The 111,684-nt window shown below is 43.2% G+C and overlaps 3 protein-coding genes, 1 long non-coding RNA gene and 12 other non-coding genes across 17 annotated transcripts; 9 read left to right on the forward strand and 7 right to left on the reverse strand.

Annotated features, from left to right (window-relative positions):
* The first annotated feature begins 57,089 nt into the window (after positions 1 to 57,089).
* Positions 57,090 to 57,161, forward strand: trnat-ugu (transfer RNA threonine (anticodon UGU)). Its single transcript has one exon. It is a non-coding gene; the product is annotated as a tRNA-Thr (tRNA).
* Positions 57,162 to 57,496: 335 nt separating this feature from the next.
* trnat-cgu (transfer RNA threonine (anticodon CGU)) lies at positions 57,497 to 57,568 on the forward strand. The gene has a single exon. It is a non-coding gene; the product is annotated as a tRNA-Thr (tRNA).
* Positions 57,569 to 57,999: 431 nt separating this feature from the next.
* Positions 58,000 to 58,071, forward strand: trnat-cgu (transfer RNA threonine (anticodon CGU)). Its single transcript has one exon. It is a non-coding gene; the product is annotated as a tRNA-Thr (tRNA).
* Positions 58,072 to 58,464: 393 nt separating this feature from the next.
* Positions 58,465 to 58,536, forward strand: trnat-cgu (transfer RNA threonine (anticodon CGU)). The gene has a single exon. It is a non-coding gene; the product is annotated as a tRNA-Thr (tRNA).
* Positions 58,537 to 59,893: 1,357 nt separating this feature from the next.
* On the forward strand, positions 59,894 to 59,965 carry trnat-cgu (transfer RNA threonine (anticodon CGU)). Its single transcript has one exon. It is a non-coding gene; the product is annotated as a tRNA-Thr (tRNA).
* Positions 59,966 to 60,883: 918 nt separating this feature from the next.
* trnat-cgu (transfer RNA threonine (anticodon CGU)) lies at positions 60,884 to 60,955 on the reverse strand. The gene has a single exon. It is a non-coding gene; the product is annotated as a tRNA-Thr (tRNA).
* A 3,791-nt stretch (positions 60,956 to 64,746) lies between these two features.
* LOC128460464 (uncharacterized) lies at positions 64,747 to 69,168 on the reverse strand. Its single transcript, XR_008342216.1, has 3 exons — positions 69,091 to 69,168; positions 67,410 to 67,657; positions 64,747 to 64,900 (listed from the first exon to the last, which is right to left on the reverse strand). It is a non-coding gene; the product is annotated as an uncharacterized LOC128460464 (long non-coding RNA).
* Positions 68,419 to 68,490, forward strand: trnat-cgu (transfer RNA threonine (anticodon CGU)). The gene has a single exon. It is a non-coding gene; the product is annotated as a tRNA-Thr (tRNA).
* Positions 69,169 to 72,985: 3,817 nt separating the features above from the next.
* LOC128461274 (gamma-glutamyl hydrolase) lies at positions 72,986 to 83,576 on the reverse strand. Of its 2 annotated transcripts, none has more exons than XM_053446120.1 (9): positions 83,522 to 83,576; positions 81,758 to 81,872; positions 81,483 to 81,533; positions 81,231 to 81,315; positions 76,287 to 76,425; positions 74,981 to 75,087; positions 74,481 to 74,571; positions 74,129 to 74,266; positions 72,986 to 73,897 (listed from the first exon to the last, which is right to left on the reverse strand). In XM_053446120.1, the coding sequence occupies exons 1-9, from the start codon at positions 83,553 to 83,555 to the stop codon at positions 73,776 to 73,778; spliced, it is 882 nt and encodes a 293-aa protein (XP_053302095.1). In that variant the 5' UTR covers positions 83,556 to 83,576; the 3' UTR covers positions 72,986 to 73,775. The 2 variants fall into 2 exon arrangements, with proteins under 2 accessions (XP_053302095.1, XP_053302088.1); XM_053446113.1 differs by lacking the exons at positions 81,231 to 81,315; positions 81,483 to 81,533; positions 81,758 to 81,872; positions 83,522 to 83,576 and adding exons at positions 76,862 to 76,946; positions 77,114 to 77,164; positions 77,389 to 77,503; positions 77,720 to 77,881.
* On the forward strand, positions 79,646 to 79,717 carry trnat-agu (transfer RNA threonine (anticodon AGU)). Its single transcript has one exon. It is a non-coding gene; the product is annotated as a tRNA-Thr (tRNA).
* A 901-nt stretch (positions 83,577 to 84,477) lies between the features above and the next one.
* trnat-ugu (transfer RNA threonine (anticodon UGU)) lies at positions 84,478 to 84,549 on the reverse strand. The gene has a single exon. It is a non-coding gene; the product is annotated as a tRNA-Thr (tRNA).
* Positions 84,550 to 96,794: 12,245 nt separating this feature from the next.
* Positions 96,795 to 101,441, reverse strand: LOC128461294 (gamma-glutamyl hydrolase-like). The gene is made up of 8 exons (XM_053446145.1): positions 101,290 to 101,441; positions 101,015 to 101,065; positions 100,763 to 100,847; positions 100,212 to 100,350; positions 98,907 to 99,013; positions 97,796 to 97,886; positions 97,414 to 97,551; positions 96,795 to 97,182 (listed from the first exon to the last, which is right to left on the reverse strand). The coding sequence occupies exons 1-8, from the start codon at positions 101,433 to 101,435 to the stop codon at positions 97,061 to 97,063; spliced, it is 879 nt and encodes a 292-aa protein (XP_053302120.1). The 5' UTR covers positions 101,436 to 101,441; the 3' UTR covers positions 96,795 to 97,060.
* trnat-cgu (transfer RNA threonine (anticodon CGU)) lies at positions 98,473 to 98,544 on the forward strand. Its single transcript has one exon. It is a non-coding gene; the product is annotated as a tRNA-Thr (tRNA).
* A 3,113-nt stretch (positions 101,442 to 104,554) lies between the features above and the next one.
* Positions 104,555 to 104,626, reverse strand: trnat-cgu (transfer RNA threonine (anticodon CGU)). The gene has a single exon. It is a non-coding gene; the product is annotated as a tRNA-Thr (tRNA).
* A 1,174-nt stretch (positions 104,627 to 105,800) lies between these two features.
* On the reverse strand, positions 105,801 to 111,299 carry LOC128458238 (gamma-glutamyl hydrolase-like). Its single transcript, XM_053443009.1, has 6 exons — positions 111,246 to 111,299; positions 110,766 to 110,904; positions 107,972 to 108,078; positions 107,355 to 107,445; positions 106,995 to 107,132; positions 105,801 to 106,413 (listed from the first exon to the last, which is right to left on the reverse strand). The coding sequence occupies exons 1-6, from the start codon at positions 111,297 to 111,299 to the stop codon at positions 106,292 to 106,294; spliced, it is 651 nt and encodes a 216-aa protein (XP_053298984.1). The 3' UTR covers positions 105,801 to 106,291.
* Positions 107,716 to 107,787, forward strand: trnat-cgu (transfer RNA threonine (anticodon CGU)). The gene has a single exon. It is a non-coding gene; the product is annotated as a tRNA-Thr (tRNA).
* Positions 111,300 to 111,684: the final 385 nt, after the last annotated feature.

Raw genomic sequence — 111,684 nt, forward strand, 5'->3', positions numbered from 1 at the left:
GGTCCAACGCGTCGCACCACAGACACTAAACATCCTTGATCTCCTGTTGCACCACAGACACTAAACATCCATGATCTCCTGTTGCCTTTAGATGCTGGAGATGAAAGCAGTCGACAAATGGCACAAGTCATGTGAGGAACAACAACAACACACCCTGTGTTGTTGTTGGCACGGAGCGGGGGGACTCGGGATGTTTAGCCTTGATACGCTCGTGTTCCCCTCTTGTTTTCAAAGTGACCTCCCCCCCCCCCCCCCGTGGTGTAATGGCTGTTTGATGCTGTTTGAAGTGCGGCCGCTGCTGTTTCTGCTGAGTGATTAGAAAGATTGTTTGATGAGAGGATGCAGGGGAGGGTGGGGGGGGGGGGGGGGGGGATAACACTCACCCTCATGTACATTTATTACTATACATTTTCATATATTCAACCCCCCCCTCTCACTGAGCTGTTTGTGTGCGATCAAAGCAAGATAAAAAACAAAAATCTCACAAAAAATTCGGAACTCTCTGTGAAACGCCGTCAAAAAGTCTTTGAAGAACATGAGGTGTCCAACAAACTGTGGCGTCCAAACCAAGCGGCTCAGAGCTAATTAAGTGGTACAGCTTTCTAATTAGATCGACCGGAGAGCAACGCAACAAACACACAACGAGGACAGAGTCACAAACTCTTCTGTCCCTGCAGGAGGACAAAGTCCCGGACATCACGCAACAACACTTCTGCGTTCAGGACTCTATTTCCTATTTCCATTGCCTGAAGGTCAAATCCAATTCTTCTAATTTAACAGTGGATAGAAGGTTGCTGTGCCAAGTGCACAGATGGGTTTTGGCATTCCTCCGTCAGTCTACCCATCCATCCATCAATCCAATATCTATGGGACTACATGTTTCCAGGTAGGTTCCATCTTCTCTTCCCTTCAAAGGCTCCTGGCAGATTTGCCGAGGCAGCTGGATCGATGCTTTCTACAGAAGCTGTAGATGTTTGTGTGCACAGTAAACGCATGCAGCCAAACATCCTGTGTGTAGTAATACACGAGGGGATGCAAGTTGTGTAACCGCCTTGATAACGCACACCCTTGAATTAGCAATTTTATACCGTGCCACTGACTTTGGACCAGTTCGATAACACCATCACGTTCTGCTACCTCAAGATAAATATCCACCAGTCAGGTGCCCGGACACACTCTGATAACCACGCCCCCGTCTGGACGCCCGGAGGAACACAAGAGTTTTAACCATCCACGTGGACGCTGACACTATCAGAAGGATTCAGCAACCGACAAAGTAACCGACAAAGACTGACAGCAAAGACACAATCAGCCAGTAGGAAGGAGGCATTAACACAATGGAAGAAAGTAGAACCAACACAACGTTAGAATCGTACTGAATTTGGGATCTAAAAGAAATATTGTGAGTACAAATTATAGATTTGTGTAGAAATATTTCTCTTGTGTAATGATACTAACACAGAAATGACAGATACACTGAATTCAGTCTTTAGTTTACAGTGAACTCTTCTTCACTCAAAACCCAGAGAAACTTTCATCTCACGACAAACATTCTTCAGGACGATCAACAAACTTGCAGCCTCATTATCGCCAGCAGCTCAAAAACAAGAATATTAATGATTTGGGAAATGCACTGATTGTGAGATTGTTATATTAACTCTATTGTCTTTATCTAAGAAGACATGAAGCCACATGTGCACCTTCTCAGAATCTCTCTCATAAGAAACATATACACACAAAACACACACACCTGTACAACATGAACACACACACACACACACACACACACACACACACACACACACACACACACCCCCACACACAGTGATGCGACCGCTCACCGCTGATGCAGAGGCTGAAGCGGCAGAGTTCGTCACACAGGGTGTCCGGGCTCTCCAGCTCTCCTGGTCCTCCTCCTCCTCCTCTCCCTCCTCCTCCTCCTTCTCTCCTCTTCTTCCTCGGCGACATCCTCTTCACCATCTTCATCACCCGCTCCACTTTGTCCATCCCGTCTCACCGGAGTTCACCTGTGAGCCGTCGATGTCGTGCCTGTCTGGTTCTTATCACACTTGTTTCCTCTTCACCTCCGGCTACCTCTTCTTCTTTTTCTGTCTCTCTGTAAATCCTGGTAACTTTACTCTACGACTTCTTCTCTCGTCTTTTTCCAGCACAGACGCTCACTTGCTTTCCTGAAGATCCCTCCTCTCCCTCTCTCCTCGCTCTGCTCTTTTCGTCTTCACCTTCAATTTTCTTTCTCCCCCTCCCGTCCGCTGCAATACCTAACTGGTCAGGTTCAGGCTCACAAGCAGGTCGGCCATTATCTATATCTTTTTTCTTTCTTCGTCTTCTCTTCTGTTTCCTCCCTCTTCTTCCTCGGCTTCCAGAAAATCCAGTGAACAAAGCGAACAGAGGAGTGAGACACCGAGGGAGAAGGGAGGAGAGGGAGAAAGGGAGAGGCAGCGCACTTGCTCTCCCCCTCCTCTCTTGCTCGATCCCCCTCTCGTTCTCTCCCTCACTTTCTCGCTCTATACCCCCAGCACTAGCACTCCACCATCACCCCCCCCCCCCACAACCACCACAACCACATCCAGCCTTCAAAACTCCCAGCCCGTGCTTCGAGAGAAAAGGCAACAGTTTTAAAAAAGACTCAGTGTGGTGCTCTCTGCAGTTATGTGCTTCATTGTCTCTCTCTCACACACACAGACACACACACAGACACACACACACAGAAACACACACTTTTCATCCCATCACTTCACACACACACAGTTTCCACAACAGCCACTTCTTTGACTTTAATCAATCCCTGTGTTTCCCTCCTGATTATTTTCCCTTTTCGCAGTTTCCGTCTTTTCTGTATCTTCCACCGCCCATATTCCATTTGATCCTTTGATATCACCTTTCCTCCACACCTCCATCGTTAGTTCTCTCCCTCCATCCCTCCCTCTCCACCTGTCTCACTGACCCTGACACAATCCAATCTCTCCTCACACCTCCGTCTCATCTAACCCTCTTAGTCTCTCTCTCTCTCTCTCCGTCTCTCTCAACACCCCCGCCCGTCCTCCTCCCTTTCCGTCTTTCATCCATTTCTCCCTCTTCCGTCTCTCCACTTCTACCTGTTCTCATCTGCTCTTTAATCTCGATTACGTGTCTCTCCATAATTGGCTCATCCTCTCCTCTGAAGGAGATTCACACAAACACTCAAATGAAAAAGGCTCATTGACCATTAACCATGACAAGTACCAGTATAACCTTAACACAAACCTAATTCTGACACTTACCATGAACTTAACCCTCCAAATGTCTCTGTGGATTAGTGTGTGTTCAGATATTCAACTAATTGGGATAGAAAACTTTTACTTTGACAGTCACAGGACTCAAGCAATACTTTATGGCTTTAATCGCAACTCCAAAAACGGAGAACACAACGTGCAAAGACACGTGCACGCGCATTAAGCGGATAAACAGAACATGGAGGGATGCTGCTTGGTTCGGTCTCGACTGGTTGAGTCAGCACTCCTGCTTGATGTCTCCATCCCAGAAACCAACTTTCTCGACAGGAGCTGAGGAGTGAGGCTGAGCCGGGCGGCTGAGAAAGGAGGTCATCTGCAGACAGGCAGACATCCTGAGCAGAGAAAGAACTGTCCTCAGCTCACAGTATCACAACTTTCAAAGTATTACAGACTCTGCAGGAGTCACAGAGACAGAAATAGACTCATAGGGACCTGAAACCAGTTGTTTTTTACACTGCAGAGCATCGGGGGGGAAATTAAACTTCCAGGAAGACACAAGGAATGTCATGAACTCGCTCAGTGGCATGTTTGTGTCGAGAAGAAACTCAAAGCATTCAGATGACTTTCATCCATGCATCCATCATTTCTGAGCTGGAGCCAATCCCAGCTGACGTTGGGTGAGAGGTGGTCTAGACTCTCTGGTCACCAGCGTATCACAGGTTAAACATATAGAGACAGTCAACCATTTACATTCACAGCTGGACCAGACACAACTTTACATTATTGACTTTCAAGGTACCTCTACACAGGTCTGGTCTTCAAATAGGAGGTGCAAATTGAACTTTCTTCTCTTCACGATGACTCTTGGGTCTAAACCCGACTCTCATTTCAAAAGAGCTCCTGATAAGAACAGAAAACACAGCTCACACAGGTTTGCCTCTTAACAGGCGACTTTACCCTCCATTACTGACTCACTCAAATGCTTAATCGCCCAATTTTTCTTATTTATCATTTAAGTTGATCCTCGCAAGGGCCGACAATTAAAAACACACACTTGACAAGCTTGGCTGCCTTTCGTTAATTTACTATGAAGGATTTAAAGGGATTGATTTTCTGATGCCAGGAGGGTATTAAAATTTCCTTGCAGATATATATACGGTTTGTGTGTCTGTGCGTTGTGCGTCACTGGTACTCTACATGAACCGGTTATGAAACACTCTCACCGTGTGTGGGGGTGTGAATTAATCACAACCGTTCAACTTCAAATGGCTTTAACTTTGCACACACACACACACACACACACACACACACACACACACACACACACACACACACACACACACACACACACACACACACACACACACACACACACACACACACACACACACACACACACACACACACACACACACACACACACACACGCACGCTCCATTTGTGAGTGAATGAGAAGCAATTTAAACTCTTTAAGGTTTCATCCGCTGGTGAAAGACCTCCCTCCTCTCCCAGACACACTGCTGCTGCGCTCTGAAGGGGGGGGGGGGGGGGGGGGGAGTTAAGTTCCAGCTGATCCAGGGCAAGACGATCGCTGTCCAGACTGGTTGAACTGGGAAGCTCAACTGGCCGAGACAGAAGCTACGACACAGGTTTCACGTTCACTGTCCAGTAACATGAATCCGTCAGCTGTGATCCTCGGTCCCTGAGGACTCATGACGTAAAGAGGTCAGCCGATAAGGAAGTGATTATAACTTGATCAATATCAATATCAATAGATATCTTGAAATAGTTTGTTAAAAAGAGAAGAATCTCTGGTGAATCTGGGTCAAAACTCGTGAGAGGATCTATGTAGACACTGGATTCAAAATACAAATATATATATAATACAAAATACAATAGTTGGTGGACTGGTAATGTCCTGGTTTCTACAAGAATAAACGTTTTCATAAAGAAACCTGTGAATAAGGCAGTTTCTACCATTTAATTATATAATTTCAGTATTAACGTGTGAATGTTAATGCCCCCCCCCCCCACACACACATACACACACACACACCCAGCGACTTATCACAGATGCAGAGACGCAGTGTTTGCATTGAAGCAGAGATCTCTAGACGTCAGGAGCAGTATTTGGGATCCAGATGAATAATAAATGACAGAAGTAAAGAAATGGAATGCAACAAAAGAAGAGAAATAATAAAATCTCACAAAACTCCAGAGATGACATTTGCAGGCAGCGCTCTTTAAACAGGCCCCTCTGACTCAGCCTTTAGAAATCCAGGTCCCAATCTGACGATGATAATAAGAAGCTTTTTTAAACACTCGCCTGGCGTCTCCATGAACTGCCACGAGATGAAAAGCACAGAAAACTTTCACAAGCGGATCTGGTTTTTGTGGAACTCAGCCCACCTCGATGGGGCGCCTTCTGATTAGCTTTGAAAGTGCACATGTCACATTTCTGATGCATATTTACTTTTGCTTTTTGGTTCAAAGCCCCGGGGGGGTGACACCCGGGGAACCAGGCGCATCGCGACATGTTGGCGAAACACGAGAAACGAGCTCATGACCCATTTCTGGTTCCACTCGGCTCCACATTCACTCTAACTTTACTTTTCCTTTCCTGGAGTGACAGAGTGGTGACAGGTCATCTGATCAGGTGACGCCTGGAGGCACGAGGCAGAGACACATGTGACTTCTCTTCCACCTCTAATATGAAAAGGGTTTGGGTATTAAAACATATTGAGGCATCTCATAACCAACCGTTTCTCATACACGGAGAATCTCAGAGAAACATTAAAGAAGGGAATCCTGATGAATGTGCTGAGGAGCGGATAAAGAGAAATTATAAAATATTAAAACCATACATCATAAAGCCTGATTAACAGTTAACATTAAACACCTCAACCCTCTACAGCTAAAACGTGTAAGGCTACAGAGCGACATCTTCATGAAACTCTGTCTTATAGAAGACCGAGTAACTGAGATCCAGCTTTCATTGGTTATTTCACTCATCACAGCCATGATGGTCTTCTGCACATCTGCCAGAGAAACACACGTGCAGCTCCAGAGTTCAGATGCTCAGACCGTGCTCACTGTTCACATGTGTTCGACCTCAGCATTTGCCCAGTTTGTTAAAAACAGATCCAGGCTCGTGTCTTCTCTTCCCCTCTGTCTGTTCATCGGGGCAACGTGGTTGTTTAACTGAATTATGTTCAAAGGCAACAGCACTCGTACAGAAAGAGTAAATCCAGAGCAGAGCTGAAATCCAGAGCAGAGCTGAGAAAGAGGGTCAGAGCAGCTGGAACAGAGCATCTGAGGCTGTTTGAGTAGGAAACCTCAGAGACATGTTCAGAGGAATTAACAGATCGATGTAAACTTTGCGAGAAGGAGTAAAATACAGGATCTTGAATGTGTGGTCCAGTTTGTTCTCGACGTTTAACAGCGACTTCCTGTCGAGCTGTTTTGCCCGTGCAGTTTTTGTGCTAAGCTAACCTAGGCTAACATGTTTATCCCTGAGACATGAGTGTGGGTTTGATCATTGTCCTCCTTGTGAACAGAAAGTGAAAACCAAACATTTATCCCACTACTGTAAAACATTTATGTGTATAAAAAAACTGCTGATTCAATAGTTGTGTCTCAATTCGGGGGCTGCATCCTTCGGGACCCAACATGTCCCATGATTCATTGCACTCCGGTAGCAAACTGATTTTCAAAGAGGCAACGGGGGCAGAAAGCGAGGAGAAGATTTTTAATGTAAGTGTTCATCCGACCAGCGAAAGGTTCAGGTGGTAAAAACACATATTTTCAGCATTCTGAAGGGAGGGACAAGCTGGTGATGCAGGAAGAAGACGTTCAGGACGTGGCGGCTGAATGGAGACACAGCTTATGTCTCATGTTCCAGAGGGATGACAGGTTTTCAAAAAGCGTCTCGATCCAGAACAAAGGGTGTAACTTCAAGCTCGAGTCAAAGAGTCATCACTGATAATTTACCACTAACTATTGTGTTGATCTTTGAAAGAGCAACTTCACATAAAGACTTGATTGTCTCTGGTTTATTGTCTCTTCTCCGTCTTGTCCATCAATCGCTCCCACGCTGTTTCCAAGCTTTTGTTTCTCGGCCTCCTCAGCTGTCGTGTGCTTATTCTAACAAGTAGGATTTTACTCCAAGTGCTAAATTATAATGAAGAGGAAGCTGGAGTGAAGTGATGATGGAGTGACGGCAGGTTTTTAGACTCTGGATAAATTAGCTTGACACTTTCAGAGGCGGATTTAGATTTGATTAAAAAAGAAACATGTGTTGTCCTGATTTGAGTCAAACCTCCTCGGCTACTGGAAGTGAATTCTTTGGTTTTGAGGATGTGTTAACGCGACAGAATGAGGAGGAAAATTTACAGCAACAATTTGGTTGAATTGTGTTGATTCTAATCGTGCATCAGTAAAAAAGAAAAAGAGAGAGAGCATCTCCCGTGTCTCCGTCTATGACTCTGAGCAAAGCGTCAATGCTTGAATCTGTTAAAGTTGAATTTAAATGTCATTAATATAGATTTAGGACAATTTGATCTTTAACCCCTTATTGCCTGAATTATTTCCAATTATATAAAAAAATATTATTGGTGTTTTTGCCTGTCATACAGATGGTAAATAAAGTGGAGATTGTTAACTTCAATATAGCATATACAATAGATATAAATTTAGGTATGAGGCAAATTAGCGACATAGGCATAATGGGGCATAACCTTAACTTAACAAATGTTGGTATGTAGATTATTATATTGATGCTGCTTTTGATTGAAATTGAATAACAACATATTTTTTCTGTACAATCATTGCTGTTCCATCATCACAGTATTTCAAATACGGCTTAATACCTCAAAATAACTCTGCTGCAAAGTCCCAAGGGGCTAGTATGTATTTTCAATTCTGACCACTAGATGGCGGCAGAGTGCTTCCAATACCTTCCTTGGTATGTGTAGTATTTGCACCATCAGGCACAATCGTCACCTCGGCGGCATTAAGACTGGAATGGGGTTTGAGGCAAATTTGCGACATTCGTCTACAAGGGGTTAACCAAATCAATGATGCTGAAATTAGCTGCACAACTGTTCTGCTTTTCTGTTTTTAATTCACAAAAATACCTTAACACAATTCAAACTTCACACTCTATTATTAGAAATCAGCAACAACGAAACAAGTTCAGCTGACGTCACTGCAGCTTGGAGCACGGACTCAGATTCAGTGTTTCATTTGTCCCATGTAAAAGAAGAATAAGAAGTTTGTCCTTTAATTTGTCGTATTTCTACACACGTCGTTCTCCACCACATATTCTGCTTAGATGCTCATTTGCTTGTTGGTCAAAGCGTGAAAATAATAATAGTTAAAATATGTTAGGCATCCATTTCCACAGTGAAGCAGTGAGGAGCTGCTGCAGGAAGGTTTCTCTATAAACACATGCACAAGCGGCTGTGACAGAGCATTTGTGTGGTTGATGAGTCGAGTCGGAGCCGAGGCGACTCGTGTGAGAGTCTACCTCTGCACTGCATCGCCGGGGAAATGAGACGATTCGTCACAGACACACACACGAACTGTGTTTTCACAAAGAGAGGAGCGGGAACGAGAGGAGGTGCAAATGAAACGGGAGAGAAATGGTGAAGCGAGGGAGACGAGGAGTCGAGCACAGGAGCGAGAGAACGGGGAGGAGGACGAATTATAGCTGAGAACTGCAGAGCAAACACTTTCTCTCCCCCGCCCGCTCTGAATTCTTCTGGGTTACATACCTAAACTCACACCAGACACACACACACACACACACACACACACACACACACACACACACACACACACACACACACACACACACACACACACACACACACACACACAGTATACACATGCAAACTCACACCGTGCACACACATAGACAAGGCACATATTCTCTGAATGTTTCTGAACATGTTCTGGCTCCGTTTCCCTGAGAGTTACAGTATGTGAGTAAATCTAGAAGAAATGAACATGCACACACACATACACACATATACAAACACACGCAAGCCAAGGAGGATGTAAAAACCAGGCCATGTTCCAGACTTTTCAACGTGTTCTTCTCTGTGTTCGATTGAAGAACTTTCCTGTCACACAGTGAGAAGCTGAAGTCTGTGGAGGAGCGAGTGGATTCAACTGGGATTTAAAAAAAGAAGGATGGGAGTGAACATGATGCATGATGGGGAATCAGCTTCTTATGTCTTTAGCATGTTCATGAACTAAATGGCAAGAGAAACTTGTTTGGTTTTATTTGCAAACCAAAGTCCTGCCAGACATGAGATGTTTCTTTAAGAGGAATATAATAATTGATGAGTGCATGAAGCATCATCACTGATCACCCAGTGAGCTCAGGACTCAGAGAACAATCTGCTGACTGGGCCATTGCCCTGTGGATTAAAACATATTCACTGAACTGCATTTTGAACCATATGCGTGAAGAAATGTGAACTCAGGGAAACATTAGACAAAGTTATCGTTCAGCGTTTGAACTTCAGGAGCTTTATTGCTTCTAATGCAGTTTTTTTTTAAATCTCCTCTTCTTGCATCCAGACGCAGACTGAACAAAAATCATCACAGCTAAAAAAATAAGTGGTTTAGATTTACCTGAATTACGGTTTAGTCTAATCAAAGCTGAGTCGACTAGGGTCTTCTAGTCGGACCATAGATCAAACACATGCACAGCAAACATAGGCTGTAGAAGAAATTGAACAACAAATCAATGCTGTTAGTGGTAAGTATGAACCTTAATGTTAATGTAGAAATACACACCTGAGAAACACACTATGTTCATTTTCTACACAAAAAAGACGTCTTGTTCATGTTCACAAACTTCAACACTCTGAGCTAAACTCTCTCTAATGCTCTGGTCATGTAAAAGTCTCCACACACACTTACACACACACACACACACACACACACAGTCACAGAATCTTAAACACGCGTGTTCCTGCCATGAGTTGTTATGAGTTACAGGCGTGTGTCAGTGTTGAACAGAAGAAATTAAATGGGTCATGGAGCGGAGCAGAGGGGCGTGTGTGATGGAGATAATGTTGAGCTGTCTGTCACACACACACACACATACACACACACACACACACACACACACACACACACACACACACACACACACACACACACACACACACTGTGTTTCATGAAAGAGTTAAAGGATTAACAGCAGGGACAGTTACTGAATTCAATATCATATCATTTTTAGGATTATAATTCTTAAAAGTCAGATTTGCGATTAAATAAATGAAACTAAAAACGTATCTCTTTGACAATGCTGAAGCTGAGTTTCACAAATAAGCTGATTGTGTATTTGTTAAGTGTAATAGCTTATTAACATTGAATGTAACTGTGTACATATGGTGTACTGTATTAGCTATACATACATACATAATATAGTTGTACAGTATACGTGTACAGGTATACATGTGTGTAAACATGCCTGTAAATGATCGTTATGTATGTATTAGTACATTTACATACAAGTACATTTATGTGGACATGATAATCTTGTCATTTTGTTCTAATCAAAAATTAAGTTATAATGCGACACCTCTCTTCCTTTTTTTAGTGTTATAATAATCATTATTATCTAAACATCCATTATCCAAACAGCTTTTACTATTATGGATTATTTCCTCTCTCTCTTCCAGTGTAATGTTTTGTATTTTGTGTTTTCTTGTGCGGTTGTGTGTCTGCACAAGTCAGAGCCTTTTCATTCCCTCCAGCTATTCCTGACATATAACATCCACAATGATATGAGGTGAACTTTGAACTTTGACCACAGAAATCTAATCAGTTAACATCTCAGTGACAACTGGGTCAAAATTGAAGAAATCCCCTAAAGGCAGAATTGAGAAATAACATTCAAGAGGCCAGAATCGTGAACTTGACTTTTGACCAAAGGTTTCAGATCAGAATGTTAATAAATTCCCTGATGTTACCCTCTCTCTCCCCCCCCCCCCCCTCTGTCGTTCTGTTTGTCTCTCTCTCTCTCTTTCTGTCTGTCCTTTGTCTGTGTTCAGAATGTTACCTTTCAAAAGAGACCATGCATGTACTCCAAATGATTTAAGAACAGCTTTCAATTTACTTTGAAGTTCCTCAGACAGGCGAATCTCACCCGCCTCTTAAGAGGTTAATAGACATGTCACTCAACCCATGTGATGTACTGCCTTCAAGTCTTTTTATATTAATATATTATTAAACTGTTTTATTATAAAAAAATATAATAATAAACTGTAAAACTAAATAATGTTTTTATTCCAAACATTGACATGACTAAAAGTTATACAGGTTTTTACAGATTACAAGAATGCCTCACAAATATTTTCTCTTGTTTTCTCTAATCGCCTCTTTCCAGGTTTTTATTATGATAAGCAACCGACCTGCTTGTTTATATGACAAGTTTGACTCTTTTATTCACTGTTCAGAACTTTGAAGCAGCAACTTGTGTCGAGCTGCAGTAATGGAGATCGGTAATCGATGTTGACGTGAAGATGTTGCTGCAGTTCAGTTGAATTTCACCAAATTCTCTCTCTCTCTCTCTCTCTCTCTCTCTCTCTCTCTCTCTCTCTCTCTCTCTCTCTCTCTCTCTCTCTCTCTCTCTCTCTCTCTCTCTCTCTCCTCTAAATCCTTAGTTCAATATGAATTGTATTTGCGGCCATGAAATAAATCTCGGTTTCCTCTGCTTTAACATGCTCAAATTCTTACCAAAATTTGCAGAAAGTCAGAAAGTGGTGAAAATGTATGAATTCTGGAGGAATTTTCAATGCGCGTAGCAAAATGGCTCAAAGGTGCCCCCCCGAGGGTACAGACCCAGGACGACTAGAATCAAGAAAGTACAATTTCTTCAAACTAAAGCAAAACTACAGTGATATCAGTAAGTGTCATTAAGTGCTACTAGTTTCAAAAAGTTTTTTTTTTTTTTATTCAAGATATAAGATAACAAACATGTATTAATCCTACACACAGACAGACTCATGCAAGTAGGGAGAAATTTGTCCTCTGCTTTTGACCCATTTGTTGAACACAGCAGGACAAACAGAGCCATGCACGGCGCCCGGGGTGCAGATGTTGGGGGAGTAAGGTGCCTTGCTCAGGGGCACTTAAGGGTGGGTAGGGAGAGTCCTCTTAGACTTTTTTGGACAGATCCAGGTGTTGTCCATCCAGGTTTTTTTTTTTTGGTTGTCACTCCGTTTAGTCGAACCACAGACCATCCAGACTGATTATCTGCCCATAGTCCAATTTTTCTGCCACTAGTCCACCGCCTCTCCAATAGACAGAAGAGGTGTGTTTTTAGTTTGCGGCGGAAGATGTGTGAACTCTCTGTTGTCCGGATGTTGATGAGCAGCTGGTTCCACCATTTAGGAGCCAGGACAGCAAACAGTCGAGATGTTGATGAGTGTTTAGCAGTGAAGGAGCAACGAATAAACAAACTCCTGTCTCATACAATTCAAGGTGAGACCAAACAGTTCAAACTAGCAATCTAGTTAACCTACGAGCAGATACAACAGAAATTTAGCAGGGAAGCTTAGCTTTTATCTTCCCATGCTCTTCCTCCTTCTCATCTTCTCTATTAGTTCTTTCGCTATCTTCTGCTGTTTCTTCTTTTCCTGCTTATCCCTCTCTTTCAGCTTCATCTCTCTTTGTGCTTTCTCTATCTTCTGCTTCTTCTGAAATTGTCTTGCTTCCTCACTTCTTCTGGCTTTGTCGCTGTCTGACATGAGGGCCAGCTCCTGAAAAGACAGAGATGACACATGTTTCATTATTTTCATTCCAAAAGTCTAAATCTGAAACAAACTCACAATCCAACAGGTTATTGTTCAAATAAAACTGAGCTGATGTCACTTACCTGAAGCTTAATAGACTTCACGATGAGGAACTTAATATCCTCCTCCATCTTCTGAACTTTGTGCTGTGAGTCCTCCTGCACATTGAGCCACTTCTTCTCTGTGGCTTCAACCAGACTCTCCAGCTCCTTGGTTCTTTGAAGCCAGGTCTCTTTCTCCACCTGCTCACTCCTGAGCTGATCCTCCAGAGTGTTGACTTTAAGGTCTGAGGTTTCAACCAGACTCTCCAGCTCCTTGAGTCTTTTAGAGCAGACGGAATACCGCAATACCAGACCTTCGATGAAATTGACTTTGCGGTTAAAGGCAGTCTTGCCATCGCGGATCTGAGTCTGTGCAGTGCTCAGTTTGGCCCTGAGCTCAACATTCATTCGCAAGTCCTCCTGCACGTTGAGCCACTTCTTCTCTGTGGCTTCAACCAGACTCTCCAGCTCCTTTGTTCTTTTAGAGCAGACGGAATACCGCAATACCAGACCTTCGATGAAGTCGACTTTGCGGTAACAGGCAGTCTGGCCATCGTGGATCTGAGTCTGTGCGGTGCTCAGTTTGGCCCTGAGCTCAACATTTTGTCGCAAGTCCTCCTGCACGTTGAGCCACTTTTTCTCCGTGGCTTTAACCAGACTTTTCAGCTCTTTGATCTTTTGAAGGCAGGTATCTTTCTCCACCTGCTCTCTCCTGAGCTGAACCTCCAGAGTGTGGACTTTAAGGTCTGAGGTTTCAACCAGGCTCTCCAGCTCCTTGATTCTTTCAGAGCAGATGACATTCTCAGAATTGCCTGTACAATTATTGTGGATCAGATTCTGTGCGGTCCTCAGTTTGTCCATGAGCTCATCATTCTTATCGACCAGCGCGGTGTTTACACTTTGGAAAGTTTGGATTACTTCATCTCTTTCCCTGTCGTGATTCTCCTTCATGACCAACATCCTGTCCATTTTCTTCAGCTTGGACTTTAGTTCTCTCTCTACCTCCTGAAGAGCTTGGTTCTCCAGCGACAGCTTCATATTATTTAACTCTGAGCCTTTTAATTGTTGCCGGAGGTCCTCCATTGAATTCATTGAGTTTGGCTCCATGTTGCTGTTGTAGCGGTTGTCTTGAAGACTCATGATTTTCTCAGTTGTTGCACTTGTAGAAATTGTAGAGCTGTCTTGACTTGTTGTCATGTTGCACTGTTTGAACAAACTGACAAGTGTCTCTTCGGTGGTCAGTTAAGTAGCCTGCTGATTAAAGATGGCGCCACTGCCTCTGATCTCTCTGGTCACCAAAGGAACTCAAAGGCAGTAGCCTGCTGATTAAAGATGGCGCCAATGCCTCTGATCTCTCTGGTCACCAAAGGAACTCAAAGGCAGTAGCCTGCTGATTAAAGATGGCGCTAATGTCTGGGAACTCTCTGGTCACCAAAGGAACTGGTCCTTTGGAGTCTCCAAATGGCCTTTGTGGAAAAAATGCCCTTAGGAAAAGAGCTGTCAAATATTAATTTTATGTGGTATTGTTATCAAATTTGAACTTGGGCTAGTCAAGGCTTCATGCTAGGGTACCATTGTGTTTTCCAGCTCATAAGTCCCAGCTCGAGTCATCTGCAGGCATCTGTTTATTAAGAAATATTCAGGCGGAAATAAAAACCTTCTACTTCACTGTGTGCCAGCTGCTTTTACTCAATGCCAGTAGCACTTCGAGTGATTGTGAATTTCTTTTGTTGGGGGGGGGAGTTCAGAATGTTACCTTTCAAAAGAGACATACTCCAAATGGTTCAAGAACAGCTTTCAATTTACTTTGAAGTTCCTCAGACAGGCGAATCTCACCGCCTCTTAGGAGGTTAATAGACATTGTCACTCAACCCATGTGACGTACTGCCTTCAAGTTTTTTATATTAATATATTATTAAACTGTTTTATTATAAAATAATATAATGATAAACTATATAACTAAATAATTTTTTTATTCCAAACATTGACATGACTAAAAGTTATACAGGTTTTTACAGATTACAAGAATGCCTCACAAATATTTTGTCTTGTTTTCACCAAATTCTCTCTCTCTCTCTCTCTCTCTCTCTCTCTCTCTCTCTCTCTCTCTCTCTCTCTCTAAATCCTTAGTTCAATATGAATTGTTTTTGCGGCCATGAAATAAATCTCGGTTTCCTCTGCTTTAACATGCTCAAATTCTTACCAAAATTTGCAGAAAGTGGTGAATATGTTAGCCTGGATGCCAGACGAACTTAGCCCCGCCCACAACATTTTAGGTCGGGCGGTTCGGTCTGGAGTCGCTCCGTTGGGAAAAAATTATGCCCGACCGGGCCAATCAGATTGTCAGGGCGGGCTTTATACGATGATTGACAGATGATCAACGGTAACGTAATCAACCACGTCATCAAAGTGCCCTTGGGTTGAATTCGTTTTCAACTAACATGCCTGCCGCTGGCGAGCTGAGATGTGTAGATGCTGCCATTGAGTCTGTTTTAGAAGACATCGACAGCGCATTCATTTTGAAAGAGGAACACAGAACGTGGAGGCGACGCCAAAGCACCGCGCTAATCCCTATCGCCCCGGCGCTTGGCTGTTCACACCGGACACTGAAGCGACGCTGAACCGCCGGGCAGCGCTAATAATATCACCCGTTGATCCAGTAGATCGCTGCACGGCTTTGTGCCGGTCACACCGGAGGCTGAAGCACCGCGCTGCGCCAAGGCTGCCTCGCGGTGCTTCAGCCTCCGGTGTGACCGGCACAAAGTTTTAACATGGGAGTGGATGGGAGCCAGCTGTTATTTAAGGCTTGGCGCTGAAGCGTCCGGTGTGAACCCGGCGTTAGTAAATAACTCACAATGCGTTGCTTAGCATACGTCACATACTACGTTGCTCTGATTGGTTGTAGGTCTATCCAATTGAGCGAAGAAGAATTTTACTTCCTGGTCAGTTGAAACACGCCCCATAATCACAGCCCAATGGAGCGGTCTCAGACTCACATTCTGACTAGAATTGTGAGTCTGACAACGTCAGGCTATGAATATGTATGAATTCTGGAGGAATTTTCAATGCGCGTCGCAAAATGGCTCAAAGGTGCCCCCCCGAGGGTACAGACCCAGGACGACAAGAATCAAGAAAGTACAATTTCTTCAAACTAAAGCAAAACTACAGTGATATCAGTAAGTGTCATTTAAGTGCTACTAGTTTCAAAAAGTTGTTAGTATTTTTTTTGAATTTTTTTTTTTTATTGAAGATATACGATAAGATACATTTATTAATCCTACACACAGACAGACTCATGCAAGTAGGAAGAAATTTGTCCTCTGCTTTTGACCCATTTGGTGAACACAGCAGGACACACAGAGCCATGCACGGCGCCCGGGGTGCAGATGTTGGGGGAGTAAGGTGCCTTGCTCAGGGGCACTTAAGGGTGGGCAGGGAGAGTCCTCTTAGACTTTTTTGGACAGATCCAGGTGTTGTCCATCCAGGTATTTTTTTTTTGGTTGTCACTCCGTTTAGTCAAACCACAGACCATCCAGACTGATTATCTGCCCATAGTCCAATTTTTCTGCCACTAGTCCACCGCCTCTCCAATAGACAGAAGAGGTGTGTTTTTAGTTTGCGGCGGAAGATGTGTGAACTCTCTGATGTCCGGATGTTGATGAGGAGCTGGTTCCACCATTTAGGAGCCAGGACAGCAAACAGTCGAGATGTTGATGAGTGTTTAGCAGTGAAGGAGCAACGAATAAACAAACTCCTGTCTCATACAATTCAAGGTGAGACCAAACAGTTCAAACTAGCAATCTAGTTAACCTACGAGCAGATACAATAGAAATTTAGCAGGGAAGCTTAGTTTTTATCTTCCCATGCTCTTCCTCCTTCTCATCTTCTCTATTAGTTCTTTCGCTATCTTCTGCTGTTTCTTCTTTTCCTGCTTATCCCTCTCTTTCAGCTTCATCTCTCTTTGTACTTTCTCTATCTTCTGCTTCTTCTGAAATTGTCTTTCTTCCTCTCTTCTTCTGGCTTTGTCGCTGTCTGACATGAGGGCCAGCTCCTGAAAAGACAGAGATGACACGTGTTTCATTATTTTCATTCCAAAAGTCTAAATCTGAAACAAACTCACAATCCAACAAGTTATTGTTTAAATAAAACTGAGCTGATGTCACTTACCTGAAGCTTAATAGACTTCACGATGAGGAACTTAATATCCTCCTCCATCTTCTGAACTTTGTGCTGTGAGTCCTCCTGCACATTGAGCCACTTCTTCTCTGTGGCTTCAACCAGACTCTCCAGCTCCTTGGTTCTTTGAAGCCAGGTCTCTTTCTCCACCTGCTCAGTCCTGAGCTGATCCTCCAGAGTGTTGACTTTAAGGTCTGAGGTTTCAACTAGACTCTCCAGCTCCTTGAGTCTTTTAGAGCAGACGGAATACCGCAATACCAGACCTTCGATGAAATTGACTTTGCGGTTAAAGGCAGTCTTGCCATCGCGGATCTGAGTCTGTGCAGTGCTCAGTTTGGCCCTGAGCTCAACATTCATTCGCAAGTCCTCCTGCACGTTGAGCCACTTCTTCTCTGTGGCTTCAACCAGACTCTCCAGCTCCTTTGTTCTTTTAGAGCAGACGGAATACCGCAATACCAGACCTTCGATGAAGTCGACTTTGCGGTAACAGGCAGTCTGGCCATCGTGGATCTGAGTCTGTGCGGTGCTCAGTTTGGCCCTGAGCTCAACATTTTGTCGCAAGTCCTCCTGCACGTTGAGCCACTTTTTCTCCGTGGCTTCAACCAGACTTTTCAGCTCTTTGATCTTTTGAAGGCAGATATCTTTCTCCACCTGCTCTCTCCTGAGCTGAACCTCCAGAGTGTGGACTTTAAGGTCTGAGGTTTCAACCAGGCTCTCCAGCTCCTTGATTCTTTCAGAGCAGATGATATTCTCAGAATTGCTGGTCCATAGCTTAGACTGATCCGTTACAGTGAGATTGCCTGTACAATTATTGTGGATCAGATTCTGTGCGGTCCTCAGTTTGTCCATGAGCTCATCATTCTTATCGACCAGCGCGGTGTTTACACTTTGGAAAGTATGGATTACTTCATCTCTTTCCCTATCGTGATTCTCCTTCATGACCAACATCCTGTCCATTTTCTTCAGCTTGGACTTTAGTTCTCTCTCTACCTCCTGAAGAGCTTGGTTCTCCAGCGACAGCTTCATATTATTTAACTCTGAGCCTTTCAATTGTTGCCTGAGGTCCTCCATTGAATTCATTGAGTTTGGCTCCATGTTGCTGTTGTAGCGGTTGTCTTGAAGACTCATGATTTTCTCAGTTGTTGCACTTGTAGAAATTGTAGAGCTGTCTTGACTTGTTGTCATGTTGCACTGTTTGAACAAACTGACAAGTGTCTCTTCGGTGGTCAGTTAAGTAGCCTGCTGATTAAAGATGGCGCCATTGCCTCTGATCTCTCTGGTCACCAAAGGAACTCAAAGGCAGTAGCCTTCTTATTAAAGATGGCGCCGATGTCTGGGATCTCTCTGGTCACCAAAGGAACTCAAAGGCAGTAGCCTGCTGATTAAAGATGGCGCCATTGCCTCTGATCTCTCTGGTCACCAAAGGAACTCAAAGGCAGTAGCCTTCTTATTAAAAATGGCGCCGATGTCTGGGATCTCTCTGGTCACCAAAGGAACTCAAAGGCAGTAGCCTTCTTATTAAAGATGGCGCCGATGTCTGGGATCTCTCTGGTCACCAAAGGAACTCAAAGGAGGTGTTTCACTGTGTGGCTGTTTTGTCTCTTTTATATAAACATATGAGTGTAAAATTAGCCTATTTAGCATGGTTGGTTACCATGGTTACAAACGGGTCCTTTGGAGTCTCCAAATGGCCTTTGTGGAAAACATGCCCTTAGGAAAAGAGCTGTCAAATATTAATTTTATGTGGTATTGTTATCAAATTTGAACTTGGGCTAGTCAAGGCTTCATGCTAGGGTCCCAGCTCGAGTCATCTGCAGGCATCTGTTTATTAAGAAATATTCAGGCGGAAATAAAAACCTTCTACTTCACTGTGTGCCAACTGCTTTTACTCAATGCCAGTAGCACTTTGAGTGATTGTGACTTTCTTTTGTTGGGGGGGGGGGGGGGGGGGGGGGGGAGTTCAGAATGTTACCTTTCAAAAGAGAAATACTCCAAATGGTTCAAGAACAGCTTTCAATTTACTTTGAAGTTCCTCAGACAGGCGAATCTCACCCGCCTCTTAAGAAGTTAATAGACATTGTCACTCAACCCATGTGACGTACTGCCTTCAAGTCTTTTTATATTAATATATTATTAAACTGTTTTATTATAAAATAATATAATGATAAACTATATAACTAAATAATTTTTTTATTCTAAACATTGACAATACTAAAAGTTATACAGGTTTTTACAGATTACAAGAATGCCTCACAAATATTTTGTCTTGTTTTCACCAAATTCTCTCTCTCGCTTTCTCTCTCTCTCTCTCTCTCTCTCTCTCTCTAAATCCTTAGTTCAACATGAATCGTATTTGCGGCCATGAAATAAATCTCGGTTTCCTCTGCTTTAACATGCTCAAATTCTTACCAAAATTTGCAGAAAGTGGTGAATATGTTAGCCTGGATGCCAGACGAACTTAGCCCCGCCCACAACATTTTAGGTCGGGCGGTTCGGTCTGGAGTCGCTCCGTTGGGAAAAAATTATGCCCGACCGGGCCAATCAGATTGTCAGGGCGGGCTTTATACGATGATTGACAGATGATCAACGGTAACGTAATCAACCACGTCATCAAAGTGCCCTCGGGTTGAATTCGTTTTCAACAAACATGCCTGCCGCTGGCGAGCTGAGATGTGTAGATGCTGCCATTGAGTCTGATTTAGAAGACATCGACAGCGCATTCATTTTGAAAGAGGAACACAGAACGTGGAGGCGACGCCAGAGCACCGCGCTAATCCCTATCGCCCCGGCGCTTTGCTGTTCACAACGGACGCTGAAGCGACGCTGAACCGCCGGGCAGCGCAAATAATATCACCCGTTGATCCAGTAGATCGCTGCACGGCTTTGTGCCGGTCACACCGGAGGCTGAAGCACCGCGCTGCGCCAAGGCTGCCTCGCGGTGCTTCAGCCTCCGGTGTGACCGGCACAAAGTTTTAACATGGGAGTGGATGGGAGCCAGCTGTTATTTAAGGCTTGGCGCTGAAGCGTCCGGTGTGAACCCGGCGTTAGTAAATAACTCACAATGCGTTGCTTAGCATACGTCACATACTACGTTGCTCTGATTGGTTGTAGGTCTATCCAATTGAGCGAAGAAGAATTTTACTTCCTGGTCAGTTGAAACACGCCCCATAATCACAGCCCAATGGAGCGGTCTCAGACTCACATTCTGACTAGATTTGTGAGTCTGACAACGTCAGGCTAGGTTAAAGCACCAAAGGTTGATAATATTCAAGAATAAACACGACAACGTTATCCTGTTCAGGGAGAACACAACTAGTAAGGTCTGCTAATTTAAGAAAAAATCAAATGTGACTTAATATTTGTTCTTGAAATCTGCTTAAGGGCAAAAAAACTAATGTATAGCTTCGTATCAGCAGATAAGCAAGAAACCAAAGTTTATTATGCTTAAAAACTAGATTTATCTTTAAATCAAATTATAATCATTGAAATTTCACCTATTATCATTGAAATTCCCCAAGAACGATCAACACAGCTTCATGTGTCTTCAGCCCTGAACCCAGAGGGAGCCCCAGATGTTTGACTCCTCAGCAGCTTATTAGCTTCAAACTACAAAGAAAATCAAATATCGCAACATCTGTAAAACACAGAACTTCAGGCAGGTAGTGTCTTTCTGAAACGAGCCTCGTGCAAAAGTTCTCACAGTTCAGCCGAGGACTTGTTTTCACCGTCAAAGCCCTAAAACAGAGGAGAGAGGGAGGAGAGGAAGAGGAGAGGAAGAGGAGGGAGGTGAAGAATTGAACACAGCTCTCACGCTCTCTTGTCCGTATTGATTTTTAACTCTAAAGCCACATTTCCATAGTAATGAATACAATTCCACTGCCTGAACCACAGTTATCCTCGACTGCTTGTTGCTGCTTGTTGTACAAAATGAAACGTCTTTGCGGTGAAGGGCTGGATTAGAGTTGTGTTTGGCTGAAGGACGACATGGAAATGGTCTGTTGAGTGAAGAGTAAATAGAAACAGCAAAACATTTTAGAAATGAGGTTCACAGTGAATGAAGCCTGACGCTTTGGCAGCTCGTCTCAATCGACATCCTCAAAACAATAATCTAACTATGAGCATAAATGAGTCTTAAGAGACGTGAAGTCATTTTCTAAAGGACTCACCAGTGAAAACAGGATTTTAAAAACACCGTCTGAAAATAATAAGCAACAACTGTAACAACAGCAAAGCTTCTTTTATTATTTTTACTTTACATGTTTAGCTATGATTGTTTGTTAACGGTTAAAAACAAATCTGTATGTCTTAAACTCTTAAATCTACATCTCACTCAGAAATACCTGAACTCTGGTTCTTTTACCATTTGGCATTTCCAGATGTTCAGTTTAAAAAAGCAGAGACTGGATGCAGATAGAAACACGAGGATAGAAGATAGACGACTTTCAAAAGGAAGCAGAGAACAAACCGAGAGCTCATCAGCATGCACGCTCTTCAGAAAGGCTCCACATATTGATAAACAGTGGAAAGGCTTTGGAAACAGATTATAAAAAGACCTCGGTTTAGAAATTAAAAAGCCTCCCAAAGGTTAATGGGATTCTTCTCCCCACAACAACATCTCCCTCGTTCTCGGACTCAACTCACGGGTCGAGCTGGAGACCAGAGACTGTGTCTGTTTGAATTTGAATTCCTGTCAATCAACAAGACGGAAACTGAGATTATGAAAAGGTTCCTGTTATAGATTTACTTGATAATAAGGAATAATCACAGATACATGAGGGTCACGTGTCCAGTCGGGCTCATGCCACCACATCTGTCAAGACCAAGATAGAGATTCATTAAATTCTCAAGCTTTTAAAATACGTGAAATAATGTTCTTATAGCAAAATGAGCTCAGTGGATGGTTCTGAGAACATTAAACCGACTTTGATGCCTTTTGATATCAACCTGTTCCTCCTCCACAGTGTTAAAGTTATCTGGATGTATCGGCCACTCATTTTAATAACCCCATCTCACACAGCAGGCGTTATTGGACCCATGCAGGGAGGATATGATATATTATTCCCCAAAGAAGGCTTTAGGCTGCAAGGTAAAGATTAGATGAGGTTATCAGACTCATGTGTGTTGACTTATTCTGTCTGTTGGCAGAAACCCCGGAGTGGTCAGTACCTGGTGTGGTTCTGTCAGGTTGGTTCTCATACAGGACCACAGCTTCAAGGAAATGTAACCTGTTTGGTCCCTTAACACTTTTTCCCCTCCTAGATTTTCCATTTATGTGGAATATGGCTTGAATATGCCCGTTTGATAAGTGAATACAGTTAATTTTTTCTGGTATTCAGGTTTCGTCACAGTGAACCTGGCCTGCATCGTGACTGCGAGTCGTTAGTAATGATTATACGACAACTGTCCATCTCCAGACGTTTGCAAATTTACTAAATCCATAAGTGCCGATGGTGATGAGGCGACAGGAGGAGGCAGATTGCGTGACAGTTGTGTTCACTGCAGTGATTCTACACAAAAACTTTACACTAAAACTGTAGTGAAATTTAGAGAGGTATGCACAATATTAAAAGTTGCTTTTGAAAACTATTGACACTCTGCTCTGCCATATGTTTGGTTTCTACTCCCAGTGTCGATCATTTAACCAGTTAAACCAGTTTAAGTGATTTTAAGTGAAAAGAACTCTCCATTATTCACACTTAACATCAGGGAGAGTCTGGATCCTGCCTCCTGCTTCCCTCTGGGTTAGGGTTAGGGTTAGGAGAGGGTCGTTATAATGACGCCTCACACACATCTCATGTCTACTGGTTTAAACCCCCCACCTTCCCATCTGTGCTGCTTTTCTCCCACTGATAATGAGTTCAGTTGTTTGTGTGACTCTTTCCTATACCCTGAAAGTGTTTTTAATTTGCTCTATGTATCTGCCCCCCCCCCCCCCGTCCATCAGCACAGCTTGACGCCCGTCTGCCCCCCCCCTGCGCTGACCCTAATCACACACATCCCACATCTCCATATTATCAAGTTAGCGTCCGGTGACAAGTGTTCTTCACTCAACAGCCTCACGCTTTTAATTGAAGTCTTTCAAGTGGAGAAACACAGTAATTACCCCCCCCCCCCACACACTCTCTCCCCCCCTGCTGACCTTCAACTTTCTCTTTCATCTCACTTTCTGTCACTGCAGTGGTTCTCTTCAGTTGACTCTTTCCTTTGTGTGTGTGTTCCGTTCTTAGAGATCTCATTTAATACCTCATGTAACTGCACAGCTACACAACACGCCTTCCTGCAGTCATCACTGTGGAGCCGACTCCAAGCCTGTAATTTGTGGAGAGTTATTCTGCTCCGTCCCTTTAAGTGGCACGTTGCGTCTCTCCGGAGCCGTGAGTGTGATAATAGCCGTCTTTTTAATAACAATGGCTTTTCTCTTTGGCTGAGTTTATTGTGACAAAACACCGCGACGGAAACGTGCAAACAGACGTGACCTTAACAAAGCGCTCGGCGGGTTTGAGGATTCACTGAGGTTTGAAGGAAACGAGTCATTCATGCATATTCTTCAAAGAACAGAGGGAGAGAGAAGGTGACTAGTCAGCTTTCATTGTCTCTGTAGACTATTCACATGGGATGAGGAGGGAAGAGTACAGATAAAATATACTTTTTTATTTATTTATAGTCATTTACTTTGTTTTCCTTAAAAATACAGTTTATTTGCAACATTTCAGGACATTAGAACCACAGCTACACTGATGTGAGATGTGAATTCATATCAAAATAACAATAATACATTATATACACATGTGTATATATATATATATATATATATATATATATATGCTAGTACTTATCGTCAGTATGTTCAGGTCAAACAGCAGCTTTTGGAAAGATGAAGACTCCACATCTGGCATCATGTGACATTAACATATAATATCTGTTTTTTTAAATGAATAAATGGTTGATAGAGTTTAACACAAATATTTTGTTGTCATGCAACAAACCGACTGATTGGCTAAAATCTGATTATTACCTCCGCTAAGAAAGTTTGTGTTTTCATCTGCGTTGTTTGATGTTAGTTGGCAGGATTACACAAATACTACAGGTTGGATTACCATAACACTGCATTCAGGAAAGAACCCGATACATTTCTGTGCCAATACTGATCGCAGTGGATGCAAAATGTTGTATTGCTTTTCTTTTTGTGCGGTTGTTAGCCCACATTTGACAGAAAGCCACTGTAGATTCATGTTCAAATCAAATTTACAGCAGATTCTCATCAATTTCCCATGTTTGCTGCATCACTCACAATCTTTTAGTATATTTATACATTTAACAGTTGGAACGTCTGTGTCTTTTCCCTTCAGGAATATCAGAGATACCCTTCCACCTGTTTCCGGGTTGAGAATATGCGATCACGGATTCTTGTTCAGCGCTTTAAAAAGTTACCAGTGTTAGTTCTGAACCTATAGAGACACAGTGAGGCTGCAACCAGTGTGTTACAGAGAGGTGAGCAGCTCCCGTCCGACTGGGAGGCCCTGAGGAGAGACCCATGAATATTTAATCATCTAATATATTTCACACACACACACACACAAATGATACAGTACATCGATACTGACTCGGGTCACCACACCAACAAGAATCTGGGTATACCCATTAATTTATAATGTGTGTGAGGAAGCGAGGGAGAGAGAGAGAGAGAGAGAGAGAGAGGTGACAGCTGAGGTCACTGCACAGGATTTGATATACGAAGGCTGCTGCAAAAACGACAACAGTCATTTTATGGGTGTGCAAACACACTCAAACACACACATTCACACACACACACTTAGTGTACACACACATTGTTCTTGATGTTCGCAAGAAATGAAAAACAACACAGACTCTAGACTCACACAAATAAGCAGCTAAATTGAGGATTCATTGAGCGGAGATGATTCCCTCTAAGGTTTCTGAGCGGGCCTCACAAATCCAGCCAATCAGAGAAGGCAAACTATGAGGGGGGGGGAGCTCAGGGCTGTCAATCAGTGCGTGATTGACAGCTGACTGTATCACGGACAGAAACTAAACTTACATATCGTAGCTTACAAGTAAATGAACAACAAACAAGGAAGGATATTTATATTTCACCCATTAGTTCATCAGCATCAGGTGAAAATCTCATGATGAAACCAATGGAGACTGATAATACTTGCACACACGCACACACACACCCACACACACACACACAGATGCAGGCACACATGCGCACACACACTGACAACCTTGCTAATGAGTGTTAGGAGTTGAGCCATTGCTCCCTTGTCCTCCATGCTCTGCTGCAAACAGGATAAACATGGACTTAATCACAATCCTCAGAGGACTGTGATGACCTTTCTGCACTCTACAGCTGTGTGTTTGTGTGTGGGTGGGTGTGTTTGTGTGTGTCTGTGTTTGTGTATGTCTGTGCATGTTTAAGTTCAGGACATCATTGACTGTAATGGCCTCAAATAAGCTATGGTTTCCCAACAAAATCAACACAAAGACACGTGTATATATATAAGTATATAAACTCCTGAGCACATTTAACACTGTAAACCATTGATCTTGGAGAGACAAATGTTTCTAAGATGATAAAATTGCACTTTGGGGACATTTAACTCAAGAAAGCTCAGGACACAGTTAATGCTCGACTGGGTTTTTGATGCAGAAGTTACGATCTGTCTCGTCTCAGCTGCAGGATGTTGTGCGACATCCAGATATTTATGCACCAGCCCATCAACAAGGCCAAAGTCATCGGTGGGTACAGCAATGTAAAGCTCTGTGTCATCTGCATAGCTACGACACAATTTTCGATTACATGAGAAGAGACAGAAACCAGATATAATGTTTTTGATGAGATTGTCAATTGCAATGTATGGAGTCTAAAAAGGACGGGACCTAAACTAGAACCTTGTGGGACTCCATTGATTAAATGTATGTCTGATTTTCTCTGAGGAGAAGTCACCGAGGTAAACCAAGGACTCCTGATCATTATAATATCTAACATAGCTTCTATTTGATTTAACCTGCATTACATTGACTCAATTAAGTTTTTTGACGGCATGAAAATGTCGGTTATTCTTTTTTTTTTTAAACCCTGAAAAGTGAAGGTCCTCACAACTCCTGAAGGATAAACGTGTATTTGTGACAGTTTGCCCGGTGGAGATGAGATGACGACTTTGGGTTGGGACGGTAGAATCACAGCAGAGTAATGAGTTGTCCCAGTCTTGTGTGTGTGTGTCTGTGTATGTCTGTGTGTGTGTGTGTGTTTGTGTCCCCCCTGCCAACCTTGAGCTGAGAAATGACTCCATAATCTTTGCTCTGCACCCATCTACCCTGCAAGTATTAGTGATTACAAACCCTCACACACACACACACACACACACACACACACACACACACACACACACACACACACACACACACACACACACATACACACACACACACACACAAACACACACACAGTTAACAATAATTCAGGAATTCACACGTGCATGTTTTTTTAGTGCCCTGCCCTCTATCCCTGTCAATTATTTGAGAAGGAAGACCAACGAGTCACACAGCTTCATCCCCCAGTCGTCAACTAATCACATTCAGAGACTGATGGATCGAAAGACACAAAAACACACACATACACACACACACAAACACGCAGACACACACACACTGACATGTGATATATTAATATTGCTGTCGTCTCAGCAGCATCCTGTCAGTCAACCCTGCCCACTTTGACCCTGTTATGTTAAGAGTGTGTGTGTCTGTGTGTGTGTGTGTGTTTGTGTGTAGGTGGGTGTACTTGACCCTGCCATGTTGCAATGTTAAATGTTTAACTGATTAGACAGTGATTGATTCTGCTTTTCCTGATCAATTGGCTTTTAGTGATTAACGAGTCAACAGCCTGATGCTTCGCGCGGCTGTTCTGGCAAACTGGGTCTCCCTCGATTATATAAATATAAATATACCTTTACCAGCTATAACCGGCTTATACAACGCTACTGTTTAAATATATACCTGCAACTTCACATGGGAGGCACATGAACTGTTTGACCAAACAAACAAGGGCTTCACACACATAAATTCAACTGTAAACTCCCCCTGAACATGAATATAAAACAGTTTCTACGCACACTGTTACCTTGTGTACAGCAGTTACTACTCAGTTGTGTAGATGTTTAGGGGAATAGTTGAGTAGCCGCACACATGTGGACACAATGTAGTAGAAGTAGTAGTAGTAGAAGTATTAGTAGTAGGAAGGGTTTCCCCTCTCACAGCCAGTCAGCTAATCACAGTCCAGAGTGACAGCCAGTCCTTCAATCACATTCATGTATGACAACAAGTCAGGCCAGACTCCCACTCATGCCCCGTAGCAGTGTGTGTGTGTGTGTGTGTGTGTGTGTGTGTGAGTGTGTATTGGGGGGTGGGTCATCCACAGTATCCAAGTGCAGCTGGTCAAAGCCAGAAAGTTGAATGTTTCCTTGAGTTATTTTACAACAGTTTTAACTTCATGTTTCTGTCTTTGTCACGTAGCTTGTTCACGATTCTTTTGATTTTGGGGCCAGATGAAACTCCACAGGCTGTTTTCTCATCCTCACTGAGGTCTTCTAATGTCTGGTGACTCAGATATGTATATTTTAGATGATTTATTTCAACTTAGCATTTAGGTTGAGGTTGAGACGAGGCTTCTTATTAATATGTCCATACAACATATTCTATAAGACCATATATCTGTCTTTAAGTAGCTTCTTTGTCAATTGACAGCAGTGGTGGAGAAAGTCCTCACACAGTTCATACAACCAGATGAACTCAAGTAAAAGTACCACATACAAGTTTCGAGTTACTGTAATTTAGTATTTGCGTTTAATTATACTTCAAGTTTTAAAAACTACCTGAGGAGAAATCTACTTAGGTACAGATACTTGAAAGATGTGCTCAAGTACTGATTAATGTACTTTATGACATCCCAGCGTATTCCTATCACCAATAACACTGTACACCAGTTATCCAATTAGCACATTGAAGCTTCACCACAGCATACAAATCCTTTTAACACATAAGTATGTTAGATAAATAATATTCAGAACTAAATCATAATCAGTTTCTGCAGCAGCACAGTGTCTCAAGAAGGACTTGAACATCAAGGAGCCTCTCGCTGAACTAATTAAAGCTCTTTGCTCTGTTTCTGTGTCACTGTGGTGGAAGCACAAGCAGATTGTGAGTAAGTGATGTCATATTAATGGATCATTTATTTAAGGAGCTTGATGAACGACTCAGTGTTGTCGGCATCATTTTGATGTAATTACTTCTTCAGTGCACTCAGACGTGTGTATTAATAATGATGGACTTCAACAAACACGAGTTTCTAATGGGAATAAAGCAGATTTACTCCAAAACGTCTATCTCTATCTCTCTCTTTCCTCTCTCTCTCTTCATCATCCTCTACTCTATCACCTATTCGTGGTCTCTTTCTTTTATTTGGTTATAATTTAAATCTGCCATCATTTCTCCTGCACACTATTTTCTCTCTCCTCCGGCTTTTCCCTGACCTCCTGATGTGTCAACCAGTCACAGCTCTGTGTGACAAGGAGTCGTCCAATCAGACGGCTCGCTGACAGCTCCCCGCCACCGTCCCAATCTGGGTGACTGTTAGGAGTGGTTTTGTGTGAGAGAGTGTGTTAAATTAAAGGGGGAAGAGTGAACGAATAAGCGTGAACATGTGCGTTTTGTGGTTGTGTGTGTGTGTGTGTGTGTTTTTGTGTGTGTGTGTGTGTGTGTGTGTGTGTGTGTGGTCAGCATCTAAGAGGATAAGTGACCTGTATTGTTTTGCTGTGTTTGTTTTTGTGACCACATGAGGAGTAAATGTTGCATAACTGACAATGTGTGTGTGTCTGTGTTTGTGTGCGTGTGTGTGTCATTGTGTGTCGCCCACACGTCCACGAGTTACACTTGTAATAAAGTGGGTCAGGTTTATATCAGGTATTTTCTCCTATGACAGCAGCATGTTTTAATGAGCCGGGCTCTGCAGAGAGACTAAATCTGGATCCGGCTCTGGAACCCGCGAGGCGCTGACTCTCAGGACGCTTCTCGTTTTGAGGGGACGGGGGTTTCTCGGTTTCCACGTGTGCTGCAAAGTGCTCGTTACAGTTATGACACAGTTCTCTCTCACTACATTTAGCACCAATCACCTGTCAATCAACGCACGTAGGCAGTGGGTGAATACAGATACCTCCCCTTTTCTGCCAGAGTTATTTTTCTCTACACCTGTTATATTTATTGCTGAAGAAACAGAAGATTCAAATTCTCAACATTTTAATGTTCTATTTATTCTTGTGGAATTCTTTTAAAAACATCCTGTGAAATCTCTTTCCTGGTTAAATTGATCATTAAGTCACAGCTTCCCCATCAAACAGTTTCTTGTCTGGTTCACCTTGTACTGAACACTTTTCTAATACTAGAGCTCATACCTCCAACAAGTGTGTGTGATGTGTGTTATTTGTGTTAAATATGCTTTGTGTTTGTTTGTTTGTTTTTAAGAATTCCTGGATTTGCATCTTTTTTGGATCCCCTACAAAAAGTATCCTTCCAAAAGGTTTCATGGAAATTGGTTAAGTAGTTTGTTGCTTAATCCGGTTGACAAACATCCGAACAAACACACAAAAGGTAAAAACACAACCTCCTTGGCAGAGAAAACAGAGACGTCCAGTGTTTCTTTAAACTGCGTGATGACAAATGTATTATATTACATAAAACAAATACTTTTACCTGCCTCAACTTAACCAAACCATTGACATTGATATGGCAGTCGTGAATAATTTATATAACTCTAACATGCATTATTAAAAGAAGATGGTCTCTTATGGCACTTTAAGTGTCGTTGCAAAAAAGGAAATACGACAAAGAAAAATGCAACAACCACATTGTGATGCATCTGCAGCTAAATCTTTCAGTGGAAACACTTTCTCTCATTAGGACTGAACGGATTTACACCGAATTGAAAAGATAACACAACCGGCACGTTGAGTTTGATCCGGACACAAAGTTACTTCCTCTAACGCTTCATATCTTCACTTGGACGGTGAAAGAGGAATCTCCATCTGGAGCCGAGGATCCAGTTTGTATAACGTGTCATTTTAAATCCAAGCAAAATGCACATCAATCATTGTGATTAGCATAAAAGCATCAAAAGAACATGCACAGCTCATGTGTTTGAATATTTTCCTTTCACACAAGCAGATGCAGTTATTTTTAAACTGTGCTCTGTTTTTTTTTAATGGTGCAGGAAAATAAGAGTGCAAGCGGAATACAGATTCAGATCTCAGGTGAAATGTGTTGACGATTGAGACGCTAGAGAAACTGAATAAACAACATGATTTTGCCGATGAAAGGAAATAAAGCAGATAAAAATGTCTCCGCTCATCCAGGTGACATAAAAATAAAGAATCTGAATAAAAACGAAGGCAAACAAATGCAGATGCGTCCACACGGAGCACAAGAGATCATTGACTGGTTCGATGATCTCAAAACAGAAACATGTGCTTTTAATATTGGTGGTGTTACTGGTACGGATGAACCCCAAAATGTTTTCACCTGTTAATGTTGATTATCTCAACATGTCATCATCATGCAAAGTCCCACAGTGATTCACAGGGTTATTGATTTCCGACCTCATGATCTATATTAGAAACTCAAACTCAAAATCAATAATTCAACTTCAGCCCAATATTTAATCCAGAACCTACACGTGTGTCAAACCTCCTCCTCTCTCCAAAATCATTCCCCCTCTTTCTTAACCTCTCTTTCTCAAACGTTTTCATAATTTGCCTTGTTAATTAATGATTACATACGAATATTTTTCTTTCTGCTACTTTTCATTTAAGATTTGAGATTTTGTGTTTGCATTTAAATTGTTTTTTTTTTTGGGTCGATGAATGAAATAAATTTATATTAAAAATGATCATTCTGGGTTCTACTTCATCTCAACCTTCACCAATCAGTGCGTGACCTGCGACCGTAGCTCCGCCCCCTCTCCATGCACAAGTCCAGCTTTAAGAACAACAGATCATCATCAATCATTAAGACGATCATTAGTCCCACAAAGGTGAAGATTTGCTGTGTAACTGCATGAAAGACGATAATAAAGACAAAAAGCATCTGTGATAAATAAGTAAACACACGATGTAAACAAGGAAATAAAGGAATAGCAATAATGTAAACTGAAGTTCTAATTGAGCTGCTTAGTGTTGCCTGTTTTTGGAACTGACATATCTGCCCTCGTTTTAACCTCTCTCTCTCTTTCTTCCTCTCTTCGTCTCTCTCTCTCTTCCTCTCTTTCTCTCTTCCGCTCTCTCTCTCTCTCACTCTTCTTGTTTTTCTCTCCTCGTCTCTTGCTCACATGTTTCTTGTCGTCTGTTCCCTGCGTGTGGACACAGCAGGAGAGGCCAGGTGTCACTGCTTTATTTAACTCTGTGTGACCAGGAGGCCATCCGTCTGGTTCCCCTCCGGGACAACAACTGCTACTGATCGAGGAGGAGGGATGGAGGGATGGAGGGAGAGAAAGAAGGAGGTGGTGACTCAGAGGGAACTTCATGTCCTATAGAGAGGGCACAAATGAGTTAAGGAGATGAAGGTGATGAAAGAGAAGAAGGGAGGAAGGAACAGGAAAGATAATGTGGGAATTTGCATGAGAGAAAGACAGGATGAGAAAAATAGTAGGGTGGACAGAGGGAGGAGAAAGACTGAGGGAGAGGGCAGGATGCAGGGGGTAGGTAGAGGGAGAGAAAGACAGATGAGAGTAAAGTAGAAGAATGAAAGAGACGGAGAGAAGGAGAGAAGGAGGAAAAAGACCTGATGCCAAAAAGCAGAGGATAAGCAGGTGTGGATGGATTGAAAAGAGGAGAATAAAGTTTCAGAGAATGATGTGAGTTTTCTCTCTCTCTCTCTCTCTCTCTCCCTCCACTCCTCCGTCAGGATGGAGGGATGGTGGTGAGCTGTCCCCCGTGTGCAGCGGACGGACGCTGATAACTCGCTGCAATCCGTCACAGCGCTCATTACCGTCTCCACCTCCATCGCTCGGAGACAGAGCGAGGAAGAGGAGGAGAAGGGGAGAGGAGGAGAAGGGGAGAGGAGGAGAAGAAGGGAGGGAGGAAAGAGGGGGGAACCATTTTCTGCATCTTCTTCTTTCTCACCGGATCAACACCTCTCCTCACCTCCACCTCTCATCCCTTCTTCACCATTGGTCCACTTTTCCATGAACCTAAACTTTGTCTCGCTCCATCACCACCTTCTTCTTCCTCCTCGCCGTCTTCTCCTGCCTTCCTCCTCCTCTTCCTCCTCTCCCTCCTCTTTCTCTTCTCTCTCATCCCCTCTCTCCGTCCACTCCAGTTAAAAACCATTCAGTGTGTTTTCAGTGAAGAGGAACAGTGTGAGTTCTGCGTCGTGCATCAGTCAGAGCGTCCAGCTGTTCGGAGTCGACTCTCAACGCTCAGCTGAGTGTGTAACAATGGCGCCCCCTGTTGGTAGCAGACGATACAGCAACCCGTCTGTGCAGAGGAGAAAAGGTGGAAGAAATCTGCTTCTTATGGGAACAGGACCAATATGGGAATAGAGATATATATATAAAGATCAGTATGAATTTATTATTTAATGTACATTTTTGTATTTACAATTAATTCTCATATTTTCCGCATTTTATTTCAATTCCATTCCTTTCTTTTATTTGGTCTGATTTGCCTGTTTAGGATCTGGATTAGTAATTGTATTTGCTGATCTGCTGTTTGTCTATTAAAATATCTACTATGGCTTATTTCAGATACATATTTATCTCCATGATAGATTCTATAAGTTAATATCAGGGCAACAGCACGATTTCCTCCCTTGTCCTCCCTCCTCCTGGGAGAGGTCAGAGGTCAGATGCACAACAGCAGCCGCTCAGCTGTCAGCGATTCTCTGTCCTGCTCAAGGACACTTCAACAGGACAGAGGTTTGCCGCCAGGGAGCAGTTAGAGGACAAGCTCTAAACAATATTGACCAAAAAGGGATATTTGAGGTCTTTTTGGACGTCCAGTGTAATGTTTCACTTACCGATTTACAGCCAATATCACATTTCTCATATTTCTGGACCAACGAGCAGCAGTAAATGTTCATATTGTAAATTGAATGAAGAGAAACTGTGTCTGGATGGATGTCGTTTGATCGGCCTCTAGCTCGGGTTGATGCCAGAAGTCTTTTAACACCAAAGTTTAAATATTTCAACTCGAGCGTCAGACACAGAACATTTTTGCTTTGCTGTTTTGAAGGAGACTTGAAACTAGATATTGAGACATAAACTAATTAGGAAAATGTTTGTTGACGTTCAAGTTGAAGTCAAAGACGAGTCTGAGGTTTGTCCTCCGTGTCCCTGTCTCCTCAGACCCCGTCTCTCCTCTCAGCTCATGATGCTCCACCTTCAGCAGTGACAGAACGAGAGAGCGAGCACCGACTAGAGAGAGGGAGAGACTGAAAACACATCTCCCACAAACAGTGAGCAATAATAAAAGGTCCCACTTTCATTCAGGCAAAAAAACAAAAAAGCATATTATTCACACCAGTTTGGTTTAATGATATTTTCATGTGTTTGTAATATATATCCTCTTCTCTGCCGTGATGGCCCCGTTTGGAGATATCGAGAGGAACCAGAGCGAGGAGCCTCATCACGATGTTTTCTTTGTTCTAAAATATTAAAACTATTTAACTGGAGATGGAGACGGATGAGACAGACTGAAAGCAATAAGACAAAAACACAGAGGGGGGGGGGGGGGGGGGGGGGGGGGGGGGGGGTTGGATCCACAGCGCGGAGAGAGAGAATTAATACGAGTCTCACTTCTACCTTTCACAAAAAGTCTCACTCGTCTTTCATCAAAACAACAACATAGGTGCTGCTCTGTGGCGGGAGAAGAAAAGACGACCCAGAATTAAAGATCAAAATCTACAGCAAGAGATTTACAGATTAGGCTTTTGATTACTACTCCCCCTCCTCCCCCCCACCACCAACCCTCCACTTCCACACCCGACTTTCTGACTTTGATAACCCCCCCCCCCCCCTTCCCTCCTCTTCCTCGCTCTTTGGATTTCATCGTTGTGAACCCCTTACCCATCACTTCCAACTGGGTCAGAAGGGGAAGTTGATGTGAGGTTGTAAACATCTTTCAACGACTCTTGTTAACGTTTTGTTTCGCGTCTTCTCAACACGTCAGCTGTCATCTCTCCATCTGTGTTACCCCCCCCCCACCCCCACCACACACCACCGGGTCGCCCTGTGGGGTACACACACAAGACTCTGCCAGCGTGAGACTCGAGTCAGCCACGAAGAAACTTTATTTGTGATTTATTTAATAACCCCAGAAAGACACAACACAATGTAAAAACTCCCAGGAAGGAGTCACAACGCTAGAAAGCTGTCCCATCTGACTCGGGCACAGGAGCATTCAATCACCATCTGCCAAAAGTGATCGCCCCCTGGTGGCTGCCAGTGTAGCCAGCTAACTCCTGCCTGTTAGGAGATGATAAAGTAAAAAATGGATCTGTCATTTTGGTCGTTCTTATCGTGTTTCTGATGAGTTTTAATTCCTTATTTGAAGATATGAAAACAGGGTGGAACGTCTCGATTGACAGCTGAGACAGACTCGTGATTGGTCGAGTGAATGTACGGGTGGGACCTCGATTGCCGGGGTTTGTATCCAGGATATTTTGTCCATCTGTAATAACTACGTCCACGTTGCATCAGGGCGGAGCTACAGATGAGACTGACGAACGGGGGACACACTCAGTCGCTGACCTCTCATAGTCCAACGTGTCCTGTTTCCTTTGTAGAAGGCAAAAGTGATCGCCCCCTGGTGGCTGGCTGCCTTATAGGCGCCTCCTTCGTGATAGGAGATGGGACACGGACCAAACTAAAAGTCAAAGTTAAGAATTTAGCAAAAAAGGGACATTGCAGGACTACATGTTGTGAGATTAAACTCGACTAGAAGTGCACACACTCTTCTTCTACTCTGATCAGTGAGCATTGGACGCAATTACCGATCATTTTCCATCCCAATAATAAAAAGCTGAAACGTGAATGTCTATCAAATGTCACTTCAATCCAGGCTTCAGTCTCAGAGCAGGAAATTGAGGAAAGTGATTGATAATTGCAGGAAGAAGAGAAAGAGGGACGGAAGAGAAGGTAAAGGACAGACGGAAAGAAAACGAGTAGAATGAGACGTTCGGGCGCAAAGTGGAGACAGAGAATTCCACGTGTGAGCTCATTCAAAAACATATATATAACACAGTGGAGCAGAATATGAAATATTAACCATGCTATTCAATATTTAATGTCGGAAATCAAAGATGCTTCTCACACACACACACACACACACACACACACACACACACCTGAGACGTATTTTTTGTAATAATATTAATTTCTGTGAGTTAAGGCTCAGTTGACTAAAGATTAATATAATGTTATTGATTAATATCCCACAAATATGAATAAATCTAATATATATATAACATTCTGTCTGTTGTGCTGTTTCCCATCAAATGTTAAGACACATTTTCAGTTTTCTTAACTTTGATTATTTAGCTCAATAATGTAATACATGTTAAATATTACCTGTAAACAGCTCATATTCCATGTAAATAATTCAGTTTCTCCTCCATCACATCACTCAAACTATGAAGACGATTGGCTGTCGGTCAACTTTTACTACAAATTGGTAGAAAAGACAAAAAAATAAAAGCATGATATGTGAATCGAGGGTCACGGAAAAGAAAACTGTCAAAAAAGAGCTAACAATGAAAAAAGTAACGACAGAGCGACGTGAAAGGTCACAGAGGAGGGAGAGAAAGATGTTATCTCTCCTCCTCCGTCACTCGTCCACTTCACCCTTCGAAAATCTCCACTTTTCTCCCTTTGTCTCTGAGGGCTTCGATTTTCTTCTCCCTCTCCCTCCTCCTCCTCCTCCTCCTCCTCCTCCTCCTCCTCTGTTTTCCTGCTCTCCTTCCTCATCACCTGTTTGCTCCTCTCCTTGTTGTTCTCCTCTCCTCTCTCCTTGTCATCAGTTTTCTCCCTTTATCCCCCCCCCCTCTTGTTTCATCATTCCCAATAATATGATTTAATTTCCTCACCCTCTCCTTCTCCCCGACTCATTCCCCCTTTTCCTCCCCCTCTTTTCTTCTCCACCCTTATCTTCTTCCCTTTCATCCCTCTTCATCACCACCTTCCTCTTTACACTAATCTCCCACTGCATCCCTCCTCCTTTTGCTTCACTCCTCTATCCACCCTTCCTTTTCTCCTTCCCTTTCCTGCCCTTTTTCTCTCATCCCCCCTTTTCCCCCTCAGAGATTTTCTCCCACAGGAGGCAGCAGGAGCTAATCCCAAAAAGCTGTTTTGAAAGACGGCTGGAGAAGCAGCGTCAGCCCCCCCCCCCCATCCAAACAGACAAACACCCACAAACTCTCTCTCTCTCCCTCCTCCTCTTCTTCCTTCACTTCTCTTGGATTGCAGTCTTCTCTGTCTCGGCAGCTGTTGTGTGCACAGACACACAAATAAAACACGCACACCTCCATAGAAGCTCTTCGGCTTTGTATTTCTCACTATCACTCTCTCCCCTGACCAGTCAACCAGAGTCCTTGCAGAGCTATGTGTGTGTAGGTGTGTGTGTGTCTGTGTGTGTGTGTGTGTGTGTGTGTTGTTTGCAGCCCTTCTGGGATCCCCGCTATGAGAAGCTGGACTCGTAGCACTGAGTGGGGGGGGAGCTTGCTGGAGCCTGCAGCTATAATGAGGCCTTGTAATAAACAGATAACGCCGTTTGATTCCACTCCTCCATCTCAACTGGCCAACGCTCCTTTTCTTTTTGGATTTTAATTGCTCCATCCCAGAGCAAATGTCTCCCACGGCGGTGCTGAAGAATCAAAAGAGAGGCTTCCTGCTCGCCTTCGGTTTCATGTTCTAATAAACTCGTAAAAAAAAGACATATTTAGAGTCCAACAACAGGCGGACAAATTACGTCCCAGTGCATGGGAACCTCATCTGCATGAAACTACTTAATGTGCTTTCAATACGCTGGCAATAAAATGTGAAAACATAAAACGATGGGATGCATCTGCACAGGGTCTGGGAGGTGGAGGGGATTGGCTCCAGTGGGTTCTGGAGGATTTCAAGGTGCAGCCGTGGGATTTTTTGGATGATGTGGTTCTGTTGGCTTCATCGTGACCCGACGATGGACTGCTCTCCTGGGACTGGATGAGTTGCGGCCTCAACTGAAGGAAGATTCTCTGGGTCTTGTTCTCGAGTGAGGGAGAGAGGCGGGCCGGTGCTGCTTCAGCAAAAAGGCAAACTTTTCAATTTACCGGTCGATCTACGTTCCAACCCTCACCTGCAGTCACATGTCTTCTGTGTTGGGTGTCTGGGCTCACAGGATTTCCTGAGGGAGCTCGGAGTGGAACCGCTGCTTCTTGGGCGTCCTGGCGCACCCAACCAGAAGGAGACCCCACCCACAAACTCACCTGAGGGAGTATGAAGCCCTTCTGGGTGGAGGAACGCCCCCAGGATCCCACAGGAAGAGCTGGAGAGTGTAGCTAGGGAGTAGGACGACTGGAATACCCTACAGGGCCGGCTACCTCTGTGACCCGGGCATGGATAAGCAGAAGAAGATAATGGATGGATGGATAAATGGATTCTGGAGAACACAGTGAGAATAATAGGTTGGCAAAAGAAGAAAAGGGGGATGAGAGAGGGTGAGAAAGGAAGCATGAGGAGGAGAGGAGTGAAAGAGAAGAGGGGAAAGTGGCAGAGGGTAGAAATGAGATGAGGAAAAGATGAGAGGATGGTGAGAGGAGTGCAAAAGAGGAGAAGACAGGAGGAGCCAGGGAGGAGATCAGATCAGGTAAGAAAGGAGGTGTATATAAGAAAGAAGTGTGTTAGAATAGTGGAGAGAAGATGAAAATGGAAAAACTGGTGAGAACAGGTCTGAGAGTTGATCAGGTACCAGAGGAACAATGGGGGGGGGGGGGGGGGGGGAGTGGGAGCACAGTACAAACAGGATTAGACGGGAGATGAGAGGAAAAGAAAAGCAGAGATGAGGTTTTTGGAAGAAGAGAAGAAAGGACGGGAGGAGGAAGAAGGTGAGATACAGGAGGATTGGAGGAGAGTATACAGTGAACACAATGGACTTGGATGGCAGAGTGAGAGACCTCCAAATCCCCCCGGAGAAAACAACACAGTGAGGCGGAGGAAGACGGATCCCTGCACGAGGGGAGATAGAGGTAAACCACATGGGATTCTAACTCCGAGCCAGAAACCAGCCCACATCCCCAGCACCCGCTCTGCCCCCCGAACCAGCAGAGCTCTAACCCAGCGCTGCTTCCAGATGCACACACCGTGCAGCGGCCGTGTAATCCAAATTCCAAAGGCGTGTAATTAGAAGAGTTAAATTGGGAGCAGGAACTGTTGTGCGTTGTGCGATGGTGGGTGTGTGCACGACACAAAATGCCAAATGGCAACGTGTTGTAAAGTTACAAACCAGATTTAAAATCCTGCAAGAGAAACACGTTAACTTGATTTCTATTTATAATTCTATGTTATTTTGAGCTGGATTATGATAACTAGGATTGGAAATTAACCTTTGGAGTTTGAATATACAAGCAACATGTTTTTTTTAAGCAGAAGATACAACCAGATTATAATTCTGCATACCTCCACCAAGGCCCATAATCCCTTTAAATTCATTCAAGCTGCACCAAATTACACAATCTCATGGATATCAGTCCTGATTTCATCCAGATCTGATAATCATTCTCTTTGTTTCCAACACTTTGATTTTAACCTTTTTTTAAACTGTGCACACTTTGTTGTGCGTCGAGTTTAAAGCTCAACAACAACTTGGATCATTCGAGGCCAAACGGCGAAAGTGGAGAACAAACAAGTTGTGGCTGAGAAAAAGGAAACTCGGATAGAACAAGGTTTAAAAACAAGACGATAAAAATCAGGCGCAGGGATAAATAATGCATAAGTGTCGAAGAAGTAACACACAAATGTGTGGGGCTGGTTATTGTGTGTCAGTGTAGAGTCACATTATACAACTTAAATGAATATTAGTGTGACTTTGTGTTTGCTCTCTTGCTCTGTGGTTATAGGGAACTTTCGAATGTTTGTTATCATCTATTTATCAACATGCATTTTTAATAGATTTAAAAGGTCCGTGGAGCTGTTGTGTCTCCGTTACTACACAATGTGTTTTCAAGCAGAAGCAACACAAGGTACTTTGCATTAAAGTACAAACACACTCATACGTTATCTGATGCAGTTAAAGTTGAAACTGGAGTTAAGCTGTGCAGCCTTCCTATGATATGCTGCACTTTTAACTGCGCTACAGTTACAAGTACAAATGTTTATACTCGTACATGACTGTTGTTGTAATACTATGATATCTGTTGTAGTAACAGTATATGACATTGTGTATTTGTCGTGATGATATGACTCCTCCTCAAGCCTGACAGGCCTGGAACACTGATTTCTCTATTTGGCTCAGATTCGGCTCAACAAAGACACTCATCACCACACACACACACACACACACACACACACAAACACACACACACACACAAACACACACACACACACACACGCACATGATGACGCAGTATTACTACACTATACAGACTATCATTCATAAATTTGCAAGGAACTAAATCACAGACACATAAACGACATAAACGCTTCAAATAAACAGCATTTTTGTGTTTTTCATAAATAATGCAAAGATACGTCGAGGTAGAAATAGGTGAACACTACACAAACACTACACACACACTATACAGACACACACTCACCAACACAAACTTGGCTTACAACAAATCTCATGCATATGAAGGAGTGTTGGCATGAGCAGTCCTGTGGGGGAATGTTAGCTCCTTATGCCCATGTCTCATTCTGATCCCCCAGGGAGCACAAACGACCAAGTGACGGCCAACACACACACACACATGTGCACACAAATACACAGACACACAGACACACACTCACACACACACACAGAAATACACAGAAGGAGAAAACCAGAAAGAGAGAGATGGTGAAAAACACAATCCTCCAGCTGACCTGATGCCAAATGTGATGATGGATTTATCCAGGAGCCAGACACACACACACACACACACACACACACACACACACACACACACACACACTCGTGACAGGGCATCACTGTTGAGTCAGTGCTACTAAAGCCCTGGCACCGTTACCCCCAAACTTCCCATCATCCTTTACTTCAATCCAGAGCCCAGAAGGGGAAAAAGGAGAAGATTGGGACCAGAGAGAGAGAATAAAGAGGTGAAGAGAGAGATGGACAAAAATAACGGTGCACACTTTATAAAACCTTAACTTGAAGTCGTGTCCTTCCAATTTCACTCGTGACGAATCACAATTATTTGTTCCATCACTGAATATGACAACATTTGGCATTGCAACATTTGAGGAATAATAACCTGACGTGGTTTGACGTGCGGACACAAACACATCTAATGTCTCTCCAGGTGTTACCGATAACAAAATCCATAGAACAGAACAAACGTATATTAAGTTCTTTGGATTGAGACTTTTTGTTAAGTTAAGCTTTGATTTTTAAAGAAATACACTTTTTTCTTTTTAAGGGTTGACCACTATATTCCGTGTTCATGGTTTAAGCTTTAAGTTTGAGACTTTGAAGTGGTTTGGTTATGTTTTTAAGTTTATCAGTTTCTAGATAATGATGAAGGTTCCTCAACCCCCACAACAAAAAAGGATATATATTTTTCCCACATCCCCTGTATGTGTATGCTGAGCTAAGCTAAGCTAACCATGTCGGGCCTTATTCTTATAACCCTAATACCAACATATTGCTGCATGTGGATGAAGTGCATCATTATATACTAATAAGAGATCATATATCCTGTGATTTAACTGCTGCCTTTTAAATCACCATACACACACACACACACACACACACACACACACACACACACACACACACACACACACAGACACACACTTGCCATGTGCACTGATGCGTGCACAGACTCAGGCAGTTAGCTTTCATTAAAAAGAGATTTAATTAGCCCGTATCTTAATTGAAATGACACACAGCCACCCAGAGAAAGAAATACTGTCTGGAGTGAGAGAATGAAACGCAGGGAGAGAGAGGAACAAGAGGGGGGGGGGGGGGGGGGGGGCTGCGGTTTTAATTTGAAAGTAATATCTGTCTTGTTATGTGCTTTCCTTATATTTCTGCTCAGGTTATTCCGTCTGAAACCTGACGGGAATCACTGCAGTGACAGCAGACACACACACACACACACACACACACACACACACACACACACACACACACACACCCTCATTCAGAGCGTAACTTAAACTTTAAATAGTCTCTGGAGCTGGAGACACGACGGAAAGACAGATTTTTAGTTGCGTCCTTTTTGTTAAATTTTGTATTCTTTACTTTTCACACGAGTCAGACTGAAATTAAACTCGTACTATCTTCAAAAAACCTCACGTGATTCATTGTGAATATTTCCTGTTCTCACAAAATGAATTCTCAGCAAACGTCCTGAACAAACACGTCCATGTTGTCACAGTTTAAATATGTGTTGGTGCCGCTCACCCAAAAGGCTCATGGGACTAGTAAAGAGACCAAGTTAAATATAATTGTTTTATTATATTAGTAATGTTGTGTTATTGTTCTGAGACTGAACACACTCTGGCTCCAGAGGACGTGAAAAGGGCAAGATGGCAGCGCCCGTATATCTGGAACATGTTGGTTTCCTTCTCTTTCAACTGGAGGACATGGGAACGCTTTGTTAAACACTCGGACTCTGAGACGTTTTAACTCTAAAACAACTCACAGCAGAGACTCCAGGGCTCTGATTGGTTCACTACAGTGTGGTTGTTATCTCAGGAGTCATCCGGAGAGACGTCAACTCTTTAAAGCTGCTGTCAGAGCATCTCTAAAAACCCCAAAACACCTCCTAGTTAGTTGACATCATAGGAGGAAGAGTAAATAAAAATCAGATTAGCATTTAAATGAGTCCACATGCACATCTCATTATCTCCTCCAGCAGGTGTAGGGAGTGTTTTCATAGGCATCCATCTCTTCAAAAGAAAGCGGGAAGCCGAACAAAACAAGCGCTCCCCCTTGCCAAGGAGGCGCGTGGAGCCAGGCAGCCAGCGAACTCCTCCTGGCGGCAGCTCAACATCCCTGGAGCTGCTCATTAATGTTTACTCCAGGATGGAAATATCAAGTCAAGGTGGAAAATCACTCTTATGTTCATATCTCACTTTTTCCTGTTTCCTGTTTGCTCCGTGAGGTCAGTTACACAAAAGTCACGTCCCACATACACACGTGGATGTTGCGTTTATTAAGGCCGTGATAAATGTCCTCTTACATTTGGTATTAGAAATGTCTCTGTGCACAGGTAGGGAGTTTTCTGGAGTTTTATTACACTTCAGCTTCTTTCTTCACATTGAAAACGATTGAACAGGTTCGAAAAAATTATAAGTTGTTAAGTAAAAGTTAGAAACACTTTGTATTAACACAAACTCAAAGTGCGAGTTGCTTTTTCACCCTCACAGGGTTTGTTCGTGATTTTATGTAATTGCCCATCAACTTGAAGGTGTTATACAGAGAGAGAGAGAGAGAGAAAGAGAGAGAGAGAGAGAGAGAGAGAGAGAGAGAGAGAGAGAGAGAGAGAGAGAGCGGTGGAGAAAGAGAGAGAGGGAGAGAGAGAGAGAGAGAGAAAGAGAGAGAGAGAGAGAGAGAGAGATCTTGTCAGATTGTGTAAAAGGTGAGGAGTCGTCACCTTTGCTCTTTCCACCAGACTGAACCTGTGTTCCTCGTATCACAGAGACAGAAGTGGTGGAGAAGCTGTTCAGCATTCACACAGACACACACACACAGACACACACACACACACACACACAACTATGACCAGGTAAAACCTTTCACCTCCTCTGTCTCCATCTCTCGGCCAATCAGCCGATCGACCCGTTCGTTATGAAGTGAGTGACACTAATTACACTTTTAGAATCTTTCACTGAGTCCGTCTAAGTTTTAAAACTTTCTCTCCTCTAGATTTTCTATTCGTTTGGGGTTATATTTGTTTACATCTTGCTTCAGGATTTAGTTTGAATCCCATTTAGACAGGTCACCACTTTGTGAAGTGTGTTTCTCTAAATTGACTGTAGGTGTGTGTGTGTGTAGATGTTGTGTTGTTCTGCGTTTAGGATCCGGAGTGTGAGGTCTTGTGTGTTCTCGCGATTAGAAGATTAAGAATTGGTCAAGTCGGCCATTTTGTCTGTGTGAAGTGTTTTAAAATCAGTAAAGACTTGAGTCAGTTAAAAGTTAAATTATTTTAACAACCAAAAGAGAAATATACTCAACTCTCTCTAATTCCAACCCCTTTCTTCTCCTGCCTTGCCAAAGGGTCTCTACCTTTTCACTCACACACACTCGACCCACAACCTTCAGGATTCACACCCGGGGTGACTCACGAGGCGTCTGCCACTCAAACTGGACGACTTCAGTGGAGAACCATCCGCCCATTGATCATACTGGGATCGATATGAAGAAAACTCAAGTTCTGGGTCGTAGACCAGATATGAAAATCCTTCAGCGTGTCCTTGGTGTGAGCGAAGCTGCAGGAGACAACATCCTGAGCAGATTAGAAACTAGCTCCTTCCTTTTGAAAGTCCGTGTTACGATGATTTGTGAATCCTATCCAGAGAAGGTTGGTGTGGGGCAGCAGCTCGCAGCTCACTGGGATGAGGCCGAACATCAGAGCCTCAGGCTGCAGAGCCCGGAGGGTCAGAGCAGGAAGAAGAAATGCAACACGAATAAAACTAAGATTAGAATAAAGCTTTATTGAGACCCAGGAGGAGGATCATTAAAATATGTACATGATAAATTGAGTTGGTGAGCGTGACCTGATCTGACTCCGAGGCGGCTGTTCATTGATCAGATCAGTTGATTTTAGACTTGGACATTAAAGTCCCTGAAGGAGTCGTCCACTTCTCACATGACCAACCTGAACGAGAGTTTAAAAAACAAAGCGTGAATAGAATTTGTGTCGGTACCGATCCTTGCAGAGTCGGGTTCTGCTCTTTAATATTTATGAAATCAAGATACCCTCTGCAGGGAGCTTGTTCATCAGCTTGTGATCCAGAGACTTTGTCCAGAGTTTGCTTTTCACATGAGGAACACAGCAGGAGATTCTCCAGACGCCTTCTCATCATCCTCGTTACACAGCAGGATGTGATGTCGCCTCTTATCACCAGGAAGCTCTTGAATCTCCAAGCTGACGTCTGAGTCAGTGTCTTCCAGGTGTAGAGCTCCTCCTCTTCTTCATCCTGAAGAGGAGGGACGTCATCATCTCGCAACTCGGACATCTGCCTTCTCACACACTTCCTCCCCGGAGGATTTCAGGAGAATTCAGTGCCGGTCTGAGAGTTGCTCATGTTAAGAAAGTGAGGAAAACACATTCTGGATCTGCTCCTAAATGTAACGGGTTTATTCTCGGGTCATGCTGATGAAAACACAAGCTTCATGGCCGAGGTCATCATTATTTAAACTTTAAAAAAATCGACCTCCTCTATTATTGTCCTCCCACATTAGAAACCATTCGTTCTCCTCCATCTCTTTTGTCTTTCTTTATAAAGCCGTCTCTCTCTCTCTCTCTCTCTCTCTCTCTCTCTCTCTCTCTCTCTCTCTCTCTCTCTCTCTCTCTCTCTCACGTTCCTCCTTTCCTTTCCTTTCTGTTTCTCCCTCAGCTGCATCGTTCTCGACTCTCAAACTTCCCTCTGTGTGTGTTTTCTTCTTCTCCTCTTCACTGTTCTCATTAGAGCGTTCCTTCCCGGTACCTCCACGCTGCTCGATGGGAGTTCTCCGTGTTAAATAATGGATGAGTGCTGGTGAAGGACCCGTATGAGAGGAACTGGGATCCAGCGACACAGCGAGGATTGTGTCTGTGTTCTGATTCCACCTCCGGGTGTGTGGAGGCCGCAGGGAAAGGCCTTTGCTGTGGTAATGGATCATGCCATCCAGCATATTGCCTGAAGCAGCGCTTCATCTGCGCCAGGAAACCATCATTCTAGTCGTGCACCTCAACGGGCACCTCGGGGGCTCTTTACTCATTTAGCCTGGAGTAATGGGCCTTCTCCCAAGCTGCCACACAAAAAACACACAGTTGCAGGCACACATGGACACGCCAAAGCACACAATCGCAAGAAAATACACATGTGTAATGTCCCCAATCCAACTCGCACAATTTACACCTGATACTGTCTCTCACCCAGAAACCTGAGGTGTTCTATTTTGTGTCTGCGCTCCAGACGCAGGAGAGGAAAATGGAGAGCAGGCAAACCTGAGGTGAGAGCTTCATTAGGAGGATCATTAAATATGGATAAAATCATTCCACACTTCAAAATAGAGACAGAGGAGCTGAGGCCATAACACTGCGCCGGGGATGGAGGCTGGTGTAGAAAGTGTGTGTGTGGGGGGGGGTTGTATTTTCAAAGCAAATCACTTGAGATCTCAGACGGTGGAATTAACACTCGTAAGAAAATGTTCCGACATCCTCTCCGGTCTCAGAGCAGATTTGTGTGAGTCAATATTTGAGGGGGGGGAGGGGGGGGGGGGGGCTCTGCAGCTGCAAACTGCTTTTGTAATATTTGTGTATTTTTTTCTCGGTGATGTTTTCTGCTTTAACTCCGAATGCAGCTTCCTGGATCTCCTGAGACGACAGAGTGTGCGGCAGGTAGTGTGTACGAGACGAGTTTATTACACAGGGACGGAGACGCACACTCAAATAAACACACACACACACACACACACACCCTGGAGTTATTACGGAAACGTGCGTGTGCACACACACACACACACACGGGAGGCTGTCTGGAAGCTGTTTGTCACGAGGAGGGGTGACTTTTCTCGGACTGTGTCCTGTCTGGATTTGGAAGGACACACTGTCTTAGTCAATGACACACACACACACACACACACACACACGCACACACACACACACACACAAACACACAATGCTTTCCGTCTCTTAGTGAGTCTGTACCAGCAGGACAGTGTCACCCCTGAAGGGCAATGACAAAACCATAACCTCAAAACATTCTGGCTTTTAAATGTAATATGCTTTTTATTTTGCATAAATATTATGTGACTTGAATTAAAGATTATTTCTCAACTGCAAGAAAAAAGGCCCGAGAGAGTCGACAGGAACCAGAACGTACGAGCACGGAAACACAACATGGACACAATCACTTTGTTAACACTGCGTTAATGGAAGTGAGCAGGGAAGTTATAGCAGAGGAGGGAAACAACAACAATTGTCCATTAACACCAATTAACTTGTAATGAAAATAGAAGCAGCTTCAACTGAATGACCAATAAAATCAAATCAATATCAAGCTCTTGCTGCCAATCGACAAAACATGAAGTGAAACAAACCGACTCTCTCACTACAGCTCAAATAGTCTCCATGTGTAATTTCAGTATTTTAGTTTTCTTTCCTTTTTCCTCTTGGGGCGTGTTCCCTCTCAGATCCAGCAGGGGGCGGCGTCCTGTCGACTGCAGATTTTAATGGTTTTATTCGGATTTACCTTCCGACAGTGTTTCCCTCTAGTGGCCGTTCACTGCAACGACAGCTAACCCATGCACATGTGTCCCCTGCAGGACAGAGACGTCCCACTAACGTGTGGACATGTCGTTGCTCTGCGTTAATCACAAAGTAGCTGAGGACGAAAAAGTTGAGTCCAATTAATCTTTGTGTGCGTCAGCTTGGCCGTTAGCAGGGTTTTGTGTTTCTGTGTGCGAGTGTGTGTCTGTGAACAAAATAACTCAACAATGCAACAATCATAACTATCTAAAAATCTATAAATCTGAGATTCTGGGTGAAATACACAAGGTTGTATTCCTGCTGACTCGGCTTCTCCTCTGTCCTCTGCCTGTTTCTCTCTGTTCCACTTTCATCTCTCCATCTACGCCCCCCCCCCCCTTTCCTGTCAAACCTCCTTCTCCCTTCTTTCACCTCCTGCTCCCTCTTTCCATGTGCACCTCCCTGACTCGATCACCCCTCCCTTCATTCCCTTATATGTCTGAACAGTTCCACCTTCCTCTCTCATCCATCATCCCTCCTCGTTCCCCCTGTTTTCTCACCCCTTATTTTTATTTTTATTATTTCACTGTCCTTTGCGGCGATACCACAATTGTTGTCCTTCATCTTCTTTCCCTTTTCACATTTTCTTACTACGTTTCCCAATTTTCATATTTCCTCTGTTCTCCTCCTTCCAAGTGTTTCATCACTTCATTCTCTTCCTCCCTCTTTCTACCCTTTTATTTTCATTCTCCTGTTGCTTGGCATTTTATTAGTTTTAGGTTCAACCACCATGTGTCCTTCTTCAGGTGCTTTATGAAGGAACTTGTAAAGAGAATACTCGTGTCTTTTCTTTCTCCACTCCTCTGTCCATCCCTTCCTCCTCCGTCCATCCCTCTATCATCTCCTCCTCCTCCTCCTCCTCCTCCTCCTCCCTCCATCTCTCTATCATCTCCTCCTCCTCCTCCTCCTCCTCCTCCTCCTCCTCCGTCCATCTCTCTATCATCTCCTCCTCCTCCTCCTCCCTCCATCTCTCTATCATTTCCTCCTCCTCCTCCTCCTCCTCCTCCTCCTCCTCCTCCCTCCATCTCTCTATCATTTCCTCCTCCTCCTCCTCCTCCTCCTCCTCCTCCTCCCTCCATCTCTCTATCATTTCCTCCTCCTCCTCCTCCTCCTCCTCCTCCTCCTCCTCCCTCCATCTCTCTATCATCTCCTCCTCCTCCTCTTCCTCCTCCTCCTCCTCCTCCTCCTCAGCTCTGTCCTCAGCCAGATGGCTCTGCAGAACTAATGAAAATCCTTTACACTTTATTAACCAGAGCTAATGAAGCACCCACCACTCAAGGTGTGTGTGTGTGTGTGTGTGTGTGTGTGTGTGTGTGTGTGTGTGTGTGTGTGTGTGTGTACATGTGCCTCAATCCCAGGTATGTTATCTATATAAAGTTTGTTACTGTGTGTGAAGGTGGACAAAAGGTTTCTTTGTTGTAATGTTGTACATGTTTTTTGTGTTATACAAGATTTTAATATGTCTTTATTTTGAAGTTGTGTGTGTAACTTGGCTCCAAATCACATCATCAGACCTGAAATGAAGAAACACCACTTATTCACCAATTCACACACACACACACACACACAAACACACTAATCACATTGACCCACAATACAAGGGCCTGCTTTGTCCATCAGAACAACTTGGGCTTGATTTCCTTTGCTCAAGGGTTTGAAATGTGGGCAGCAGAGCAGGGACTTCAACCGTCAACCCTGACAGGTGGACAACCTGCTTTGTCAAACATTGAGATGTGAACTTCTGATTCTCCTTGAACATCGTGAATCTGTGTTTCAGAACTGACTCAACACACCCGAGAACGCTGGGACGAGAAATGGAAATTATTTAGTTCTGTAAACCGAGACACTGGATTAGCACAAGACACACACACACACACACACACACACAAACACACGTGCACACACATCGTTATAGCTGTGGTGCAAAGCGACTCCTGTACTGGGACAAGGAGGATCTGTGAACCCAGTGTAGTAAACCTGAGGCTGGAGGGAACATGATGGGACCAGTTCAGAAAATAAGAATTAGACAGAAAGTGATAAGACAATAAAACCTAATAGAGACCGAGGAGGATTTATTTACAGCAACAACAGCTGATCGAGAACGAGAGGATCTTCACTCTAATGGTAATGAGCCTCTCAACCATCAACTTCCAGTAAGCTTGATGGCGTTAAGTGGAGTCTGTTGTGTAACTGTTGTGTGTGCTTGTCGGCCCCCAGAGGCCTCGTACTTCATTCTACACAACGGCAGAGGGAAGTAAATGACGAGCGATTACACGCAACAGGCTCAGCTTCATGTGCTGCACGGTGCACGCCATCGGTAATGAACACACAATTATACTATACATGTCTGACAGGCCACACATATGCAGTATATTAGAGTACACACACACACACACACACTCCAACTCAGCAGGTCTTTGAGGCTGATTTGGCAGCTTCTAAACATTAGCGTCTATGTCTGTGTGTGTGTGTGTGTGTGTGTGTGTGTGTGTGTGTGAGTGTGTGTGTGTGTGAGTGTGTGTGAGTGTGTGTGTGTGTGTGTGTGAGTGTGTGTGTGTGTGTATGTGTGAGTATGTGTGTGTGTGTGTGTGTGTGTGTCCAGTGTCAGGTCACTGTCAGAGGCCTCTCTCACCCCCGCCTGTCAATCTAAATCTCTGGCATGGACACACACACACACACATGGTCTGACAGAATCTTGGCTGCCATTAAACCGTCACAAGACTCTGAGCCAGGTGGACGCCTACCTCTGCAGCCACCAGACTGCCTGGATGTCTCTGCTAGGAGAGAGAGGGACGGAGGGACAGAGGGACAGAGGGACAGAGGGACGGAGGGACGGAGGGACAGAGGGACAGAGGGACAGAGGGACGGAGGACGGGAAGAAAAGGAGGACAGACAGACTGACTGACTGATGCTCCACGGTGCAGTCGGTCCAATCTGCAGTGGGAAAGTTGAGTCTGTTATCGTTTTGGATTTGGTTCAAACTGGTTCAGCTCTCAGTCATGAAGCCAGATGGTTGTGGTGAGGCCGAGGCAGACTGGGTGACCTCGGTTTTCCTGAACCCGGATCTATAATATGAGGATTCTCTGTCTGACTGTGTGTGTGTGTGTGTGTGTGTGTGTGTGTGTGTGTGTGTGTGACATAGAGTCTTCACTGGAGATATTCTGTCTCACGAGCATCAAAGTTGTCCTGAGCAAGTTCTGAGATCCACATCTATAAGTTCACTTCATTGTCCCCTCATGACACATGGTAGTGAGGTAACTGTGTCAAACTGAGCAAAGAGAAATAAAGAGAAGAAGCAGATTGACCAGACAATCCTCTCGTTAATATTTAATTTAGAGGAAAAATGGATGTTTAGCCAGATGTGGCTCTTTATGTTGATCATTTCTAAGATTAAAGAAAAGCCTTGGTTTGAGTTACGTGCTGCTTTTATAGTAAATGACTGCAGGTGGATGAAAACAGGGCTGAACAAGATAGAACTATCATTTAGTGAAACTCAGCAGTTCACCTACAGGGTGGAAATATAACACTCTATCCACTCAGGGTGTGTGTGTGTGTGTGTGTGTGTGTGTGTGTGTGTGTGCCTGAGGGCCATACTTACACTATATGGACTCAAATGGTGGTCATTATAGTCGTATGAAGCTTGTTGACACGGGGGAGGAAGTACCACACTGGTCGGTTTCTGCGGTTCGATGCCCGAGGGCCCGTGCACCCACATGACATAGAACTCAGATTAGCAGCCGACACTGAATCTGTGTAAGTGCCTCTTTAGAAATGCGTGCATGCGGTTTAACAGCGGCCATTACTGCTGCATTAAGCCTTTTGTCACATGGGAGGGAACACATACTGGTGTTATAGGGCTATTTATTTGATTAACATGCATAGGCTCCCACTCCATCTACACACACACACACACACAGAGACACACACACACAGCAAAGAGGAAATATAACTTCTTTGTTCAGTTGTAAAATATTTAGTCTTTAACAATCAGATTTCAAATGTCACCGGTGAAAAGGAGTAGATGCATGTGGAGTCATGTCTATTCTTTTATTTGCAAGTACTCCTACATTTTTATTAAGAACCAATTGAGGTATTTCCATAAAACCAGTACCATTGGACCATTAAGAAAACTTACATTTGGCCGATATGGAGATAAAGTCGATGTTTTCTTTTCCCAGAATACCCCTCGAAGCACGCGCACACACACACACACACACACACACACCCACAGACACACACACACACACACACACACACACACACACACTTCCCTCCAGTCTCACATGAACTCGTCTCTCTGCCTCTTTCAGCCGTTAATAGAGTGATTCTGATTAACATCTGCTGCGACACCATAAAACAAAATAGAACCTGGAGGATTCATTTCAATTAGCATAAAAGAAGGGATGGCTTCATTCATTCAGAGGGAGGTGAACTCTGGAAACTAGGTTTCCCTCAGCAGCTGGGAGGACGTGGGGACAGAAAAAAAAAGAACTCAGTTAAATTATTATTCAAAGATCAACTCACACCTGCAGAAAAGGACGTGTGTAAATAACGTGGAGCATCCGGGCAGAAGAAACAACAGACGACAAAAAAGGTTTTCTCACATTTTTGTTGTGCAGATTTATTATTTGGCTGATTTCTCAGGGAGGAGAATGTCGAGCTATGGGTTCGTCAGAGAGTCTCCCACCTGGAGGTCACCAGTTTGGGACTCAAACCCATTTGGTTCATGCTGATGCCGTAGTAGTTGTAGTTGTGTAACGCTGCCTGGTTGTTTCCTGGAATCAATAAAGACTCCAGCTCTTATATATTTTGGATCTCACGATGAACAACAGTAAGATCCACGATGAGACCGTGGTTAACGTGGTCATATTAATGTACTGTACATGTCTGATTATCTGCATAGGTGGGCGTGTAGAAGCCCCATAAAGCCCCCCCCACCAAAACATAAGCTTGGCTTTAAATAGTTGATGTTATATGCATCGCCTCTTCAGTAAATACTACACATATGCCAGTGTAATCTGTGGCCCTGGTGTGATTCCTCCTCTGGCTCGGGCCCCTCTGGAGCCGGTAAGCCCTGTCACACCCTCACACATTCACAATTAGCCTCCTACTCTCTGCTTCCTGTTCTTACTGTACGTGAGACTCTCCTCAGATCTGTGTATCGACGTATCTGGCGTCACATTAATCCTCTCGATGCACCTACGCTGTTCTCTGTGGGTGATTATTAAAGTGTCACATCACATTTGGCTTTGGCTTCCAGGACTGACGCGGATTTGAAGGATTATGAAGAGGAGCGGAAACACAGGCTCAAGCAAACAGGTTCATACTGGCACGTTGCACGAGGTTCAAGTGAGAAAATGAAGTATGAGTTATGTATCGTAGTACAGTGGACGATCCATTAAGAAATCATATTCAAATTCAGCTCCTCACTGGTGGAGCTCCTGACTGTTTCTCCAGTTTCAGAACAACACAAACTGCCAGATGCCAAATGCAGCGTGACAGCGTGTCGCCGCCTGCGACACAACAAAACACATCATTATTCCATCACAACATTATTTCATTCATCTCACAGTCGTTCTCTGGAAGCTGCTCCCTCCGGCACGTCAGGTGCCAGAAACCCACGAGCAGCGCGGCTCTGCCTCAACTCCTCTCTGAGGAAACACACAACAAACACTGTGTCTTTGTCTGAATGACACAAAACTTTGTTTTTAGAGATGGATGAGCCAAGTTAGACAATCTATACTAACACAGAGCTCATATCTTGACTGGGTAAGACTTGTAGGAACCATGAGACAACAACATGCAATTCTAAGGGATGAGGGAAGGAGGTAGGAGACGATGAAGGGATGAAGGAAACAGAGAATGGTTACCAGGTATATGACGCTTCACAGGTTAACTAGTTATGTTCATTTAATATGAACATGATGTTTTTACATCTACATCAGATGAACAACTGTATTGTTGCTGTTGTCATGCATCCATGTGTGTCCTTGACCTGACATTGGGTAAGAGGGGGGGGGGGGGGGGGGGGGGACCCTGGACAGATTGCCAGTCCATCACATAAAGAGACAAACCATCCCACTCACACCTCAGAGTCACCAGTTAACCCAAATCTGCTTAACTCTGGACCGTGGAAGCCGGAGTATTCATAGAAAACCCGACGCAGAGACATGACAGAGAGGATCGAACCCAGCACCTTCATGCTGTGAGGTGGCCAACCACTGCACCACAGTGACATCCCCTTGCATTAGTTGAAGTTGGTGTCAAATACATGTTTTAAACATGTAATGAGTAAATAATGAATAGAAATACAATAAAGAAAGTAAATAAATACTTACTAACGGGACAGGTGGTTGTGGTTGTTGGTAACAGAAGGTGAGAAAGTGGATTAGAAGCTGAGCTCAAATATTACAGATGTGATTCTTCACCGTCCTGCTGCACTGATATAATAATAATAATAATAATAATAATAATAATAATAATCTTATTTACAGGAAGAGCTGCAGGTTCGAGTCCCATCACAATGTGTGAGGATCAGAGACGAACATCTGGAGTTTCACACACATCACCAGCAGATGTTCAGGTTCAGAAAACATTCTCAAGCAACTTGACAATTCATTTTTCAAAACTTCTCTTTGTTTTCAGTTCTCTGCCGTGAGTTCTTCTTTCTGCTCCAGGTTAAGACCTAAGCCTCTTCTTCTGGTGTTTATTGGTGGTTGGCAAACATCCTCATAGATGCATTACCGCCACCTACTGGACTGAGCAGTAGATTGGAAACAAATAAAACTAAAATTGTATGATTTTCTTTAGTCCTGTTTCTATTAAGATGATGTATATATTCCTTGATGTCTTTCCAAACAGATTCAAATTTAATATTTAGCTTTTCGTCTTTTAATACTGATATCAAATTCCATTCTCTGTTCATTATATGGAATGATATAAATTTTTGTTTTGTTCTAGGACTCTTGAAGAGAATTCTACTTCTACGACGACATGGACATCTTTAAATTGGGGTAATCATCGCCATTAATTTCCAATACATGTAAATTATGACCATGTAACAATGATAAAAACAAATAAATCAACTTCTTAATTTACATGTAGATTCACATGTAAACAGAGGAGGAATTAGACATGCACACACACACACACACACACACACACACACACACACACACACACACACACACACACATACACACACACACACACAGAGAGAAACACAGACTCTATTGAAGTATGATTTTCTCTAAATAGACAGACTTTGTCCTTGTCACACACAGATATAGTCAGGACATGTATGACACTCACACACACACACACACACACACACACACACACACACACACACAAACACAGAGACAGACACACACACACACAAAGGCAGCAGATGCCTGGAAACCTTTCATGGCCTTGTAATATCCGAGCAGGTTTCAGGGTGTTTGTGTGAAAGCTGTTACGATCTGTCCTCACCCAGAGCCTCTGGCAGGGACACCTTCCTCACTATGTTCAGGTCCATCTGGAGGACAAACACACACACACACACACACACACACACACACACACACACACACACACACACACAAGTCATTCCTTTTTACCTCGAAGACACTGCTGCTGTTTCAAAGTGACTGAGCAGGTAGGAGTTCAATGTGTGGCAGTGAAACAAAGCTCTGGGGGGAAGCTGAGGGATATTTAAATAAGTATACATAGATATTTCTATATATATGTAATATTTACCTTTATGAGAACCATATTTTATTAGTGTGAAATTATCAGGTGTCGTACTTGGCAGTAATGACCATGAAGTGTCTGAGTTTGCAGAACAACAATGATGATTGATGTCGTTCTGGAACCAAACATGTTGGTCAGACACTTTATAGTTTATTCAACATTTTGAAAAGAAAACAGCTATTGTCTTAGAGGGAGTACAATGTTTTCACGTTGGAACACGTTGCCTCATGTTGTGTTGTTGTTTGTGTTGTTGTATTACACTCTGTGTTGTCCAGAATAAAAACTCTAGACCACAACATTCATTCTGTTATGTGAAAATACAATTAAACCCAACGTCTGCGCGGACTAATTGCACGGCAATAACTGTCAACAAATATGAAAGATGTTCCCCACTGCTGTGTGTGAGTGTGTTCATTAGATTGTCGAGCTGGTGCTGCAGCCCTCTGCAGTTCAGAGAGGAAACGCAACAAATACCAGCCACGGCAGGAGGCCTGTCAGTAATTGCGTGTTTATGTTTTATACAAAAGCACAGTGTGATGCAAATGTGTGGGAATGTGTGTGCATGTGCAAATGGGGGGAGGCTTGGTTAGAGGGAGAGAGTGTCTGTGTGTGTGTGTGTGTGTGTGTGTGTGTAAAGTCATATAACAGCCCAACATGAGGCCAGCATGTCTCCTCTCCCACGTGTCATGAGGTTTGATACGGCAATAATGGACGCTGTTTGCATTGTATTATCACGACTACCCTTAAGGCCTACACACACACACAAACACACACACACACACACACAGTTGGTGATTATAATATTATGTTTCCTCACTGTTTGTTTACATGGTGTTTTCCTCTTAACCAAAAGAGGCCTGGAATCAGCACCGAGAGAAGAACTAAGACATAATTAATTTGTAACTTGAAAAAATGCAGATATTTAAAATTTTACATGATAAATTCTAGTTTCACTTAATCTTAATATTGCTGTTAAGAAATGATTACAGTTTATTGATTTATTGTTATGTAACGTATCCCTTATTGTTATGTTAAAGGAGTACAGTTGTGTTTAGTTTCATGTATTTCAAATATCAGCAGTAACATTATGGTCAAATATATTATTTTTGCATTCCTATGTGAGATTATCAAATGTATAAAACTGATGTTGGCTTCACACTCACACACTAACAGACACACAAACACAGTAAGATGAAGATTCCCTCTGTTGTGTCAGAGAAATGAGACGATGGGGGAGGAGGCGTGTTCACTGGGGTGTGTTTATGTTTGTCTCATCCTTTCACCCGTCCATCCAGTGATCTGTCCGTCCTCTCACCCGTCCCTCCCTTTAATGATCTGTGAAGACAGGAGACGGGTCCGGAGCGGAGGAGGAAGGCCAGCCGCTAATAGAAGGACTCGTGTTTATATGGTTGTACTGCCTCTAGTAGGAAAACACTACTTACTTATACTTATAGATTTATACAACATCAACAGTACTATCCATATATCATACGTTGCTGCAGCTCCTCTTCTCACCTTCTGAAAGAAAAGATAAATATTCATCACCTCCTAATAGTAATAACCTCACACAGCAGAAGTGTCTCTTACAGGCAGGGGGTAGAAAAATATGAGACCCTTGTGCATCTAAATCTTCTGGTAATTGATAATTGGACGAGAAAATGGACGGAACTAAGAGAAATGGTTCATTCATTCCGGCTGAATGCGCCACTGATTCCTTCAGCTTGTCACTTTTCACTCCTTCCTCCTTTCTCCACCTCCACCTCCTCCTCCTCCTCCTCCTCCTCCCTGCATATGTTCCCTCCACCTTTTCTCCCCCACTTTCAGCTTTGATTTCCACTCCATCTCCCATTTCCATTTCCCTTTCTTCCCTCCTCTTCACGATGTCGTCCTCCTCACCACATCCTGACTTATCCACCTTGTTCGCTCCATTTCCCTCTCTTCCATCTTTTTACCATTTCAGCATTTCCACACTCTCCTCTCCTCTCGTTTTTTTTTTTTTTCTTCCCCACAATCCCAGTCCTCTGAAACGAATGAGTAACCTGGTTCCAATTCTCATCCCCAGGTCTCTCTCTGGGATGAACTTGAAACACACACACACACAGACACACACACACACACACACACATCTGCTGAGTGTGCAGACAGGAACTAGCAGGCGTATGAAATATGATATGACCTGCAGCAGGTATCGCATATGAGCAAAATCAAAGAATCTTCCTTTACAGCTCTGTTCATTCACACTAAAGGAAACACTGTTAATGATTAAGCAGATGATTCTGTAGCAAAAAGAAAAGCTTCTTATGTCCTGATGAGTTGACTTGTGCGAGGCTGCTGAGATTCTTGTGGAAAAAGCAATGCTAAAAGAAGGCGTGGTGGCCAAGTGGTATGGCGTTGGTCTTGTAAACCAAAGAACATGGGTTCGATCCCCATCCATGCCTCAGAAGTGTAAAGGAAGCACTCGCAGGTGTACTTTAACCATCACACCCGTTAGAACCATTCAAACACAACTATTCATCATCCTATCCTGGCTTTCAGCAGAAATCCAGACTCAACATCGTAGACTATTCAAGATTTTCCAGATTCATAAATAAAAACACTTTAAACCGAAGCATCACACTTAGAAATAGACCAATGATCCTGTGACTTTTGCTCTAGATTTATAGCCATGAGCAGAAATCTAGAATCTCTCCCTTACGGCATGGTGGCCAAGATGTCATATGCAACTGTTTCATACATTATGTACCAGTTATCCCTGTTCAGATAAAGTGGAGGAGGTGTGGTGGCCAAGTGGTAAGGCGTTGGTCTCGTAAACCAAAGATCATGGGTTCAATCCCCATCCATGCCTTACTAGCGTCAACATACCTTTGTATGTTGGTATATTTTCTTTGAAAGAAGTCTTCATTGATCTTGGTGTAAATTCTTTAAATAAACTGATCAATCTGGCTCAACTCTAGCTTTAGCAAGTAGAACATATGCCACAGTCTATGCAAAGCTTTGACCTGCACCTATATACATATAGATTGTCTCGTAACCAAAGATCATGGGTTCAATTCCCATCCGGGCCTTGAGTCAAGCAAGCAGGTTGATAACCTCAGATGTGATCTTTAGCTTCAGCAATTTGAACATTTGCCGCAGTCTATGCAAAGCTTTGACGGGAAAGATCACAGGTTCAATTCCCATCCAGGCCTTGAGTCTTTGACCTGCACCTATATACATATATAGAGATTGTTGTGTTTGGGTTCAATCAAATCTTAAAGGGTCGGTGTGGTACTGAAGGGCTCGGTGGCCAAGTGGTAAGGCGTTGGTCTCGTAAACCAAAGATCATGGGTTCAATTCCCGTCCGGGCCTTGAAACATGAAGTTCGATATCCTTAAATGTCAACTCTAGCTTTAGCAAGTTGAACATTTGCCACAGCCAAAGCTTTGACCTGCACCTATATACATATAGATTGTCTCGTAAACCAAAGATCATGGGTTCAATTCCCATAGCCTTGAGTCAAGCAAGCAGGAGTCAAGCAACCTCAGATGTGATCTTTAGCTTCAGCAATTTGAACATTTGCCACAGTCTATGCAAAGCTTTGACCTGCACCTCTATATATATATAGAGATTGCCTCGTAAACCAACGATCATGGGTTCAATTCCCATCCAGGCCTTGAGTCTTTGACCTGCACCTATATACATATATAGAGATTGTTGTGTTTGGGATCCATCAAATGTTAAAGGGTCGGTGTCATACTGAATGGCTCGGTGGCCAAGTGGTAAGGCGTTGGTCTCGTAAACCAAAGATCATGGGTTCAATTCCCATCCGGGCCTAGAAACATGAAGTTTGATATCCTCAAATGTCAACTCTAGCTTTAGCAAGTTGAGTCTATGCACTGATCTGCACCTGGAGGTAAAGATGCGTCTGGTCTTGGCCAGAGTTTATCTTCTGACTTAACCTGTCTGTCATCAACAAGGTCAACAACGAGATCTGCAGAACTCCTGCTGCCTATTTGACATCAATAATGATGTCAAGGAAGTAGCGCTGCGTGCGTATCGCAAACCTCTTGTCTTGAAAACGCACAGATGACCTTCACCATGAAAACAACTTCAGCTCGTTTAATGGAAGCTACAGAAGTTCCTGAGAGCAACGTCCCAACAAAGAAACTAGCCTCATGGGTGGAAGGTCTAAAGAGCCTGTGGTTCTACTAGTGAGTCATTTTCTTTTGTTTCTTTCTAAATAAGTTTGTTTTTTACTATTCATTTTTACGTTTGAGCTGCATTTTTAGCAGTTACATTTTTCATTCATCATGTTTGAGCTTTTGACAAAAAGACAGAGAGGACAAGACAGCAAAGAAAAAGAGGAGGAGAACTGAGGCAATTCCTTGACGGCGTTCTTTCATTTGTCAGCCCAGTGAAAACAAACGGAGGACGAGCGAGAGACGAATCATTTTCCCCAAGAGAACCTGCAGCGAAGCTTATTGAACAGAGCGAGCAGCAGTGAGTCTGACATACAGAGAATATTCCTCCGTGTGTTTTTGCCACATGAACCCACAGAGAGAGGAATTGAAAAGCAGGAGGAGGGAGCAGTGGTAGAAGATCACACTCCTGCTCCTCTCATCATCTTAGTACGGAGGGTGGGGCAGTTACAGGGATCATCCTGCTGCTTGGAGGTCGTAGGTTAAACACACCAGCGTCTTCGTGCAACAGCAGACTCATGTCCTGTAAAACCGACGGCTTGTTATGGCTAAGTCGGGTCTGTGGGAAAAAGTCATTTCAGGGTAAACTCTCAGTTTAAGGACCATGTACCAAACAGAGGGGAGGAGAAAGACAGAGACGCACTCTGGTAAAGAGGAAGAAGGAATTAAGGTTCACAATCCAAACAGGAAGAGAGGCAGAGTGGTGATGGAGCGATAATGGGAGATGGCTGCAGCTTCTCAGTGTGTTTCAGATACATTTGTCCAGTGGATCTGAACCATGCACGCTCGGAAATGTTATTGTTTTCATAATAACAATTTGTCCGAAGGAGATTAAATATGACAGATAAACGTTCTTCCTGTTGTCTCTCATCTCTGAACTATGGGATACAGTCTATGCAAAGCTCTGACCTGCACCTACTGTATATACATATATATAGATTGTTATGATTGAGTTCGATCAAATATTAAAGGGTCTGTGGTCCAAATAGAAGGGCTCGGTGGCCAAGTGGTAAGGCGTTGGTCTCGTAAACCAAAGATCATGGGTTCAATTCCCATCCGGGCCTTAAAGCAAGCAGTTTGATCTCCTCAAATGTGAACTCTAGCTTTAGCAAGTTGAACATTTGCCACAATACAGTTTATTCAAAGCTTTGACCTGCACCTATATACATATATAAAGATTGTTATATTGAGTTCAACCAAATCTTATAGGGTCTGAAGGGCTTTCTGGCCAAAGATCATGGGTTCAATTCCCATCCGGACCTTGAAGCAACCTGCACCTATATACATATATATAGATTGTTATGATTGGGTTCCATGAAATCTTAAAGGCTCTGGGTATGATCCCGAAGGGCTCGTTGTGGGAACTGTGGGATTTCTCTATCTTTATTGAGGTCTCGACCCGAAAAGTGCTGTGAGATGATGTTTGTTCTGATTTGGGGCTTTAGAAGTAAAATGGAGAAAAATCATATTGAACTGAATCAAGGCTAGTCCAGCATGCTCGGGGGAAAGCAGTTGACCAATCACAACAGATTAGGTCAGGTGACCAATCAGAGCAGACTGTGCCTAAGTGGGAGGGGCTTCTTAAAGAGACAGGAGCTTTCAGCCAGAGGCTCAAAAGAGGAGCAGCAGCAGAGGACAGTTTGAGGAAAGACATTCGTTTTTCTGAACATTGGAGCATTAAAATCTTTTCAAATAATAACACAACTTAAAATGATCAACCTGAATATGAACAGAATGTTTTAATGTGTTTTATTGTGACTAATCTCTGTATCTCGCTCCTAATATGCAGAATTTGTATCGTCAATAATTCTGAATGTGATTCTTCTAAGCTAGAATTCACATTTTATTTCATGGAACCCAATCATAACAATCTATATATATATGTAGGTGCAGGTCAAGGCTTTGAATAAACTGTATTGTGGCAAATGTTCAACTTGCTAAAGCTAGAGTTCACATATGAGGACATCAATCTGCTTGCTTTAAGGCCCGGATGGGAATTGAACCCATGATCTTTGGTTTACGAGACCAACGCCTTACCACTTGGCCACCGAGCCCTTCCTAAAGCAGATCCTTTAAGATTTGAGGGAACCCATCATAACAATCTATATATGTATATAGATGCAGGTCAAAGCATTGCATAGACTTTATCCCACAGTTCAGAGACGAGAGAAAACAGGAAAAACGTGTATCTGTCATATTTAATCTCCTTCGGACCAATTGGAAACAAGAGACTGAAAGATTTAAGTTAAACTGAAGGAAGCAAAACCGTCTTTTAGCGATATTCTAATCTGATCCAACTGATACATGATCTAAATAAAGGGTTTACGATCGGGTAAGATAAAAGCACAAGATGCAAACAGCAGCAAGGAGCAAGTCACCAGGGCTCTAGTGAGAGAAGGTGAAGAGGGAAAGCGAGGATGGAGAAAACGGCGTAATAAACAGATGGAGAGCAGGAGAGAGTAAAAGAGAGCGAGAGAGGCAGGGGAGCAGTTCGTCGTTAAGCCCCACGTTGATTTGACAGTTCTATTATGAAGAGGGATGAGTGGAAGAAAAGTGAAATTTGAGCAGATCGCTCTTTTCTCTCCTCCTCTCCAGTTGTGTCTCGCACTTTTCTCCCTCTCCCCTTTGTGCTCTCACTCCATTTCCCCCCCGAGTCCTTCCCACCACTTAGCTCTCCTTCTCGCCATCGCTCCCATGTGTCTGCCGCCCAAATGAAAAAGGAGAGCTCTAATATTTGGCCTCGGCTGGTTGATTACCATTTTATCTTTCAATTACCAATAATCTCTCTCCTCTCTCATCCCTCCTCTAATCTCATACTTACTGTCTCCCTCTCTTTTCTCTTTTTGTCTTTCTCAGTGTGTTTAGTTCTGGTTCCTACGAATTTCTTTAGATTTATTCTAACTTTTTTTGCCATTTTTACACCAATAACAACCTCAGACGAGCTCCTCGAGTGCAGATCAGATCTGAGGGTTCACATATGTTTCTTATTCAGCTGATCTCAGGGTTTACTCGTCTGAACAGCTTTGTTGAGGCCGTTCCATCTGCTCAGTCTCAACCAAGGTTCATGTGTTTGCTCCATCTGTTAGTTTTGGTTTCACTTTTTAATTTAGGGACTATATTATATTGTCTGCGTGGGCGTGGTCTACCTATACTTGGTTTTGATTGGTTTGTTACGACACCTTTCACACACTGAATGGACCAAACAAGGTAATTGTGAAAGTTCCCTAAAGCTGATGTCCTTTGATCAAAGTCGTTCTATAGATTTAGATGAAGAAAAGCTTCAGGACATGATCCTCTAAGAATCTAGATAAACTCAGGAGGTTGTTTCTTTCTGCTGTGACTCATGTTTCAGCTCAGCCGGTGTTTGAATATTAAACTCAAACGGTTTGTGTGTTTTTCTTTTTAAATCAAAGCAGGTCTAACCCACACCTTGATTCATCGATCGCTCCCGACTCCAATCAGCTTTTTGTTGATGTCCTCAGCCCAGAGCTTGTTCTTACAACTCAAACAGTTTGAATTATCTATTTAATAATCAGAATTCGATATGGAAAGAGTTTTTTGTGTATTGTTTTTATTCTTGTTGTAGGTTGTATTGTTTTCTGAAGTGCGGACGCAGGACAAAAGCAGGTCGGTGCTGTGAAGAATATTTAATTACTGAGTAGTTTCACAGTGTTTTGTTTCAGCTTTGCACCAAGAGATAAAACATACACATACCATACAACATACAAAATTAAAAGGACGGTGATGATGATGGTCGGCTCTTCAGCCAGAGAAACGCCAGACAGGGCCGTGGTGTGTGGGTCCAGGCCACCAGGAGGCGCACACAGCTCAGACAATTCCACCGTCTGGCTTTCCGACACATTGCAGTGCAAGTACAAACATTTCAAATCGAGTGAACGATGTAAAATTTGGCATCTTTCTATTGACTTGTCATGAAAAATCCCATTTGGTGTGAACGCACCATTATAACCGAGCTCCTTCTTCATAGAGACAGCAGGTTTATGGGTCAACTCCCTTTATGGGAGCAGTGATTGCATAGAGCTGAGCAGCGTGAGCATTCTAAACCCGCAAATAATAATAGTTTTCGCTTCTTTATTATACTTTATAGGCTTTTGCACATAAAGCAACCAAACACTTTAATAAAAATGACTGTGGAGCAAATCATCCAGCACCGTGAAGCTCCCAGCCGTTCTCCAAACATCATTTTTGGGGATGTGTCTTCCTGCAGTTTCTCAAATTAAACTTTCCATTACTGGGAAGCAGCGAATGGGTGTAATCAAATCCAAGTAACACCGGTGCAGCATTGCTCATCAAACCTGTGGACAGCACAATTATTTATTTTTTCTTTCTAGCAGGTCCATTTTGTCACTTCATGCTGAGCCTCTGTCGGAGGTTCAGTGCACGTTGGACTTAAATGAACTGAAGCGTTTATGGTATTTGACAGATGCTGTATTTTTTTTCCCAGAGCAGCTTGAAGTGTGTGGTCAGAATTTGTGACAATGAAACAAACCATGATTTGAAGTGTAACTGGGGGGAAACAGGGAGTAAATCTGGATTACAAGCAAAAACTCTACGTTATAGGTCAAATGTTTTCAATAGATAAGTTGGATTTATCCCTGCGATTACTTATTTAACTAGAATGGAACTCAATTGAATTCATTTCTCAACAGTCCCTTCAAATTCAAACACAACACATATCACTTAAAGAAATCAGTTCCCTGAACAAGCCAGAGCTCCTTTCTATTGATTTTGTATATGTTTGCTCATCACGCGGAAAATTAGCTTTGTGTTGATTGTGTGACATGTGACTTCGGCCACTAGGGGACTCCCAATAAAAACAGTCGACCTCGTTTGATGACGTCGTGAGGCAGCGTGGGATCATGGGAGTTCTTCACCACGATGAGTAATCCTGATCCATGGCGAGTGAGCAATATAAACTGTGGAAGGAAAAAACATCCGACTGGCTAAGTGGCTAGCTGTGTGCTAATCCTTCCTCATATGTTGTTTGAATTTATAGCAGAGACACACAAAGACCCAGGTTTAGAGGAAATGATGCAAGTATAAATTAAACTTCCCGTTAGCTTGATTAAAATGAGGATTTGTCTGAGTTTGAACATTGTTGGAAACATTCTTCATAATGTTTTACATAGATTTGGTTGTTTTAAAAGATTTTAATGAAGAATTGTTGCATTTTTATATCTTCAAAGTGAACTAACCACACGTCTTTCTCGTGGGTCGAAGCTGAGGAGCAGAATATTAAATATACACACAGAGCAGCTCTGTCACTTTCCAACGACCTCCACAGAAAACAGAAATGACTGAACACTGATCTACTTGTTCTTTTTACACTCCGGCTTCTACAGAAACTCTTCAGTCCATCTCTACCTTTCTTTTCACCTGTCCTCTTGTTCTGCTTTTTAAGTTACGCTTTATCGCTCCCTCGCCACTTATCTGAATAATTAACAAGGGCTCCGGACTCAGTAGAAAATGCTGCAGCTGCTTGTCCATTGTTCAGGGTTTGATTCAGTTGTTCAGGCCCCTGGATCTCGACCCTGCTCCTCCTGTGGGATGTGTGCCTGTTTGGACTGAGGACCTAAACCTGGTGGGAATGTGAAGCTAATTGAAGAATAGGCCAAGGACAAACAGCGGGGAGCTTCTGCTAATCTCAGTGTGGTCTCTGCTCAGACTGATAATTTAGAGAAGCAGCAGAGCTCAGGCTGAAATACTGAAGCAGTGAAGCAGGTGGACCTGAAGCTGTCGGTCAGTTTAGAGGTGAAGTAAAAAATCGGCCTGGAATTTACAACGTCTCCGAGAGAAAGAGAAGAGAGAGGGAAGTGGGCAGAAGTTTCCATTTGGCATAAACTTTAATTAACATTGTGGTGTTTGTTGTTTAGGTTTGTGATCGTCCTCTGCATTCTCAGAAGATTGTTTGTTTATTGTTCTTCAGATAAGTCTTTAAGTCCTCTTCACTGCCCTGCCCCCTTCACACTTCAGGTGTCCTGTCGATAAAGAGAAAAGAAGAACATGTATTTGAAAGGAAGTAAAACCAGGACATGTTGCTTCATGTGCAGGAAACACATTTCTCCTTTGTTCGAGCAACAAACTTTAGCTTCTTCTTCTCGGAAATTAGTCCGACTGCTCCGGCTCCTTTGGCTTCTATTATATCACAGATGATTTACAGGTCACAACATTTCATAAACCATGTGAGCCCAGCGTAAGGCTCCGATTCGAGACACCTGACCCCAGCCTGCACCTTTTTATTCATACTTTCTCATAGCAGGTGTTTTTGTTCCGACATATGAGAAATGGAGCCGGGTCCTTCATCTGCTCCTCTTTTACAGTCGGTGTTTTCACAATGACCCTGAGACACAGAGCGATAATAAAACTCTGAGGTTTTCCAGCACAGAAATGAGTTTTAATTATGACCGATAAGATGTAACTGCTCCACCAGGCCTCTCTAACAAACACCAACTCAAAATGATAAGATATAAGTGTGTGTTTTTCTGTGCGTCAGTTCTGACAATATCCTGCTAATACAATGTATTAGCATCATGTCAAGACGCCATGATGTATAATGATGAAGTTGTGTTATACAGGCTCAGCTGCAGTGATGTTACATGGTTAATGATGGGCTGGGACATTATGGATCCACACAACACACTCTGCACTGCAGGTGTGTGTCTCCTAGTTTGTGTTTGTGCATATGTATATACGGGTGTGTATTTTGTGTGATATCCTACACAACTGTGTGTGTGTGTATACGTGCTCGTGTGCGCTCAGATGATCCTGACATCCTTGTCTTGTGGTTAATGAGGTGTGAAGATGAATGTTGCTGCCAGGAAGATGACGATCATCCTCATGATGATGATGATGATGATGATGATAGGAATTACTCTGTGTGTGGCTGCTAGTGTGTAGTACATGTGAGGAGCAGTTTGCATGTTTGTGTGTTGAGGATTCCAGAGGTGAGACTCGGGTGCAGCTCCACAGTGAAGCATGTGTGATGTCGATGACTCCGCCCGCAGCACCATCACTGCACACAACACTCCATCACTTAATAAACTGCTAATGTTCTGATTGGATCGCGTGCGTCCTTGTGCCTCAGACTGAAATTGAGTTACTCCATGAACCGAAGAGAGAGAAAACCTCTGTGTAATCAACGGGTCTCAGAGAACAAATATTAAAAGTGGTTGCAGTTCTTACTCTGATCCATTATTTAATTACAAACACTGAGCCTCGTTCATTAAATTCTGCGATACAACATCTGTGTGAAAAGCATTTTAATAGATGCATTACCAAAGGGGGGGGGGGGGGGATGCGGAGAGCTCAGCCTCAAACGAGTCTTTGAATCATTAGACCTCGGGTCTTTTTTCACGTATGACACGTGTTCAGTGGAGTGAAACTAAAAAACCTTTATTAGGCTTAAAGACGTGGTTACACACGACTCAAGGTCGGATCAGCAGAGCGGGTTTGATACAGAGGAAAATGAGGGTTCATCATAACTAAATAAGTTCTGAATGAAGCTCCGTGATGACACGTGCTAATTAAATGATGTTATTACAGTGGGGATGAATCAGCTGGTGGCTCTTCAGAGAGAGAGAGAGAGAGAGAGAGGGAGAGAGAGAGAGAGAGAGAGAGAGAGAGAGAGAGAGAGAGAGAGAGAGTAAAGCTGCAGCTCGAGTTGCAACTCTCGTAAACACAGTATTTAACCGAGTACTTTCATGCAAAAGACAAATATAACTCCGCGAAAAAAAGAACTTTGCATGAAACTTATTCCAACATTTTATTTAACAGTTGTTTAATAAAATGCTGCGGTTAACAGTTCTGATGTGAAATATTCTCAAGCTAATAGTTAGGTTTCTTCCTGACACTTATTATTATATTAGTAATCCTTTACACTGGACCGAGAGGACCACGGGTTCTTTGAGTCCAGCATCATCTGGACCTCCACCGTCCACCGCAAAACAAATTGCAGGTCTATAGACTCGTTCTCCGGGGATCTTGAGAAGTTAGACTTGAATGTAATTGACATGAGGTGGTTTCAGCTTGATCAGGCAAACAGGTTTAAGGCCCTGGTCTTACTTTAGGACACACATGGGCGGGGCCTGTTGGACTAGCACTCGGACTGCGGACGTACAAACTACATATGTGGGAACACATGCAAACATAGGAAAACGGGCTGAAAAACACATGAACACCGTGAAAAAGTCAGGAAAATAAATTTATGCAAGAAGCGTGTGACGTGTGTTTAGGCTTCTGACCTACGTATCGATGGTCCACTTCTGGAGACTGTCTCTGTGGACTCAAATGTCCCGCTGCTCACATCTGCACAAGGGCCCCGATTGAATTCTGATGATCACAGATATGTCCAATGATCGAGAATTAGACAAATTAGCCTTTTCTGACCAATCTAAAGAGGCCCAGGAGCTAATCTGTGGAACTGTGTGTGTGTACGTGTGTGTGTGTTTGTGTGCCTGTGTGTCTGTGTGTGTGTGTTTGTGGCCTCACCTGCAGGTTCCACCCCTGCTTCTCATCGTCTCATCAGCTGCTGCAGTATTTAAACCCTCCTCCTTCTCCATCGGCTCATCTTCTCCAGTAGAAGCTGTTGCTGTGATTTGTTCTTTTAGCCGCAGAACTTCTTGATTCACCGGATTCCTTCACTCGTTCTCTGCTGCGTCAGGTTTCTTTCCTTCCTCCGTGTTTATCTGCTCCAACATCATCTCACGTTTTAATGTTTGCAAGCCTGAAATCCAAAACTCCACCAAAACAAAACTCCTCAGGGCAGGAGAACAAAGAACGATGGCAAGAAACCAGTGAAATTAACTGAGCGCATCAAACTGGAAACATGAACATTCAATGGTATCATGCTGCCATCTAGTGGAGGACCTCGCAAGTATTTGCCCAATGGAAAACTACAGTATCACTTCAGGAGGACAGGAAACCATCTTCATACAACAGGATAATAGTTTTTTTACAGTAATATAAATGTTCTGCCTTTCCTTCATTTCTCTGTCTGGGTTTTAAATTTTAAACTAAGAGAGGAAATTGGATTTTTGATGTTTACTGGACTTCCTTTCTTTTAATGACCAAACAATCAACTTCTATTATGTCATCAATCTATCAATCCAACTGGTTAATATTATAAACTCACAAAATTAGTGCATTGTTAGTTTGCAGTGATCATTTTGTGGTTTTAGCAAAATCACCAAAAAAAAAAAAAATCGTTTTTGTTTGACTTGTTTATTTATTCATATTCATATATATTCATATATTTGTTTTCACTTTGGCAGAATTCTTTCACAAGAGAAAATGATATAATGTTTGAATGTGTGGGGACAACGAAACAAGTTATTGCTCAAAGTCAGTTTATTGTTTTTTTTTATAGATGGCTGATCAATATCTCAAATATCTCAACCCAGTTATGAAAACATCATCATTAATCGATGTCTGGACTAAACTGCTCTGGTCTCATAGATGAAAACCATCACATGAATCTACTGTATATACCCTTCACATCGGCGTGGTGGCCAAGTGGTAAGGCGTTGGTCTCGTAAACCAAAGATCATGGGTTCGATTCCCATCCATGCCTTTAAATCAGGGTTTAGATGAATTCCACTACACACCTAGTATTACATGTGGATTTTGTGATCTGATCTTAAGTGGAACGATTTAGGAACCGGTGTGACCGCATCAATTGAAATGTGGAAATAAATAAAAAGTTGAAATAAATGCAGAATTAAATGAATCACTGTCTTAAGTTTATTTCCACATTTATTTATTTCCACATTTCAGTGTCCTTATGCTAATGAGAAGGGCGGGCCTTACCTCAGTCTGGAGCAGGATTGGTCAACTGAGCTACACACACACACACACACACACAGGCCCCCGCGCTGCGCCACAGACTCGCTCACAGACACACGCAGTGACTGAGACCTGAGCTCTTCACCGTGAATCAGCCGTTCAGTGAATTGGTAGAACAGTGGAAACACAGAGTTTCTCTGGTCACATCTGCTCAGAGATCAGCTGCTTCATGATCAGAGCAGAAGCTGCAGGTGGTTTGTACCGAGCTGGAGTTTCTGTTTCCCCCTTCTCCTCTCGGCTCGCTCCTTGTGCTCAGTAGAACACGAGACGCTCACAGTCAGGACTACTGACACCTAAATCATCCCAATAAAGAATAACCTTAACTAACCTGTGAACTTGAACTAGTTCATTTTAAGTGTGAACTGGCTCGACGCTGCAGACAGCTACTGGACACCAGCATTGAGAGGCAGAAGTAGTAGGGCTGGATCATTACACTCCAGTGACCAATCCTGCATGGGACTGCGGTTAGGCCCGCCTTTCTCATTAGCATAAGGACACTGCAAATCGAAAAATAAATCAGGGAATAAATAAATAAATGTGCAAATATATTTAAGACATTTATTTATCGATTTATGTCGTTATTAACGTATTTATTTATTTAATATGTATTTATTTCCTTTTTTATTTATTTATTAATTTATTTATTTATGTATTTATTTATACATTTATTTATTTATTTATACCCAAGTCATGGATGGTCCTCCATACATCCAAACATGCAACACCTACACTGTGAACAAAGATCCTTCCAGGGAACATATGAAGGAACTTCAGCTGACGTCATCTGAGCCGCTGCAGATTGACTCTGAAGTTAAGATATTTCTTTTCTTCTCGTTGATTTGTTTGTGTTCACGATATAACACAATAACAACAGGAAACATCTGTATGTCTCCTTTGCTCACTCGTGCCGACACATACAAACACACTTTGTACTCAGACTCAGTTTAAGACTGGTATCTGCACATCAGGTTCATATATGAACATTTTTCGTCAACAAAGGTTAAAATGTAAAAAGTTTTTCCCTGATCCGTTCCACATCCCTCCAACAACCTTCCTTTAAATTGGCTCAGTAGTATTTGCGTAATCCTGCAAACTAACAAACAAGCCTGGATTCAAATGTAATCGATTAGCAGAGGTAATGTTATGGGATAATATTACATAGGAACAACATGAGATGTGTGGCAGTATATGGATGATCTTAATTTATATTGGAGCTTAAATCTGGTTGATTCTTATTTGTTTTCATGATTTCAAAATGTAAACAAATTATCAGCGCATTCACATAATACTGAGCAAATCAGCTAAAGTTGCTAATTGTTACATTTGAGGTTTCAATGTCACTGACTCCATCAGGTTGAAGATTTCCCTCCAGTGACGGGTTCATCATCAATGAAAGTAATAGTTCTGAATGAAGATGGACTTCATGCCATTGAAGACGGGAAAGAGGTTGTAGATGAGCGCTCTCTCTTCCTCCTCCTGACTCGGGAAACGATGGTTGCTCTTCCTGGCTGGAAGGGAAGTGAGACAGGAAGTGAACAAAAGGAAGAAAAAGCTGAACATGGTGATGAGGATTTATTTGACTTCAGCAGCTGCTGGTTTTTCCTTTATGTTGACGACTGTGTTACAGGCGAAAACATGTAGAGAGTGAATCTCTTTGAACAATTGGGTGTGGATCTAAATGAGATCCCTGGTGTTACCTTCAGAGACGAAGAAGCTGCCAGAGTAGAAGGAGACTCTTATTGCAGCGGTGGAGTGAATCATCCCCGGTTTGTCGATCCACTCGAAGGGGGTTTTCTCCGGATGCCACTGAAATCCATAAATTGGATACTGGTAGGCTGGAAACCACCAGAGACAATGTCAGCTCACCTCACTCATGCACGGAGGCATTACAGTCAGTATTAAACAAAGAGTTATTTTCTATGAGATGATCGTGTCTCGATCTTCTAGGACTCGTTGTGGATTTGGTTTCATTCTGATGTTTTCCGACATGACACTGATTCATCTGCTCGGACCTTCGTGCTCACGGTCATTTTAAAGCAAACTACACTCAGATTTCCGAGTTCAGGAAGGAAAGGTACCTTCGATGGTGGAGATGAATTCTAGCTTCCCATCGTGGTTCGTTGATAGGACCTTGTAAAACTCCTGTAGCCTGGAATTCCTGTTGAAGTTCTGAAATCCAGAGAGTTAACATCAAAAATCCATCAAATACCTTGGACGTCAGAACTACAACTACTTGAATTACAGATAGGATAATTTGCTCTTACAGATAATTTTCCAGCAGGATTCCTATAAAAGGAATCCCTCACTAACTGTGTCAAGTAAAACCTTCAAGATCCATAAATTCTATCAATAGAAATGATGAACCTGAACAATATTATCAGTTTATCTTGTGTGAGAAGTTGAGACTTTTAAGTATGTTTTAATTACTATTGAGCTTTTCCTGGGTTCAGTCTTTCAACTCAATTGTTGCTGGACCTGCGTATCAATATAGATTTGTACACACTGTATGTAAATGTACCCAGAAATTATTAACACATGGGTATAGTGGCCAAGTGGAAAGTTGTTGTTCCTGTGAACCAAACATTATGGGGTCAATCCCCATCATCCCTTTAAATTAGATGAATTTTCAGGATAACTGTTGGACGTATGTGGTCCCAGAGGACGTTTGAAGTAGTTTTTGAAAGAGAAGAGATCATGACCTGACTATTAACTCTGTGTTAACCCCGAATCCGACTGCCGGGAACCTGGGTGTGACACTCAACTGCCAACTCTCCCTGACTGCCAACATTACTGTAACAACAAGTTCCTGCAGATTCATGTTGCACAACATATTATGAAAATTCCACTTTTGTAGTGCTTCTACATGTTAATTTGGGTATCTGGCATGTCTGCTTTGCCAAAAACTCTGGGAAAAAAAACCTCCCGCGATTTGTTGTGGATCCTCTATGTCAGAAACGATACGCTAGAGTGCATTGAATGGGTTTACGACCCAGAAATACGTCATTTTCCAACCATGCCCCTGTAGGGAGTCTCGCTACATAGCCTTGGACCATCCCCCCACCATCATCTCATCGGCTCCGGGGAGAGACGGCCCGTCTCCGTTGGCCCGGCTCCCCGGCTAGCATTAGCTCGCGAGCTAACGCGCTCCACCCTCTCCCCGGGCTGGTGGAGACCGTCTCTCCCCGGGGGAGCGTGTTAGCTCGCTGCTGCTACCCGTCAGACATCTAAGTGGAGGCATAAACATGCCGATCGTCGAGGCGGAGACCCCCGGGACACCTCTAAACGTTGACTCGACAGTGTGAATGGATGCTGCTGCTGCGCCAGCTCCAGCTCCCCACTGCTCCCACTGGGAGCGCTGGGGCTCTCGCAGCCAGGCTTTGGCCCACCTGACTCTGGTTCAAAACGATATGGTTGCAAGATTGTATCTTCGTCTCCGGTAGCCATATTTCTACAGTGGTAATGTACAGCAAAAAATCTGGGCGCTTGTATCTGTTACCTCCAGTCCTGATTATTAAGGTTAGGTTGGCCTGATATTTATCGTTTATTCTTCTGTTCTGTGTTGTTATTGTTTACTCACCTCGCCTCTCGTTTTAGACTAGTTGATTATCTACTAGTTGATTATCCCCCATTGTTTGCACCTGTTCCTCATCACCTGGTGTATTTAGTCTGTGTGTTCCTGTGTCGCTTTGCCAGTTCGTCTTTGTTTACCCGTGTTTCAAGCGTTCCAGCGATTCCCATGATTAGTAGACTTCCAGTGATTCCTACCCCGGACCTTGTAACCGACTCTGCTTCTGCCTCTTCACTGTCTGTGCCTCTGCCTGATCTATTGTCTACCCATGTACCGACCCTTGACTGGATCTTTACCGACCCCTGCTACTGCCTGACACTCATCGGAATCGTTTGCTTGTTACTGGACTGCCACTCCTTGTACATAATGTTCCAGTAAAACTGATTAATTATCATCTCTGTCTCCGAGTCGAGCATTTGAATCCCACACCTCTAAATACAAACTCATATAGATGAAGAATTAGGAAAATACAACATCAGGTATGATAACCACATGAGGTTAATTTGGATTAGTACTCAAACCAAGCCCTGTGCTTATAATATACCACAGAATATGAGGTTATCAGGCTAACTTCAGATATGAAGTCAGTTCTCTTCTTACTGATATTAATCCCGTTGTTATTAATGATGAATCAATACCCAGCTATCAGTCTTGATGCATTCCAGAATATTTATTATTATTGTATTCCTTTAGACTTCCAGTCGGTCATGGAGGGACCGAGTAAGAACAGGTTTTACTTTCTAAGTAGCTCGTGGTTTTGGAACACCTGCTGCAATAACTCATTAGTCATCACCATGAACTTACCCTATCACAATAAAAGTTTATTTCACCAGTTAATGTTGCTGCTGTGGTTTGACTGTTACTGGGTTATAGACGAGTTTGAGTATTTTATGAATGTGTTTGTGTATGTGAAACAATATTATTGACCTCAGGGGCAATACCAGTACAGAAATTGATCCCAACCAAGGAAGCTGGATGGTTTGACTTTTTAATGAAGATGTCATCCGGCGAAATAATTGATAAAAGGACAAGTTTAGGATTCATAATTTTAGATTGTTCTTTTTTTGTGTCAGTAACTTGTTTGTCTTCAGGTAACAGGCTTGTCAAAATCATTGGAGCTCAGTCTAATAAACACATTCATTCTCAACCTTTCCAAACAAGAAACTTTTGTTGCGGACGTGCAGTTTCCTTTTTGTTTGAGTTTTGTGTATTTGGATTTTTGGTGTTTGTCTTCGTCTGCTCTTTGAGTTTTTCATTACCTGATTTTCAAACTTCTTTCCTTCTTTGTCTCAGAATCCTTTTATTTAACTTTCTTCTTCTTTTATTTTTTACAGCATTCACATAATACTGAGCAAATCAGCTAAAGTTGCTAATTGTTACATTTCAGGTTTCAATGTCACTGACTCCATCAGGTTTGAGATTTCCCTCCAGTGACGGGTTCCGCATCAATCAAAGTAGTAGATCTGCATGAAGATGGACCCATTGCCAGTGAAGATGGGAGAGAAGTTGTAGATGAGCGCTCTCTCTTCCTCCTCCTGACTCGGGAAACGATGGGTGCTCTTCCTGGCTGGAAGGGAAGTGAGAGAGGAAGTGAACAAAAGAAAGAAAAGGACTTCAGCAGCTGCTGGTTTTTCCTTTATGTTCGGGAAAAGTTTGGAGCTTTTCAGCAACGATGACTTAAACAGAATGAAATTCAAATGAAGGAGTTACATGACAACTGTGTTACAGCCGAATACATGTAGAGAGTGAATCTCTCTGAACAATTGGGTGTGGATCTAAATGAGATCCCTGGTGTTACCTTCAGAGACGAAGAAGCTGCCAGAGTAGAAGGAGACTCTTATTGCAGCGGTGGAGTGAATCATCCCCGGTTTGTCGATCCACTCGAAGGGGGTTTTCTCCGGATGCCACTGTAATCCATAAATTGGATACTGGTAGGCTGGAAACCAGCAGAGGAGGCATTACAGTCAGTATTAAACAAAGAGTTATTTTCTATCAGATGATCGTCTCTCGATCTTCTAGGACTCGTTGTGGAGTTGGTTTCATTCGAGCTGTTCTCCAACATGACACTGATTCATCTGCTCTGACCTTCGTGCTCACGGTCACTAACATCAAACTACACTCAGATTCCCGTGTCCAGGAAGGAAAGGTACCTTCGATAGTGGAGATGAATTCTTGCTTCCCATCGTGGTTCGTCGACAGGACCTTGTAAAACTCCTGTAGCCTGGAATTCCCGTTGAAGCTCTGAAATCCAAAGAGTTAACATCAAAAATCAATCAAAAACCTTGGAAGTCAGAACTAGAAGATTATCACTCAGGCTACTTGAATTACAGATGAACATTATAAATATAGTTTATCTGTTCTAGTCCATAGAAGGCGTGGTGGCCAAGTGGTAAGGCATTGGTCTAGTAAGTAAGATCATGAGTTCAATCCCCATCCATGCCATGAAAAGGAACTTGTTTAATCTGCATATCTTCTACACTTGTCTCAAGATAAAGAAAGCATTTGATACTCTCAGTCCTTCTTTATATTAGAACAGCTGATACCACAACTTCATCTGCTGGAGAAGGTGAGATTTACACTGTCAGGTTGTTCTAAGTAAAAGGATGAAGAGACGAAAGTGGAAAACCAGTAAATGACCAGTAGGAAATACCTCGGTGGACAGACTCCACTTGTGGAAGTGGGGGCAGATGTTTTCCTCGGTCAGAGACCTCAGCACATCTTTGGGGAAACTCTGAAACAGACGGCTGGAACGGGCCACTGTAGGACGGACACAGATTTGTGGTGAGGCAGGAGGATCTGTTAAATCCTGGACTCTAACATCATTGGACATTTTGACTGGAGTCAGTGAGGGACGGCCAAGGTTCCTTCAACTCAATGAGATCACGTGTGGAGTTCAATGTCCCAGCTGTTGCTGCGGAAAACTTAGTAGAAAGAAAACAACTTTTATATTGATTAGAGCTGTAAGAGTGAGGGTGTGTCTCATTTGGATTGGCTCCGCCCACATCCTACAACACCAAACACCATGAATGAGGAGGCTGGGGATAGAACACAATAACATTTTGAATCCAGAACTTCGTCAGGATAATTTGCTCTTACAGATATTTTTCCAGCAGGATTCCTATAAAAGGAATCCCTCACTAACTGTGTCAAGTAAAACCTTCAGGACTCCAAGGAAACTAATTGGTGGAAAGTCTTGTAGTAGAAGAACCTTAAACTCTATTAATAGAAAGTATATGACTGAACAATATTTAAAGTATATGTTGTGTGAGAAGTTGAGACTTTTAAGTATGTTTTAACTACTATTGAGCTTCTCCTGGGTTCAGTCTTTCAAACCCGATTGATAATGGACCTGACTATCAATACAAATTTGTACACACTGTATGTAAATGTACACAGAAATTAAAAACCGTTGGGTATAGTGGCCAAGTGGAAAGTTGTTGCTCCTGTGAACCAAACATTATGTGTTCAATCCCCATCATCCCTTTGAATTAGATCATTTTAGAGGATAACTGTTCATATCATTCAACATTTTAGACGTATGTCGTCCCAGAGGACGTGTGAAGTAGATTTTTTAAGAGAAGTTAAGAAAAGAAGAACCATAAAAAGAATTCCACATCTTCCCACAGCCTTTAAAACATGTTTCCATCATATAATCAGAAAGGGAAAAGATGAGATCATTTTAAAACATGTTTAACTAACAGGGGAACTGTCCAAGGTGTTGGTGTTCTATTCTAAAGGTCATGGGTTCAATTCTCATCCATGGCTTTAACTTGTGTTCAGCTCAAATTAGAACTGTCCATATCATCCCTCATGATATAACTTACAAGTGAAAAGTCTTATAAATCAAGGCATTGACTTCACAAAGGACGTGTGACGTCCCTCGTGTTGGAGAACAGAAGAACCCTTCATGATGTGAGGTCGCTCAAAGAGAGAGAGCAGAGGACAGGGAACATTACTTGGTGTGAGGTCGAGCGGCAGAGCCACACCCCTGGTGTCAGTGAGCGAGAGCAGGTGTTCCTTCGCTGTTAAGACAGTCAGCATCTCGAAGCCCAGACAAAATCCCAAGATGGGGAAGTAGTCTGAGGCATCGTTGGCCTGCAGGAGGAGAGAGGGAGGAGAGAGAGGGAGGAGAGAGGGAGGTGAAGATGAGGGAGGTGGAGCGACATTTAAAACTTTTCATGATGATTTGATGCTTGCAGTTTTATCCATTATTTATAAAGTTCTTTTTAACTTCAATCTCACACTGTTCAACATATTCACCAAGGGATCTTCCCACTGCAGCAACATTCTTACAATGTTCTTAAGACCAGAGTCATTAGTCAAACAAATGTGACAGAATACATAGGAAAAGATTGAGAGCTCTAAGTTTGCAATGCAAGAAATATAGGAAAAGCTCAATGCAGATTTGCATTGCAATAGCAAGGATTGACTGATGACAACTGGGTTGAGGCTCTGATTTGAATCTTCACCGCAAAGGAAGGAAGTCACTTCATCTGGAGTCAAATCAGTTAAACAGGTTTGATTGGTTTACCCTCAGAGCCAAGTTGAACATTATACCGGCGGCTCGACTGTAGGGCGACTCCAGCAGATTGGAAGATCCTCCCGGCAGCACAAACCTGCAGGGAGACCGGGTTCCACATTTATCCTGAACAGATCCTTAGCAGATGATGTCACTCAGAGACACTTCACATGTGTCTAAACACAATTCATGTAGATTTCACATGAGACATAACAATGAGGAGCATCTACAAACATACAGAGAGCAGAGCAGTGGTTAACTCACCCGTTTATTGAGTTGAATATCTTGGTATATTCTTCTTCTGAGAGATTTAATCTGATGGAGAAAAAATATGTTTAAGCATTTAAACTGGTCGTCCACATCACAACAATTTGTTTTTGTTGTAATTCACATGTTGTGTTAAAGCAAATGATTTGTTTAAAAGAGGAGGAAACAGAAAAAGAATGCAGTTGAAATCTGAATCTCAGGAACAAGCCATAAAACTGAACTCTCCGGCAAAGAGTGAAGTCATGAGTCTGATTCTTCTTGAGTTGTCCTACCTGACCGGTACGACTCTGGCCCCGGCTGCCTCCAGGAATTTCACATAGCAAGCAGGGATGTAGGAATAGCCCCTTGTAGCCTGACTCTCTTTACTGGCTTCATTTGCCAACACCCCTAAAGAGGACAGGAGACAGTTAACGCACATACACAACTATCAGAGAGAGAGAGAGAGAGAGAGAGAGAGAGAGAGAGACTGATGCAACAGCTTTTTCTAGGATTTTGGAAATGAAGGGCTGGTTTGATAAGGGGCTATAATTGCCTCTGGATCGAGAGTGAGGTTTAATTACAGCTGCCAAACCGACACACAGACAAAATGAAGCCGAGTCTTACCGATGATGGGTCGGCTGTTGAGCGGCTGGTTCATTGCTCCTCACCAGAAGGAAACACGAAGAGCCGCAAGCAGAGCTGCCGTGGGACAGAATCTGGGAAGAGGGAGGTGCTGCCAGTATGACATGACTGTGGTGACTGGGAGTTCACGACAGGTGTGACCTGGACTGCACAACGATGCGTCTTGATGCATTCCAGAATAATTATTATTATTGTTTAGACTGCCAGTCGGGCATGGAGGGAACGAGTAGGAACAGGTTTTACTTCCTAAGTAGCTCGTGGTTTTGGAACACCTGCTGCAGGAACTCATTAGTCATCACCATGAACTAACCCTATCACAATAAAAGTTTATTTTACCAGTTAATGTTGCTGCTGTGGTTTGTCCCTTACTGGGTTATAGACGAGTTTGAGTATTTTATGAATGTGTTTGTGTATGTGAAACAATATTATTGACCTCAGGGGCAATACCAGTACAGAAATTGATCCCAACCAAGGAAGCTGGATGGTTTGACTTTTTAGTGAAGATGTCATCCGGCGAAATAATTGATAAAAGGACAAGTTTAGGATTCATAATTTTAGATTGTTCTTTTTTTGTGTCAGTAACTTGTTTGTCTTCAGGTAACAGGCTTGTCAAAATCATTGGAGCTCAGTCTAATAAACACATTCATTCTCAACCTTTCTAAACAAGAAACTTTTGTTGCGGACGTGCAGTTTCCTTTTTGTTTGAGTTTTGTGTATTTGGATTTTTGGGGTTTGTCTTCGTCTGCTCTTTGAGTTTTTCATTACCTGATTTTCAAACTTCTTTCCTTCTTTGTCTCAGAATCCTTTTATTTAACTTTCTTCTTCTTTTATTTTTTACAGCATTCACATAATACTGAGCAAATCAGCTAAAGTTGCTAATTGTTACATTTCAGGTTTCAATGTCACTGACTCCATCAGGTTTGAGATTTCCCTCCAGTGACGGGATCCGCATCAATCAAAGTAGTAGATCTGCATGAAGATGGACCCATTGCCAGTGAAGATGGGAGAGTAGTTGTAGATGAGCGCTCTCTCTTCCTCCTCCTGACTCGGGAAACGATGGGTGCTCTTCCTGGCTGGAATGGAAATGAGAGAGGAAGTGAACAAAAGAAAGAAAAGGACTTCAGCAGCTGCTGGTTTTTCCTTAATGTTCTGGAAAAGTTTGGAGCTTTTCTGCAACGATGACTTAAACAGAATGAAATTCAAATGAAGGAGTTACATGACGACTGTGTTACAGGCGAATACATGTAGAGGGTGAATCTCTTTGAACAATTGGGTGTGGATCTAAATGAGATCCCTGGTGTTACCTTCAGAGACGAAGAAGCTGCCAGAGTAGAAGGAGACTCTTATTGCAGCGGTGGAGTGAATCATCCCCGGTTTGTCGATCCACTCGAAGGGGGTTTTCTCCGGATGCCACTGTAATCCATAAATCGGATACTGGTAGGCTGGAAACCACCAGAGACAATGTCAGCACACCTCACTCATGCACGGAGGAATTACAGTCAGTATTAAACAAAGAGTTATTTCTTATCAGATGATCGTCTCTCGATCTTCTAGGACTCGTTGTGGAGTTGGTTTCATTAAAGCTGTTTTCCAACATGAAACTGATTCATCTGCTCTGACCTTCGTGCTCACGGTCACTTTACATCAAACTACACTCAGATTACCGTGTCTAGGAAAGAAAGGTACCTTCGATGGTGGAGATGAATTCTTGCTTCCCATCGTGGTTCGTCGACAGGACCTTGTAAAACTCCTGTAGTCTGGAATTCCCGTTGAAGCTCTGAAATCCAAAGAGTTAACATCAAAAATCAATCAAAAACCGTGAACGTCAGAACTAGAAGATTATCACTCAGGCTACTTGAATTACAGATGAACATTATAAATATAGTTTATCTGTTCTAGTCCATAGAAGGCGTGGTGGCCAAGTGTTAAGGCATTGGTCTAGTAAGTCAAAGATCATGGGTTCAGTCCCCATCCATGCCACTAAAAGGCACTTGTATATTCTGCATATCTTCTACACTTGCTAGGTAAAGAAAGCATGTGATACTCTCAGTCCTTCTTTATTTTAGAAGAGCTGATACCACAAATTCATGAGCTGGAGAAGGTGAGATTTAAACATGTTAATTTGTTCTAAGTAAAAGGATGAAGAGACAAAAGTGGAAAACCAGTAAATGACCAGTAGGAAATACCTCGGTGGACAGACTCCACTTGTGGAAGTGGGGGCAGATGTTTTCCTCGGTCAGAGACCTCACCACATCTTTGGGGAAACTCTGAAACAGACGGCTGGAATGGGCCACTGCAGGACGGACACAGATTTGTGGTGAGGCAGGAGGATCTGTTAAATCCTGGACTCTAACATCATTGGACATTTTGACTGGAGTCAGTGAGGGACAGCCAAGGTTCCTTCAACTCAATGAGATCACATGTGGAGTTCAATGTCACACCTGTTGCTGCGGAAAACTTAGTAGAACTGAAAATGTAACTTTACATTGATTATAGCTGTAAGAGTGAAGGTGTGTCTCATTTGCATTGGCTCCGCCCACATCATACAACACCAAACACCATGAATGAGGAGGCTGGGGATAGAACACAATAACATTTTGAATCCAGAATTTTATCAGGATAATTTGCTCTTACAGATATTTTTCCAGCAGGATTCCTATAGGATTCCTTCTCCTGGGTTCAGTCTTTCAAACCCGTTTCTTGCTGGACCTGAGTATCAATATAGATTTGTACACACTGTATGTAAATGTACTCAGAAATTCAAAACCCATGGGTATAGTGTCCAAGTGGAAAGTTTTTGCTCCTGTGAACCAAACATTATGTGTTCAATCCCCATCATCCCTTTAAATTAGATCACTTTACAGAACTGTTCATATCATTCAACATTTTAGACGTATGTCGTCCCAGAGGACGTGTGAAGTAGTTTTTCTAAGAGAAGTGAAGAAAAGAAGAACCATAAAAAGAATTCCGCATCTTCCCACAGACTTCAAAACATGTTTCCATCAAATAATCAGAAAGGGAAAAGATTAGGAGACAAGACAAGACAAGATCCCAAGATGGGGAAGTAGTCTGAGGCATCGTTGGCCTGCAGGAGGAGAGAGAGAGGAGAGCGGGAGGTGGAGTGACATTTAAAACTTTTCATGATGATTTGATGCTTGCAGTTTTATCCATTATTTATAAAGTTCTTTTTAACTTCAATCTCAAACTGTTCAACATATTCACCAAGGGATCTTCCCACTGCAGCAACATTCTTACAATGTTCTTAAGACCAGAGTCATTAGTCAAACAAATGTGACAGAATACATAGGAAAAGAATGAGAGCTCTAAGTTTGCAATGCAAGAAATATAGGAAAAGCTCAATGCAGATTTGCATTGCAATAGCAAGGATTGACTGATGACAACTGGGTTGAGGCTCTGATTGGAATCTTCACCGCAAAGGAAGGAAGTCACTTCACCTGGACTCAAATCAGTTAAACAGGTTTGATTGGTTTACCCTCAGAGCCAAGTTGAACATTATACCGGCGGCTCGACTGTAGGGCGACTCCAGCAGATCGGAAGATCCTCCCGGCAGCACAAACCTGCAGGGAGACCGGGTTCCACATTTATCCTGAACAGATCCTTAGCAGATGATGTCACTCAGAGACACTTCACATGTGTCTAAACACAATTCATGTAGATTTCACATGAGACATAACAATGAGGAGCATCTACAAACATACAGAGAGCAGAGCAGTGGTTAACTCACCCGTTTATTGAGTTGAATATCTTGGTATATTCTTCTTCTGAGAGATTTAATCTGATGGAGAAAAAATATGTTTAAACATTTAAACTGGTCGTCCACATCACAACAATTTGTTTTTGTTGTAATTCACATGTTGTGTTAAAGCAAATGATTTGTTTAAAAGAGGAGGAAACAGAAAAAGAATGCAGTTGAAATCTGAATCTCAGGAACAAGCCATAAAACTGAACTCTCCGGCAAAGAGTGAAGTCATGAGTCTGATTCTTCTTGAGTTGTTCTACCTGACCGGTACGACTCTGGCCCCGGCTGCCTCCAGGAATTTCACATAGCAAGCAGGGATGTAGGAATAGCCCCTTGTAGCCTGACTCTCTTTACTGGCTTCATCTGCCAACACCCCTACAGAGAACAGGAGACAGTTAACGCACATACACAACTATCACAGAGAGAGAGAGAGAGAGAGAGAGAGAGAGAGAGAGAGAGAGAGAGAGAGAGAGAGAGAGAGAGAGAGAGAGAGAGAGAGAGAGAGAGAGAGAGAGAGAGAGAGAGAGAGAGAGAGAGAGAGAGAGAGAGAGAGAGAGAGGTTTAATTACAGCTGTTCCAGCTAGAGTCATCTGCAGGGATTGGTTTACCCAAAAATACTTAGGCGGAAATAAAAATCTTCTACTTCCAACTTCTATTACTCTATGCCAATAGCACCTACTGTGATTCTGACTATTGGGGGGCAAAAACTCAGAGTGTTACCTTTTTGAAAAGAGACCAAAACCATGCATATACTCCAAATGGTTCAAGAACAGCTTTCAATTTATTTTGGGTATTCCTTACATACGTGTTTTTAGGGGAATTTTAGGAGAATTTAAACAGGTTAACAGCTTGTGGTATGTGGCCAAGTGATGGCCAAGGGGTAAGGTGTTGGTCTCGTAAACCATGGGATCGATTCCCATTCATGCCTCTAAATTAGTGTTCATGTGGTTTCCTCTCACCCAATACAAACTGGTAATATCATGGGGGTTTTATGGTTCTATCTCAAGTGAACGGTTTAGGAACCAGTATGATCGCAAGCAACACATTCAAACAAAGAACACCTTCAGAGTGAACAAATATCCTTCCAGGGCTCATATGAAGGAACTTCAGCTGATGTCATCTGAGCCACTTCAAATTTACTATCAAGTCAAAGTATTTATTTTCTTTGTTTGTGTTCACAATAACAAATCTCTCTTCTGCACAGGAAACATCTGTACCTCTCCTTTGCCTTTTTCAGAAGAGACCAAAACCATGCATGTACTCCAAATGGTCCAAACAGCTTTCAAGTTACTTTGGGTATGCCTTACATACGTGTGTTTTAAGGGGAATTTCACCAGAATTTAAACAGATTAAAAGCTTCTGGAATGTGGCCAAGTGGTGGCAAAGTGGTAAGGCGTTGGTCTCGTAAACCAAAGATCATTAGTTTGATTCCCCATTCATGCCTTTAAATGAAGTGGTACACCCAATAAATGAAGTTGTACACCCAATACACACCTGGTAATAACATGGGGGTTTTGTGTCAAGTGAACTATTTTGGAACCAGTATGACCGCAAACATCCCCTTCAGTGAATGCTAATATCCTTCCAGGGCAGGTTAACAGCTTGTGGTATGTGGCCGGTTGACAAAGACTTACCTATTATATTGTTTTTTTTTCACATTATGTTGTGTTTACTGTGTTGTTTATTGTTGTGACTGAAATCTTCAAGCAAATTGGCACTAGAATTTCCTTCCGGATGAATTTATTTATATACAGATTCCTTCCATGTGTGTGTGTTAGTGTGTGTGTGTGTGTGTTTGTGTGTGGATAAAAATAAGAGAAATCCCATGACCCAAAATGTTACAATCTGCATTGAGTATAGTGGTAAATTAAATTAGGACATACTAGTAAGATAGTAAGATAATAACTCAAACACTCACCTTCTCTCAAACGTTCTCCATGATAAATGACATAAGAAACAACAGAATCCACCACCGCTCCCTGCCCGGACACCGACACACAGACGCACATGAAGCAGAGTCTTACCGATGATGGGTCGGCTGTTGAGCGGCTGGTCCATCGCTCCTCACCAGAGAGAAACGCTGCAGCACAAGCAAGAAGAGCCACCACAGCTGGAACAGGATCAGGGAGGTGGGAGGTGCTGCCTGTCTGACATGACTCTGGTGACTGGGTGCTCACGAGAGGCGTGACCTTCCACGCTGGACCTTCACTCACCTCATGAGTCCATGATGATTCAGATTTGAAAGCACAACGATGCGTCTTGATGCATTTCAGAATCGTTATTATTGTAATTAGTAATTGATATTACAAGTATACTGTAATTTATCAAGGTTTTCAATTCAATAATCAGACTACAACAGTAAGTCTCTGACACTGGTAAGTGCTTTCCACGCTGATTTCACATTCATTCACTTTAGACTCTCATTACAGCCTTTTCTGTATCAAGGTGGCCCCCCTGCCCCCCCAAGGCCCCCCTTAATAGCAGCACTGCCCTGAGGCAGAGTTAGTGCAGGAAACTCTAGTTTTTCTAGTTCTAAAGAGCAGAAGTCTTTTCTCCTGTTCTTTAGACTGTCAGTCAGGGGAGGACGGACCGAGTAGGAACATGTTTTACTTTTTAAGTAGCTCATGATTTAGAACCACCTGCTGCACCAACTCATTGGTCATCACCGTGAACTAACCCTATCACAATAAAAGTTTATTTTACCAGTTAATGTTGTTGTCCCTTACTTATCAACTAAATTTACCCCAGGGGCATTACGAGAACAGAAATTCATCGCAGCCAATGAACCTGGATGGTTTGACTTTTTTATTGATGTCATGATGATATCGTGACATCAATAAAACGTCATGCTACAAGAGGTCATCCAGTATGCACCTGAGGTAACGTTGTTATATGGATGTGGAGACAATTGTCCCTGACAGGCTCAAAACATGGTACTTAGACCTGTGCACTCAGAGAAACCATGTTTACACCCATTCAAAGGCATGGATGGGAATTGAACCCATGATCTTTGGTTTACAAGACCAACGCCTTACCACTTGGCCACCACACCTGCCTCTCCAAGTTTCTCACTATGTTTAAACAGTATTTAGAGTTATCCTGTGATTTAAATACATTTTGTAAAGGTATTGAAGGGAATTACTTGTCACCAGAATATCCCCATATATGATTTCTGTACAGTAAAATGATATCTGATCAGAAGTAGCACATCCACCAGTATTTTTAAAACTGCATTTTATTCCTGACACCCACAGGGGAACATGGGATAAATGAAGGTGATTGTTTTCTTATGCATCAGACTGTATGCAACGTCTCATTGTTAGCTGATGATTTAGCACCAGCTGCTGCACCAACTCATTGGTCATCACCATGAACTAACCCTATCACAATAAAAGTTTAATTTACCAGGGCGGGTGACTTCAACCACTCCAGCCTGAAGACTGTACTCCCCAAATTCCACCAACATGTCTCCTGTGCAACGAGAGGAGTCAAGACTTTGGACCATGTTTACACCAGCATGGCTGGTGCTTACAAAGCCGTCCCCCTCTTTCACCTAAGACAGTCTGACCACCTCTCCTTGTTTCTACTCCCCAAATACACACCACTCATCAAACGTGTGAAACCCACAGTGAGGACAGTTAAAGTGTGGCCAGAGGGAGCAGACACTGAACTCCAGTTCCGGTTTGAACACACAGACTGGAGGGCGTTTGCCGTTCAGGCCACACTGGACTCCCACACTGACATATGCCTCTTCCGTTCTTGACTTCATCAACACGAACATCAACAGTGTCACCACCCTCAAACGTATCACTACATTCCCTAACCAGAAGCCATGGATGAACAAAGAGGTCCGTCGGGACAGAACAGCTCTGGATAACATTTTGATTATTTAACGGTTCTGATTGGGGGAAGCTGCAACAGCGGCATCACTGTGACATTTAGTTGTGTAGAGTAGCCATTTTGCCAAGTGTGAGTTGATAAAAACGGTCAAGATTTTTTATTATGAGACAACCGTTATCCAGTGGAAATGGCTTCAGTGTTCTTCTGTGGCCCTCGTTGATGACAACTGCTGGAAATTAAACATATTTTGAGATTGTGTCTCCATCTGTGATCATGAGAATAACAAGGTTGACGGTGAAAGAGATTTTTCTGTCCACTGCAAAGACCTCATTTGAATCCTGTGTGACATCAACGGGGGGGGGGGGGGGGCACTGACTTTGACCAACATTCCCCTGTTGTTCGAGTTTGGACGACGTAATGATGTCAGGAGGTAAGACATTTTCAATAATGGGGTTGAGTATTTAACGGAATGCCATGTTGTATGCGTGCGGCTTTCCGGCCTCACACGGGGCACCATTTATGTTGTGCAATAGTAGGAGTAGAATTGACGTTGGCTAATTATTAATAATCATGAAATATGATTATTAAAATAACAATTATTTCTTAAAAATAATCAAAAATGATAAAGCTATTAATTAAGAAATGTAACACATTTAATTAGAAATGATACGGTTATCCATTAATAATAGATAAAATAATTAATGAAAACAATAAAATTATCAATTAAGAATAATACAAATCTGTAATCATTGCTTATTGTCGCGGGGCACCACCCTGGTTACAGGGACCAACAATTCAATCTTTAAATATCAGTCTCAATGATATAAGTTATATTAATAATCTCAATATTTTAGTATTAATGATTATATAATAAACAATGAAGGGTTTTAAATTCGAGCACAGGCAATCATAATCCAGCTGCAATCACATACATATGCACAAATAATCAAAGACTACAGATACTTTAATTACAAAAGCATTTATTAAAAAGGGGAAATAAAGTTATAATGTTATTCAATGATTCATCATTTTAACAAGCTCCAATATTTCAAAGATAAACACAGCAGCAGCACTTATCACAATTCAGAAAATACATGTAAAACCGGCGGTCTACCTATGTATGTCTGTCTCGGTGTGTGTGTGTGTGTCTGTGTCAAAGTGTCTCTCTGTGTGTGTGTGTCTATGTGTATGCATGTGAAATAAAGTTAGTGTTATTTAATGATTCATCATTTTAACAAACTCCCATATTTCAAAGATAACAGCAGCCGCTTATCACAATTTAGAAAAACACATGTATTCATCTATGTGTATCTGTGTGTGTGTATCTTTCTGTGTCTATCAATGTGTCTCTGTGTCTGTGTGGGTGTGTCTGTGTGGGTGTGTGTGTGTGTGTGAGAGAGCGAGAGAGAGAGAGAAAAAGAAGGGGGCGTGGCGATGACGCAGTCACGTGGTGACGTCACATCTAAGATGGCGGCCGATCATGATTCGTGGAATCAAGGCCTAAAAACTCTCAAAATGGCGGATTGACTACAAAACAAGATGGCGGAGCCGTTATGAATTTAGAGCCAGAATGGGAGGAGAGGGAGAGAGGAGGCGTGGCAATAATAGATTCCAAATGGTGGTTTAACTTGCGTTATTCAAAATGGAGTCTATGTTAATGACACCATGTGGCCGGAGCTCACACTGGTGGTCGTCACATGAATTACACCAAGGGATTTTCAGACAAAGAGAATTCTTTGTCTCTGCTTTGGCGTTGGGCCGCATGGCTTCCGGATGTGTCCAGCCTCTCTGAATATAGATTTAACTATGTTACATGAACTGTATTCTAAATACAGATCGGATGTGTGTATAAACAGGTTTAGGAGAAAAGAGAAAGAGAGAGAGAGAGAGATCAGGAAACATCGTCAGAGACAACTACTAGCGAAGCAGGCAGTCCAGTTACGTGAGATTTATCTTTTAACAGATGTAAATCTCCGCACAATATCTCTGACGGTAACACGTTAAAAGGAAGCGACGGCTCGTTACCGCGCGCTTCTCGAAAACACAGTAGACAAAGGAACCGGATGTGACGTCTCGGTCCGCCGTGTAACGGCTAAAAACAGATCAGCGATCTACAAACAAACATACAATCAAACAAATCACACGCTTAGTATTTAAACTAGTCTCTGCCCAGACAATAAAGCCTCTTACTGTGACCTTCACGGTGTTGCGTGCGCGTGTCGCGCGGATATTCCGGAAGTCCAGTGAATAATCGTGGCCGCTCAAGCTTGGCGGCGCTGGCTCCTCTGTTGCAGCGGCGTCGGCTGGGCTGAATAGGAGCGGATTCGTCTTGCTCCTCAACGGGATGACGTCGTTCTTCTGCAGTGATGGACAGCGGTGGCACAGTTGTGTTGGAGATCGTGGAAAAGAAAAGTCTTTGTCTCGGCCGGCGAATGAGCTTCCTGTTGCGCGGCCTTTCAAGTTAAAACAAAAATAGTCTCTATCAAAGTAAGATCAAACTTAAGATAAAAGACAATGAAAGAAATGAAAGAAAATAACTCTGGTTGCCCCCTTTAGCAACTAAATCATCTGGAAAGACCCGGAGGGGTCTGTTGACGTCTTCAGAGCAGGGAAAATGGCTGATAAACTAAAAGTTAAGGTTGCCCCCTTTAGCAACTAAATCAGCTGAAGACCCGAAGGGGTCTGGTGATGTCTTCAGTGCAGGGTAAATGGCCGTGATTATTGGGTTGCCAGGGCTTTTATTAACCTGTGGAGGCCCAGCCTCCTTGAGGTGTGGTCATGGGATGATATTGGCTTTAAGCCAATTGAGTGTCAGAGGTCAGATCAGAGTGGGAACGGCCAGGAGCAGAGCAGGGGTTTCTGGGAAAACCCCAGGGAGGAAGTTACCCCCAGAGGAGATGCTATCTCCATGCTTGATCTTAGCTGGAAACTTTAGAGCTGGTTTCATCTTGGCTCACAGGCCTTACTTTTATGACTCATTGTGTGGATCCCACCACATGGCCAGTTCAGCAGGGACTCTTGCCCAACACCATGTTATCCTGAATATCTATTATTGCCAATGTTATCAATGAACGTGCTGTTTTGTTATGAAATGCGCAGACGGCAAAGTGTTTGCTCATTTGTGTCAAATGTCTTAAGATGCATCCTGTTTTTATGAATAGAGTTCTTCCTCCTTCAGCTTGGTAGAACTGATGAGAAAAGAGGCGTTCCTTCAGGACGCTTTGTTTCTGTGATTTGATTCTGTCGCTGTCTGGTTAAAGATTTGTCTACCTCCACCTCATGGCTTCGCCTTCCTGGCCTTTTCTTCCAAATGTCTCCAATCCTCTTTCAAAAGATGTCCTCTGACGATAACTGCCTTCTGAAGAAGCGTCGAGGTTTTAACAAGACAGCAGATACATGTTTTCTTAGCATCTATAAACCTACCTCCACCTGGCCGCACTCTGGCCTGTATTGTGGTTATTTTTTTTGTTGTGGTTTAAATATTGTACAGATTTTTAAATAAAAACTATTTTATGTAAATATTTTTGTTGTATCATAAATTATTTTGGTTTATTTTCCCTTTTTATTTTTTCATTTGAGGATCCTCAAAGAAATGTTATGTTCTTTACCTAGCAGCACTTTTAAAAAATGTAATTAAAGAATGAATTGAGAGTTCAACGTCTGTCTGGTTTATTACACGCGTGTGCACAGTGTCATATACTGAATGTTTCCATTTAAAGAAAGTAAAACAGAGAAATACTAGCTTATCTTTATACAGTTTAGTCTTATAACAATTAGTGGGATTCTCGTAATTTAGCTAAACAATATATTACATTACGTAATCTATATTACATTTTGCCATCCGGGCCTGGGTCTTTAATCCGGCTAGGTAGATATCCCAGTCATCCCTCTCTCCTGAGATGTTCCCAAGCCAGTTAGGTTATATAATAACTCCAGTGAGTTCTGGGTCTCCTCCCAGTTGGACGTCCCATGTGAACTCCCAATGGAAGATGACCCCAACCACTTTCAATGTGAAGGAACAGTGGTTCTAGTCTGACCTCCAGTTTGGGGTTCATTGTCTTGCCCAAGGACACTTTGATGGGAATCGAACCACCGACCATCTGATAAGTGGACGACCAAAACAACCTCTTCAGCCCATAATGGTATTTAAATCAAATAGCTGAACCAAGAACACATGTTTTAAAATGTTTTTTCATGGGTTAAGTCTGGGTGCTCCTGTTTCATCGGGTTCAGTTAATTGGAGAATCCTAATTGGCCTTACAGGTGTGAATGGTTGTGTGTGTGTGTGTGACTTGCAGGTGGACTGTTCAGGATGTACCTCAGCTGGTATTGTGCTCCACCTTCCCCCTGTGACCCTCAGAGGCTGTAGATAATAGATGGAGACCTTATTATAGACTTGCATTGAGTGGAACAAAGTGTTGGTTCATGGGGCTACAGCTGACATCACATAAATCATCTTATGGGTCAAGGTGAGCACTGGGTTAATCAGCAAGAACCAGTGGAAACATCTTGGTGGCTCCACTCTCCTCTCACACGGATCAACACGGGTTCAGGTGGAGTTTTGAAAGGTTCAAAGTAGTTATCATGATTATTGGGCAACACTTATACTTGGTATGAATACTTTTAGATAAAAAGCAGGTTGAATGCATTAATGTGCACAATTTAGAAAATTCATATATCAACCAATAATAGATCTCAGTCTTCCCTCAGACTGGCTCATGTCAAATATCACCTGAACATTAAATCATCATTTCAAACCCTGACTGAACTAACAGTGCAGGCTTCAGAGGCACCGTGAGAAATCCACAGCCCTTCGCTTGCCTGGGGGCCCAACTGCTTGCCCTCGGGGGGGGCCCTCCCAGGTGTGGAGATATGTGACCGTCTCCTTGGGGCAAAGTATGAAGCTGCAGGAGCTGGAGGTGTTGTGCAACCTGAGCTCCGTCCATGTGTCTCTCCACAGGTTCCACGTTATCTGGTTCCTGTGTCGGTGTTTCTTTCAAGGTAAATTCTGGAAAACTTCTGTTTTACTGAAATAAAATTAAGGAGAAAATAGGAAGAAGAAGAACAAGAAGAATCCAGCGGAGCTACAATGCAAGAACCATGTCCTCCATGTTTCTCCAGGTTCACTCAGTTCAGTGGTCGCACACATCATCTCATTTTCTTTCTATAGACGCTTCCAGATCTGAAATCTGGAGTTCAAGTCTGGACCAAATTCTCCAGACTCTATCCACAAGTCATGTCTGAAAAGAGCTTGTGTTGCAATCATTTTCGTAGAAGTCGTATCTATTTGCTCACACTCATTTATGGTGACACACAAAGGTGATGCAGCCGGTGTCGGCCACTTGAGTCGATCTGAGGCAGAAGTAGAAACCGGACTCACAGATCCTGTTTCCTCTCTCCGGGCTCTACCAGCTCATTGAGTGTGGTATGACTTTTGGGCAAAGCTCCAGTCTCTGCAGAGGTATTTCCTCGTATTTGCCTGGAACTCAACGCAATCCCGTGTTTCTCTGAGCCTCGGGTTCTAGATTCCTGTCGCGCCTGTTTGTAACCCCCCCCGCCCCCTGCTGCTCAGCTACTTCCTCTGAAAACCCAGAACCTCCCGCTTCTCCGTCTATCAACTCCCCTGGATGCGTTAGAGGATTATTTCAGAGACTCAAGTCAAAGAGTTAGATGTTGTATTAAGTAATGTAAAGATGGCGGCAGAGTGTGTTTGTGTGTGTGTATGTGTGTGTATGTGTGCGTGTGTGTGTGCAGGTATGTAGGTCAAGGTGAGCGACAGATTAGGTTTGTTGTTTTATGAACGAGTGCAGGGAGAGGCCTGATAATGAGTCTGCTAACTACACACAAACACACACTGTGAAAGACATCTAGCAGATTGTGTTATTACTTCTCCCATGTGCGACTGACTCACACAGGTTCATATCAGAGTTTATGATGGTTCATCTGCATTCCTCTATAATCCTGATCAGGATACATACTACAGAATTCATTTTACAATCCTGATTAAACAAACAAGTTTTATTTCTACCTCTTAACTCAGTTTTGTCTGAGTTAACAGTTTTCTGCCTAAAAACCGGGAGCTCTTTCACCAGAGAGATGCTCATGAACATCAGGGACTTAACTCCTGATAATTTATTACCGACTTTTATTGCCTCATCTATCGATATTTTGGACATTCTGGTCAAAGGTGCGCTCACCTTTGTTCACACGGTGAAGCGGCAGAGGAGAGGTAAACGGGCCGGGGCTCTTGTGCGTCTCCGCCAGCGGGGACTTCGCACAGCGCTCCCGGGTATTTTCCTCTCCAACGTGCGCTCACTCTCCAACAAACTGGACGAACTCCAGCTACTAGTTAGTAAAAACAGAGACTTCTCCTCATCTTCCGTTCTGAGCTTCACGGAGACGTGGCTGTGTGGATCTGTACCGGACTCTGCGCTGCAGCTGGCTGGGTTCCAACTTTTCCGAGCGGACCGCAACACGGAGCTCTCCGGCAAAACGAAAGGTGGAGGTATCTGCTTTTACACTAACTCTGGCTGGTGCAACGATGTGACAGTGATTCAACAGCATTGTTCTCCTGATCCGGAATATTTTTTCATTCACTGCAAACCCTTCTACTCCCCCCGTGAGTTCGCTTCATTCATTCTGGTCGGTGTTTACATCCCACCGCAAGCTAACGTGCAAGAGGCACAACGCATGCTCGCTGATCAGATACTGTGTGTGGAGCGGACTAACCCGGACTCCTTAGTTATTGTCCTCGGGGACTTTAACAAGGGAAATCTCACCCGTGAACTTCCTAAATATAAACAATTTATTAAATGCCCGACCAGAGAGGAGAAAATTCTTGATCACTGTTACACCACAGTAAGCAATGCTTATCACGCCGTCCCCCGGGCTGCACTGGGACTCTCGGACCATGTCATGGTCCATTTGATTCCTGCATACAGGCAGAAATTAAAACTCTGTAAACCTGTTGTGAGGACTTCAAAGTTGTGGACCAGTGAAGCTGTGGAGGATCTTCAGGCGTGTTTTGACTGTACAGATTGGGATGTGTTCAGGACTGCTACTAATAGTCTGGATGAGTACACAGAGGCTGTGACTTCTTATATCAGCTTCTGTGAGGACAGCTGTGTTCCATCACGCACCAGGGTGATTTACAATAATGACAAACCCTGGTTCACAGCTAAACTCAAAAAGTTAAGGTTGGAGAAGGAAGAGGCATTCATGAGCGGGGACAGAGTCAGGTTTATAGAGTCGAAATACAGGTTTAGCAAAGAGGTGAGAGAAGCTAAACAACTGTACTCTGAGAAACTTCAACAACAGTTCTCAGCCAATGACTCTGCCTCTGTCTGGAGAGGGCTAAGGCAGATTACAAATTGCAAGCCCAGAGCCCCCCACTCCACTAACGACTCACGCCTGGCCAACAACTTGAACGAGTTTTACTGTCGCTTCGAAAGATAGTGGGAAAGTCCTGAAACCATCCCCCATGACACCACACTTCAGCCTATCAGCTGCAGCTCCCCCAATAAAGCAAGGGCCTGCACCTCTCCACAACCTCACACCTCTGCGTCCCTCCCCCCTCCCCCTCCTCTACCACAGTGACGACTCTCTCCATCCTGGAGAGGGACGTCAACAGACTCTTCAGGAGACAGAACCCCCGCAAAGAAGCCGGGCCAGACTCTGTCTCTCCATCAATCCTGAAGCACTGTGCTGATCAGCTGTCTCCGGTGTTTACTGACATTTTTAACACCTCACTGGAGACATGTCACGTACCAGCCTGCTTCAAGACCTCCACCATCATCCCTGTCCGCAAAAAAACCAAGATCGCTGGACTCAACGATTACAGACCAGTTGCCCTGACCTCTGTGGTGATGAAGGCATTTGAGCGCCTCTTGCTGTTCCACCTCAAAGCCATCACTGACCCTCTCCTGGACCCCCTGCAGTTTGCCTACAGAGCCAACAGGTCTGTAGACGATGCAGTCAACATGGCCCTCCACTTCATCCTCCAGCACCTGGACTCCTCAGGAACCTACGCCAGGATCCTGTTTGTGGACTTCAGCTCTGCCTTCAACACTATCATCCCGAATCTGCTACAGGAGAAGCTCTCCCAGCTGAGTGTGCCTGACTCCACCTGCAGGTGGATCACAGACTTCCTGTCTGACAGGAGGCAACGCGTGAGGCTGGGTAAGTATGTCTCTGAATTCAGATCCATTAGCACCGGTTCCCCTCAAGGCTGTGTTCTTTCACCTCTTCTCTTCTCCCTGTATACCAACAGCTGCACCTCCAGTCACCAGTCCGTCAAACTCCTGAAGTTCGCGGATGACACCACCCTCATTGGGCTCATCTCTGGTGGGGATGAGTCCGCCTACAGGTGGGAGATTGACCGTCTGATGACCTGGTGTGACCAGAACAACCTGGAGCTCAACGCTCGGAAAACAGTGGGGATGATTGTGGACTTCAGAAGGAACCCAGCCCCACCCACCCCCATCACCCTGAGAGACGCCCTAGTCGTCACTGCGGAGTCCTTCCGCTTCCTGGGCACCATCATCTCCCAAGACCTCAAGCGGGAGCTGAACATCAGCTCCATCACCAAAAGAGTACAACAGAGGATGTACTTCCTGCGGCAGCTGAAGAAATTCAACCTGCCAAAGACTATGATGGTGCACTTCTACACCTGCATCATCGAGTCCATCCTCACCTCCTCCATCTCCATCTGGTTCGCTGCTGCCACCGCTAACGACAAAAGGAGGCTGCAGCGGATCATCCGTTCTGCTGAGAAGGTGATCGGCTGCAATCTGCCATCTCTACAGGACCTGTTTGCCTCTAGGTCCCTGAGGCGTGCAGGTAAGATTGTGGCTGATCCCTCCCACCCGGGTCACAAACTATTTGAGGTTCTTCCCTCAGGCAGGAGGCTGCGGTCCATCAGGACCAGAACCTCCCGCCACAAGAGCAGCTTTTTCCCGTCTGCAGTTGGCCTTATCAACAAGGCCCGGGACCCCCACCTGACTCGGTCTTCTATTCCGCCCCCTCACACCAAGGATGTGTTAATTCATATTATATTATACTGCATTCATTGCATATTACAATCGGACACTGTTTACTGTTTTGCATTTTGCATTTCACTTTTTATATCTTTTATCTTCTACATATTTTTATCCAGAAATGTTTATGTAAAAATAAATGTTACTTTGTATAAATATCGGAAAAAAGTGAGTAAATAAGAAGCAAACAGTGAGTAAATATATACTGGTTTTCTATTTTTTATTGCCTTTCCTATGTATGTTGTATTTATTGCGTTTTTATGTTATTGTGTTTTTATGTCCTATGTTTATTGTATGCACCTATTACCAGAGCAAATACCTTGTAGGTGTAAACCTACTTGGCAATAAAATACTTCTGATTCTGATTCTGATTCTGATTCTACTGCTGAAGGCACGAGACATTGCTTTCAGATCAGGTGATGATCAGGCCTACAGTTCATCCAGGGCTGACCTGAAGAGGGGCATCAAGAAGGCCCAGCCCTGCCACACGCTAAGGATTGAGGAGCACTTCAAAAACAACTCCGACCCCAGACGTATGTGGCAAGGCATCCAGGCTTTAACTGACTATAAACCCACCAACACCACCCCCCAAAACAGTGATGCCTCCTTCCCTGACGAGCTCAACAGCTTTTATGCTCGCTTTGACAGGGAAAACCAGGAGGCGGCTATCAAGGCTGTGCTCACTTCAGACCACCAGCCCCTCACACTCTCCTCCATCGATGTGTGCAAATAGACAAACGCGCTGCAAATAAAGGAGAAACGACAACGGAAGTGTTTCCAGAGGACAGCTAAAAGTGATGGACACTGCTGCCACAGCAGACACAAAAACGTCCAATACACCATACAAATTCGGTTCCACACAGGGGTCGGCCACCCGCAGCTCTGGAGCCGAATGCGGCTCTCAGCCCTTCTGCAGTGTGTGTGTGTGTGTCTCAGTGTCTGTGTGTGTGTAGCGGGCGGACCGGACCCCGCCCACTCGCTCAGAAGAGGGGGCAAAATTTCTCTTCTGATAGTAAAGGTTTCAAACCCCTGCACACTAGTGACAATGCATTGCCTGACAAACAGGGGCTTGCTTGTTAGCGTTGTTTATTCAGTTTAATAGGAGAAGACGGCATGTCTCTAGATCGGACCATCTTCCGTGATCAGACCTCAAGGCCAATGTATGCTTCTCCGTTTTGACGGACACGGACAGATAGGACCGCCTTCTTTGCCGTGGAACGCCCTCTCCGGGGCTCCTCGGAGAGCTTTTCGTGCAGCTCGGATTTTTACACGTCGGCATGGAGGAGAACCCATGGATAGCTCTTGGCTGTGATTGGTCCGCTAACGACATCATTTTCGGACCTCAAACTTCCTGTTTCATTCCCTAAATCACAATAAACCTAAATCACAACTACAACTCTATGATTTATGTGACAAGTGTGTTAAACCAGCGGCGTTGTCCGGCTGACGGTGGCTGGTTAGAGCACTTACGGCATGTGTGTACGGTCACATACGGATATAACAAACTTTGATAACGGGGCTAGCGGGCTAGCCACCATGCTAACTGCGGTGGGAACAGCGCAAAAACCCGCTGACTTTAATCCCACGGCTGTCATGACACTGTTTCTCAAACACCGTCAGGTTAGAAGCTAGTATCGGGTGTCCCTGCTGACTGTGTGTGGAAGCTGGGGGAAGCTAGCTGCCTCCGTGTAGCTTCAAGCTGTTGCAGCTGTTGAATTAGCAACGCAGTTTGGAAACAAGACCGAGGTACTGCTGCGCTAAGACACGATAACATAAGCATTATGACTCGCTGGGTGTCACTTTATTTCAGCAAAAACTGTCGCGTCATCAACATCCCTTTTCTGTTGTCATCGTTCACTGTGTGTGAGGAGCCGGGAGGACGTTAATAAACCAGCGTGGACTTCTTTTCTTACTTTGCTTGTGTTTTCTTAAGTTGCTGTTCGTTGAGCTCTCAGGGCCACCGTACCATTCTCTTGGCATTGGAAAAAATAATATTGTGTTCCTGCTTTATCAAAACATTGTCAACAATGTCACTCTGTCCATAACAAGACAGGTGTGAGACCAACAATGTGATGCACACACATTTCTAGGTAATTTCAAGATTAAACACTAGGAAGGAAAAGGTTATTTCTAAATCATTTGTGTGAAGGCCATTTATCTGGCCCAAACTGTTCATGCCCCCACCTCCGAACTTTATTGCATAGAGTTCAATCAGACACAGACTAGATAACATTTTAATTCCTAACAGTATTTGATGAATGTGTTTGTGTATGTGAAACAATATTATTGACCTCATGGGCAATACGGTTTGACTTTTTATTGATGATGTCGTCAAAATAATTCATAAAAGGACAAGTTTAGGATTTGTAATTTTAGATTGTTGTTTTTTGTGTCAGTAACTTGTTTGTTGTGGACTTGCAGTTTCCTTTTTGTTTGAGTTTTGTGTATTTGGGTTTTTGGGGTTTGTCTTCGTCTGCTCTTTGAGTTTTTCATTACCTGATTTTCAAACTTCTTTCCTTCTTTGTCTCAGAATCCTTTTATTTCACTTTCTTCTTCTTTTATTTTTCACAGCATTCACATAATACTGAGCAAATCAGCTAAAGTTGCTAATTGTTGCTGTTACATTGGAGGTTTCAATGTCACTGACTCCATCAGGTTTGAGATTTCCCTCCAGTGACGGGTTCAGCATCAATCAAAGTAATAGATCTGCATGAAGATGGACCCATTGCCAGTGAAGATGGGAGAGTAGTTGTAGATGAGCGCTCTCTCTTCCTCCTCCTGACTCGGGAAACGATGGGTGCTCTTCCTGGCTGGAATGGAAGTGAGAGAGGAAGTGAACAAAAGAAAGAAAAGGACTTCAGCAGCTGCTGGTTTTTCCTTAATGTTCTGGAAAAGTTTGGAGCTTTTCTGCAACGATTACTTAAACAAAACGAAATTCAAATGAAGGAGTTACATGACAACTGTGTTACAGCCGAATACATGTAGAGAGTGAATCTCTCTGAACAATTTGGTGTGGATCTAAATGAGATCCCTGGTGTTACCTTCAGAGACGAAGAAGCTGCCAGAGTAGAAGGAGACTCTTATTGCAGCGGTGGAGTGAATCATCCCCGGTTTGTCGATCCACTCGAAGGGGGTTTTCTCCGGATGCCACTGTAATCCATAAATTGGATACTGGTAGGCTGGAAACCACCAGAGACAATGTCAGCACACCTCACTCATGCACGGAGGAATTACAGTCAGTATTAAACAAAGAGTTATTTCTTATCAGATGATCGTCTCTCGAGCTTCTAGGACTCGTTGTGGAGTTGGTTTCATTAAAGCTGTTTTCCAACATGAAACTGATTCATCTGCTCTGACCTTCGTGCTCACGGTCACTTTACATCAAACTACACTCAGATTACCGTGTCTAGGAAAGAAAGGTACCTTCGATAGTGGAGATGAATTCTAGCTTCCCATCGTGGTTCGTCGACAGGACCTTGTAAAACTCCTGTAGCCTGGAATTCCCGTTGAAGCTCTGAAATCCAAAGAGTTAACATCAAAAATCAATCAAATACCTTGGACGTCAGAACTACTACATTATCTTAGGAGGATGATGGCTGATCAATATCTCGAATATCTCAACCCAGTTCTGAAAACACCATCATTAATCAATGTCTGGATTAAAATGCTCTGGTCTCATAGATGAAAGAATCCAAGGGGATTTTGTAAATCTAATGTGTTTAACTCACAAGGTCAGATACGGGGTGGTGACCAAGTGGTAAGGCATTGATCTGGTAAACCAAAGATCATGGGTTTGATTCCCATTCATGCCTTTAAATTAGTGTTCACAGGTTTGTCCTTCACCTAATACACATTGCATATGAAGCAACGTCATCTGCGCCGCGGCAGATTTACTATGAAGTCAAAGTATTTATTTTCTTCATGTTGATTTGTTTGTGTTCACGATATTACACAATAACAAATCTTTCTTCTGCACAGGAAACATCTGTACCTCTCCTTTGCTCACTCGTGCCGACACATACAAACACACTTCTGAACTCAGACTGTGTTTGATTCACTGAATAAAATAATTGATTTGCTGCTGAATTTAGCACAACAGAGGCGTGGTGGCCAAGTGGTAAGGCGTTGGTCTCGTAAACCAAAGATCATGGGTTCAATCCCCATCCACGCCTTTGAACGGTGCTTCTATAAGCTGTATATCTTCTATGGAGGACCATACATGACTTAAGTAGAAATAAATAAAAGAGGAAATAAATAAATATGTTAATAACAATAGAAATGTCTAAATAAATGTCTTAAATATATTTGCAGATATATTTATTTATACTTAAGTCATGTATGGTCCTCCATAGTCTTCTACACTACTTTCAAGATAAAGAAAAAATGTGTTGTATACAGTCTTTTTTTGTTTACAGGAAATGATACCACAACTTAATGAATAATGAATAAGGTGAGATTTACACTGTCAGGTTGTTCTAAGTAGAAGGATGAAGAGACAAACGTGGAAAACCAGTAAATGACCAGTAGGAAATACCTCGGCGGACAGACTCCACTTGTGGAAGTGGGGGCAGATGTTTTCCTCGGTCAGAGACCTCAGCACATCTTTGGGGAAACTCTGAAACAGACGGCTGGAACGGGCCACTGTAGGACGGACACAGATTTGTGGTGAGGCAGGAGGATCTGTTAAATCCTGGACTCTAACATCATTGGACATTTTGACTGGAGTCAGTGAGGGACAGCCAAGGTTCCTTCAACTCAATGAGATCACATGTGGAGTTCAATGTCACAGCTGTTGCTGCGGAAAACTTAGTAGAACTGAAAATGTAACTTTACATTGATTATAGCTGTAAGAGTGAAGGTGTGTCTCATTTGCATTGGCTCCGCCCACATCATACAACACCAAACTTCATGAATGAGGAGGCTGGGGATAGAACACAATAACATTTTGAATCCAGAATTTTATCAGGATAAATTGCTCTTACAGATAATTTTCCAGCAGGATTCCTATAAAAGGAATCCCTCACTAACTGTCTCAAGTAAAACCTCAAGATCTCCAAGGAAACTAAGTGATGGAAAGTCTTGTAGTAGAAGAACCTTAAACTCTATCAATAGAAAGTATATGACTGAACAATATTTAAAGTATATGTTGTGTGAGAAGTTGAGACTTATAAGTATGTTTTAACTACTATTGAGCTTCTCCTGGGTTCAGTCTTTCAAACCCGTTTCTTGCTGGACCTGAGTATCAATATAGATTTGTACACACTGTATGTAAATGTACTCAGAAATTCAAAACCCATGGGTATAGTGTCCAGGTGGAAAGTGTTTGCTCCTGTGAACCAAACATTATGTGTTCAATCCCCATCATCCCTTTAAATTAGATCACTTTACAGAACTGTTCATATCATTCAACATTTTAGACGTATGTCGTCCCAGAGGACGTGTGAAGTAGTTTTTCTAAGAGAAGTGAAGAAAAGAAGAACCATGAAAAGAATTCCGCATCTTCCCACAGACTTCAAAACATGTTTCCATCATATAATCAGAAAGGGAAAAGATTAGGTCATTTTAAAACATGTTTAACCAACAGGGGAACTGTCCAAGGTGTTGGTGTTCTATTCTAAAGGTCATGGGTTCAATTCTCATCCATGGCTTTAACTTGTGTTCAGCTCAAATTAGAACTGTTGATATCATCCCTCATGATATAACTTACAAGTGAAAAGTCTTATAAATCAAGGCATTGACTTCACGAAGGACGTGAGACGTCCCTCGTGTAGGAAAACAGAAGAACCCTTCATGATGTGAGGTCGCTCAAAGAGAGAGAGCAGAGGACAGGGAACATTACTTGGTGTGAGGTCGAGCGGCAGAGCCACAGCCCTGGTGTCAGTGAGCGAGAGCAGTTGTTCCTTCGCTGTTAAGACAGTCAGCATCTCGAAGCCAAGACAAGATCCCAAGATGGGGAAGTAGTCTGAGGCATCGTTGGCCTGCAGGAGGAGAGCGGGAGGTGAAGATGAGGGAGGTGGTGCGACATTTAAAAACTTTCATGATGATTTGATGCTTGCAGTTTTATCCATTATTTATAAAGTTCTTTTTAACTTTAATCTCAAACTGTTCAACATATTCACCAAGGGATCTTCCCACTGCAGCAACATTCTTACAATGTTCTTAAGACCAGAGTCATTAGTCAAACAAATGTGACAGAATACATAGGAAAAGAATGAGAGCTCTAAGTTTGCAATGCAAGAAATATAGGAAAAGCTCAATGCAGATTTGCATTGCAATAGCAAGGATTGACTGATGACAACTGGGTTGAGGCTCTGATTGGAATCTTCACCGCAAAGGAAGGAAGTCACTTCACCTGGACTCAAATCAGTTAAACAGGTTTGATTGGTTTACCCTCAGAGCCAAGTTGAACATTATACCGGCGGCTCGACTGTAGGGCGACTCCAGCAGATTGGAATTTCCTCCCGGCAGCACAAACCTGCAGGGAGACCGGGTTCCACATTTATCCTGAACAGATCCTTAGCAGATGATGTCACTCAGAGACACTTCACATTTGTCTAAACACAATTCATGTAGATTTCACATGAGTAATAACAATGAGGAGCATCTACAAACATACAGAGAGCAGAGCAGTTGTTAACTCACCCGTTTATTGAGTTGAATATCTTGGTATATTCTTCTTCTGAGAGATTTAATCTGATGAAGAAAAAATATGTTTAAACATTTAAACTGGTCGTCCACATCACAACAATTTGTTTTTGTTGTAATTCACATGTTGTGTTAAAGCAAATGATTTGTTTAAAAGAGGAGGAAACAGAAAAAGAATGCACTTGAAATCTGAATCTCTGGAACAAGCCATAAAACTGAACTCTCCGGCAAAGAGTGAAGTCATGAGTCTGATTCTTCTTGAGTTGTCCTACCTGACAGGTACGACTCTGGCCCCGGCTGCCTCCAGGTATTTCACATAGCAAGCAGGGATGTAGGAATACCCCCTTGTAGCCTGACTGTCTTTACTGGCTTCATCTGCCAACACCCCTACAGAGAACAGGAGACAGTTAACGCACATACACAACTATCAGAGAGAGAGAGAGAGAGAGAGAGAGAGAGAGAGAGAGAGAGAGAGAGAGAGAGAGAGAGAGAGAGAGAGAGAGAGAGAGAGAGAGAGAGAGAGAGAGAGAGAGAGAGAGAGAGAGAGAGAGAGAGAGAGAGAGAGAGAGAGGTTTAATTACAGCTGTTCCAGCTGGAGTCATCTGCAGGCATCTGTTTACCAACAAATATTTAGCTGGAAATAAAAACCTTCTACTTCCTACTTCTATTACTCTATGCCAATAGCACCTACTGTGATTCTGACTGTTGGGGTCAAAAACTCAGAGTGTTACCTTTTTCAAAAGAGACCAAAAACCATGCATATTCTCCAAAAGGTTCAATAACTGCTTTCAATTTACTTTGGGTATGCCTTACATGCGTGTTTTTAGAGGGATTTCACCAGAATTTAAACAGGTTAACAGCTTGTGGTATGTGGCCAAGTGGTGGCCAAGCGGTAAGGTGTTGGTCTCGTAAACCATGGGTTCAATTCCCATTCATGCCTCTAAATTAGTGTTCATGTGGTTTCCTCTCACCCAATACACACCTGGTAGTATCATGGGGGTTTTATGGTGTTATCTCAAGTGAACAATTTAGGAACCAGTATGATCGCAAACAACACCTTCAAACAAAGAACACCTTCAGGGTGAATAAATATCCTTCCAGGGCTCATATGAAGGAACTTCAGCTGACGACATCTGAGCCACTTCAGAATTACTATCAAGTCCAAGTATTTCTTTTCTTTGTTTGTGTTCACAATAACAAATCTTTCTTCTGCACAGGAAACATCTGTACCTCTCCTTTGCCTTTTTCAGAAGAGACCAAAACCATGCATGTACTCCAAATGGTTCAAGAACAGCTTTCAATTTACTTTGGGTATGCCTTACATACGTTTTTTTAGGGGAATGGTAAGGCGTTGGTCTTGTAAACCAAAGATCATGGGTTTGATTCCCATTCATGCCTTTAAATTAGTGTTCATGTGGTTTCCCTTCACCCAATACACACCTGGTAATAACATGGGGGTTTTATGGTGTTATCTCAAGTGAACAATTTAGGAACCAGTATGATCGCAAACAACACCTTCAAACAAAGAACACCTTCAGGGTGAACAAATATCCTTCCAGGGCTCATATGAAGGAACTTCAGCTGACGACATCTGAGCCACTTCAGAATTACTATCAAGTCCAAGTATTTCTTTTCTTTGTTTGTGTTCACAATAACAAATCTTTCTTCTGCACAGGAAACATCTGTACCTCTCCTTTGCCTTTTTCAGAAGAGACCAAAACCATGCATGTACTCCAAATGGTTCAAGAACAGCTTTCAATTTACTTTGGGTATGCCTTACATACGTGTTTTTAGGGGAATGGTAAGGCGTTGGTCTCGTAAACCAAAGATCATGGGTTTGATTCCCATTCATGCCTTTAAATAAGTGTTCACGTGGTTTCCCTTCACCCAATACACACCTGGTAATAACATGGGGGTTTTATGGTGTTATCTCAAGTGAACAATTTAGGAACCAGTATGATCACAAACAACACCTTCAAACAAAGAACACCTTCAGGGTGAACAAATATCCTTCCAGGGCTCATATGAAGGAACTTCAGCTGACGACATCTGAGCCACTTCAGAATTACTATCAAGTCAAAGTATTTCTTTTCTTTGTTTGTGTTCACAATAACAAATCTTTCTTCTGCACAGGAAACATCTGTACCTCTCCTTTGCCTTTTTCAGAAGAGACCAAAACCATGCATGTACTCCAAATGGTTCAAGAACAGCTTTCCATTTACTTTGGGTATGCCTTACATACGTGTTTTTAGGGGAATGGTAAGGCGTTGGTCTCGTAAACCAAAGATCATGGGTTTGATTCCCATTCATGCCTTTAAATTAGTGTTCACGTGGTTTCCCTTCACCCAATACACACCTGGTAATAACATGGGGGTTTTGTGGTGTTATCTCAAGTGAACGATTTTGGAACCAGTATGATTGCAAGCAATACCTTCAGTGTGAGCAAATATCCTTCCAGGGCAGGTTAACAGCTTATGGTATGTGGCCGGTTGACAAAGACTTACCTATTATATATATATTTTTTTCACATTATGTTGTGTTTACTGTGTTGTTTATTGTTGTGACTGAAATTTTCACGGAAACTGGCACTAGAATTTCCTATGGGATGAATTTATTTATATACAGATTCCTTTCATGTGTGTGTGTGTTAGTGTGTGTGTGTGTGTTTGTGTGTGGATAAAAATAAGAGAAATCCCATCACCCAAAATGATACAATCTGCATTGAGTATAGTGGTAAATTAAATTAGGACATACTAGTAAGATAGTAAGATAATAACTCAAACACTCACCTTCTCTCGAACCTTCTCCATGATAAATGACATAAGAACCACCACCGCTCCCTGCCCGGACACCGACACACAGACGCACATGAAGCCGAGTCTTACCGATGATGGGTCGGCTGTTGAGCGGCTGGTCCATCGCCATCACCAGAGAGAACTGCTGCAGCACAAGCAAGAAGAGCCACCACAGCTGGAACAGGATCTGGGAGGTGGGAGGTGCTGCCTGTCTGACATGACTCTGGTGACTGGGTGCTCACGAGAGGCGTGACCTTCCACGCTGGACCTTCACTCACCTTATGAGTCCATGATGATTCAGATTTGAAAGCACAACGATGCGTCTTGATGCATTTCAGAATCATTATTATTGTAATTAGTATTACAAGTATACTGTAATTTATCAAGGTTTTCAATTCAATAATCAGACTACATCCGTAAGTCTCTGACAGTGGTCACTGCTTTCACATTTATTCACTTTAGACTCCGGTTACAGCCTTTTCTGTATCAAGGTGGCTTCCCTGCCCCCTCGGGCCCCATGAGTAGCACCACTGCCCTGAGGCAGACTTAGTGCCGGACAGTCTAGTTAAGCCAACAAGCTTTTCTTCCGTTCTTTAGACTGTCAGTTAGGGGAGGAGGGACTGAGTAGGAACAGGTTTTACTATTTAAGTAGCTTATGGTTTTGAACCACCTGCTGCACCAACTCATTGGTCATCACAATACAATTTTATTTCACCAGTTAATGTCATTGACAGTTATTCAAAGGCATGGATGGGAATCGAACCCATGATCTTTGGTTTACGAGACCAACGCCTTACCACTTGGCCACCACGCCTGTATCTGTGGAAGTCTCTAATCATGTTTAGGTAATATTTACAGTTATCCTGTGTGTTGAACACATTTTGTAAAGTTATTGAAGGGAATTAATTGTCACCACAATATCCCCATATATGATTTTGTAAAATAATATCTGATCAGAAGTAACACATCCACCAGTCTCTAAAACAGAATATTATTTGTGATTGTTTTCTTGAGCATCAGACTGTAAGCAACGTCTCATTGTTAATTTGAGTCACATTAAGTCAACCAAAATCATTATATTTAGTAATTTGAGAAAGTCTTCTGTAGTTAAGGAGGTCCTGACATCAGCGGTTTTATCTGCAGCCAATCAAATTAAAACTGGCGAGAGAAGCAATGTCTCTTTAACAACGATGAGGACACAACAAGCAAGGACTGAAGGTGGCTGCAGGGAAACCACTGATGTCAGGGGTCTAAATACAAAAGACTTTCCTCAAATGATTAAATATGATGATTTTCGGCTGACTTACTCTGACTCAAATTAACAATGAGACGGTCAGATTGTTTAACGGCTCATCTATGTAATTATTGATTTCTCCTTTTGGTTGAAGGACATCGTTACAAAATGAAACTTCAAAAACCATATCCCATGTTCTCTGCGCTGTCAGGAATAAAATGCTGCATGTTTCATTAATACTGGTGATCAGATTATTTTACACTTTTAAACGGATAGGGGATATTGTGGTGAGAATGAATTTCCTTCCATACCTTAACAAAATGTATTTAACACACATAACTGTAAATACGCTTTAATGATAATTAGAGGTTTTATGGTGACACTTAAGTAAGTGTCAATGTGGGTTCCTGGAAAGCACTCAGATCTGTACACCACATTCCAAACTTGTCTGGGTTATTATCTGTAAAGGCTGAATTATACAAACACACAAAGAAGAGACGTCTTCTCCTTCGTCGACTGTTTATTTAGATCGCCACTCCGGCTCCTCATAGCCTATTTCTGGCGGACAAATCAGTCAGTGACAGGTTATACAAGTGGTCATACTTTCGGATCTCTTCTGCCAAGTGCTCATCTATTTGGTCCATATTCGTTCTTCTAGATTTCCGCGTATTGTGGGGAATGAAACCGGAAACTAGACTCCAGACGGGATGTAGTAAGCAGACCAATCACAAGCCTGTGATTGGTCTACAAGACTTTGTCGTGTAGTTAGAAAAATTGCCGGACGCATGCAAGCCGCCAGAGGGCACGAGAGGGGCGTGTTGCGTGTCTTGCGTGGATGCGTGCAACCCGACTATAATTCGGCCTTAACACTGTGAACCCTGGACGACCTCAAGTTTCTTGGTGATTGGTATGTGATCACGATATCATCACCGATCACCACATAACGATTTATACTTTAATTAAATTGCTCAAATCTTTCTTTTGCACAAGACTCATTCAGTCTCTCCTGACTCCCTCTCATGAATAGTTTTACTTTTTTAATCACAGTATCCGGAGTCTTATGGATGTATGTTATGTTAATAATGTTATTTTTCGAACATTACACTTTTATTTCACTTTTCTGCTACTATTATTTACCACTGCATTCACATATTACAGAACTGTCGCTGTTCCATTGGAGGTCTTTACGGTCGGTGACTCCATCAGGTTGAAGATGTTCCCCCAGTGACGGGCTCCTCACCTCCATCAATCAAAGTAGTAGCTCTGAACAAAGACGGAGTCCATGCCTTTGAAGACAGGACAGAAGTTGTAGATGAGCGCTCTCTCCTCCTCCTCCCGACTCGGGAAACTGTGGTTGTTCTTCATGGCTGGAAGGGAAGTGAGAGAGGAGGTGAACAAAAGACAGAAAAGGCAGAACGTAGTCAGGAGTATGTGTTTGTGTTTTCTTTCATGTCTTTTTACAAAGACTACTTGAACAAAACCTCAAATGAGGGAGACACACGACCCTTAGAGTTGCTCAGTCTATTCTATTGGTCAAACTCAACGAACATCTGCAGGGTTGTTTGGATTCAGTCTTAATTTAACTTCACAAGAAAATGGTTCTGGGAATTATTATCAGTTTCACATGGGCGGAGCTATATTCTTATCAGATGAGTTAAAGAAGAAATTATTGGAGTGATACTGGTTTGCAAACCAGTCCTAATAAATAATACCACAACGCCATACAAAGCAGACGTCAAGGTGGAATCACCCTCAGTTATGATATGGTGGCATGGTGGGAAAACGGTTAGGTCGCAGGTGAAATCAAATCATCTGTTGTCTAGGTTTGTGTACGTTTACGTGGTGTTATTAAAATGTTAAAAACAATGGATTATATAACAGTTTTCAACCAATGCCATAGAAATATGGATATGTTGTGAAAAAAGCTGACAGAGATCCCTGGTGTTACCTTCAGAGACGAAGAAGCTGGCAGAGTAGAAGGCGACTCTTGTTGCAGCGGTGGAGTGAATCATCCCCGGTTTGTCCACCCACTCAAAGGGGTTTTTCTCCGGATGCCACAGAACTCCATAAATTGGATACCGGTAGGCTGGAAACCACCAGAGACAATGTCAGCTGACCTCACTCATGCACGGAGACATTACAGTCAGTATTCAACCAAGAGTTATTTTCTATCAGATGATCGTCTCTCGATCTTCTAGGACTCGTTGTGGAGTTTGTGTCATTCAAGCGGTTTTCCAACATGAAACTGATTTATCTGCTCGGACCTTCGTGCTCACGGTCATTTTACATCAAACTACACTCAAGGTACCTTCCATGGTTGAGATGAATTCTTGTTTCCCATCGTGGTTCGTCGACAGGACCTTGTAAAACTTCTTCAGCGTGGGATTCGCGCTGAAGTTCTGAAATCCACACATTTAACATCAATAGAGTTTTAGTCGCGCTTTGCTCCTTTTGTGTGAATGAATACATGCACTTTAAACATATTGAATCCCTTTTGTTTTAAGCAGGAACATACAATCACGTGAGGCTGGTAGTGTGGTGCAATGATTAGAGCTCACAGGTCATAGACGATGTGTTTGAGCCTGATAACTGTGGTAAAAGTGGTAACCAAAATACTGACGATTCATCATCGAGAGACTAATTTGATTCCATAACAAGTCACAATCAGTGGTGTGGTGGCCAAGTGGAAAGGCGTTGGTCTCGTAAACCAAAGATCATGGGTTCAATCCCCATCCATGCCATTGAAAAGTGTTGGGTGTGTAATCTGCCTTGGGGAAGAACATCCACACAAATTCAATGTTCTCATCTTGTGAAAAGCTTTGGTTACATTTACCTTCATTTAGGTTACAAGAGAAATACTTTGCCTCGATACCACAACTACAGGAGCTAGAAAAGGAAAACCAGTAAATGACCAGTAGGAAATACCTTGGTGGACAGACTCCACTTGTGGAAGTTGGCCGTGATGTTTTCCTCGGTCATAGACCTCAGCACATCTTTGGGGAAACTCCGAAAGAGACGGCTGGAACGGGCTCCTGTGGAACGGACACAGATTTGTGGTGAGGCAGGATCTGTTAAATCCTGGACTCTAACATCATTGGACATTTTGACTGGAGTCAGTGAGGGACAGCCAAGGTTCCTTCAACTCAATGAGATCACATGTAGAGTTCAATGTCACAACTGTAGCTGCGGAAAACTTAATAGAACTGAAAATTTAACTTTTATATTGATTATAGCTGTAAGAGTGAAGGTGTGTCTCATTTGCATTGGCCCCGCCCACATCATACAACTCCAAACACCATGAATGAGGGGGCTGGGAATAGAACACAATAACATTTTGAATCTAGGAATCCGAATAACACACCCTCTATGTTGGAGGCAGAGCTCGAGGTTGATGGTGTTTCGTCGTCAATTTCCCTGGTGGAGGTCACTGAGGTAGTCAAACATCTCCGCAGTGACAAAGCCCCAGGGATTGATGAGATCCAGCCAGAAATGCTAAAGGCTCTGGGTGTTCCCCTGTTCAAAAAGGGGGACCAGAGAGTGTGTGCCAATTACCGGGGTATCACACTTCTCAGCCTCCCTGGTAAAGTCTACTCCAAGGTGCTGGAAAGGAGGGTTCGGCCGATCGTCGAACCTCAGATTGAAGAGGAACAATGCGGTTTTCGCCCCGGACGTGGAACTACGGACCAGCTCTTCACTCTCGCAAGGATCCTGGAGGGGGCCTGGGAGTATGCCCATCCGGTCTACATGTGTTTTGTGGATCTGGAGAAGGCGTATGACCGGGTCCCCCGGGAGAAACTGTGGGAGGTGCTGCGGGAGTATGGGGTAAGGGGGTCTATCCTCAGGGCCATCCAATCCCTGTACTCCCAAAGCGAGAGCTGTGTTCGCGTCCTCGGCAGCCAGTCAGTTTCGTTCTCAGTGGGAGCTGGTCTCCGCCAGGGCTGCGCCTTGTCACCAATCCTGTTTGTGATATACATGGACAGGATATCGAGGCGTAGTCGTGGTGGGGAGGGGTTGCAGTTCGGTAGTCTGAGGATCTCGTCACTGCTTTTTGCGGATGATGTGGTCCTCATTGGATCATCGGCCTGTGACCTTCAGCACTCACTGGATCGGCTGGCGGCCGAGTGTGAAGCGGCTGGGATAAGGATCAGCACCGCTAAATCTGAGGCCATGACTCTTAGCAGGAAACCGATGGATTGCTTACTCCGGGTAGGAAATGAGTCCTTAGCCCAAGTGAAGGAGTTCAAGTACCTCGGGGTCTTGTTCGCGAGTGAGGGTACTATGGAGCGTGAGATTGGCCGGAGAATCGGAGCAGCGGGGGCGGTATTGCGTTCGCTTTACCGCACCGTTGTAACGAAAAGAGAGCTGAGCCGCAAGGCAAAGATCTCGATCTACCGGTCGATCTTCGTTCCTATCCTCACCTATGGTCATGAGGGCTGGGTGATGACCGAAAGGACGAGATCGCGGGTACAAGCGGCCGAGATGAGTTTTCTCAGAAGGGTGGCTGGCATCTCCCTTAGGGATAGGGTGAGAAGCTCAGCCATCCGTGAGGGACTCGGATTAGAGCCGCTGCTCCTTTACTTAGAAAGGAGTCAGCTGAGGTGGTTCGGGCATCTGGTAAGGATGCCCACTGGGCGCCTTCCTTGGGAGGTGTTTCAGGCACGTCCAGTGGGGAGGAGACCTCGGGGAAGACCCAGGACTAGGTGGAGAGATTATATCTCAACACTTGCCTGGGAACGCCTCAGGATCCCCCCGTCAGAGTTGGTCAATGTGGCCCGGGAAAGGGAAGTCTGGGGCCCCCTGCTTGAGCTGCTCCCCCCGCGACCCGACCCCGGATAAGCGGACGAAAATGAGAGATGATGATGAATGATGAGATCCAGGACTTCATCAGGATAATTTGCTCTTACAGATAATTTTCCAGCAGGATTCCTATAAAAGGAATCCCTCACTAACTGTGTCAAGTAAAACCTTCAAGATCTCCTCCAAGGACACTAAGTGGTGGAAAGTCTTTAAAAAGAATTCTTACTGAATCTGCGTATCAATGTAGATTAGTAGACACAGAGACTCGTCAACCAAACATCAGGGTTCAATCTCTATTCATGCCTTCATTGTGAATATGGTAATTATGCCTGATGGTTAATATAGATTTGTAACAGTATGACACTTATGGGTTCAATCCCCATTCATCCCTTTAAATTAGTGGAATTGACAGGATAACTGTTCACATGCCAGAGGACGTGTGAAGTCGTTTTTGTGAGAGAAGTGAAGAAAAGAAAAGCGTCCTGATGTGAGTAAGTTTAAAAAAGGAAGATTCAGATCAGTCTCATTCATTTTGGCTCCGCCCACATCATACATCACTAGACACCATGAGTGAAGAGGCTGTGGATTGAACACATATACTATTTGAGTCCTGCAGGTATGTAGGATAATTTTGCTCTTTATGATAATTTTCCAGCAGGATTCCTATAAAAGGAATCCCACATCAAATGTCCAAAACAAAAAACATCATTGTGCTACGGTTGTTTTGCAATAATATTCAAGATGCCATGAAAAAGACATCTTAACTGATTGAAATGGGTTCAAGTGTTAGTCTCACAAAACCAAGGATGTCTATAAAAACGTGTTTCCATCGAATAAGGACGTGTGAAGCTCCTCATGTGGGAACAGTAGAGATGTGATGATGTGAGGTCGCTCAAAGAGAGCAGAGGACAGTGAACTTTACTTCGTGTGAAGTTGAGCGGCAGAGCCACAGCGTGGGTGTCAGTGAGCGTGAGCAGGTGCTTCTTCGCTGTTAAGACAGTCAGCTGCTCGAAGCCCAGACAAGTTCCCCAGACGGGGAAGTAGTCCGAGGCATCGTTGGCCTGCAGGAGGAGAGAGGGAGGAGAGAGGGAGGGGAAAATTTGAAAACCTTTAAATTACCCAGGATATGTTTCCATTGTCTGGCTTCTTTGTCTTCAACTGTTCTCGTCATGTGACAGAGGCATTAATGAGGAGGATTATCAGATTACATGTCAGGTATAAACAAGCCAGATTGAACCCAAAGAAAGAAACTGACAATCTGCACAGTGCACGATATAAACACTTACAAACACCGATCAGAGACATGTCACGTACCAGCCTGCTTCAAGACCTCCACCATCATCCCTGTCCGCAAAAAAACCAAGATCGCTGGACTCAACGATTACAGACTAGTTGCCCTGACCTCTGTGGTGATGAAGGCATTTGAGCGCCTCTTGCTGTTCCACCTCAAAGCCATCACTGACCCTCTCCTGGACCCCCTGCAGTTTGCCTACAGAGCCAACAGGTCTGTAGACGATGCAGTCAACCTGGCCCTCCACTTCAACCTCCAGCACCTGGACTCCTCAGGAACCTACGCCAGGATCCTGTTTGTGGACTTCAGCTCTGCCTTCAACACAATCATCCCGAATCTGCTACAGGAGAAGCTCTCCCAGCTGAGTGTGCCTGACTCCACCTGCAGGTGGATCACAGACTTCCTGTCTGACAGGAGGCAACGCGTGAGGCTGGGTAAGTATGTCTCTGAATTCAGATCCATTAGCACCGGTTCCCCTCAAGGCTGTGTTCTTTCACCTCTTCTCTTCTCCCTGTATACCAACAGCTGCACCTCCAGTCACCAGTCCGTC

Source organism: Pleuronectes platessa, chromosome 2, assembly GCF_947347685.1.
Source record: "Pleuronectes platessa chromosome 2, fPlePla1.1, whole genome shotgun sequence".
NCBI lineage: Eukaryota > Metazoa > Chordata > Actinopteri > Pleuronectiformes > Pleuronectidae > Pleuronectes > Pleuronectes platessa.

What these genes read in the sequence shown, in the direction of transcription:
- LOC128461294 (XM_053446145.1), bottom strand. Translation starts at nt 101,435, where the DNA reads ATGTGCGTTAACTGTCTCCTGTTCTCTGTAGGGGTGTTGGCAGATGAA. An exon ending in GCCAGAGTCGTACCTGTCAG is followed by an intron (nt 101,066 to 101,289) that starts GTAGGACAACTC and finishes TTTCTTCATCAG; the next exon opens with ATTAAATCTCTCAGAAGAAG. An exon ending in TGTTCAACTTGGCTCTGAGG is followed by an intron (nt 100,351 to 100,762) that starts GTAAACCAATCA and finishes CTCCTCCTGCAG; the next exon opens with GCCAACGATGCCTCAGACTA.
- LOC128458238 (XM_053443009.1), bottom strand. Translation starts at nt 111,299, where the DNA reads ATGGCTTTGAGGTGGAACAGCAAGAGGCGCTCAAATGCCTTCATCACC. An exon ending in GCCGCTCAACTTCACACGAA is followed by an intron (nt 108,079 to 110,765) that starts GTAAAGTTCACT and finishes TCCGTTCCACAG; the next exon opens with GAGCCCGTTCCAGCCGTCTC. An exon ending in ATTCATCTCAACCATGGAAG is followed by an intron (nt 107,133 to 107,354) that starts GTACCTTGAGTG and finishes GGTGGTTTCCAG; the next exon opens with CCTACCGGTATCCAATTTAT.
- LOC128461274 (XM_053446120.1), bottom strand. Translation starts at nt 83,555, where the DNA reads ATGGACCAGCCGCTCAACAGCCGACCCATCATCG. An exon ending in CAACAGCCGACCCATCATCG is followed by an intron (nt 81,873 to 83,521) that starts GTAAGACTCTGC and finishes TGTTCTCTGTAG; the next exon opens with GGGTGTTGGCAGATGAAGCC. An exon ending in ATATTCAACTCAATAAACGG is followed by an intron (nt 81,316 to 81,482) that starts GTGAGTTAACCA and finishes GTCTCCCTGCAG; the next exon opens with GTTTGTGCTGCCGGGAGGAT.